Source organism: Anolis carolinensis, chromosome 3, assembly GCF_035594765.1.
Source record: "Anolis carolinensis isolate JA03-04 chromosome 3, rAnoCar3.1.pri, whole genome shotgun sequence".
NCBI classification, from domain to species: Eukaryota; Metazoa; Chordata; class Lepidosauria; order Squamata; family Dactyloidae; genus Anolis; species Anolis carolinensis.
Window position 1 is genome coordinate 130,586,311 of NC_085843.1, and position 144,179 is coordinate 130,730,489.

General features: G+C 39.5%; 1 long non-coding RNA gene across 1 annotated transcript; it reads left to right on the plus strand.

The window, feature by feature from the left end:
• Positions 1-3,951: 3,951 nt before the first annotated feature.
• LOC134297583 (uncharacterized) lies at positions 3,952-93,906 on the plus strand. Its single transcript, XR_010004381.1, has 3 exons — positions 3,952-4,331; positions 49,239-49,293; positions 90,254-93,906. It is a non-coding gene; the product is annotated as an uncharacterized LOC134297583 (long non-coding RNA).
• Positions 93,907-144,179: the final 50,273 nt, after the last annotated feature.

Below are 144,179 nucleotides of genomic sequence, written 5' to 3' on the forward strand. Positions count from 1 at the left end.
TGGAGATTTAAACATAATTTATCACAATTTTCTTTAAAAAATATTAATACATGTCTCAATAGATGAGTAGACATTTGTTGTAACTGAATTTGAGATTGTTGCTAAAAAAGAAATGCATTTTAAAAGACAATATTGTAAAGCCTTGGCAAACTAAAACAAAACAACAGCAAAAAAAAATCATGTAATAGCGGGGTGGGGGATGAGGATGATGAATTATGAATATTTAATTGCTGCATATTTTCCTATTGTTAATGAAATAATGTTGCTCATATACTGTAAAGATTTGGTTTAAAATTTAAGCATTGTAGATAACTGAATAGGGATCTGACTTGGACATCAATTAAATGTGATTTACACAGCACATGATGTCAATCTGACATTTTGTCATACATAAACATATCTTTATGCTAGTGGAATGAACAAGAGGATTTATGGGGAAGTGTGTCCTATCATGGAAAATATCAAAATATTGCCCACATACTAAATTTCTGATCAGTGTGCCTCTCTGAATGAGTCAGTAACCCATCTGACTCTCTGGAGGTTAAGCAATGTGTCGAGATTGAAGGCATCCAGTAAAACCATTCTTTAATGTCGGGATTCATGATGGATGAGAGAACACTGTACAATGAGGTGTCAGTATTCATTATAATATTTCATTTTGAACTTGGCAGTTCTGGTTCTCTTATCTCTCTCTTTATGCACATAATCTATAATGACGAAGAGAGCTTGTAAGACTGTACATCAGCCTAACCTGTTCTTTTATCTCCCTTTCCCTTTCATGTTGTCTGAAAGTAATTAAAAATGCTTAGGCTATGTTCCAATAAATATGAACTCTAATTGTGCTGACACAAGAAAATATTGTATCAGAAGCATCTGGTAGCTAAACATGAGTACTGTAGTGGTCAAACTATTTACAAAATTTTCTGCACTCCGATCTATAGCTTGACATATTCCATTTGATTTCTAAAGATTCTGCTGGGACACAGGTTCAGTTTGCAGTATGGAAGTTATATTAAACAACAAATTATTTTCTTACAGGGACAGCAAATCTCATGTTCTTGGAGGAGCACTTCCCAGCAAAAGACTTAAAGAAAACTGTAGCCCATTAAATACCTGTATAATAAACTACATTGACCCTGTTTCTACTCACCCCCCTTATTGGGTATGTTGGCACAATGCTGACATGTAGTTGACTCTAGACCTTTCCATTATGAAATGTTTAAAAACAACTCCAGGGGGCATCTGGCTTCTGAAGAGCTTCGAAGCATACATGCTGACAAATCATCCTCATTTGAACCGCTCCAGACAGCATTAGGCAACAGGGAAAGTACTTCATTCTGACTGCAACTTTTATAAAGCAACAAGCTCACAGCACCCAGTAGTCTTGTGCATGAATTTGGAGTGGTTGGTTCCCTTTGGCCAATCTGGCTTGTTCGGCTTGGCCCGATGGCCATAACAGTAAGGGCCCAATTGTCACATTTTTTGTCAATTATGGGACCAGCCAATCAGAGTTCCTCCTCCCCTATTGGGCATCATGCAATGCACTAAGAGGCTGCTGAATGCTGCTTGCCTGGGGTTTCCCTGTTAACCCTGCCTGTTGGGCCAATCTGAATAGAAGAATGATGTGACGTGTCTTACACATTGCTTCCTTAACTCCATTGCTCAAACCCAGACTTCCTTGAAAGAAAGAAAGAAAGAAAGAAAGAAAGAAAGAAAGAAAGAAAGAAAGAAAGAAAGAAAAGGGTCCCAGGAAGGGTACTACTTTAATTTGTTGTTGAAACCCAGACTCCCTTGAAGGCAAGAAAAGAAAGGGTCCCAGGAAGGATTCTTCCTTATCCCCATTGTGGAAACCCAGACTCCCTTGAAGGCAAGAAAAATATGGGTCCCAGGAAGGATGCTTCCTTAACCCCGTTCCGGAAACCCAGACTCCCTTGAAGGCAAAAAAGGAAAATTTGTATGCCGAAATTGGATCACCTTTCAGCCAAATTGCATAAACCTAGTACCCAAGTATGAGTGTAAGTTGCCTGTCAATTTATAGCAATACAATTAATTTCATAGGGTTTGCTTAGGCAAGGAATATTCAGAGGAAATTTTGATAATGGCATTTTCTGAAATAATCTTACAGCACTTAGTATTTGTTGACAGTCTCCTATTTAAGTAGTAACCGGGGCTGAACCTGCTTAACTTCCAAGATCAGGAGCTGGTGTGTTTAAGGGATTTAGACACTCATTGGGACCTAACTGTGAATGCAACGAGCTTTTGGAATGCCAGATCCAATAAGTTCCAATCTATATTTGGTTTTGCCTCCATTTATTGAGGACACTATGCAACATAGTACAGAAAATCTCAGGCTGAGAATGCCTAGAGAATTATTAGGGTATTAAAGAGGCAGTGTCTGAATAATTCTGCCAAATAATTTCTTTCTTAGAGTATAAAAACTCATTTACTCATAGTAAATGCAAATTCCAAGAGATGCTATAATTTCACAGCATTATTGAGCCGTGATGGCACAATGGACTAAACCCATATGGCAGCTGAACTGCTGACCTGAAGGCTGGGTTGTTGATCTGAAGATTGCTGGTTCGAATCTGTGAGATTGGATGAGCTACCGTCTGTCAGTTCCAGCTTGCGGGGACATGAGAGAAGCCTCCCAACAAGATGGTAACACATTCAAGCATCCCCAGGGCAATGTCTCTGTCGACAGCCAATTCTCTCATACTAGAAGCGACTTGTGTATGTTCTCAAGCCACTTCTGACATGATAAAAAAAGCCAAGTAGAAATAAAATATCAAAACAAGTTTTAAATTCCCACTATCATGTTCAAATTAGTTCTAGCTGTTTATGTAATACTGTCTCTGAAGAAATAATGTCAATTATTCAAACATAAGTATATATATTATCATAAAGAACATATAGACATGTGTATTTCTAGGCTGTGTTAGTCAAAATGTTAGAGAACCTCTCTCTTACAGACCCAACCGGGTACTCATGCGTCTATATAATATACACATGCAGCGCAGCATATATAGATGTCATTTTCCTTGGACGTTGACATAGATATTTGTACATAATTTGATGATAAAAAACAGCACCATGAAGTGACCGCATCAGTATCGTCCATCAGCTCCCATCTTCCCTGCATTGTATGGAAGCTCCAAGCCAGAAGAAACTAGTTTTGTTGGGTGCTGTCATTTGGGTTCATGCCAACTATGAAATCTGACTTATATCCCATTTCCTCATTCAACCATATCCAGTGGGTGCCGGTAAAACCATAGTAGAAACAATCAAGAAAGTACCCAAACCATCTTTACTCAATCTAAAGATAGTTCAGCAAAGTCTTTTTACCTATCCCAGCAGGGCCCTCTCTGGAGGAGGAGCCTAGGAAACTTTCCAAAAAGAAATTGATGCATGCTACTGCTATGGGTGGTAGAAAAAAAATGCTGCAATAATCCTATCTTCTCCAGGAGCCCCGTGGCAGTCCCTGCCTCAGATGTATGGCAGACTAAACACTATCCTCTCTAGGAGTCAATAAAATCTGGGTCTCTTAATCTGTTGTGCTGGGCCTTTCAACTCCCTCCTCCCTGTTCTGTTTGCGGAGATTATATGAAACAGACTACCGAATGTTACAAATCATTTTCGTTCAAACTGATTCAGGCCCAAGCCTAGTGGAGTTGGCATCTAAGGGCCCTTCCAGACAGGCCTTATATTCAAGAATCTGATCCCAGATTTTCTGTTTATCCCAGATTATCTGGCAGTATGGACTCATATAATCCATTTTAAAGCAGAAAAACTGGGCTCAGATCCTGGGATATAGGGCCTGTCTGGATGGTCTCTAAGAAACCTAGATTGCTTTTTCTCTCTTCCTCGCCTTCTTCTATACTAAATTTCTTGGGATTTAATTTATGATCAAATCAATCCTTACATCACAATATTGTTAAAGTGGGAATGATTGTATATAGAGAGTTGTTTAAATGTAATTGAGTCATGTATGCAATGTGTGCTGGGGATTGCATCATATACTGTGATTGCATCATGCACTGTCTGCTGTCCACTATGCAAGTGTGTAAAGAGTTAACTGTCTGTTGCATCAAACAGCAGGGGTGATTATAAATAGCTCCCTGTTATCTCTCTCTCTGGTTATCTGCTCTCTGCACTCTGTCTGTATGTGTATTGTCTTGTGAGAGTTTTCCGTTCACCAGTAAACCTGTTTATAGATAGTTGAAGTCTCCAGCCTCGTTACTGGTACCAGTGCTTCTACGTGGGTCTTCTGCTGCGTGTATACTTATCCAAACCGCGCTCTGACAAATATTGCAGTGCATTTCTACTAAGAAGTAAGTCCCTCTGAGGTCACTTGGAGCTACTTCTAAAAAATAAGCAGAAGATTTTAGTTTTGGACTTTCAGCATGTTTATCATGCAAATTCAAGTATGCAGCCACCCCTGCTTCTGATTGCTTTATAAAAAGTGGGCAATTTAACATTACACTGTGAGGCTGGGAGAGAAAATTTAAATTGTTTACAGCTTGGAATTTTAGCTGAAAATATTGTGTTCTGAGGAGCAAGAAGGCACACTTATTGAAATTTTTCCTGGGGTTGCTATTCTGTTTACAGTTTTGACTGCAGTACTCTACCATTAATAGAAAAACACCAGTACTTGATGCACCCTTTACTAGTAAATTTCACTGTCTCAAAACAGTTGTAAGAATGTATTTGAGTAACTTTGTGTCCCCAGAAGCCAATATTTGATTGCTGTGTGTAGCTATTGGTAATTGGCGCTAGATTTCAGTCTGGAAGAACTATCCCAGGGAGAAAATATATTTGGGTATAGCTATGGAAGCTACTTTAAAGTTAAGAATAAGATCCAAAGTACATTCACTGAACCACTGAAATACATAGAATTCATCATCAGTCACTTCCAGAACTGGAAACATATGGTTACAGAACCCAATCTCATGCATGTTTATTCAAAGATAAGTCCAGCTGTTTCAAGTGGTAATATCAATCATATTTTAAAAGTTGCTTTTAGAAGGAGGCTTTGTCTTTGTAACTACGTCAGGGTAGCAATTTGTTCAATGTAGTATTGTTCATTAGTACTTACTAGGCCTGTGTGATAAAAAAATGTTTTAATACTCATTACTAAATTGGGAGGGGGGCAGCAAATCATTCTAAAGTGTTTCTAAAATATCGTTAAGGGTCTGTATCATAACTGTAATGATTTTACTTTTTTGTTAAGTAATTGCACAAAAGGGGGAGCTTCTGGAGCTCCTTTTTAATCTTATTTTTAGAGCTATTGGGATGAAACTTGCTAACTAACATAAACTTAAGAGAACTATTTCACTGGAAAACTCCAGTCCAACACTCTTCTGCCCATTTTCACATTTTCATACCTCTTGTTTTTGTTGTTTATTTGTTCAGTCATTTCCAGCTCTTCGTGACCTCATGGACCAGCCCATGCCAGAGCTCCCTGTCGGCCACCACCACCCCCAGCTCCTTTGAGGTCAAGCCAGTCACTTAAAGGATACCATTCATCCATCTTGCTCTTGGTTAGCCCCTCTTCCTTTTTCCTTCCATTTTCCCCAGCATCATTGCCTTCTCCAAGCTTTCCTGTCTTCTCATTATGTGGTCAAAGTACTTCATCTTTGCATCTAATATCCTTCTGTCCAGTGAGCATCCGGGCATTCTTTCCTGGAGTATGGACTGGTTGTATCTTCTCTAAGGCACTCTCAGAATTTTCCTCCAATACCACAGTTTAAAAGCGCCTATCTTCCTTCGCTCAGTGTTCCTTATGGTCCAGTTCTCGTATCCATAGGTTACTACAGGGAATACAATTACATTAACTATGTGGATCTTCATTGCCAGTGTGATGTTTCTACTCTTCACTATTTTATCGAGATTGGTGATTGCTCTCTTCTCGAGAAGTAAGCGTCTTCTGATTTCCTGGCTGCAGTCTGCGTCTTCAGTAATCTTCATGCCTAGAAATACAGAGTCTGTCACTGCCCCCAAGTTTTCTCCCTCTGTTTACTAGATATCAATCAGTCCGGTTGCCATAATCTTGGTTTTCTTGATGTTTAATTGCAACCCAGATTTTGCACTTTCTTCTTTCACCTTGATTATAAGGCTCCTCAGCTCCTCCTTGCTTTCAGCCATCAAAGTTGTATCATCTTCATATCTAAAGTTATTCATGTTTCTCCCAGAAATTTTAACTCCAGCCTTGGATTACTCTTTCCAGGTGAATCCACACAGACCCACATTCATCAGAGATAAGCACAAGTAAAAAATTCTAAAGTCTTCTTCAAAACAAATATAGGTGTAGATATTATTACAAGTAACATGTTTTAGTTAGCATGTTAATTCAGATGATACAAGTAGCTTTAACTGGATTGTTGCTAATCAACCTCTTCAGAGGGCCACCAGCATTGCTCTGCTTCATAGAAGGGTGCAGATAACCTGGCACCACATGCCCCACATCACCCAGATTCAGCTGAGGGTGATCAGATGGGGAAGGATGAGCGCACATGGTGTGCGCAGCTTCCCCCATGGTTTCTACACAACACAGGAGCCATCCCGTGTTGCTGTAAAGCCTATGGGGGAAAGCAGCGCACACTATCCCATGTTGTCCTGGTGGCAGCATGTGCTGTCTCCACTCTCCTTTACCTATGGAGTGTGCAGGTATCATCTGATGGGAGCTGGCACATGCTGCCAATTTTAGCCCTTTGCAATGAGGTTGTAAGACTTCAAGACAAATCTGAGACAGTCTGATGGCTCTCATCTTAATGGCCCACAAGAAATAATATGCAAATAAGTTCATAATTTTGACATAAATATGCAATGCACAAACTAATCCCTTACTCAATGGCAGGCAGAGATAAACATATGATTTTAAGCTTATTTTTCCTCATTACTTGCAAGATGTTATCCTCTCTCAAAATGATTCAATGTATGTTGTTTCTTTCTGAAATGTTTGTCCTGCTTTGTAGAAGATGTAGAACATTTCGACATCTTAAGGGAAATTTTTGTACCCTGCCAAGTGCTCATTAATTGATAAATTGTAATAATAATCCTTGAACATTGCACTAGAACAGTAGGTTCAATGGAATTATTGTGACAGGGTATGTGAGTTTTAGCTATAAATTTCAGAAGATGGGGTAGGCATCAACTTGCAGGCCAAAGGAGTTATCATCCAAAGCTGTGCTGCCTTGCAGCACTGTTGGCCCCATTTTAGGAGGCAACCCCTGGCATTGAGACCAGAAAGATGCCTGTTGGCAGAAACCCAGGCAAGTGATTTACCAGAGTTGCCAATTTAAAACGAGTCCCTGCTTTGGTGAGCATTCAGATTAGGCCCAATTGAAATTAGCCAGCAAACAAAGAGAGAAGGTGATTTTCAGCCAAGGAAGATTTTATTATCTGCAGATAAGATGCTAGCTAGTGATACATTCACAAAGTAGATAGCATACAGAATACAGTTTCATAGCCCTTTTTATACATAGGCTGCAACCAAGCCTCTAATTCTGACCAGTCACAGCCACTGGCCAGCATGGGCTGGGAACAAAGGATGATTAAGTGTCGATGAATGGGGTTCCTTTTCTGAACAGGAAAAATAACAAAGTGATTGAGGGCATCTTTGGCCCTACCCAGGAATGCTATTGTCTTATGAGATGAACATGGCATGGCCCTTAATAGGGCTGGGCTGGCGGTTCCAGCCCCCAGAGAAACAAAACATCATATATTAATACAATCGTGCAAAAATGACAGAGGTTGGGGTTTGGCTGTAGACATGCTAATTTTCCTTCCGATGCAGGCGGTCCCGTTTATCAAAGGCACAGGGTGGTGACATTGGTTCTTCCCCAGAGGGCAGGAAGACATTGTGTTGCAATGTCCAGGTAAAGTCCAAGATATGGGTGAGGCTGGAAATTGATGAAGAAATTCCCAGCTTGGTTTCTTTCCCCAGACTACGCAATTGTATGAGATGCAAGACATCTTTGGGTTCAGGAACAACGTTTCCCACAAAGGGAAGGAATGGGGATCTCAGGAGCATAAAACATTAGGTCAACACAACATAGAGGCAAAATAGGAACACATAGGGAAAAAAATGGAGCATTTAGAACAAATTACATATATGAGAGACATAGTTTTCCAAAGTACCTTTAACAAGCCAGTCTTCTCAGAGGAAAAAGGGGAAGGAAGGCAGGCAAAGTGGGGAAAAAAGAGGAAAGGGGGAAAAAGTGAGAAAGGAAGAAAAAGGGAAAGGAAGGAAAAGAGTGAGAAAAGGAGAAAGAAAAGAAGGGAAGGAGGAAGAGAGGAAGGAAAGTAGGGAGAAGGAAGAAGGAAAAAAAGAGAAACAAAGGAAACTTCAGTAAGTGGGGACCTGGCCCAGGTAAACTAGACATCCCAAGGACCTGGAGGTGATTTTCTCATGCAACAGCACCATTAATTGAATGACCAGATAAGATGTACATCAGAACAATTGAAACCAAGGATATGAAGACCCAATACAGGCTTGTTTTGCCAGTTGACATAAATGCTAAGATTTGTTGTCCAAGAAAGACGGGGTATTGATTCCCACTTCTGTTGTATCAGTCATGTAAAAATTAACTCCCCCCACCTCCACTAGTGTGGGGATGAAAGGACTATTTGTTGCCTGAAAAATAATCCTGCCAGGACTTGTTTGAATGTGGTCAGGCCAATTTGAGCCTGAACATATCAGCAGCGCTTCAGAGCTGCTGAGAACTTGGGCCCAGCTCCTGGCCTATAACAGGCTACCCCAAGGTTGCTTCAGATTCTGAATTTCTAATGAGTTCCCCTGGAACAACTCAAGTAAAACTGTATTGCAGCCAGGTGACTCTGGTTTTTGATAGCTGAGGAGGCGACCTGGGAGTGCCAACTGCCTCAGCTTATTCCACATCAAGTTGCTTTCCCTCAGGCTTCTTCTACACTGCCATATAAAATCCAGATTATCTGCTTTGAACTGGAATATATGGCAGTGCAAACTCATATAATCCAATTTAAAGCAGATAATGTGGATTATCTGATTTGATAATCTGGACTATATGGCAATATAGATGGGGCCTTGTTTAAGTTATTGTAGTCCATGAAAAATAATTACATAGGCAATGTTCTATAAAGTTGCCCATAGTTACCCCAATTTGATTGTCGAGTCATGTTATTTCTATGGTGGGTCAGCAACTGCTTTCTGTCACAGATCAAGTGTCATGAACTCGTAATGTGTGTCAGCTGAAAGCCATTCCAAGTGCTTCACCTGAGCTAAGTCATAACTCATGACACATTTATAGCCTGTGCTGGTGACTTGTAATATTTCATTTTTCTGCATCTCCAAATTAGATTCATCAATTCTCTATGCTCTAAATTAGATTCAATACTGATTAAAATGAACACAAAGGGAAAAAAAGCATGAAATGAAAATTCTATTGTTTCTGTCACTTTTGGTGGATTTCAATGAAGTTTCTGTGGACCTGAAAACACATCCCAAAACTGAGAATTATTTTCGCATTTAACAAAAGCTGTACTAATTTCTTATCTCACCTTTGCCCCAGTTTGGACCCAAGGTAGTTTATAACAGTTAAAGCAAAGACTAAAATAATGAGATACAAAAATATATAAACAAATAAAAAATGAAACCATAGTATGATTTTAAACTAGTTAATGCAAATTGAAACAACAAAATCTAATTCATTGACAGATAGTTTGGGGGAGGGCACAATTGAGCAGACTTACTGAAGACTTCTTTTTAATGGCACACTAAAAGCTTATTTCACTAAAATGGTTAACTGACACTTCCTTTAACAACAAAACTCAAGTAGACAAATTTACCATTAGCCTTGAGCAATATGCAATAAAGTCAATATGGATTAAAGTTTTAGCAGAACATTTTATTACCAAGGAATGGTTTCGGTCAGTCTATCACTCAAGTTCTGCCATAATTTGTCAAAAATACTTATTTTCAGGGGTTAATCATAACTTGACCATACAAAATTGCATCAGGCTATAGCTTGGCACACAGGTTTTCAGTCAAGGCACGCATTTTATATTACCTGAAAGTTTAACATTGATGGGGCATTTCTGTTTAGTATTTCATGTTTAGGCAATGAGTGAATCTTGACTTTTAAAAAAAACCCTCTTAACAAGATCTTGTTAAAATTGGATCTGGTTAATTTCTGTGGCTTTTTTATATGTAACTTGTGGTAGCTACTCAAGAAGGCTCAGTCCATGAAAGTATGGAAAATCATCATTTAAGAAGTTAGAAAACTTACATATTTATTGATTTTGAAACTGCCTGAAGGTTGTTGAACCTTAGCAGTTCAGAATATTGCTGAATTCAGCAACAAAACCTGTGTTTTGAATTCTTTGATATGCTCACATTCTATATTGCATTTTTCTTTTAATCTTTGTGCTACCAAGTCTGTTTTGTTGGCAGCAGTCAAGTTTTACATGTATAGACAGTAATTTGATATCACCCTGAAGAAAAGTTAAACATTGGTCTATTTAAGAAAACCTACTGATTATTAAAAGGAAGGAAGTGAATTTTCTTGGATTTGACAATCTCAGGGCACTCCCATACAGCGCCAATATGTGGATTTTAAAGGGGGGATAACAATCCTGAGATCTCAGAGCAGGTTCCCACACAGACATGCCAGTCTTGGGCTTTATTCCCCCATAGTCCCATAGCCCTTCTGTGTCTTGGGATAAAATGGAGGACAGACGGGACATCCGTCAGAAGTTTTTTTTTAAATCACTCAGTGTGCTGATCCTTATATATGCATACGCAAATAACTCAATGTAAAAACATAAAGTCTCCCATGTGTGCATATAAGCATCAACACATAAATGTGAGAAGATTTTTTTTAAAAAAATATCCAGATTTCCCTCTTTTCCCAATTGCTTATTCACAACCCATTTAATATTATAAAGTTTAAAATAAATCCTATCAGAGACCTCTAATGGTGCTCCACTTCTCCTTTTTTTAAATCAAGTGGAAATCAGCTGATCAACTGTTTCAGGCTTTTTAAAACCAGCATGAGTGGGAAGCAAACTTTACATGACTGAAGGGCCACACACTCATGAGAAAATCCACTTTTTTCATCCAGAACCAGGATAAAGGAGGGCCTTTTTGAAACAAATTTTCCCTCTGTTGCTGCATTGAGCACACATGTAGCACAAATGTCATCTGATTATCCCCCTTTTTAACCCGTTCTCTCCCAGATTATAGCTACTGTGTGGAAGGGCCCTCAATGAAAGTAGCATTTATCTTTCTTACTATATCCACTGTAAGGAGGAATTGCATAAAACATTGTGCACATTTTAAAATGTGAGTAACTAAAAATAAACACAATTGAATGACACATGTACACATGACATAGCATATGTAAGGAAATAAATAAGCTAGGTAAAGGCCATGAATAAATGTGCACATTTGGAGGTAACTCATAACAATCTTGTATACTTTAAGGGAAATCACACAAATTCTCACAACCTGATTCAAAACAACAGGGGTAGAAAATGCTGCTGGGAGTTGAAGAAATGTAAAAAAAAATCAAACTCAGAGATTTTTTATTTACTTAAAAGTAAGAAATAATGAAACTGCTAGGCATCTGGATCATTAGTTGGATATTCACTCACTCAGTGAATCAACAAAATGCACTGGGGATCCCTACAGAATTGAAAGTATGAGAGTGTGACAGATCACATCCAATATTTAAAGACTTAGGAGATGGTAATATGGATTGAATTTAAAAATCATTGTAGCAATCATGAAGTCAAACAGATGTTGTTGGACTACAATTCCCAGTGTCCCTTATTCTTGACTCTGCTATCTAAGGCTTTCGAGATTTGAAGTCCCACAACATCTGGAGGGCCCACTTCTGCTTCAGAGCAAACAAGTACATGAGATTAGAAGCTTGTCATAGAGGCAGCTGCTGGCTAATTATAAAACTAATTGCCAATTGTTACCCCAAGAGGAACAAATAAACTACTATATGTTTACTAAGTGTAGTTGTTATTGTTCTTTTTTATTTTCTCCCTAGGCATTCATATTTTAATAGTTATTTATTAAATAGTTATTAAAGTTCCGTAGGCCCTTTTAGAAATTGGATCTAGAGCTAAACATTTTAATGATATGGAAACATTCCTCTTTAGGTTTTTAAAAATACATATATCTTGTGTCTTGATTTATTCATAAGCACTGATGAATAATGAAATCCAGATGTCAGAATCATATGTGTGGTGTAGCAGGATGCATTTAAAATCGGAAAATTTGAATGCAAATCATATCAAGAGTGGGGGGGGGGGGTGGCTTCAAACTGCAAGATGTAATCATTTGGGATGTATATTTTGTCACTTTGTAGATGCATTGGTTGTTTCAGGTTTCTTTTGAAGGATCTTCAAAAGCTGAATAAAATGAACCATAACACCCGAGTTGTGTCTCTTCTTTATAATTACTGTAGTTGCAACTATGTATATAGAAAGAAATATCTCTCATGTGTCTATATATACTCTACTCTTAACTTCTATTCTTTTATTTATTTTTTAAAAATCAAAGACAATGTGATCTGTGTACCATTAGTGCTTCTATTCATCCTTTTTTCTTGATGTGTACCTGTCATCCCATATTCTCTTCCTATTTATTTTGTCCAGACACATTTGCAATCATTCCCTTTCATGTTAGATGATACAGTCTATACTTAATGATATATTCCTGAAGCAATTAGTCACTGGGTTTTTTTCCAGACTGGTGATCTTTTTTTTCACCCTTGTCTGGGTACATTATTCCTTGTCATCATTCTTCTTGATCTATGGAATGTTTTGTTTTTTAATATGCATGGAATAGGGTTGAACCAGCGATTTATGGCTCAAAATCTCACATACATTGATATAACCCCCTTAATATTATGTATGCCGTTTTAGGATTGGTGCAGAAGGAATTTCCATTCTACCTTCATGAAACAATCCACCTCCATCCCCTACAACATACACAAGTACATCCAAACTATCAGCTTCCATGGCATTCTCCAGGGGTCATTCAATGGCCAGATTATGGAAGTTCAAACATCATCCAGTAGGAATGTGCACAATTCCATTTGGCAATTCATGATTTGGGAAAATTTGGTGATCTGGCCACCAGATTGCTGAAAACAAACAAGACAGGACCCATCTGAAGTCTTTACTTGAATGGATAATGAGCAGCCAGACATTTCGGCAAATTGGGACAATGGGGCTGAGTGGCACTCTACCTTGTAGCTTCAGGGAAGTCTAGACAGTTGTAAAACTCTAGAATATACTGTGGCCTCAGGGTAGTCTGGACAACTAAATCGAGTTTGTTTTGGACTAATCCACTGTTCAGATGGGAAGGCAGTATCATTACAGTTTCTCTGTGCTCATCATTATGATTGTGTTACCACCATTGCAGCACCTTGTCAGTCTTTTGGCCAACATGGGTATCTCAGATGACATCAGAATGGGCCATCTGCACAGCCAGGGAGAAAAGAGGGACATGGCTGAATGCTGATAAATAAAGGTTTTAAATAAATAATGATTGAATATAGGCAAAATTGACCTGGACAGGCTGGCACTTTTGACTCCACGCAAGCAAACCAATTCAGATTGGTTCTCTGTGGTCAAAGTATAATAAAAATCATATCCTAATCTAATACATGATTATAAAAGTAAGAGCAGGGAGGCAGGGAGCAGTTCTGTCCTTTGTCTGCTTATAAATTTCATTTCTGGAACAGAAATGCAAACCTTGCTTCTTTTCATTATTGATCCTAGTCTTCAAATTATTTATTTTCTGAGTAAGGATTTATAAATGATCATCATACATTCTCTTGCAGGTATAAGTGTGCTACCGATTATTTCAAGAAGCAATTTGCTTATATGAACCTTGACACAAAATAGTGTATGTGTAAATATAATTTTCTTTTCACCTGTTCATGTACATAAAACAAAACTGGAGTATGATCTCTGCTTAAATGACAATGGAATCTTGTCATATTATCTTGTATTTCTTATTTACAAATATGATATGGCATTTAAGGGAAAAGGTCATAAAGTCCATAATTATTCTGATAGCAAACATTTGTTCTGAATTTATAGCTGCAAAAACAGCAATGAAGTTACCCATCCCTTCCCTCTCAGAATTTATCTCTGCATTACAGTTCCTGTATTTTACAACTTGTCACAGAGAGTTGACCTTGCAGAGGTGTCATTATTTAATAATATAGCTTGGGAATAAAATTGCTATGATATCATATGACGCAACCATTCTCCATCACTCTCCAAATATATATTCCACACATTTCCTCTTATCAGCTTAAGAATTTTAGAAGCAATAATATTTGGCATTTATTCCCTATGTATTGAGCATAGTTAGGAGATTCTCCTTTTAATTACAACCCAAAGAATTTTTTAGCGAGTATAGGCAATGGTCATGATTCCTTAGAAGTTTCAGTCCAAACTGCTTTTCCAAGCTCTGAATTTAGATGAATACTATCTTAGCTAAGTGTAGCTTAGATCTGGTTTATTTAAACTTAGAAATGTATGACAAGATTTGTAAATTCAGGTGAATCCAGACAAAACAGAAGTGCACCTGGTCAGATTTTGGACTAAGGCCACAACAGGCCCTTCCATATAGGTATTTAATCCAGAGCAGAATGGGGATTTAAGAGATCCAGATTGCTCTGGAGTACCTACACAGAACCAGCTGCATGCTCTCATGGAGTCCACACAGAGCCACTTAATCTGAATATTTTAAAAAGACATTCAGATTCAGATTAAGTGCTTCCATAAAAACCCAGGAGTTTATTTTCCTCCTGGCAAACAGTTTCCTCAGCAATTTCTTTCCAGCTCTTCAAAGCAAGGAAGAGCTTCAAGCATCCTCATGAGAATGCTGGGGTTTACAAAGGAAGGGTTTCTTTACCTTCATCTACTGAGTTATTTAGTAGCTTCATTGTTTTGACACTTCCCCACTTCTAATTACATTTGAGTCTTTTACGGACCTCATCACATTAATTATTGGATTCACTACAAATCACAGTGAATCCAGCATGGCTCGGCATCTGATGAGACCCTTGATTTGCTCCTTCATGAACCTTGTTCAGACACAAGATGAATTCTATGCATCTTCTAGCTGGAATTGGGAGTTTGGGTGAGTCATTTTATCATTCTGTTTCTGGGTGGATGTGAGTGGGAACTCACATTGCAGAAGGGATGGAGAATGTTCTCTTGCTTCATATTGAACTGGAGTCAGGAAGGTGGGCCATGAAGCAACAATCAGATAGAGACATTTGAAGAGACAGACTGACATTTTATTGTCTCTTACCCTCTATGAACAGTATCATAGTGCTTCACACCATACACATATACATCTGGTATCTGTCCACTGTTATTAACTGCCATCAAGTCAATTTCAGCTTGGAAGGAAAAAGGAAGAGGGGCCGACCAAGGGCAAGATGGATGGATGGTATCCATGAAGAGACTGGCTTGACCTTGAAGGAGCTGGGGGTTGAGACATCTGACAGGAAACTCTGGTGTGGGCTGGTCCATGACGCCAAAAAGAGTCGGAAGCGATGGAACAAATAAACAAGTAAATTTCAATTTATGTCGAACCAATGAAGAAGAGTTCTCCAAGTCACACTATCATTAACAGCCCTGCTTGTTGAGTCATTTTTCTCTTTTACCATCAAAGATGATCCATCCTATGCAGCACTCTAATTTTTATAAAATTAAAAATTAATCTGGTAGCTGAGTAAATCTTAGCTTGTGTATTCCCTGTCTTCTTCATTTCTTCTGTATGTCTGTTATGAGATCAGAAGATGCCATTTCCATTTTTTATTTAAGAAGTTCAATAGTATATCTAAACTCAACTGTGATTTATTAAAAAAATCCCTGATTGATAATTCACAATTCAAAGGCCACAGACGTATCACACAGAGCTCATTCCATAAATCATTAAGCAATTACAATTTGCAATCCATACTAACCCACTCATTTCTCTTCTCCCCCCTACCCAGTCAATTGTTATATTATTCATACAGCTGAGATGGTGTGATGACTCATGGGCCTTGTAGTCCTGCTCAGGACATTGTAATTCCTGATGAAGATGAAAACTTGGGTTTTTTACCTTCCCAGTCTGAACTGGATTCCTCTCAGCCAGATCTTTCCCAGGCAGATCTGGGAACCTTGCACCTGCAAGAAAGTTGTCTCCCAGAAGTATGTCAAACAAGCCCAGAGCCTACTTCTCCCGTATTCTTGCGCCGGGAGTTTTGTAAACAACAGAGAAGTTTAGATTCAGCTTCGCGCAGGAGTGCGAGGATTGCAGCTAAGAATGTGGCCAATTAAGACTGCTTCTCGTGAGAATCTTTGGGGAGTCTCACATCTGGTCTCAGAGTTAGCTTTCGGTTCTGATTCCCAGAGAACTGCTTCGGCGGGAAGCTAGACTCTATTTAGGTGTTTTACCCGCGTAGTAACTTCGCGGAGTCAATTCGTCAGCCTACGGAGCGAGTTGTGTCTGGACAGCGCGCTCCGGTTCAAGCCTCGCTCCTGCTCAAGCCTTGCCTTGCTATCCAGCCTTCGCCTTGCTTCCCAGCCTTTGTTTATCTACGGACTTTGCCTTGTTTCCCAGGATCAATCCTTGCCTTGTTCCACGGATTTATCAAGTTATTCCACGGACCTTGTTCTTGTTCTTAGTTACCTTGTTCCACGTTCAAGCCTTGTTTCAAGTATCAAGTTATTTCCTAGCCTCGCTCAAGTTTCATGGACTAAAGGACCTTGTCATCTCCCCTCACTTTGCTTGGCAAAGTGAGTGTTTCGGTTATTGGATTACAACTTTGGACCTTAATATTTCTTATTGGACATTGCTTTTTTGGACTAATTCTGACCTTTCCTGAAAGGTCTAATTCTGGACTATTTTCTACACTTGTTTTTATTAACTTTATATATTCCTACAATAAAGATATTAGATAGATTCTGGCCTCTGTGTATGGTTATTGGTGCTCTGCAGCCTGGGTCGTGACAGTTTGACTCCGCCACCCTAAGCACCAATTAACCTCGGTCAGAATGTCTACCGGAACCGTACCTGGGCCGAGCGGCCAGCCGATTACCTACACCATCGACAAGGAAGAGGTGGACCGAATCCGTGATAAGCTCAATGCACAGGATGGAGAAATAAGGGGTTTGAAGGAACGCGGAGTTCGTCTTCCTGCCATGGCGTTGCCAACCAAGTTTACTGGAGAAGCTTCTAAGGTTCATGTCTTCCGTCGCCAATGTCAAGCTTATCTGGAGGCCCGTGCTGCCGAGTTTCCCCAAGAAGACATCAAAGTGGCATGGGTTTACAGTCTTCTAGACGGGCCAGCGGCCAGCTGGGCGACGGCACTGTTCGACCAAGCCTCTCCACACCTAAGATCAGCGCAACACTTCTTGGACCACCTCAAGGAGACTTGGGGAATCGAGGACAATTTGGAGGCAGCCGGTCACAAACTCCGTCGCCTTTTCCAAGGAGACAGACCTATGTCTCAGTATATAGCCGAGTTCCGAGTGCTGGCCCACAACACCGGCTGGAACGATGTAGCCCTCAGGGGACAATTCCGGGAGGGTCTCAACATTGAAATGCTGGAAGAAATCTCCAAGGTGGATCCTCCCCAGACCCTCGAGGCACTCATTGATCAATGTTTACGGGCTGAAGTCATGATTGCCAACAGGAAACAGTGGGTTCGAGGCCAGGGCAGTAGAGCCGGGGCAAAACCCCCCGCTCCCGCCAGCGTTCAGCCACGTCCGGTGTGGAGACCCCCACCGCCAACCCCATACCCCAGAGGAGGCGAGGAGGTGCCGATGCAGTTGGGCAATGTGCGTCCCAGACTAGATGCCGCCGAGAAGGCCCGTCGTCAACGCTTAAACCTCTGCTGGTACTGCGGGAACGGGGGCCACTTCGCCAGAGAGTGCCCAGCCAAAGGGAAGCCTGCCGCCCGTCTTGCGGCGGCGTCCTCCACGGAGACGAAGGCGTCTGAGCCGACTGGCACACAGCCGGCGGGGGAAGCCAACGACCGGGTGTAGAGGGGCTCGCCAACCCGGTCAAAAAATCCATCCAAGAGCCGCCAACCGGGGTCCTGTTCCTTCTCGTGGTCACATTATGGTCAGCAAAAAGGGGACCCGTCATGATCCACGCCATGATAGACTCTGGAGCTACCAACAATTTCATCGATAGAGAGTATGCCGACTCTCTGGGATTACAATATCATGATTTCAAGAATGCCCGTGTGGTGCAAGCCATAGACGGCCGTCCCCTCAAGACGGGCCCCGTAAGTCAGTGGTCGGAACCCACCAGGATGTGGATAAGGGAACATATGGAAGAGATTTCCTTCTTTGTTACCGAGGTTCCCCATTTCCCTGTGATTTTGGGAATTCCATGGCTGACTCTCCACGACCCTAACATCTCCTGGTCCAACAGAGAACTGCAGTTTGCTTCACCGTACTGCCAAAACCATTGCCTCGTAGCCAAGGTATGCCATGCCACAGACACCGAGCCCATCATCACCTTGCCAAAGAAGTACTCCGAGTATTGGGATGTATTCAATGAGAAAGAAGCCGAAAAATTACCCCCACATAGACCTTATGACTGTGCCATTGACTTGGTGGAGGGGGCCCCGATCCCGCGAGGGCATCTCTACTCCCTGACTGAACCAGAGCAAGAAGCTCTCAGGGAATTCCTAGAGACAAACCTTCGCAAGGGATTCATCAGACCCTCTCAATCCCCAGCCGCCTCCCCAGTGATGTTTGTGAAGAAGAAGTCAGGGGAACTACGCTTGGTGGTGGACTACAGAGCATTGAACAATATCACCAAGCGGAACAGCTATCCCCTGCCTTTAATCTCGGATCTACTGGATCGGCTTCGAGGAGCCAAGGTTTACACCAAGCTGGATCTTCGGGGGGCTTACAACTTAGTTCGCATCAGGGAAGGGGACGAGTGGAAGACCGCCTTCCAGACCAAATTCGGATTATTTGAGTCCCGAGTTATGAATTTCGGTTTATGCGGAGCCCCCGCAACGTTCCAGCATTTTGTCAATGACATTTTTCAGGACTATCTAGACAGGTTCTTGATAATCTACCTGGACGATTTTTTGGTGTTTTCCAGATCACAATCAGAACATGAGAACCACGTCAAAATGGTGTTACAACGATTGCGGGATCATGGACTTTATGCCAAGCTGGAAAAATGCGCTTTTGATCTACAAGAGGTAGATTTCCTTGGTTACCGCATCTCGCCTCTAGGGCTTTCCATGGATCCAGCCAAAGTTTCAGCAGTATTGGAATGGCGGGCGCCAACTAACAAGAAAGAGGTGCAGCGTTTCTTGGGGTTCGCGAACTACTACCGCAAGTTCATTCCAGATTTTGCCCGCTGGTCCGACCCCATCACTAGCTGCATCCGTGGAAAGCAGCCTTTCCGCTGGACTGATCAAGCAGAGAAAGGGTTCCAGCAACTAAAGAAACTATTCACCTCCCAGCCAATTCTACAGCACCCAAATCCTGGAACCCCTTTTGTGGTGCAAGCGGACGCCTCTGATGTGGCAATTGGGGCTGTACTCTTACAACCGGTGGGAGATCACCTCCACCCCTGTGCCTTTTATTCTCGTCAACTAACCACACCAGAGAGGAATTACACCATTTGGGAAAAAGAACTACTGGCCATAAAGGCAGCCTTTGAAACTTGGAGACATTGGCTAGAAGGGGCCAAATTTCCCATTGAAGTCCACACTGATCATCGTAATCTAGAACATCTAAGAACTGCCCGCAAACTAAATCAGAGGCAGCAACGTTGGGCTTTATTCTTTGAACGTTTCAACTTCCAGATCCATTATGTGACCCCAGCCCAAACCAAGCAAGCAGACGCCCTGTCACGTAAACCGGAATACGCTGCAGGACGCAAGGAGACCTTTGAATCCCAACTGCTACAACCTGAGAACTTTGCCACGCTCACGGTGGGGAACACCAAATCCATTCCCATTGGTTCAACTTCCCCTACTCCAGGACCCATCGGTGCTCAAGAAATCAGGGCTAGTCAGCAAGCAGATGCCTGGGCGCAGGACCAACTTCGCCAAGGTCTGCATTTTCCCTTTTCGCTTAAAGATGGGCTGCTCTGCTATAGAAATCATGTCTATATCCCACCCGGACCGGGCAGGGAAAAGGCGCTTCGTCTGTGTCATGACTGCAAACCAGCAGGACACTTCGGACTATTTAAAACTATGCATCTGATCCTAAGGGATTTTTGGTGGCCCAAGATCCGCAAGGATGTGGAAAAATATGTCAACACCTGCCCAGTATGCCAGCGCTCCAAGATACGAAGGGAGAAGCCCTCAGGGCTTTTACACCCCCTTCCTACCCCATCTCGCCCATGGGAAATAATTTCCGCGGATTTCATCACTGACCTACCACCTTCCTGTGGGTTCACCACGATCTTAGTGGTGGTGGACCTATTCACCAAGTTAGCCCATTTCATTCCCTGCGAAGGCCTCCCCACGGCCAAGGAAACTGCGGATTTATTTCTTCAACATGTCTTCAGACTACATGGATTGCCCAAGAGTTTAGTCACAGACCGTGGATCTCAATTCACCTCTCGTTTTTGGAAGGCACTACAAAAACTATTGGGCATAGACTCTCGCTTATCTTCAGCTCATCATCCCCAAACAGATGGGCAAACGGAGCGCACCAATGCCACTTTGGAGCAGTATCTTCGCTGTTATGTAAACTATCAACAGGACAATTGGGCTTCTCTGTTACCACTGTCTGAGTTTGCCTACAACAATGGAGTTCAAGCTTCTACAAAAGAAACGCCGTTCTTTGCAAACTACGGCTTCCATCCACGTTTCTTTCCCCCTGTCATTGAAACTTCAGAGGTTCCCGCAGCAGAGGATTGGCTGCAGGAACTCACAGCGGTGCAACAACTTTTGCTCCAGCAACTGGACCAAGCCAAGGAGGACTATAAACGCCACGCTGACAAACATCGCCAGCCGGGTCCCGAAATCAAGGTAGGAGATCGGGTTTTCCTGTCCACTCGCTTTCTGCCCTCCCACCGCCCTTGCCGGAAGTTAGATGCCCGGTTCATTGGCCCCTATCCAGTGGTGGCGCAATTAAACCCCGTGACTTTCAAACTCCAACTTCCGCGTTCAATGCGCATTCACCCAGTGTTTCACCGTTCCCTGCTCCTTCCGGCGGATGGTGTGCGTCCTGATACAGACCAACCGGCCCCCCCTCCTGTTTTGATGAATGGGGAGGAGGAGTTCGAGGTTGAGGACATTTTGGATTCTCGCTTTCACCGCCGCCGCCTACAATATCTCATTGACTGGGTGGGTTTTGGCCCTGAAGAACGCTCTTGGGAAGACGCCTCCACAGTCCATGCTCCTGATCTAACCCGTCGCTTTCATCAGACCTATCCCGCCAAGCCGCGACCTCGCGCCTCGGGGAGAGGGCCCCAGTTTGGGAGGGGCCTTGAGGAGGGGGATAGTGTGATGACTCATGGGCCTTGTAGTCCTGCTCAGGACATTGTAATTCCTGATGAAGATGAAAACTTGGGTTTTTTACCTTCCCAGTCTGAACTGGATTCCTCTCAGCCAGATCTTTCCCAGGCAGATCTGGGAACCTTGCACCTGCAAGAAAGTTGTCTCCCAGAAGTATGTCAAACAAGCCCAGAGCCTACTTCTCCCGTATTCTTGCGCCGGGAGTTTTGTAAACAACAGAGAAGTTTAGATTCAGCTTCGCGCAGGAGTGCGAGGATTGCAGCTAAGAATGTGGCCAATTAAGACTGCTTCTCGTGAGAATCTTTGGGGAGTCTCACATCTGGTCTCAGAGTTAGCTTTCGGTTCTGATTCCCAGAGAACTGCTTCGGCGGGAAGCTAGACTCTATTTAGGTGTTTTACCCGCGTAGTAACTTCGCGGAGTCAATTCGTCAGCCTACGGAGCGAGTTGTGTCTGGACAGCGCGCTCCGGTTCAAGCCTCGCTCCTGCTCAAGCCTTGCCTTGCTATCCAGCCTTCGCCTTGCTTCCCAGCCTTTGTTTATCTACGGACTTTGCCTTGTTTCCCAGGATCAATCCTTGCCTTGTTCCACGGATTTATCAAGTTATTCCACGGACCTTGTTCTTGTTCTTAGTTACCTTGTTCCACGTTCAAGCCTTGTTTCAAGTATCAAGTTATTTCCTAGCCTCGCTCAAGTTTCATGGACTAAAGGACCTTGTCATCTCCCCTCACTTTGCTTGGCAAAGTGAGTGTTTCGGTTATTGGATTACAACTTTGGACCTTAATATTTCTTATTGGACATTGCTTTTTTGGACTAATTCTGACCTTTCCTGAAAGGTCTAATTCTGGACTATTTTCTACACTTGTTTTTATTAACTTTATATATTCCTACAATAAAGATATTAGATAGATTCTGGCCTCTGTGTATGGTTATTGGTGCTCTGCAGCCTGGGTCGTGACAGATGGTGGGGGAATTAAGAGATGTCCAGTGGTGGGATTGTAATTTAGAATCATAGAATCATAGAATCATAGAATAGTAGAGTTGGAAGAGACCTCATGGACCATCCACTCCAACCCCCCGCTAAGAAGCAGGAAATCGCATTGAAAGCACCCCCGACAGATAGCCATCCAGCCTCTGCTTAAAAGCCTCCAAAGAAGGAGCCTCCACCACAGCCCGGGGGAGAGATTTCCACTGTTGAACAGCTCTCACAGTGAGGAAGTTCTTCCTGATGTTCAGGTGGAGCTAATTTGAGCTAATTTGAGGAGAGGAAGAAAAAAAAGAAGATGTAAGAACAGGAAAGTCACATCAATATTTGTTTAGAGGAGCTTCACCTTTGCTGTTTCCAAAACTACCAGGATATTGTAATAGTTTCAGAGTTAAACTAGGACTCTGCATAGGGTTGCCTTAAGTTAAAAATTATTTCAAGGCATACAACAACAAGAACAAAAGTGCAAAATGGAAAACCACCAGATATATAGCCTTAATTGCTTCTTTTCTCAGAATGGGTCAACTGTTCATATAAATCTTCTGTGGTATGAGCAAATACAGTGAGTTGGTTCCAAGTTTCTGTCCATGGAAGACATCACAATTCCATCTGAGAAGGTCTTATTCTTCTGACACTATTGCTTGCCTATTTACCAATGTTCTTTGAAATCCTGTGTAAAGTTTTCAGTGGACAGAGAAGTTGTTCTAACATTTTACAGATTTCTTTATCCAAAGATGTATTCATAATGGGTAGGGGTGTGCACAATATTGGCTCAGCATATTCAGCTAAAATCGGCAACTGAATCCCCAGATACAAGGTGGGCTGGCAGGGCAACTGGGAACTGGCAATAACAAGACATGTGGTGGAAAATCTTTGGCTGTATTTGGCTGCCACCTTTGCATCACCAGAGCCAATCAGAAAAAAGGGGATTGTGTGTTTTGGCAAAGCTGGACTATATATACGTACATTGCGAGCTCCACCATTTTTCAAGTGCATCATAGCATTTGAGAAGGAGAGATCGCTCCATGTGTCTCAGTGCTGCTGCTCTAGTGATAGCTCTAGTAGCTACTTGGAAATAGAGATGCTTTTGGAAAATTCCTTTTTATTTTTATTCTGCATTAATACATTTTCTTAATATCTTTTGTAATCTTTTTATTTTGCTAGTAATTTTGCTATGGAGAAGTGGGTGGGAGGTGCGCTTTTGGGGTTTTTGTTTGTTTGTTTACCTTTAGGGCTTTAAATTCTAAATTCACTGAGTGTAGGACAGGTTTAAATTCTAAGTTTATTGAGTGTGATATAATAATAATAACCTGATTCCTTTGAGTTCTCACAGGGAGAATTTTCTCCAGAATTCTCTTCTGGTTCTGTCCTGTACAAGCAGCCTAAGTTGCTGCCCCCCCCCCCCCCAAATAAAAATAAAAATAAGAAGACCTTTCACCCTTTGACTCTCAGGCCCCTTCTACACTGTCATATAATCCAGATTATCAAAGCAGATCATCCATATTATCTACTTTGAACTGGATTATCTAAGTCTACACTGCCATATAATCCAGTTAAAAGCAGATAGTCCGGAATTTTATGGCAGTGTAGAAGGGGCCTCTGTCTTTTTGCTCTACCCTCTCCAGCCAGCCCTACATTCTGGCTTTTATATGTGTAATATTTTTTAAAACACCCATCCCCTTTGTTACTCTTTCCCCTGTTTTTCCTGGTTTGTGTATGCTTGCAAAAGTATTGCAGTGCACACACATACTCTTACACATATAATACGTAAATATAGGAGAGTGGATCTTTATGAAAGTTGGCTGGAATGATGCCCTGCTGCTGCCCCTATACTGTCACTGTAGAGAAATACCAGGGGATAACTTTTGGGTTTTTTTTTTTTAAATGAGATTTTATATGTAGAAACTAAGATTTTCCTTTAAAAAAAGTGAATGACCCAAACATTCTGAAACATGAGAGGCTTGCAGTGGTAAATATGTTCTCCAAGTGTGGCAATTTTCATTCCAATAGCCCTCAAAGTGATGGAAAGGGGAGCCTTGGAAGCCCCCTCATTGCCGTCAATGATCTGGATTTTCTCAAAGAGAAAATGGAATATCTGGCTGACATATCCGAGAAACAGTTTTTTTTCCCCCTCCCAATACCAGGAAGTTCCTGAAAAACAGAAAGGGGGCAGCTGAAAAATGAGACAAGTTTTTGACAAATGGGGCACATCATTTAAATGACTGTTTCTGATAGTTATGTATAAGTCAAGATAAATTGTATATTTTCTATTCCATTTTTAGGGCGGGTTCTTCTTTTGGATACATAGAAAGAATAGGGGGAAATTGCTTCTTAGACCCTCTGAATTGTGCAGAAGATGTTTTGAGCAAGAGAAGAAAGTTGTTAAAGACATTCAAAAATGAGATGGAAGTCCTTTTGTCCCTCCCGCTGGGGATAAAACAATCTTTGGAGTGTATTTTCTCTACATCTAAATGTTGATTTGGACATTCTGATCTAGTTTGCTTCATGTCTTACTTTTGGAATTGAAGGAGAATAAAAGTTGTTTTTATTGGCTAATAGCTCATATTTCAATTAAACTATCACAATAATCTTGGAATGATTTGTCTATTGAAGGGCTGGTAGCTTACTACTTTTTTGTGAATCGTTCTAACTTGCCTTCATATAATCAAGAGTTTGCAAATTGTATGGAGAAAAACTCTGCTAGGAGCAAGAATAATCAACAGAAAAATGGTAAATCATTTAGCAAATGATTTAGTTATTTTTTCTTCTTCTGTAAACATGAAAGTAACTGAATTCAGTGAAGCAAATACCTTACTAATAGAATTACTGAATAAAAGCAATTGGGAAATAACATGGCAAAATTCCCAACAGCAACTCATCTGAAAAAGCTTGTAGCTGTTTGATAATCCAGCTGAATTTTTTTTTTGCTGTCTTCAGATGTCAAGGGCAGAAGAAAATAAAAATGTGCTTTCCTCTTAAACTCTTTGTCTTCAAGCAATGCATTTCTTCTTCTATTTTAATGAGTCCTGTTTGTAGGTTATACTTAATCTACTAGGATATTCTGCCACTGGGTTTACAAAGCAGAATAAAGTACCAGCTTCTATTATACCCTTTGTATTAAAGTGGTACAAAATGTACAAAATGGCAGGTTAATATTATGGGAGAATTATTCCCACATTTATATTTCATCCTTTAAAATGCTCTTGGACTTGGATCATTGCTTCTAGGACACTAAACATTAAGTACAATTAACATATATATTTAACAAATAAAACAGAGTGCATGAAATATTTAAAATATAAAATATTCAGGGTTGTTGTATGTTTTCTGAGCTGTATGGCCATGTTCTAGAAGTATTCTCTCCTGATGTTTCACCCACATCTATGGCAGGCATCCTCAGAGGTTGTGAAGTATGGAGAAACTCAGCAAGGAAAGTTTATATATATCTTTGGAAAGTCCAGGGAGGAGGAAGAACTCTTGTCAGTTGGAGGCCAGCATGAATGTTGCAGTTAATCACCCTGATTTGCATTTAATGGTTTCATCTATTAGCTACTTTCTGCCTGGGGGCATTCTTTGTTAGCTGCCCCTAGTTCCCATGTCTCAGAGTGTTGCTTCTTATTTACTGTTCTGATTTTTGAGTTTTTAATACTGGTAGCCAGATTTTGTTCATTTTCATGGTTTCCTCCTTTCTGTTGAAGTTGTCCACATGCTTGTGAATTTCAATGGCTTCTCTGTGTAGTCTGACATGATAGTTGTTGGAGTGGTTGAGCATTTCTGTGTTCTCAAATAATATACTGTGTCCAGGTTGGTTCATCAGGTGCTCTGCTATGGCTGATTTCTCTGGTTGAGTTAGTCTGCAGTGCCTTTCATGTTCTTTGACTCGTGTTTGGGCGCTGAGACATACAACAATCCTGTGATCCTGGCCATGAAAGCCTTCGACAACACATATTTAGTTTCAGTCTTTAAAAAAAGATTATTAACTAATATTTCAAAATCTTGGGAGAACAATCCATGCATAGAACCCAGGGACAGATTTCCATGGCTGAAGTGGTTTGACATCTAATTATAAAGAAGGAAAAAGAAAAAAAAATACATTGTGAACACAGGGAGAAATGATAGAGGGTTTTTTTTCTCAATATTTTACTGAGAATTTTGGAAATAGTATGGAAATGGCAAAAACTAAAGAAAAGAAAAATATACAAAAAAAGGGAATCTCACATTTACATTACAAAAAGTTATCTTCTTTTGACTGATCACTTTAATAATCAAAACTAAACTCAACTTTTTTGTGTGCAAAAGGTCAGCAATTTCAGATATTTAGATATATCACTAACAACCTTTCTCTAATCAATACAAAATATTTTTTCCATTTCTTTTAAATTTTAAGCTTCAATAATCAAACCTCCAGTTTAAGTTTTTCTTTAAAAATAATCTTGCTGTTATATTCAAATGCTATAATAACATTCCATCTTCTATTTCCATTTCCCCCAACTGTATATCCATCATTTTAAAAAATGAGTTCTAACTGAATGTTAATCTCTGAAAGCAATAAAAGATCTTATTACTCACATTTCAGTATACATTAAATGAGTGTACTTCCTTGCTGTTTCCTAAACAATACATCAGCTGTCTGAAATGCAAACATAATTCTAGGCCAAACATTCTTTTTCATCACAGAAATTATCCACAACAATGACAAATCTACTCTCTCACAACTTAACATACCCTTCTCAATTCATTTTCCACGTCTTAACAGAATTATTTTGAAACAAAGTACAATCCACATTCACCTTAGCAATACCCAATAAAAAAAGGTAAAGGATTCCCCTGACGTTAAGTCCTGTCATGTCTGACTCTGGGGGTTGGTGCTTATCTCCATTTCTAAGCCGAAGAGCTGGCGTTGTCCATAGACACCTCCAAGGTCATGTGGCTGGCATGACTGCATGGAGCGCCGTTACCTTCCCACCGGAGCAGTACCTATTGATCTACTCACATTGGCATGTTTTCGAACTGCTAGATTGGTAGGAGCTGGAGCTAACAGCTGCCGCTCACGCCGCTCCCGGGGATTGAACCTGGGACCTTTCGGTCTCCAGCTCAGTGCTTTAACGCACTTTGTCATCGGGGCTCCTCATCAATACCCAATATTAATCTTTAAAAACAATAAAATATCACTTAATGATACTCATATTCTTAACATACATTAATTGATACATTTATTCATTCTAAACATTTTCCAACTTATACTATCAATATATCTTGTATAAAGTTTTTATAAGAGTTCTGTTTAAAATCATAACATAATACAATAATCAACCCCCTTTGACCACACATTTCCTATTAATCTATCTGAATCTTATAGTCAACATTCTCAATCTTTTTTAGCTTACTTACTCTTTATTCTTTGCTTGACTCCTGACATTTTCTCTGTCTTGCAAACTTGAACATTCCCTTTGCAATTGCATTAGTATACTTCTGGGCCAAACATCCTTTTCTCATCACAGAAATTCTCCTCAAGGAGAAAAAGATAAAATCATGAACCTCTCTTAATCATTCATGTAAACTAACTGGTGAGAGATTCAACACAGATACAATTAAGTAAGCATCATTATAATCATCACATACTCATGGCCTAGTATTCTTCCAAGGAAAGAGTTTCAGCATTGAGTCCATACGTGACTGTGGAGACCTTTTCTGGATCCATATGGTCTTTCACAATGAGGGCATAGATTTCCAGATGGAAGGCAGTCATGACAAAGGTTTGCTTAATGTGGCTTCCTCTTGGTAGGTTTCTTGCTTTTGCCTTCTATTTGTGCCTCTTCAAAAATCCATAGCACCATTGGGAACCGCTGACCTCCTGTTACAATACTGAAGTGCCAGGGCTTACCAGTTCTCAGTGTAAAAGCCACATTTTTTAAGATTAGCTTTAAGTCCATCTTTAAATTTTGTTTGTTGTCCATAGATATTCCTTTTTCTATTCTTGAGATAAGTAACTAGATCAAAGTTAAAGTAGAAAATCCATTGCCATAGAAGTGAGTTATGATTGTCAAACTGGAGGAACTTAAAAAGGGACTGGATACATTAGTGAAGGATGGAACCATCAATGGCTACAAATCCACATGCCTGTTTGTCACTTACAGTATCAGAAACAGTATGGTTATATGTATTAGTTGCTGGTGTGACTGCTCTTATGTTCAGGTAGTGGGCTTCCTGGTAATATTGGACTAAAGTGTCCCTCAATCTAAACCAATATTTCTTTTCTAGGGCTGCAAATCTCAAAATTCTCAATACTGACTGTGCTACTTAGGACATTTGAGACTCCAGCAACATCTGGACAACAATATAGTTCTCAACCCTGTATTATGAAGAACTTTTCAGAAATCAGAGTGAAATATCATCAGAGTCTAAACTATTTAACTTATTGTTGTATTGTGGAACAGATTGAAAGAAATTTTTCTTGCCTCAGATGTCAAATTAATTGAATAATTGCCAAAGATTTTGACATCCATGAAAATGGGATGTTATTTCCTGTTCTACTTCAGGCAGCAGCACATTTAGCCTTAGACTTGAACCTAAATATTCCTAGGTATCATCAACACTAAAAACTGTCTATAACAGGTACTGTTATATTTACATTTCCACTCAAGTTAGATGTGGGTTAAAGATAATTCACAGTCTTGTTCATATGCAATTCTCACTTTCATTCATTTTCATACGTACAGCTAGGCATTCATCTATTTGAGTTTGACAGGATAGTATTAGAGAAGCTCCCATGGAAACCCTTAATAGAATCCATCATTCTATTAACACCACACCCTTAATACTAATAATCATTGCTACATCTTCTGTTAATAAACATTGCCAAAGTTATACCACTAACACAAAGATTCCATCATTTGGGCAGTTCTATACTCTGAAATGCTGTTGCTTCATAAGCTATAAACTAATTTAAATTTATAACAACAAATGCTTACTTTACAGAAGTGAGTGCAACCAATTCTTTAGTTTTCACAGTTTGAACAGTAGGCCAGGAATTCCCTGGATAGAAGAAGCCCTGACATAAGCATCATGGTATGAAGTCATCAAAACAATGAGAAACATTTTTCCCCTTCTGAATAAATGGTAAGTATATATGTTTTTATTTTTCCAAATATATAAACAGTGAGGTGCATGAGTTAAATGAAAAAAAACAAAACAACTAGACCATTTCCATGCTCTGTCTTCCATATGAACAAAGGGCTCGAGTCAAGTATGTCATCTGTTGCAATACTTATACTGAATACTCTGGACCAAAACAGAACCTTTTGAAGGAATTTAGACTTTAATTGTACCCAATTGCAGAGGAATATCCACAACTCTCAATATTTGTTCAAAAGTGTTAATATGCATTAATGTACTTAAATTTGCATTTTTAAAACCACATAATGGGAGGGGGGTTAAAACGACAAGTATCAAAAGACAACAATAGAAGGAGCTCTGTGCATATTGAATGACCATTGCTACACTTCGTTTAGAATTGAAAGTAACAGCTCATGGAAATTTGAGTAGCCACAATGCTTGATAAGATGTGACCATGACATTTTCTCTGTTTTGGTGTTTAGGAAACTCTATGGATCTTTTCTTCTTTTCTGACATGCTCAGATTCCTTCCCAAAAAATAATTCCATGAATTTGTACACTTCCCAGTCATGTTGATCATCTCAAAGAGTTGTACCAAATGTCTATTTTAGACTGAAGGAGAATTATCTTTCATTTTTGCAAAGTGTCATTTCCAAAAGACTGTCCTTTTTTACTTGGAAGAATGTCTGTTCACACATGTAGAACTGCAAAATGATTTTTTTTTCCTGGTTGGCGATGCATACAGTTGTTTTTAATTGGTACACAATCCAATCACTTTCTCCTAGGAAAGTATGAGTGTAAACTTGAAAGCAGTCTCTCAAGGGACAGCATACATATGTGTAGTTGTGTGCATTTGTAAAATGTGGTTTTGCGTATATTTTATTTTTGAAGCATTTGAAATCATTTGGGACAGGGGCTAAAATCAATATTTCTATTAAAAATACAAACTCAGTTAAAAAATGAACATCATTTTTGTGCTTTGAAGTAAGTGCAGCTATCTAGATTTATCTGAATGTCTTTCTGGAAGAAAATTGGGGAAGAATCTCTGTAAAGCCCATATTTCATGTTGTCAATGATATTCACCAAGGTTTACTCTGGATATGAGAGAAGCAGCAAATGACTCACATTCCTGCTTTTAGCACTTCTAGCAGCAGAGGGGGCAATACTGTAAATTGGGCAAGTTGGACCTACATCTGAAATGTAAGCATCCTTTGAGTGGGAAAGGCCACATTCCCCTTCATAGCTTGCAGAGGAAGCATGAACATTGCATGTGTGATTTACTCACATTCCTTCTCATAGCTTTCTCAGGATGTTCAAATTTCATATCTTTCTGATGGTTTCACTGAAAGGTATGAATCACACAGGAAGACTTCAAAAATGACACAATTGTATTTGTAAACCTGAATCACAAAAGCAGCAGCCAAGAAAATACAGAAAATGTGAAGAACCATCTTCAAAAATATTGCTTGTCTTATTCAAAATTCCATTGCCAGCACTTTAAATTCCTTAGATATGTAATCTGAACATGAGCTTTCCAAATTCACTTTGACTTTAGCTTTAGGTCAAATTATGTAACAGCCTGGGAAGGTACAGAACTGCCTCTCAATATTAAACTAGTTTTATTAAAACATGTTGAGGCGTCTCTTCAGAATTTCTCATCTGCTTCCTGTATTGATGAAAGTCTGGCTTGCTTCTAAGATCACTTGAAATGAAATTGCAATAGCCATGCTTATCACAGTTATCACAAAAACATTTTATTTTCCTTCCTCTCTCACACACCTTTCCTATTGTATCTTCTTAAATATACTTCAGGAGCATTGAACTATGTATACAATAATATGGAAGAACACATAACGTCAGAGCTTTCTAGCTTATGTGTTCTTGCTTGTTATTTCTATAACCAGTAATCAAGATTATGAATCTGAATTATGATTATGAAGATTATGAGGCCCAAGGCACTGAAGGGAAGACCTGCTTTTGCTGGCCTTTGATGGAGAAGAGATAATCACTGATTACATCTGGTGCAATCTGCCACAATCTCAGGTGTTTGGGGCCAGGGCTAGGGGTTTGTGAGCTCCATTTCACATCCTTTTGGATGATGCTTATATCCACTCTCCTGCCTCCAATGCAATGTGGGCTTTGCTGGTTGCTTTGGAACTGGGTAAGAATTTTTGCCTCCTTTATGTGACATCCAGTGGTTGAGGAAGGAGACTGTCCTTAGAGCTGTTCCAGAGGTCTCAGCACTCATTAAAATCCTGCAACTTGGGGATTATTATTATTATTATTATTATTATTATTATTATTATTATTATTATTATTATTATATCCATACATAACCTGCTTTATCTCTCCCACAGGAGACTCTAAGCAGCTTAACATAAAAGCATCAGCATAGAATATAACATTTATAAATAAGCAATTATTAAAATAGGATAAAAAATAAACAGTATTTACAAATTCCCAGTTTGAAATCATGTTCAAATTTTAAAAACCACAGTACCTCTGAATTGATCTTAACAACCATCATCTTTAAAAGCCTGTCTGACTAAAAAGGTTTTAGCCTGCCACCAGAAGGATAACAGAGAGGGGGCCATCCTGGCTTCTCTGGGCGGGAAGTTCCAGAGCCAAGGGGCAGCAATCAAGAAGGAAGGCCCATTTTAATTTCCAAAGTGTGGAATTAACTTTCTTGATAAGTAGGTTTAAAAATGCACAATGTGGTACTGTTTCATAGTTCCTAGATGGTTGTATTAAAACAGTTAATGTGGTTTGTGTTTTTAAAAAGAAAAAGTGATTGATTTATTAATCTGTCTTTTTCATTATTACAAGCTTTGTTTTCCAAAAAAAAGGAAAAAAAAGAAAGAAGGCCCACTTTCTTGTTCCCACCAACCGAGCTTGAGAGGCACTGAGAGAAGGATCTCTCCTAAAGATCTCAGGGCCCACACAGATTCATATAAGGAGATGCAATCTGCCAAATAGCCTGGACCTGAACCGTTTAGGGCTTTAAAGGTAATAACCAGCACTTTGAATTGTTCCCGGAAACAAACTGGCAGCCAGTGGAGCTTTTGAAATGGGAGAGATGTCCACTCCCTGTAGTCAGCTTCAGTTAGCAACCTGTTTGCAGCTCTTTGGACCAGCACCATGGCCAGATCTGGCATCTCAAGGAACAAGCACAGTTGGCGCACAGGTTTCAATTCTGAAAATGCCCTTCTGGCCATCGCCAACACCTGAGCATCCAGGTTCAGTGCCGAATCTCAAACTGCAGACCTTTGTATTCAGGGGAAGTGTGACCCTATCCAGTACAGGCTGGATCCCTATTCCCTGGTCTGACTTTCAATTGACCAGGAGTATCTCTGTCTTGTATGGATTAAATTTAAATTTGTTTGCCCTTATCCACTCTATTACTGATGACAGACACTGGTTTAGGGTCAGGACAGCTTCCTTGGCTTTAGTTGGAAAGGAGTAGTAGAGCTAGGTGTCATCTGCAATATAGGTGGCACCGTAGTCTAAAATTCTGGGTGACCTCTCCCAGTTGTTTCATGTCTATGTTAAATAGCATGGGAAACGAAATGAAATCCTGAGAAACCCCATAGGTCAATGACCAGGTGTTCAAACAAGAGTCCCCCAGCACCACCTTCTGGGTATGGCCTTCCAGGGAGAACTGGAATCACTGTAAGACAGTGCCTTCCAGTCTCATCCCAGTGAGACGACCCAGAAGGATACCATGGTCAATGGTATCAAAAGCCGCTGAGAGATCCAGGAGAAGTGCATTTCTCATATTTCTTGGCAGACATAGGCTTGCAGTGCCTATGATCTCAACACCAACTATATAATAATACGTCCAGACACAACCTTATTTAATCTAGAATCTATTTAAGCAGAGTTGAACTTGGAAAGGTGCAAGAGAAGAACCTGGAATCGGCTTAGACCAGGTGGCACCCCATGACCTCAACCTTCTGAGTCCCCCCCCCAAAAAACAAACAAACAAACAAACAAATAGTTGAGTTGTTCCCTGTATGGTCATCTATTGGAAAGTAAGTCCAAGGTCCACAACCCCTGAGGATGTGTGGACAGCATCCTTGGAGAGGTGAGAACTACCACATGTATTCTAGATCCTTGCCCTTCCTGGCTGATCAAACAGATCAGAGGGGGACTGGCAGAGTGGGTGAAGGTGGTCAAGGCCTAATTGGAACAAGGCAAAGTTCCAATTTGTCTAAAGGAAGCAGTTGTGAGACCTATATAAAAAAGTCATCCCTGAACCCCTCAATAATGGTCAACTATCAGTCAATGTCCGACCTTCCCCTTCTGAGCAAGATTTTAGAGCAGGGATTTCTGGATGAAATTGATTATCTACCATTTCAATCTGGTTTCAGGCCTAGCTATGGAACAGAGACAGCTTTGGTTGCCCTGGTGTGGATGACCTATGAAGAGAGCTAGACAGGGGGAGTGTGTCCCTGTTGGTTCTCATAGTTCTGAGACCTGATACAAGTACTATCACAAGCTCTGTTTCCCCAGAGTAAGATTAGAAACCCATAATGATGTTTAGGATCTGGGGAAATTGTTCTTTATTTCAGGCAAAAGCTTTCTTACAACTTTGACTTATAGTGATACAATAAATGAGAGACTTCCAAGCCATCTTATCATCAACAGCCCAGTCAGGTCTTGCAGGCTTAGGGCTGTGACTTCATTGATTGAATCTATCCACCTGGAACATGGCCTTCCTCTTTCCTGCTGCCTTAAATAAATGTTGTACAGTTTCTTTCCTCTGAAGGCTCAAGATAGCAAAATTGCCCTTTGCCAGTTTTTAAAATCACAATAGTCTCTTTAGGGGCAATGTCATCACATGAGATTTGGGGCTGAGTGTGGATCTGAACATGATCTATGCCTATCTGGTAACTAGAAGTGTGCAAAATTCTGGTCAATTCAGAATTTGGTCAAATTAGGTGATTCGTAGATACGAACTGCCAATAATTTTTTTTCCTCCTCTCAGTAGGTAAGAGGGAAAATTAAAAATTTTCCAAAAAACATTGGACTAGATCTTTCTGAAACTTTCTGAAATGTTCCAGATTTGGAAAGATAATATGAAAAGATGTGGAAATTCTGATCAGAATATCAGCAGTAAGGTCTGTACGTAAGTGGGTTTAGGATTCTTTCTAAATAGCAAGTAGGACTGGTTGCAATGCTATATGTCTTACTTTTTGCTTACCAAATTAGAGGGATGTGTGTAGAGAGGAGGAAGGAGAGGGGAATATTATTTTTCCTGGGATAATCATTTTTTACTGGGAATATGACTCTTCCTTTATCACTTCGATGAGAGATAGAAAATACACATGCCGTCCAGGCAATACTTAAGGCCAAATTAGGCAGGTAGCCATTAGTTGCCTTGCAAGTGCCAAGGAAAGACTTAAAAGGTTATTGTAGTGTGTGCAACACTACAGGAAGCAATAAAATCTTAGCACAACAATGCATAATGCAAATCTCATGTATTTTTAGAGAGCTACCAATCAGAAGCCTATTGTAAATTCCATCTGCTTCTCTGGTCAGCAGATCTTTAGTTGTGGCCCAAATCCATGTTCTGGATTTATCCTGGCTTGGACTTTTAGAACTGGGGGAAATGCTATGCTAACTACAATTATACAAACCTTGTGACACCCCAGATGGGAAGAGCTGCAGTTTTCTGGTTAATGTGGGCACATTATTCCTGAGTTAATCAAAGGACTGACTGTGAGACAGATGCACTTGCTCATCATGTTCGAAATCGTTTTCAGAAAGTTCCCTTCTTCAATCAGCTTCATGTGTCAACACCAATATATTTGGAGGAAGCAGATGATAAGCTTAATTTGTTAAATGAAAGGTGTGTGCTGGTGTGCTCTCTCATTAGGACTTAAAAGTGTGCTCCTTTTACTTTATTCAGCTACTTTCCCTTTCTAGAGTGAGAAGGGACTTCCAAATGGCAGCATTTCTTTAATTCATACTGGATATATGAAATACATAAAAAAGACCAATTTGATTCTTGGGTTTAGATACTTTGTTTTTCACAATTAACTCACATGTTCAGGGTCAAACTAATTTTCAATCAATACTTTGCAACCATCCTAAGATAATTAACTACTTGAGGGATGGACTCATAGAATCATACAGTTGGAAGGGATGACATGGGCCATCTAGTCCAACCTCCTACCATGCAGGAAAAGTACAATCAAAGCACAACCAAAGCACCCTGACAGATGGCCATCTAGCCTCTGTTTAAAAGTCCCCAAAAGGAACTTCCACCACAGTCCAAGGCAGGGAGTTCCACTGTTGAACAGCTCATACGGCCAGGACATTCTTCCTAATGTTCAAGCGGAATCTCCTTTCCTGTTATTTGAACCCACTACTCTGAGTCCTAGTCTCCAGGGCAGTAGAAAACAAGCCTGCTTCCTCTTCCTTATGGCATTCTTTCAAATGCTGAAACATGGCTATCATGTATCTTTTCAATCTCCTCTTCTTCAGGCTAAACATGCCCAACTCTTTAAAATGCTTCTTATAGAACATGGTCTATAGACCTTTGATCATGTTAGTCGCCCTCCTCTGGACAAGTTCCAGCTTCTCAACATTTCTCTTGGATTGTGGTGCCCAGAATTCAACATAGTATTCTAAGTGAGGTCTGACCAAAGCAGCATAGAGGGGAACCATGACTTCCCTCTATTTAAATACTATACTCCTTTTGATGCAGCTCAAAATCCCATTGGCTACTGCATCACACTGTTGGATCATGTTCAACTTGATGTCCACTAAGACTCCAAGCCCTTTTTCACATGCACAGTTGTTGAGCCAGGTGTCACCCATTCTGCATTTGTGCTTTTTTCCTTCTGCCTGAGTGTAGTATTCTAAATTTCTCTTTGTTGAGATGCATTTTGTTAGTTTTGGCCCAGCTCTCCAATCTGTTAAAGTAATTTTGGATTCTGATCCTGTCTTCTGGAGTATTAGTTACTCCTCCCAATTTGGTGTCATCTGCAAACTTGAGAAGCACACCCTTTAAATCAACATCCAAATCATCATTAATAAAAATGTTGAACAGTACTGGGAACAGGACCAAACCCTATAACACCCACTAGTCACTTCTTTCCAGGATGAAAAGAAACCATTGGTGAGCACCCTTTGGGTTCAGTCATTTAACCAATTACAAATCCACCTAACGGTAGTATTGTTTGGCCCACATTTTACTAGTTTGTTTACAAGAAGATAATGGGGGATTTTGTCAAATGCCTTATTAAAATAGGATAGAGTATGATGATGCTTCCTCATTGTGTGTACAGTGATGATGGATAGCATTCTTCACTAAACTTTATGGGAGCTATCTAGTTTAGAAAGCATCAGATAGCCTATGGAAAACCATAAAAGGAGGTAATGCCAGAGACTCAAGGAAAAAATTACCTGCCCTTGATAACATTTATATGAGATGGCTGCTGTCTCTTGCTTAATGATGATGATAAAGATAACATATATTGTCTATGTTTGTTCTTTTACTAAACATATATGTGGACACTATTGTCACTTCTCTCCATGAAGGAGGGAAATCCCACACTAGAAATCTAGCTACATCAGGGGAATTAGGATTTGAATTACATTGGGGAAAATATTAATGGTAGAGATGTACCTCTTCATGTGCTGCATTTTCAGGTTGCCTTCCCTGAGGTCTTATAAACCAGTCCAATAGGGGGAAAGATCTTAAAAGTTTATTCTATTTCTCTAGCAAGAGTCTAGTTTGACCATTTCAACTTAAATGTGGTTCCCTCCAGATGTGTCGAACAAGTACTTCTATGGTGTCAAACTGGTAGGTTGAGAAATGGTTGTGTACTCTACTGTGGGCAAATAAACCAATCTTTGCTCTGTTGGCACAAAATTATAAACCATGCATAATATTTCTGTGACCTTTATATCACAAATAGTTCACAGACATGAGCTAGATCTATAGGTCTGACAGTAGAAAGAGAAGTTGCATTGAAAGAAATTGCCATATTAGTCTGTATCAGTATGCAGACAGACCTTATAGCACTTTTGAGACTAACTGAAAAAGTGAAATAGTCTCAAAAGTGCTACAAAAACCATTTATATATTAATAGAAGCATTTGAAAAACACACACACATACTAGATCTTTACATCAGTAAACTGTATTTCAGAAACAATTTGATAAAAATATAAACAAGTAAATATTTGAGGAGCAAGCAACTTAGTGTTAGAGCAGGTGCCTTCTGTTCCTCTGATGCCTTGGCAGTCTGTCAAAAGTCAGTCTCTTTGCCAATCTCATTGCACAGTTTGGCACTTTGGGTGCTAATAAAAATGCAAATCTCTAGAAATCTAGAATGGTTGGCACATGGCAGCTGATGCAGTAATCTCAAGCTTGATTTCTCATACTTACACCACTTGACTTATACTTTTGGATTTTAAGTCCCAAACATGTAAAACACATTGATTAGAGGGCAGAAGTTTACAAATTTTATGCCACAAAGAAACAGATATGAGAAATAAATTAATTATATTATGTAGAGGCTTCAGTAAGTTGAAAACACCCAAGGACAGAGTAGAACAGCTGTTGTATCTCTGCATATTCTTTGATCTGGCAATTTGTCCAGTGTTCTCCCAGGAGTATCTACTTCAGACCTAGAAGCTGCAACAGTATTTTCTTAAATCAAACAAGCAAACAAAACTGCATATGAGCAGAAGGTAAGCCAGGGCAAAGATGTTTCTGATCCTCACATGGAAAAATAAGAATTGCTTCTTATCTACTTGGTCATCTCATAGGAATCTGACAGCAGCATGAACTTTATGGGAATGTCTATTTCACCATCTAGAAATCTGGGAAAATCACAATTAATTAAATAGAGAATGAATAAAAATAAAATGACATCCACATTGGGGGACAAAAGTCATTTGACATGTTAGCTATATGTAATTATTGTTTTAGTAATATTGGACCATTTTTTTCACATTTCCCCAGCTATTTTATTAAGTTCTGTAGGGATGAAAAGCAGGAGAAGGAAACTAAGAAGAAAATATTGGTGAAATTAGGGAACAGGATGAAGTGTCTGTCTATTAGAGATGTGCATTTTTGTTAGTCCTTATAATTAGGATCAAATTTGTTAAATTCATAGTTATGAGATAATATCCAATATATGGGTGTGGCCCACAACAAAAAATTAAGAATTGAAACTTATCCCATACTTTGTCAGTGTGTTAGCACAGGAAAGATAACTTGTAGGCATGTGCAATCCATAAAAATGGTTCAAAAGTACTTAACAACTAGGAGGCACCGGCACTTCATTTCTAAAGTGTTTCTAATGTTTCAGAGGTGAAAACTTAGGAATTCTAATGAGACTAATGAAATTTCATTACTATTTCGTTAATGGCAATTGTGCATGCACATTAAAAAAAAAAACATCACTGTCAGTGGGGAAATTTCAGGGGCTCCTATTTCTTTCATTTTTAAAGCTATTATGGTGAAATGTGCTACAATGGTAGAACACATTTACCACTGTTAACTCATCAAATTTCAGAATGTCTGACTTATCCACTGATTTCTGGTTAATTTCCAAAGTTTTTATAAAATGTTTTTTTAATAATAAAGCAAATCTGTTCCTAGTTTGGAAGTGTTATTTCCTGTTTCATTGTGTGGTTTTCACTTTGTAAGTAGTTGTTCTATTACAGAAACTTTGTTTTGTGGCAGAAACTGTGTTAAATTGGTGGCGATTCAACAAAGGAAAATGTGCTATAGGGTGATGTCCCTTGCATAAAGACAAAGTTTTTGCAATATAATAAACTTTGCCATGTTTTTATGACAGAACCAATTAGTATCTGCCATTTATAATGCAGGAACAGAAATCATAGTACAGACATCATCATGAGACATTTAAACTGACCCCCCCTTGTTCTAGGCAGAAGGGCACCATCCAAATTCTTCTGATATCCAATTAATATGCTTCTCATATTGTTGGAGGGTACCCCCATGGCCCATCCAGGCATTTAGGTCATTTTTTCCAACCCAGCACAGAGATTGGCTTGCTTATTAGATAGAGAACAGTCACAGTCCTCTTTGCATATTCTGTGGCTGGTGTTAGGGAGGGGCAGACTCTCCTCTATCCTGATTGGTGCCTTCTGATACTGATGCAGTCTGGGAAATGTAGTTTAGGGCAGGTATATGCCTCCTTCTATCTCAAACTCTGTTTGTGCATGCATATAATAAAATTGCTATAATTTGGAAACTTCAGGGGTTCCCATCTCCCTCATTTTTAAAGCTATTGGGGTGAAACTTGCTACAATGATAGACCATATTTACCACTCTTTGCCCATCAAGTTTCAGAATGTTTCACTTACCCACAGATTTTTGGGGAATTTTCATAATGTTTATAAGCAATGTTTTTTAAAAAATACAAGAGCTATCTACTTGAATTTTATATACAATACACAAGATAGCTAGGGCATTTATCCCTGGAAGTTTCAGAAAGATTCACACATCTACAGATTTTTGTGGATTTTTAAAAGTTGAGACAAAAACAATTTATCCCCCAAAAGGTGGTGATGGCAATCCTCTTGAATGTCTGTCTTTATGACACACAACTACATAACTACAACTTAGCACAGATTTATACTATTAATTACTTACTTTAGTCCTCTTTGCAGATTCAATAATTTTATTCATCATTAGACAGACTCTAAAAGGTGCTTGTAGCAGCCAGCTCTCATTTGGGTCCTTCAGTCCTCATTTGGATCCTGAGCAACATTGCATTCTGGGAAATGTAGTTTATGGCAGGGCCTTTTGCATTCCCTGCCATTATGGGTCTCACCTTCAGAAACTACATTTAAGTGGGCTATGTTCTCGGTCTCCCTGTAGTCCTGCCCCCAGCCTTGCTTATAGTGATGGTGGGTCCAAATTGGCTTTTAAAGCACTTCATGTTCTCTTGGCTTTACCAGTTGGTTATACTGAAAATTAAACTGAACTTAGGAGACATCCAAACGTTACAGAACATTTAAAAAAATATTGGTGAGTGTTTCAATTTCTAAATCCCCTCCCCCCACACACACCTTTCCTGTATATTTCAGAAATTACATTATATGCACAAATTTAACAAATTTGATATGACTTCCGAGGCGTAACCATTTTATTTGCACACCTCTAATAACTTGGGTTCACAGTGTAAAGAAGAAAAAAAAACATTCAACGCATTCCTTCAGTGAACAGTGAGACACATAATAAGACATATAAAGTCACAGCAAAGGTGTTAGGTAGGTGATTGGACAAGATTACTCTGGGTTATCTTCCAACCCTGAAACTTCCAACAGTGAAAACATCAATGCCTTTGCATACTCAGTGTGTTTTTAAAAATTGTCTTTCTTTTTAAAATTATTCATTGTACGTTATTTTAAAAAAAGCACGACTTCTCTTCCATATTTCATTTATACACCCTTATTCTGGAAGTATGGATTCCAGAATTGCTCCATATTTATCAACACTATGTAGCCACAAAAAGAGTCAGTGAGATGTAGTGATTGAGTGTTGGACTACAGCTTTGAAGACCAGAATTTCTCAGCTGGCCATTGAAAACCATGAGTGACCTTAGGGGAGTCAACCACTCTCAGCCCCAGAAAACCCCATTATAGATTTGTCTCAGAGTCTCCATAAGTTAAAATGGCTTGAAGGCACACAACAACAACAACAACAACAACAACAACAACAACAACAACAACAACAACAACAACAACGTCATGATTGTGGCAATGTTATCATGCTCGTAAACAGTGTGTAGTCAACTTTGAGTTTTCACTCCCCTGGGATGTACTGAAGGGTGTTAGCAGTTTCGTTCTAAAAAGAAAAAAAGGAAGATAAGATCAATTAACAAAAGCAGTATCAATAGCTATAAGGTATGGTAACTAAATGGAATGTTGTGCCCAGAGACACTAAATAACATTGTACTGAATGCTGGGAATAAACTGTAGGAAAAGGTCATCCATTTTTGAACTTCCAAAGGCACATGGTTGACTGTTGTCAGAAATAGAATTCTGGACTAGATGAACCTTGGTCTTATTTAGCAAGGCAATCCCCATGTTCTCAAGATCATGCTCTGACCTTGCTAACTTGTTCATCCTGACAATGCTCTGTTGCAATTGCTACATGAATAACCCAAAGGCATCCCTGCAAGCAAATTATTTATTCAGAAAGTACCTCTGAGATGGCAAAGGATAAGTAAATTATTCATTGCCACTATGTAGGGAAAAATCCATCTCAGAAGCTGTTGTACAAAGCTTGCATTGAGAAGAATGAGATGTGAGGACAAAAACCACTATGAAAATTTCCAGATGCCATTTCATGGAAAATGTTGATGGAAGGTAGCAAGAGTTCTATAGTTCTGGAATCTTGCACCCCAAAATCTCATCATTCATAGATAATGGTGACATCCATTGTAGATATCCCTTGCAGGCATCCACAGCCATATTGATAGGGGGAAAAAGAGATAGAAATAGTCCCAAAAGACCATTGGCAGTGTTTTCTTACAGGCCTTGCTTCTCAAGACTACTCATGATTGGAACTGAGACAGACAAATACAGGTAGAGCTGGTATACAGGTAGAGCTGGTATACCCCAAAGTCATTTTTATCTTTATATAGTAACTGCTGGATGGGGTCGCACTCCCTCTAAAAGTGCAGGTTCCTGGACTCATTGATGAGTCTGGAACCCCAGGTTTCGATAGTGGCCAGGAGGACCTTCGCACAACTCAAACTTGTCCGCTAACTGCATACCTTGGGAAGCCTGACTTGGCCACGGTGGTCTATGCTCTTGTTACATCTCATTTGGACTATTGCAACACACTCTATGTGGGGTTGCCTTTGAAGACTGTTCGGAAGCTGGAACTAGTCCAATGTTCCACAGCCAGGTTACTAACTGGAGCGTCATTCAGGGAGCATATAACTCCTCTGTTGAAGCAGCTCCACTGGCTGCCTGTTAGCTTCCGGACACAATTCAAAGTGCTGGCTTTGGCCTACAAAACCTTAAACGGCTCTGCTCCCTACTAACCTCTCAGAACGTATCTCCCCCTATGGGCCATCCTGCAGATTAAGATCTTTGAGTGAGGCCTTGCTCTCGGTCCCGCCACTGTCACAGGTGCGGTTGGCAGAGCCGAGAGACAGGGCTTTTTCGGTGGTGGCTCCACAACTGTGAACTCCTTGCCAAGGGAGATTAGGGAGGCCCCCTCACTTATGTGTTTTAGGAAGCAGCTGAAGACCTGGATGTGTGACCAAGCTTTTGGCCCATTCTAGGATGTGAGGTGATATGACCTGAAGGATTCTGTGGATTAATATGAAGTTGAACACAGACTGGCTCTGACTTTGGCTCAATTCTACTGCCCCTGTTGTAATGGTCACATGGTTTTTATTGTTTTAATTTGATTTGGATACCAGCTTTTAATTGTGTTTTATGTTAGGTTTTACTACATTTGTATCATATGTGGCATCTAATTCTGCCATTGTGTAAGACTGCTCTGGGTCCTCCTGGGGGAGAAGAGCGGTATATAAATTAATTAATTAAATAAATAAATAAATAAATAATATGAGGATACATCAAGGCCACCACTGCATCACGGCCAGCAAAAAATTATCCCAGAGGCTTGCTGATGATATCACATCTTTGGTGACATCGTTCAGTGCCATAGTGCATTTTCACCAGAAATGTGATGTTGCCAGCAAGACTTTGGGAAAAAATTTCTTGCAGACAACAATGTAGCGATGGTTTCATGGTGATGTGGACAATGGATTAGGTTGAATCCAGCCCACTTCAGTTGTCCAGAACTCCAAAACTGCAGGATCACTCCAGAGCTTCCTAGAATTGATCCAAATTAATGACTAGATGCAGATGTTCTGTTAAAAATCTTATCATGTGTCATGTAGACTTCCCACAGCAGCTGAATGGTGAGACCACTTTACTTTGGTTGGGTAGACATGGCCACAGAAATGGACGCTAGCACAAAATGAAATAGTTTGATTATTGAATAGAATGTGTGTGTGCATTTAAGTCTCATTTTGACTTACAGAGAACACGGGAATTTTATAGGGATTTCTTAGAGAAGAAATAGGTTAATATCTTTTTCAATATCACCTACAACACCTGGTATTCATTGGTGCTCTCCCATCCAAGTACTAACTAGAGCTGACCCTGCTTAGCTTCCAAGATCAGATAGGATTTTATGCCTTTTAGTTTTTTAGACCTGTTCAATACATTTCCATATGAACAAATAAAACTGAATGGGCTACCCATGCTCTACTGTCCTGAATTCAAGATGCTTGTGATGACATAAAATCCCTAAATGTTGTGGCCATTCTCCCTACAACGAAGTGGGGCCATTCTCCCTGTACTGTACTGAAGTGTAGGGACAGAACTTTGTATCTCATTCAAGCATTGGGGAAAGGACTTTCTCAGCTCTGGGATCTTAATTATAGGTTGTCCCTTCCTTAAAAGCCTGATTAATACTAATTAATTAACATTAGCAATATTTGGGCACAAAGGGGAAAGAAATAAAATTGAATATTAGGACTTTTGGGCTTCACTGATATACTTCAAATGCTCATGTAGATGGTTTTAAACTGTTTAAACCTGTAAGAATATGTTAACCTAATACAAAAATAGAACAGTGAGAGAATCTTGTATCCTTACTGTCAAATGAGTGTGGCCATCATATCTTAATTACCAATAGATTTTTACTACTTAAATGTTGTAGTATAGCTCTCACCTATAGATGCTTTTGAACTGTGGTGTTGGAGGAAAATTCTGAGAGTGCCTTGGACCATGGGAAGATCAAACCAGTCCATACTCCAGGAAATAATGCCTGACTGCTCACTGGAGGGAAGGATATTAGAAGCAAAGATGAAGTACTTTGGCCACATAATAAGAAGACAGGAAAGCTTGGAGAAGATAATGATGTTGGGGAAAATGGAAGGAAAGAGGAAGAGGGTTAGGGTTAGGGTTAGGGTTAGGGTTAGAATGGATGGTATCGTTGAAGTTACTGGCTTGACCTTGAAGGAGATGGAGGTGGTGACAGGGAGCTCTGGCGTGGGCTGGTCCATGAGGTCACAAAGAATCAGAAGCAACTGAACAAATAAACAACAAAAAGTTCTCACCTGAACATGTTTTTAGAGCATTTTTTCAGAATAATATATGTGAACATCATACAGCTTGATTCCTAGAACAAAGCAGACATGTCTTCATGGCCCAGCACAATAATCTGTATTCAAATGCTACAAGATTGGGAAAGAAGCCTGTAATTGAAATGTGACTATAATTAAGGATTCAGACTATGAAACATGTAATGTCATGTGTTACTACCATCATAGTAATCAAATTATAGTGGCCACGTGGAGAAAGATTTGATTGTACATCCTTTTCACAACATTCAAATAAAATATGTCAGCACTATATACATTCAGTCTACTTTTTATTTCACTGGTTATTCAGAGCAACCAGAGTTATACATGAGGAATGGCAAAAGAAAACATAATGAATGCCTACACATTTCTTCTCTAAATTACACAATGTTTTCTGAATGTCTTGGTACTCAGTCTGAAGCCTTTCTCTATCATGTCCTATTTTACCCTATAAAGAGACACATCATATTAGAAAAAATCTGTCAGCTTTGTTTTCCCTCTTTTTTCACTTCTTAACCATTCCTATGTTCGTTCTCTTCCTTACCTACATTGCTTTGCTGATTGTTTTCAGATAGTGAACAAAAAGTGTATGTTTATGTACAATTATTTTGACACATGGGTTTTTGTACACATTTTTCTGATTTTTTTATTAGCACGTTTTGACAATGTATACATTTTATCTTATTCTCAATTGTTGTTGCTGTTTTATGTAATTATTTTAATATTCAGGTATTATTGGAGAACTGCAACACAAAAATTTTGTGCTTCTATGCTTTCCTTTTTCTCAGCAAAATTCAGCAAAATTAAGCCTTAGAGTTACAAAAGCTTTATCTGCATTTCTAGGAATATTGCTTTATTACTAAACAACATCTTTGAACAATTGAACAAACATATTCTGGTTGTTTAGTCCAGACATTATTTCTATACAGAGTCCCCGGTAGTGAAATTGGTTAAACTCTTGTGCTGGCAGGACTGCTGAACAAATATTTGGGAGTTTGAATCTAGGGAGTGGGGTGAGCTCCCATCTGTCAGCTCCAGCTTCCCATGCGGGGACACGAGAGAAGCCTCCCATGGGATAGTAAAACATCCGGGTGTCCCCTGTGTAAGGCCTTGCAGATGGTCAATTCTCTCACATCAGAAGTGACTTGCACTTTCTCATGTCGCTCCTGACATGAAAAAAATTCTATACAGTTATTGCCTTTCTCAGGACAAAACCATTATCATATAAAATTAGCGTGCTAGATAAGTTAGGAGCACCATCTGGAATTAATTACATTTTCCAATAGCCAAGGTGCAACTAAATATTTTGACCGTAATCTAATGAGAAATAAGTTAACTCCTTTTCTGGGCTATATCAACACTGAATTATGTTATTGTTATTTTTTGAAACATAACTTGTGTTATCGCACAACAGGTCTATTGTTTATATACAAAATATAAAGGTACAACTTATCGCTATCCTGAACAAATGTCTGCATTCTTATAGATTTCAAATGGGAGACATCATTCTCATCTAAATAAACATAACAGTCCAATACATTGACGGAATATGTCTGATGATTTAAAAAGTCACTTATAAGTATCTTGAAGGACCATACGTGGCATCCGAGATTGTAGTTGTGTCAGAGAAGAGTTCTACACAGTGACTAAGGTTACAACAAGGTATCCCAGGTCGTATTCCTTGTTTCGTTGTTTGGAACGACTTCTTCAGATAGCTGATTCTTCTCTGTGCCTTTAGATATAACTTTGTACTCCAGTATAAGATAATTCTCTGGCACTATATTTACATGTATAAATGACAACATACATAAAATAGATATGCAATAGCACCCCTATTAGTGTACAATATTAACATTAAATTAATACATAAATGAATACAAAATAATGTTCTCATGACTTACATTTCGTTAGGCAATCATTGGCTCTGCTGTAGGGTATTCTATGGCGAGCAATTGCTCATAATCCTGGTAGACCTTAAGTACATATTATAGGTAACAAGTGAAGTGCAACCTGCATTTCTCAAGCAGAATGATCCATTTGGTAGCTTTCCAAGATCTCCACTTCCCCATGAAAGTTGGAAGAAAAAAACAAAACAAAATCAGCTGAACTTTTCTAAGACATGAACCTGGAAGTAAATGATTTATCTTTGGGATGGACAAAGGTGAACAAATTATCTCTCACTCTGTAGTTGCTTCTGGGAAATTTGAACACACACCTTTGTATTATAGCAAAAACATCCTATGAGGGATATTTCTAAATACAAGGATCTCATACTGGAATCAAAGTCTAAAAATGTGTGTTATATATAACACAAGGCTATTAAGTTCTAAACTACATTGTGGCATATTGTAATATCTTTAGTTTTTAGAAATTACAGATTTTGTTTATTTGTGTGTAGTTCTAACCTTAGATGTAGCATTTTGTGAGCAATGTCTGGTGGGTAGCTCAGTCCACCCAATCATAATGGAAATAATTAGCCTCCTGCATGACTAGTGGTTTTAGAGATGAAGTTTAGAGATGATAATGGAAAGTTTTCTTCTACAGTCTATAACCATTCTGATTAGTCCTGGGAAGAGAAGAGTAAACCAATGTACACTATATTTAATTCTAAAATTATACACCTTCTATGCCAGTATTTGTTGTTGTTGTCGTTTTTGTTGTTGCATGTCTTTAAGTCTGTTCTAATTTATGATGACCTTAAGGCAACCCTATTTTCTGGCTCTGAGACTATCTGTTTCGCCTGAGGGCACTTTCAGACAGTGCCAAAATATGAGTTTTAAAACGGGGGGGGGGGAATCCCAGGACCTGAGAACAGGTCCAGGGAAATGCTTCCTTGATATCCTTACATCTTCCTTTGAAGCGAATCAAGGTGGAGGGTGGACAAGAGACACCCAGTGGAAGTTTTTAAAAAATATCTCTGAGATGCGCTGGACCTCATATGTACACATGTGAATATCTTTGTGGAGACACAAGCAGATGTCTTATCTCTCTCTTCACCAAATTGTTAATTCAAGCTCTGTTTCATATTATAAAGATCAAAATATAGAAATCGTTTCAGAGAGTTCTAATTGCTTTCCTACTCTGCTTCCCTTTAGCCACCAGTGTATCTATGGGTCCATTTTTGATAGCTCATTCAGCTGATCAGTTGTTTTAGACTTTTATACTGTGCATGTTCACTGGAGCAGTCCACACAGGAGGAAGGGATGGAAAGCATGTATTTTGTATGGCTGCAGGGATACACAGTCAGATGAAAGTGAAATTTTGGGGGGGAAGAATCAGGTTTTAAGTGCACCTTTTAAACACATGCTTTTCAGCTGTTAATCCAGTTCTGCCTCTACTTTCCCTAAATGTCATGTAGACACCCCCTTATTTTAACCCAGTTACTTCCAGGTTTTTAGGCATGTGTAGAATCTCACATGCCTAAAAACCTGTAAAAAACTCATCCAGTGAGTTTCCATGGCTAAACAGGGAATTGAACTCTTGTTTCCAAAGTTCAGTACTCAAATCTCTACACAATACTCCTCTAGTAAGCAGAAATAAATTGTATACAGCCTGACCTCCACATTTGCGGGTAATGTAGTTTGCTGAATATGCTCTCTGTAGGAATCTCTAGGTCCTCCAGTGTGACTCTATGACCAAATACCTCATAATCGTAGACTCATAGAAATGGTGATGGAAGATCTAGATATTTCTTTGTAGGCCCTCCAGTGCAGTTATATGATTCACATCTAGGAGCTGCATTGAAGGACCTAGAGATTCCTTCAGTGGTGTTTACTTAGGCAAAAAAACATAGTTTTTTAAATTTGTGATTTTGCCACGTTCACGGGTGTCCTCTGCTCCAGTGAATATGGAGAAATAATTGCACTTAGACATAATGCAATAAACATAACATGTAGTTTAGTCTTGCAATAATTTTGAACTTGGTCATTATAGTCCTGTCTTGTACAGCATCTTATCCTCAAGACCAATATAAGTCTCATATTGCCATAAGAAGCTTCATCTTTTATGTTTTCTAAATAGTAAAGAAGTTATGTTTCTATATTTAAAAAAATAAAAGCAAATAACTGAAGCCTGGGGCATGAGTTCCTATGCTCTGCTTTATTCCCTTATAAATGGAAGTATGCTTTAATGTCTCAACAACATGCACACCATCAAAATCAGCATTTAATTATCTAATCATGCAAATTCACTCAAAACAATACTAATTTGGGAAATTAATGGACACATTGATATCCCTGATCTCATATCACAAGAAATAATCATGTACCATAGAAAAAGATGACTTCTTAATATCTCAGTTCCCCGTGGTTTTGTGCACATTGGGCCAGAGAATTGTTATCTACCACATTTTGCTAAAAGCTCTCAATTTGAATTATTATTTAGCCATGTCTGGAATCTGCTAGTGAATGAAGGAGGATATTTGTGCTTTAACATTTAAAGATTGTTTTTCCATTTTCCCTTTAGGCACTGTGTCAGAAGGAGGTGACTTTGCCCGAAAACCAAATACCTCAAGCACAAGGTTTTCTATTTTCTTTTTCTTAAGACAAATCTAGGTGGAAAACTAACGTTTTAGATTTAACTTTTTGTTCATATTGATTTAATGTCAAGGGCTTGCACTCTAATGATGCTTTATCCATCACAAGTATTACTATGTAGGAGAGCTCTGTAGGGACAGTGCAAAAGAACCTGTCAAAATGGGGTAGAAGAAAGAGAAGCTTTTAAAATGTTTATGCAGGAGGACATCAGCCACATTTCATATCCTCCCACCTTTTTAATAGCAAGTCAGCAATTTTATGCAACTTCTCATGACATCGCAATGCTTCCTCACTGCCTCTTCCTCCCCACAGTATCTTTTCTGCTTATTTTTCTTTCTGCTTAATACTAGCAAAAGGCTCTTAAGGTAAATGTTACAGCCCCCCCCCCCAATTTTTTTTCAGGCCTGAATATCTAAGCCCGGGCTTGTACAAATTCAAGCTGTGGTCTGCCACATCAAGCCCAAGGGAGCCATTTATATCCTTTATCCCCGAACAGCATTCTAGACTGTCATTTACAGTCACTGCTGGCAAGATGCTGCTCCAAGAAAGCCAAAAGGCAGTAGACTTTCAGCCATATTACTACCTTAAATGTTTAGAAAGATGGTGTCTCACTGATAAATAACAGTTAATGTTTAGGGGAAAAAATCAGGTTTTCTCTAATGCTTCAATTGATAATTATTACTGAGCTGTAAAGTGGGTCACTTGTAGAATATACTTTGAGAATAGGGAGTCTGAGGCTTCATGAGAAGCAAGTTCTTAGATAATGAGAGATGAAAAGATAAGAAACAAAATAAGACTAAGAGGAAGATGAAATCCTTTGGGTACATATCATTTGCAGCAAATGTATGTCATTTGTCTTTATGCAAGCTGATATACAAGCTTAAAAGATGGGGTTCTCAGTTAAATCTCTGTTGCACTGGGTGGGTTTCTTGACTTTTCTCTTTTCTGGCTCCAAGTTATCCTTTCAGCTTAGCTCCTTTGCCAATTACATAAGTTATCAGATGGATATAGACAGTAGAGCACCATGTCTTCTAGTGTGTCTTTTCTCTCAAGGTAAGGAGTAGAAAATGACTGGATTCAAATATAGTATCTATTTATGCAACAGGAGTTAGGAGTAAAAGCCCAATCTTAAACCTCAAAACTCTCCATACTTTTTTAAATTGTATATTTTTTCAGCAAAAAAAAAAAATCTAAACCAGAAATCAAGTTTCTTTTGTTCTTTGTGAACATGCCACTGTGACCTATGAGTTATGAGGACAAAAATGCCCTCTGCTCTGTGATGTTGTTTATTAGCCTTTTGTAGTTGCAATTATGCAAAGAACTTTGTTACATGAACCTGCTATTCCAATACACTTGAAAGTGTGTAGAGCAGGAGAGGAGAAAAATTCAACTCCCTGGAGTCATTTTACTGCCAGCATTCCAGGATAGGATTGGAAAGGACCCATCTCAACAAGATAGATGATGGGAACATTGAAAAACTGGAGGTTAATGCTGAGTTTTACTTGCTATTAGCTATGGATAGGAGAATCACAAGGAGGACGGCAGTGGGATGCACACATAATTGTGTGAAAGAGAGTGTCCAGTTGCAATGCTAGTTTGCCTGTCTCATGCGATAAAGATAAAGACCTATAACTTTAAAAGAGTGAAATAGCTTCTGCTTCCACTTAACAAAATTTCAGTCTTCACATATACACTGAAAGTTGAATTGGTAATGACTGACTAAGGATAAATCTACACCTTAGAATTAATAGTTTGCCACCACTTTAACTGCTATGGCTCAATGCTATGGAATTCTGAGAGTTGTAGTTTGCTGAGACCCCAGCACTATTTGTCAGAGAAGGCTAGAAACCTGACAAAACTACAATTCCCATAATTCTATAGCATTGCATCTTAGCAATTAAAGTGGTGGGAAACTGCATTAATTCTACAGTGTAGATGCAGGTTGAGAAAGGGAGATCATGTTGGTGGTAATGATGGTAAACATTACTTTGGAGGTGTGAAGTAAAGGAAATTCCACATCTGAAACTTGAAAGAAAAAGAGAAACCAAAATCATGAAGAGAGTTGGCAACTTGTTTACACAAAAAATAATATTTGGAGTTATTTAGCTTATATAAAAATGTAAGTAAATGTGGATATACTATTATTATGTTTATGTATATCTCGCTTTTCTCTCCACACAGAGATTCAAAGCGGCTCACAAAAGCATTACAATGCAACTTAAAATACACAAATATACAAATATTACAACAGTATTAAATGTCATTGAGTCTCTTCGGGTGAGAAGAGCGGGATAGAAATAATGGAAATAAATAATACATAAATAATAAATTAATATTTAAACAATTCAGGTTAAAACCGTATGTTTTGATTGTATAAACCCACACATTGTGTGTAGAAAGTTGTCACAAAGAAGTTTTTCTTGATTTCTTATAATACTACAAGCTGGCTCACCCAGGAAAGCTGAATGGTGGAAGATAAATTTAGATACTTGTTCACAGAGCACATAATTAAAACTGTGGAATTTTCTACCACAAGGAGTAATTACAACTGTCATTTGGAGAAGCAAAAAAGGCAGCTTCTAGATTCATGTAGCATGAGATCATTAGTGACTACTAGATATAAAAAATTTGCACTACCTGCAGTACCAAAAGCAATGTATCCTTAAATATCAGTGACTGGAGAGCACAAAATACTCACATCCTCCTTGTGGGGTTCCCATAGACAGTCAATAGGTTTTTCTCTAAAGAGATTGCTAGACCAGGTAATTTTTTTGGTCTCATTCAGCCTGGGTCTTTTTGTGTTGTAATTGAAGCAATGGCAGCTAGATCATATTGTTACAGCATACAAAGCACATTATGGCTTATTTACTTTTTATGACAGTGTTTTTGTTACCAGGGATTGGGAGAACTGTTTGCAAAATATACTCCACCTATATCAAAATTTCATGACTAGTGCTGGACACTGTGCATCTTGATTTGGGTGAGCTGGAGTGTAACCATTTTTTGCTTCTCCTCAGATATCAAAATATCTTTGGCTGTTGTATATGTTTGCTTGATGGACGTTCTGAGAAAGATTTTAAAAAATGGTAAAGAAATGCATTGAATAGGGAATGCCCCAATTCAATTCAGCCAAGGATATGAAAAGTTCAGTATCCAAGGCCTTGCAGAACACTTGTTGCTCAACAGACAACAGTAGACCAAACAGACAATAAGTAAGACTACATATAAGACAACTTCCAATTTAATTACTGTATGTCATTTCAGAAATACTTTAATACAGTACTAGCTGTGCCCGGCCACGTGTTGCTGCAGCTTATGGGAATCATTTCTTGGCCAGGTGGAATAGCAGTGAATAGCCTTGCAGCCTCAAAGCCTGGCTGTTTTCTTCTTTTAGGAATCCTTGTTTGGTGAGATGGAATGCAAAGGAATAGGCTTGCTGCTTGGAAGGCTGTGTACTTGCATTATAGGGGAATGGTTTTTTGGGCTGCTAGAACTGCAAGGAATAGCCTCACTACTTCAAAGCCTGGCTGCTTGCTATCTAGGGGAATCTTTGGTTGGTCAGCTTCAATAGTACAGAGTAGTATCGTTCCTTCAAAGCCTGGCCACCTTCTACCAAGGTTAATCCTTTGTTGGTCTGATTTAATTGCACTGAATAGCCTTGCAACTTCAATGCCTGGCTGTGTTATAGCTAGGGGAATACTTGTTTGGCGAGCTGGAGTAGCACCCTCAATCAAAGAGCCGCTTGAAGCCTGGCTACTTGCTTTGTAGGAGAATCATTGTTTGGCCATCTTGAATTGCACTGAATAGTCTTGCTGCTTGCAAGCCTGGCCATTTTCTACCTTGTGGAATCCTTGGTTGCCCAGGTTGAATAATAATTAATAGTCTTGGTGCGGCAAGTATGAATGCTGCAATTAGTCACCTTGATTAGCATTTAATGGCCTTGCAGCTTCAAAGCCTGGATACTTCCTGCCTGGGGGAATCCTTTGTTGGGAGGTGTTAGCTGGCCCTGGTTTTTTTCCTGTCTGGAATTTCCCTGTTTTCAGAGAGTTCTTTATTTACTGTCCTGATTTTAGAGATTATATTGTTCTGTATTATTATACCACAGTAATTATTATATATTGTAATCTTCTATTATCTGCTTAGAACTAGATTATATGAGGCCCCTTCTACACAGCTGTATACAATCCACACTTAACTGGGTTATATGGCAGTGTGGACTCAAGATAATCAAGTTCAAAGCAGATACTGTGGATTATGTGCCTTGGCATTCTGGGTTATATAGCTGTGTGGGAGGGACTTGAGTGTACACTGCCATATAATCTAGTTCAAATCTGATAATCTGCATTTTATAGGCAGTGTGGAAGAGGCCTAAGTGCACTCTGCCTATGCCCTGGGCACCATTTTGACTGAGGGAATTGCTTGGATACGAAGTGGGCGAGGCCTAAAAGGGGAGGGGCCTACAGTTCTGAGCCATTTCCAAAGAGAGAAAACAGCTCTTTCTTATTCTCTAATTTGGGCTTTATTTTTCTATGTTTCTTTGTTTGAAAGACATAGATTTGATGACTATGTCTTTTGTGGCCAAATTTGGTGTGATTGGGTTCAGTGGTTTTGTTGTTTACTCCATCGTAAAATGTCACATTACATTTTTATATACAGTGTTCCCTCACTACTTCGCGGTTCACTTTTCACGGATTCGCTGTTTCATGGTTTTTCAATAAACTCTAAGACTATTATAAATCATTAAAAATTACAATTTACAGCCTAAGGACTTGTCAGGACCCAGGCTGCAGAGCACCAATAACCATGCGCAGAGGCCAGAATCTATCTAATATCTTTATTAAAGGAATATATAAAGTCAGTAAAAACAAGTGTAGAATATAGTCCAGGAGTAGACCTTTCAGGAAAGGTCAAATATAGTCCAGAAAAACAATGTCCAATATGTGATATTAAAGTCCAAAGTTATAATCCACTTCACCGAAACACACACTATTTGGCAAGCAATAGTGTGGGGAACTGTCCTTAGTCTTTGAGGCTTAAAGTAAATCCGAAGGAAACTGGGAAACAAGGCTTGAATCTGAGAAGCAAGGTCCGTGGTTTAAAACGCAAGGCAAGGCAAGAATTGAGACTTGGCAAGAATCAACTTGAAGCAAGGCAAACATGAATCAAGAACTGAGTCCATAGAAGTCCATGGTACAAGGCTGGGCTGGAAACTTGATCCGGGATCTGGGAACTGGAGTACGAAGTCTACACACGATCTCACTCCTCAAGCCGACGAATTGACTCCGCAAGGATTCCTTTGCAGCCAAACACCTATATAGGATCTTGTTTTCCCACCAAAGAACACTTTCTCTGGGGAACAAGAAACGAAACCTATTCTGTGTCCAGATGCAGGACTCCTTAAACTTTCCCAAGGGAAACAGACTTAATCATCTAATTGTCTGGCAGCTATCCTGGCGCTCCGGTGAGTCGCCTCCCGAGCGCTTCTATCTTGATTATAATAAAGACGGCGAGAAAATGGGGGAGATTTCTGCTCAAGGCTTGTTTGGCTGACTTCTTGTGGGCAAACATCTTGCAGCTGCAAGGGCTCCAAATCCGGCAGAAACGGTGGGAAACCCAAGTTTTCCTCTTCATCTGTCACAACAGTACTTGGAACGGGACTACATGGCCCATGAGTCATCACAGGACTGGAGGAAGGAGAAACCAAAGGGAGAGAAAAGGAGCCCAAGCAGCAACAGGAGGAGAAGGAGGCTATCTATCAACACACAATTGGTTGATAAAGACTTAAAATAGTGTATAACTACTAAAATAATGTATAAATATTAAAATTAATATAGCGTCCCTACTTTGCGGATTTTCACTTATTGCGGGTGGTCCTGGAACCTCACCCCAGCGATAAGTGAGGGAACACTGTATATAGATAACACCTCCACCCCCACCCCCACCCCATATGTGCAGGTGATATATTTCTAAACCTACTGTGGAAACAGAAAACTGTGAATAATAGTGAACCCTGTTGAATGAACGATACTGTAGAATCATCTGGAGATCCTCACACATTCCTAGAGAGTACACATTTTTCTAGATGAAACTATGCAGATCAGTCCCGTGGGCATAGGGGTTGTACTGTCATTCAAAGAACTGACATGGAGCATATGATGAAGAAAATCAGTTCATATGTGATAGTTAACTATTACAATTTAAAAAGAGCAGGTCCTGTAATGGCAAAGAAACAGTTCCCATTCTCTATAGTTAATAGACTGTGCTTCCTTTGCAATCTGTATTGAGGGGAATACAGAAAACAAAAGGGGATTATTATTATTCTTGCATTATATACCTCTAGGGCTTATGTTAATATTGAGCTGTGAGATTATCCGCAGAGACAAACTGTTAACAATTTCCTTTTGAGGCTGAGGAGCTAGAAGGTAATCAAATGTCTAAGATGAATGTGATCTTTAGAATAAGAACAAATTGTTGTAAACAAAAAAATTCCCATTGAGTCCATGAAAGATATCTTGCTCATTACAGCTCTAAATAATTAATACTAACATAATTCAGTTGTAATGTCATACCAGAGAACTGGGTTCTCCTTTATTCCTTACTAGAATGACAGATCAGGGCAATGGCATCCCCTTAGAAAATGGTTCACATCAGCCTGTAAACGCTGTTGCTGGATTTACATTTTTAATTCACCTGTACTAATGACAGAGTTGTGTATTCCCTTAATTGTGAGCAAAACAGTTGCACAAAGGAGTCAATTTTCTTAATTTTGGACAAGGATATTGCTTCCAGTATATTGCAGGAACATTTCGTGATCCAGCATTAATGTGAATTTTGTTCATGTGTGGTGTGTATTTCTATATGTATCCATATGACTAGAAATACATAGAGTATTTGTTAAGTTTGGTTTGCATATCAAATAATCCAGTTTTGCTAGGAAATAATGTGCATCAGAATTCTGGATTGACTACTTAGTTAAGGAAATGTAGCTAAAGAACAAAAAAAAAATCAGCTTTTTTGTTGAATTCCAGGGCCAGAGAAGCAGATGGCAAAAACAAAAAAACTGCCTGCCTCAGGGGAGTGTACTTGCTCCATCAATGTTTAACATTTACACAAATGACAAGCCACTGCCAGAAGGGACAGAAAGTTTCATTTATGCTGACGATGGTGCCATCACCGCCCAAGCAGGGAGCTTTGAAATGGTTGAACAGAAGCTCCCCAAAGCTTTGGGTGCTCTTACTGCCTATTACAGGCCAAACCAGCTGATCCCCAATCAATCTAAAATGCAGACATGTGCTTTTCACCTTAAGAACAGACAAGTATCTCGAGCTCCGAGGATTACCTGGGAAGGAATTACACTGGAGCATTGCAGCACACAAAATAATTGGGAGTTACCCTGGACTGTGCTCTGACTTACAAGAAGCACTGCTTGATTATCAAGCAAAAAGTGGGTTCTAGAAATAACATTGTATGAAAGCTGACTGGCACAACCTGGGGATCACAACCAGACACAGTGAAAACATCTGCCCTTGTGCTTTGCTACTCTGCTGCTGAATATGCATGCCCAGTGTGGAATACATCTCACCACATTAAAACAGTGGATGTGGATCTTAATGAGACATGCTGCATTATCACAGGATGTCTACGCCTCACACCACTTGAGAAATTATACTGAGTAGCTGACATCACTGTGGATGTCAGCACCACCTGACATCCACAGGGAAGTAGGTTAGCTAAAGATTTTCCCCTGACGTTAAGTCCAGTCATGTCTGACTCTGGGAGTTGGTGCTCATCTCCATTTCTAAGCCGAAGAGCCGGCATTGTCCATAGACACCTCCAAGTTCATGTGGCCGGCATGACTGCATGGAGCGCCGTTACCTTCCCGCCGGAGCGGTTCCTATTGATCTACTCAAATTGGCATGTTTTCGAACTGCTAGGTTGGCAGGAGCTGGAGCTAACAGCGGCTGCTCCCGCCGCTCCCAGGGTTTGAACCTGGGACAGGGAAGTATCAGCCAGCAATTAAAGGGCCAAGGCATTGACATCTCCAGCCCATTCTCTGTTTGGATATCAGCCAGCATGTCAATGCCTTAAATTAAGAAATTGTTTTCTAAGATCTACAGAGATACTTGCAGGAACACCTCAGCAAGCAAGAGTCCAAAAGTGGCAGACTAAAAACCGAAACTTCAATCAGTGGCTGACTGGGCAAATAGAAGACTGGGCAACTTGGAAGGCACTGAACAGACTGTGCTCTGGCACCACGAGATGCAGAGCCAATCTTTAGAAATGGGTCTACAAAGTGGAGTTCCTGACATGCGAGAGTGGAAAAGAGCAAACCACAGACAAACTACTACAATGCAGTTTGAGCCCTGCCGTATGCACCTTTTTAAAGCAACACTAGAGCCACTCCAAGTGACCAGTTACTGGCCAAAGGACATTTAGTATAATGCCAAGTTTTCAAATACATTACAACTTGTACCCTCAGTTCGCTTTTGGTATGATAAATAAACAAGCTAAAGAGCATCTCCTAACTCTATCTGACCTCAACAGTTCACCTTAAGTACCAGCCACCGAATCAGGTGAAAGAAGTCAATTCAGTCAGGTATTAGGACACAAGAAGGATTATGTTTCCATGTTCTTCTGTCCATGGGCAATGTTATGACAAGGAACTTGCAACAGGGGTCCAGCTCCTGATGGTTGCAAGATTATTTATATTCACCCAGATGCCTAGTTGAATCACTCAATATTGCCTGATTTAATGGCTGGCTCTTATGATGGACTGGAAGCTGGTGGGCTGTGACTATGTAAAATTAGTAAATACAGAACAACAATTAACCTGTAATTCTAGGTTCCAAATCCCTAAATTCAGTGCTGAATACCAGTCTTAGTTGTTGGGTAGAAATATTCATTCCTAAAGGGTTTAAATAGAACTCACCCAGCTTTATAGTGTGATCTTATAAGAAATTTAAGTACAAAGAGAGAACCTAATTTCCTTTACATAGAATTACGCATATCCATTGTATTTCATACAGAAGCATATGTTTTACAAAACACACACACACTTACAGTTTAAGTGGAAATGATGTTACATCATCATGGTGTACATTGATTTTGCCTTTTATGTAGCACTGGAAAACATTGGAGTTCCAATCTGATGAGAAACCTACATGAACCAAAATTCTCTTTTTTCAGTTATGGGTTCCTTCATACACTACAATCTGAACAATGCTTCACCAGTGTGTAATGAGAAAACAATAATACCAAATGTATATCAGGCACAACTATATATTTTCACAAATCTAAAGGAAATAAAATGAATAGTCTTTAGAGCTCCTGATAGAAATAATTTGGAAGCAAAAATTAATTGACACTTCTATTCTATCTCTCTCAAATCATCACTGGCAATATGATTATATAGAGATGGCATTGTAACTCACACAGATTGGCAATGGTTTAACTATCTGGGAATTTTATCAAAGCCAATGAATTTAGGGACATCCTTTAGTGTTTTCAAAAGGTATCATAGCTCACTAATTTAGCATGCCTGAAGCAGCTGGGACTGACATAACAGATCAACAATTTGGCTTTTGCAGACTCAAAAAAGTCCCTTAGGTAAGAGAAAGGAATGAATACTTTTCCACTCAGTTTCTCTCTTGCAGTGTATCCAACAGAATCCTTTTATAACATAAAACCTCATTATAGGTGTTCATTAAAATAATAAATTCAGGTCAGAACACTCACTTACTAAGAGCAAGTTAAATATTAACATCTTTATCACCATCTCCAATGAGCATAGATTTAATCATTTGCTTTTGGAACCTGGTGCTTGTGCAGCTGGTAGAGAGAGTAGGGCAGTGTTCTTCTCTTCCATGTGTATAGCTACTGTATTAGCAGGGGATGTCGTATAAGCTTATCAAGAATGGATAACACAGAAATGGGGCATATTGAGTCATCTAGGTTTGATTAACCCATTTTGATATGATTGCAACCCAATGAACCACTGGTTTTACGTTCATTTCATCATGATAACCCAATTAGAACCACCTTCATTCCAAGCATTCTACATTATATTAGGCAACTGTCAAATGTATAGGCTAAAGGGGTAATCTGAAGTGGAGAACAGAGGTAGATGCTTACTTTAGAGTCCCGCTTCTTACACACACATTGTGTCAACATGCAACATAGCTTGTCTAAACAATTATGTGGTTTGGGAATGTAATTCTTTTACCAATTCTATTCTTGAAGGAGGCAATAACTAATTTGGGCAGTTTTCATCTCAATGTGAGAAGGTCCTTACAAACTATGCATTTTTGAAGAATAGTTGCGATTTGGTCTTATTGAGTGCAAACCTTACATATTCTTAGCAAAGGAAACATAATTTTCAGTGCTAAAATATTGTTTCCAATGCAGAAAATGCTATTTGGTGCAGAAGAATTTCTCATCTGTCCAGTTTTCCATCATCAAGAAACTTATTTTGAGCATTTGTTATTTTCATATATTCTTTCTATCTCTATGATGTCTACATAAGAACCCCATCAGGAAATTGCAGGAGATTAAATTGCAGAGTGAAATATCTGAAGACATTACACAAAAATGTGCATTAAAATAAGCAGATACTTTAAGGGCAGAGAAAAAAACCCAATTGAAATATCAAGTTAATTGAACAATCAAACACCTAACTATTTGGGGTCACTTAGAATATGTACCTAGAATTAGCACCTCTTGTTGAAGAAAGTGTCAATTGCCCAGTTTAAATGTGAAGTTGATTGTATATTGAAAAACTTACTTATTTGGTAGTCCACAAAGTGACTCTGCTAGAATCCTGTTGGCATCATACAAAGGTCATTCATGATCAATTAAGCAGATCTCCAGAAATGTTCATTTAACATTTGGTTGAAGGGGTCTAAAGTGGTTGGGATTAACTAACAGGATCCCATTTAGTCAGTTGCGTGTTGTAGAACAATGAATAAGTATTTGTTAGCATTTTATATATAATTCTTCATTCACAAGAATAGGAGAAAACAGTCACTGTACATTCTCAATCATACACAGACAGGATATTAGATACAAATGGTTGTAGAACAATGACACTCAGTATAATAATGATGGAGCTCAAACACCATGTAACTACAAAAGTGTAGGTTTATACCACACAAGTGGAATCGTGATCCATATTGCTATGTCTAAATTGGATGGCTGACACTTTCTGAAGCAGTGAAAGCTCAATAGTAATGTATGTCCTTGGAAGTGGGAGAGATTTCCTACTGGCCAGCCAAGCTGAACACAATTAGTCTCCACTGGGCAGCCACTCTAGGAGTCTCACTGACTCCGTGTTGTGACTTCCCCCAACTGTTACATGCCAACCTTATTCTCGGTGTTCTGGCTGACATCATGGAAAATGCCATTTGACTGTGAGAGATGGGAGGGGGGAGACACCCCTTTTCCCCTCCTATCTCCTTCAGTGCAATTATGCTCTGGCTGACATCACAAAGAGCACTGAGGACAAGGTAGATTGAAAGGGGATGGGGTCGACAAGGGCCAGCCACACCATGTCCCCATGCCATCTGATCCCAGAGAACAGATGAAGAAAGTCAAAACAGTTATGGCTAGTTCCAAAACTATCTTCATTGCCCCTAGATCAGGAGATAAATCTAATATTGGCTTTTCCCCAACTTAGTTTCATCTGGAGCAAGTCTGTGTTAAGGTGGCCTTGCTTTGAGTGAATGCAGATCAGCCCCATGCAGTGCTTAGCTACCATGGATCTCATCCAGTTACACACTGACCTAAGAGGTCATTGCAGATTAGCCATAAGATAATATGAATATAAAAGAAGTGGATTAATTTTTTGTCCTAGGGAAGACAGCAAATTTGTAATTAGGGGCAATAATGTTTCTAACCCAGGAATAGGGGCAGATGAAGTATGAAGGTCAATAAGACAATGTTCACATTTTTTTTAAAAAATCAGCTGTTAAATTGCTGGCCTTACAATTAAAGATAGAAAAATTGATGGGCTATTTGTTTGAAAAAATGTTATGTGACATCTGTTCATTTTCTGCCTCCCCATCACATGTAACACCCTAGACAAAAGAGATACAAAAAAGGAATTCTAATTGTTGCTGACTTGAGGACACAATGCCATCCCAAAGTCACAGAAGGCCATACCATATAGCTTCCATAAATAATACCTATTTTATCCCAGACTCTTAATTAGGCATTCTTTGAAATTGTCTTTAAAAATTAGGTATCTTAACTGTTTCCTAGCAAGGCTGCTAAGGATGGGGATTCTGTCCTAAGGTTGTTGTTTTTTTTCTTCCTGACAACATAAAAAATGCTTTTCAATACTTCATAGGAAAATATATTTATTTTAATGTATTTCTGCTTCATTTGTATAACAGAATCTGTCCCAGTTTTATATCTTTGGCAGAAAGATGAAATATCAAGTCTAATCTTTTCTGTAATTTAATGGGGATCCAATACAATCCAAGGACAGTGAATAATGTAAAATCCTATATTTTACTCCAATAGTAATATTTAGTCCAGGCTGGAGCTTCTTCAGCTCATCCATATTGAAAGAGAGATGTAAGCAAGATTGGGAAAGCCATGTAAGTAATCAAATCTTTAGCTCTGATATATAGTAAGCTGTTGAAGAACAGTTATGGTAATTATAATTTCTTTTCATGTCTATAGCTAGCAATAAAAGATTTGTCCTTTCATGTTTAATCTGTAGGCATTCAAACAGGTAGATATATATGATTTATTTTAATTACTTTTCAATCAAACATCTAGAGCTGTACTTAAGCATAATGCAAATGATCAACAGAAATGCCTCTATTTATAGCTTCAGATATATGAAGGATATGCCAAAGATGCCCAGAGAAAAATGAATGCTACTAAATATTTTTAGATTTCTATGGTTTTCTGGAGAATGATGGCAAAGTGAATTGAACAATATATTTGAATGAATAGTGGAGACCTGGGCTGCATTAATGCAGGTTGAAACCACTTTGATTGCCATGGCTCAATGATAGGGGATCATGAAAGCTGTAATTTGGTGAGACACCAGCACTATTTTGCAGAGCAGGCTAAAAACTTTGTAAAATTAAATTCCTAGACTTCCACAGCATTGAGCAGTGGCAGTTAAAATAATGTCAAAATGCATTATTATGTATGTTTATGGGTATAAGTCAACTTCATGTATAAGTTAGGGGCAAGTTTGGAGGCCAAAATTATGGATTTCGATATGACTCGCGGACAAGTTGAATGTAATTCTATTGTATAGGGAAAATAACTAGTGTCATTTCAGGGAGCCAACCCCTCCCCTCCCCCCGGCCACTAGTGCCATATTTCTACCCAGAGATTCAAAAACAGTGCTATAGAGAGCAGAAGGCATTGGTGCTTCTTTTAGATTCTCCCAGGATAGATTAAGCTCTCATTTCCTCCCACTCTACTCCCCAATTTTTCTGGATAAGAGTTAAAAGACACTTTACTTGCATTGACCTGTGGATAAATTGACCCAGTTTTTAAAGTTTGGTTTTATGGCTAATTTTTTTAGACTTGTATATGAATATATAGGGTAATTCTAGAGTGTACATACACTCTAAAAGCCAGTGTGGTATAGCAATCTGAGTGCTGGAATAAGATTCTGGGAAGCAGTGAATGAATTAATGATTGATTAGTTATATTAATTAATTCATTTTTAAACCAGGAATTGTAGGGGTTAGGAGAGAGAGAATGATAAGATGGTAAGAAAGAAGTGAAATCAAGAATCAAAATAGAAAAGAATGCACTACTTCAGCAGAGCTAAAGAACAACAATATCCATACCTCCTGCATCACACATGAACCTGAGGTCAAGAAAAGAAATTGAACTGCACTTTTAAACTTGTAAGGTAGGGTGGAGAACATCACAACAGAACTGTTGCCAAAAAGTAACTGTTGTGACTGCGCCTTCGGGGATTATGGTTGATGGTGATGGAATTCGAAGAGGAAGAAAAAACCCTCGTGATGAGGGTTCACTGGAGGAGTTGCGCAGGAAGCGACTTAGAGAGCTATATGGGGATCTTCTGAGGAAGATTCAGATGGGGAGATGGATGCTGAGGAACAGGTGGTGGCTGGGGAAGCGGGCACTGAATGGGCACAGCCACCGGAGATGTCTGGGGATTTGGGGCCTATGGATACTTCTGAACCTGGGGTTTCTGCAGGAGCTGATCCCAATTGGGATGCTTGGAGAAGGGAGGATGGTTCTTTAAGTGTTCATGGGGCTAAGTGTGGGCAGGATGATTGGGACTCCGACGAATTGCTAGGTACTCCAGATCCACGAGCTCTAGCTGTGTGGAGCTCAGACTCTGAGTAGATTTGGGACACCTGGTGTTTGGGTGTGAGTGTTTGGTCACCCAGGAGGAAGGGGAATAAAATGGGAATGTTTGGCCACTGCACTTTGCATGTGGCAAGGTGTTGCTGAGGCACCATTGGGATCTCTGTGTTTCCATGAAGACTGGACTTGGACTATGATTTGAATCTGCTGATATCACCTAGCTTGGCTCTCGCTGTGTCTTATCGTGGACCTGTTTTGGATGACTGCACCCTCTTCAGACTTTGGATTGAATTTGACCTGGCTTCTGTCTACACCCTCTGACTGACAGCTACTCCCGGCTTCTGACTATTGGTTTGTCTTTCGGAATTTCTGCTGCCTCCTGACCTGACCTTGGATTCTTCTGACGACGGCTATTCATCATCCCTTTGAGGCTTTCGGCTTATCTGCACCGTGGAAGCAGCTTTATTGCTTTTCTAGTTTGTTTATTTTCCAGCAATTAACTCTATTTGTTTTCCAAAGCTGAATTGAAGCGTTATTTAGTTTTTTATTGAATGCCAGCATGGGAAATTAGCGTGGCTCGTTTTTGAGTTATTATTGTCCAATCTACTCTCGAAACACTGAAAAGTGAAGTGTTTCAAGGATATTTCCTGTGTTTATGTTATTTTCTGGCTTATCTTCGGAATAAACTCTGTTTTGTATATTAACTGGCGTCTGACTCTTGACAGTAACCATGACCATAACCATTATAGTTACATATTCAGTGATTCCAGAGACAGTTCGGTATTTTAACCATATTGATAACTTCCTCACTGAATGCTGGTATTGGCCATAGTCTGAGAAACTTGTTGGGGAGGAGAAAGGAAGAGTGAAATAATGTTTCACAAGACTTTTCTCCCCCTCCCCAAAGGTGAGACGGTTTCTTGAGTGTTGGAAAATCCAGCTGAGGAGAATCCTGAATGGATAATAATGTTCACAGTTTGGGACTTATTTTGAAGGACAAAAATGCAGGTGAATTTGTAATGTCAAATACTATATATTCTAAAGGCATATTTCTTATTCAGATTCAGACAACACATTTCTGGGTAAAAGAAATTATTTTTATACAAAGAAGAAATCCAGGAATTGTAATTTGGGAGGACTAATTTGCAACATGGAGTGAAAATAGTTAAATTATATTCTTCTCCATGGGGGTAAAATATAAAAAGCAAGGAAGTGGGTGGCAGATGTCTTAGTAAGCCTACAAGAGCAAAAAATCACAAATGCACCCATTATTATTATTATTATTATTATTATTATTATTATTATTATTATTATTATTTTGTTCAAGGCAATGTCCTCATCCTGGGATGATACTTTGAAAACATGTACTTTGTACTATAAATCTCATGCACATGCACACACACACGCCAAAATCCCTGCATTTTGTTCACTCTGTCATGAGCATTCTTTCATTCGTTTCTCTCATACAGCATAGAGACAGGTACAAAGCATACAGATACCAGTTTTTAGTATCCTAGCCGACTCCATGGGACAAGGAAACTTGTTTTCCCATCTTTACTTGGAGGGGGCGGTGTGTATTCAAATGAGAGAGAAAGAGAAAGAAAACATTTTCCTATCCTCACAATGGAGTAGGATAATTTTCATTAAGAGCAAGCATAAAATTTGGACTATCAAAGAAAATACAAGATCTGATATCTCCTCTGTCAACCTGATGTCAACCCTTCACTCTCTTTTGTGTTCAAAACATTTTCAAGTTTGTTCATAACACTCCATGGAGGAAATGGGGGCCAAGAAGTGAGATGTTGTGTGTTCCTGTTCTATGGCTTTTATGTTGGCTTTACTTTTGTGTGGTTTTACACTGATAAATAAAGCAGGTTGGAGCTGGCATATGCAATGCCTGTTCTGGCCTGCTATGTGGCCTGACAGGGATGTACTGACCCACCGGGGCGGTGGTAGGGTGTTCCTACTGCCCAGCTTTGCTGAACCTGTTTCAGCAGTGCTAGGCAAGGGCCCAACTGTCACCCCCTTCCCCCATGTTGCTGTTGGCTACAGCAGTAACAGGGTAGCCTACCTTATGTGATCTGTATCTTGTGACCTCTGAGGGAGGATGAGGGACTTTACCCCTACTCCTCCCATCATTCTTCACAAATCATAAGACATGGGAAGTAGTTGATGGAGCCCCCAACATGAGGCAGGCTACCTTGTAACTACTGTAGCCAGCAGTAATACCTGGGGGGAGGCGTAGAATGTAAGAAGGCACCCACATCCCCAGGCTGCCTGAGCCCAGGGATCATTACCAGAACTGCATAGGAACTGGCTGCAAGTGTCTGGACCTCCATAACTCAGAAGAAAAGCCAAATCCTGGTGCAGGATTCAGCTTTCTTCTAAATTATATCAACTCAGAATATAGCTGAACTGAGCAACGTTCCCTGAGTTAATCTGGATCAGCCTGCATGCATTTTGTCCCCTGTCCCCTCCGATTGATCCAATTTCATACTGACGTAAATGGTACATTAGGTGGAGCTTTAAAAACTTGCTCAGAGTGACAAAAACACAACTGATGGCTCTACAGATCTTATATAACCACCATCACAACAATACCAAGGGCCTTGTTTACATGGAATTCTGAAATCAGACATTTTCACACACACACACACACACCTGACCAGATTTGGACTTTTATTAAATGAACAATATGGCAACACTTCCTAATCACAACTGAGCTCCTGAAGTTATGGTATTACCATCACTGGCCTTCTCCTAGATCCATAAACATTTAAGATCATAGAGACTGTAGACTTTCTAGATCTAGAACATAATCTTGAATCTAAAAGAAAATGACAAAGCAAAACAAATTAAAAGGTGTAAGACAACTGAATTTCATGGTGCCATTTTTAAGTACATGAAATTATTATAATTAATGAAAAAATGCTAATATGCTAATAAGCTAATAAGCATTCACACATCTCTCTGTAGTGAGTTAGTGCTACAGATTTCTACCTAGAATAACTTGTGGTTTTTCCCCTGAATAAGTTATAATCCCCATGGTAAATGGACTTTATAATGGAAATGTTAAAACAACCAACCTTAATTATCTCAGCACAAAGGGCTTGGTATGCTTTAATATCCTAATTAACATGTCATATTCACCTAATACTGCAATGATTAGCTCTGAATTATAAGGTCAGAAAAGGTGAGATATGTCATTGTTCTGAAATATTTTCAATTACTACATTCTACTTTCTTTAAAACTTTTCTTATTATTGATGTGTCCCACTGACTATATAACAATGCTGCACCTATTCCGAGAAATTTCAGGTTGGCTATTTTTGTCTGCCTTATTTATCATCCTTACTTTCTTTATGGGTACTGAGCATGGAATAGGCTGTACTTTTTTGGTTGCAGGAAGAAAGAAAATGAGACAAGTAGCCTTGTTCTGAATTTTCAAATATGCACCTAAGCTTAGTTCCTGAACAGTTGTTATCCAGGTCATTTTCTCAGCAAATTATATATATATGTGTGTGTGTGTGTGTATGATAAATGATCCACCCATTCCAAAGGCATTCTTATCTACACTGTATTGTTTCTTCCTCCCCATTTCCCGCTGTTTCTCATGCTACAACAGAAAAAGGGATGTGTTACTAATTTACTTTCACATCATGTAAATCTCTGCAACATACCTTCATCTAGCCTTCCTTACGCCTTTATTCATACATTTTACAAGCTGGATCTTTTTTTTTTAATGAAAAACATTTTCCTTATCATCTCTCTAAAGCAAAACAGCTTTTATCACAGAAAAACCCTAACCAAGCCATATAGATTATTAGCTGAGAGACAGGGTCACCAGTTCCAAACTACAGTTGAATTCAAAAGCAAATTCCATGAGTCCAGCCCTACCATTAAGCAGTTTGTTGTTGACATAAAAGGAAGGAAACACTTATTTATTTATTTATTTATTTATTTATTTATTTATTTATTTATTATACATTTTTCTCCCATGGATGATGAGAGCTGTATATGGGATTTTATGACCCTGGCTCCAAAACAACTTGGTCCCATGGATTTGGCAGATTGATGGAGAAGCGGGCACTATTTCCTTCTTGGTTCAAGATAGCAAATGTTATCAGGCAGCTTCTCTTTATCACAGGACTGCCTTGAAAGCAAAAGAAATAGCTGTTTGCCATTTCTATTCCTGCAGAGAGAGTGGCTCACTCCATAGAAAAAGAGTTACATAGTGCAAATAGGCAAAGGCCATTGTCTTTCATCAAATCAGCATGCATCAACTATATTTATTTCAAACAATATATACATACCTATTAAATGAGCAGTTTACAAAATATCTAATCTTCACAATAGAGTTTGGAAAATGACTTTGAAGAAGACTAAATATAATGATGTGCTGAACCCATCCCTCGTGGAGCAGTCATGCAGACTTTCCTGACAAAGAATGTCTGAACAGAATATTTTGCAAAGGGTGGGGTGAGTCGTACTTTTGATAATGAAGGAAACGGACCCCACCTTCCTGATCTGCCACAAAATAACACCTAAAAGCAAATCTTGATTTTGCCATCAAGTCTCATTGCCATATAATGAGACCTGAGCATCCATGTATTTTAGCATCTGGGGGGCAGGGGGAGGAGTTCTTAAATCAAACTCCAGCTCACTGTGGTTTACAGTGAATCCATAGAATATAGTTTTCTTGCCTATGCTTTGTTTGCTTTGCCTTATGCTAATACAATTTCTGATTTAGATGGATGCTATTTTTTCTCTCAGCTAGGTCTAGAAGTGTGTGTGTGTGTGTATGAATTGTTCAAAGAGATAAGAACAAACATGATTTTCTACTTTCTAGCTTCATCAGAGGTAGAATTTTCTCTTATCTTTTGTAAGTGTTTTTTCTTCTTGTTGATTATTTTTGTTATGGTAAATAACTATTCTTTTTCTCGTTGATTAAGCTTAGGGAACTCAGTGGTGAATGTATTCCAGGGAAAGTAAACTTGCTAATCATTCAGATATTTCAGAGAGCTAAATGTATATGTTGCTACCTTGCTCATTTAACTACCATCATTGACAATGCAAGCAAGTTGATCCTTGGGCATGTGAACAGATGATTCACCATAAAACATGATCATTGAATTTTCTGTTTCCACTGAATATATTTAATGTAGTGATGACTTTTAATGGTGTGAGTGGGTGAGAATATATGTAAATATGTGATAGTTGTTATCTTCTGTTCCCTTTCTTCTGAAAAGGAATGGAATCAGACAGGGAATTAAGGGGGTAAACAGTTTCTTTTTTTCTCATATTTAACGGTGGTTCAGAAAAGACATACTTATGAGTGAACATGTTGAAAATGTGCTTTCTACATGAAAATTCTCTTTTTGAAGGCTTACATTTATTCTAGACAGTAACTGGCTTTCTTTTTTTCCAAGGGACCAAACATAAGGAGAGGAGAGATGGTGAGAAAGACAGACAATCTCCAATTTTTTGGGGAAAAAGTTTCCTCTGCAGAAAATGCTTTTTTATGTGCAAATCAAATCCATGGAAAATAACATATTTGCATAGGATTTTTTTCTGCATATGAAATGTTGCTTTCTCTGCCAAACAACCACTTGCAAAATTTATAAAGAATAATGACCTTATCACAGGGGGTGTTTCCCCATGCCATTTCACTAACAAGCATTGTGCTTGCCGCTCCAGTATGGTGACAATTCCTCCATTGCACGGGGAAGCATCACCTGAGTGGCACAGAAATGTGCTGGCTCCATTGAAGTGAGTACAACACAAGCAGGCTCCCATGTTTGGAGGAAAGAGTCATATGATGCTTCGACTCCAATTGTGGGTGGGGCCTCTGCTTGAAGTCCAATAATGTTGTGGGATGGGCAAAATGCTCATCTGTTGTTGGACTAGTGGGGAAGCATCCTAGAACACTTCCCCAGGTCTGTGTGATGAAGCCATGTCCTAAACTGCAAACATTCTTCTCAGTTCAAGCGTTCACTTTTAAAGGATATATATATCTATATCTACATAGGGTTCATCCAGATAAGCCCAAAAAGTGGGACCTGTCTGGGTTTTTACTGGGGGCATCCAAACGTTGCCCCTGGTAAAAAAAATTAATTCATAACAAACCAAGGTTTCACTGGTTTGTTATGAATTAATTAGATGACACATTATAACTAGACTTCCTGAAATGTCCAGGTCTAATGGAGTATTGGGCCTGTGGGGACTACCTGGGCATGAGTCCCCACAGCCATATCGCTACTTTGGGCTCCCAAAAGCCTGGAGGAGCAGCATGGTGGTCCTCCTCCCTTCCCAGCCCCCCATTCCCTCTCCCAAAACTTACCCCACAAGCTTGCCAGGCATGGAGGGGCTCTCCAGAGAGCTGTGAGGTCACTTCAAAATGATGCTAGAGGAGAGGGAGGGGGGAGGATGAATTTTCCCTCTCTTCCTCTCCACCAGCATCATTATGAAGTGACTCCACAGCTCTCCAGGGAGGTCCTCTGTGACTGGCAAGCCTATGGGTTAAGTTTTGAGGGAGGGAATGGCAGAGTGGCTGGATACCTAGGATGGCATGTAACCACCCCGGGAGAGAAATCCCAGGGTTATGTGAGGGGGTGGGAACTACAATGTGGGTGAAAATGGATTAGTTTAACCTGTTTTTTGCCTGCATTTTATGTATGTCTGGAAGCACCCTTAGATAGATATATATTCCCTAATCCTAAACTGAATATGACCTTTTGAACAAAAACAAACAAACAAAAAAAACAAGCAAAAACAAAACAGCCCCTCAAAAAGCAGACAGTTTCAAATTTCATTTTTTTTTCTATTAAGTTATAGCTGTCCTTGGACTTTTTTGTTGTTGTTTATCTGTTTTACTTCCAAGGAACTTCATGTTGGGAATTTTTGAGCACCAGAACAAAGAGAATAATCCAAAACATTCTATCAAATTTTGGAATAACTGGAATGATAGCTGTGATAGGCAAACATATACAAAGAGATTGACTTTAATTTTTATTTATTGTTCATAGTTATTGTCCAAACTACAGGAGAACTAAAAAGACAATAGGTCACCGGTTTCATAACAATGCAATAATTTGCCATTTCCCCATGCTATAGTGATTATATAAAGTGTGTTTTAAATCTTTCTGCTAGTAACTAATTAAGCTGCAACTTGGAGCGCTGTCTGTAAAGCACTAGGAACAAACAGAGAACAGAGAAGTCAACTTAATACAATATTTATTTCATGTCACTGGCTTCTCACAAAAGCTTGAGATCAAACTGGCCACCTTTGGTTTGTAACAGCATCCCAAGATTTTCATGGTCCTCTTGAAGTGAGAGTTCACCACAGTTGTTCTTAACCCCAGAGACATAGGAAGACAAGATACTTACTTATGTTCTTCTTTTCGCCAGCAGTCCTGCTAGACATTTCAGAATTGATTTGCCGTACAGAGTTTTAGGATTATATATATAACACTTCAAAACTTGCAGGGTTGGCAGGCATGAAAATAATCTTCCTTATACTTTTGTAATGCCTAAAAAAATTAACATGGTAGGAATATTTGTACCTGTTTCAATCTATTCATTTTTAGCTGAAGACATGTAAATAAAGCCTTGCAATGATTTTTTTTTTGCTTGTAACACATTGAATAATAATTTACTAATAATTATCTCCTATATTTTTCCTTGTTTTTTCTTTCTTTTTGGAGGCAAATTAGGCTTCTTGTTTTAGAAATTTTAACTGATAATTTTAAGTTTGAAAAGAATGCAGACATACCACTTATTATTGATCAATGTAAATATTGATTTTATAATTTTCACTGATTTTTATTAAAGTATTTTATCTCTGTGTATATGCACTTTAAGGAGAATGCCAATTCATTATGACCCCATAATTTCATAAGAGTTCCTTAGGCAAGGAATACTCAAAGTAGTTTTACTAGTTCCTTCCTCTGAAGTATAGCCTACAGCACCAGGTATTTATTCCTTACTGGTCTACATGTATTAACCAAGGTTGACCAAAACAGATGGGTTTCAGTGCATTTAAAGTTTGCTGTTTATTCGCTCAGGTGCTTCCCACTCTTCATGACCTCATGGACCAGCCCACGCCACAGCTCCCTGTCAGCTGTTGCCACTCCCAGCTCCTTCAATGTCAAGTCAGTCATAGAATCATAGAATCGTAGAATAGTAGAGTTGGAAGAGACCTCATGGGCCATCCAGTCCAACCCCCTGCTAAGAAGCAGGAAATCGCATTCAAAGCACCCCCGACAGATGGCCATCCAGCCTCTGCTTAAAAGCCTCCAAAGAAGGAGCCTCCACCACGGCCCAGTCACTTCAAGGATACCATCTATCCATCTTGCCCTTGGTCAGTCCCTCTTTCCTTCCATTTTCTCCAGCTTCATTATCTTCTCCAAGCTTTCCTGTCTTAAGATATTAAAGTTGTAATTTACCATTCAATGTACTGCTACTTTTCTGCCTCCAATACCTGCCAAGTGATCACCTATTTCAGAACTCTACCCTTAGCCAAATTCCCCTGAAATGCAAATGTAAAACTTGTATACTTTGGGTCACTTTTTAATGTTATCTTCACTACCACCCCCTGAAACTTTTATGTTTACATTTAGCTACCATGGTAGATTGCAATTAATAGCAATTCTGTGATTTATGTTCCCAAGAAAATACAGATATAAAATTATATGCTCAGCTTTAACTTTGTGTTACCTGATTTCTCACTGTATAATTTTCCACCCTTAATGTCACATTAATGTGGTTTATTACATTTAATATATTCTATCATATGAGTGTTGTACTCTATGTTTAGTGAAGTGAGAGCCTAGTTATTTATAGATTCAATAAGCAGTAAACTCACCCCTTGACCTGGATTCCTTCAGGCATTCTGATTAAAGATTGCTGTTGGAAAGCTTCCAACTTTATTATTGGTGAGCGCTGGTCCTTTTGTAGTTGGCCAGTTCGCTGATTTTTCTAGATGGAAAACCTCACGGAGTGTGTGGTTGAAAGTTCATTAATAACATCTTTACCATTTTCTTTCAGCTTTCCATATTTATGTGATTAAAGGGAAAGTGCCCACTCCCTCGCATTGTATTGGATCATATTTTGGTTTGGAAAGGTGGCCAAAGCACTTGACATATCTTAGTGAAAAACATCAACATATTAAATCTGAAGCAGCATTTAAACATAATCAAATACATTTTATTTTGAGTTGAATTTAACACTCCTTGACATCTACTAATTTTCTTTGACTATTCATTGTGATGCACAATGAGGTAAAGAAGAAGAATTCAGGGATCTTACAAGGGGTTGCAATAGTTCTCCATGCTTATGGACACATAATTGTGTCCTAGAATGTCTAGAGAATTATAGTTAATTCAAAGCCATTAGTTCCAAGAAGACATAACTGGCATCACATAACTGGCAGTGGCAGTTAGAAGTGAATAGGGGGTGAAAATGAGTCTATTATTCCTTTTTCTTTTCTGTTCTCTTATTACGGTAAATTGTCCCATCTGAAATGTATTTGCAGAGAATTTTGAAATCAGCCTTCATATTATTGATGTGTTATCAGAGAATGTGTGTTTGACATTGATCTTCCATTATGCTTTTATTATTTTCATAACAATCTCTAAGAATAACTCAGTTTTGTGTCTGAATGAGAAACTGAAATGAGATATCCCCAAACCAAGGACCTGTCTATGTACAAGTATTCTGTGGCCAGTCCAGAGCAGAACCAAGTGATTCTGTCTGGATGGAATATCACCTTATCTTTCTTGTCACCATCACTGTTACAGATGTCCACACAGCCCTGGGTGTGTTTCTGACTATTATAAGGTCTCCTTGCTTACATCAACAAAGGTGAATGAAGAAAGGGAATGATCACACTTCCTTCTCTCTGGTCCCATGAATACCTCTGTTGGTATCAAAAAGTGATGTTCACAACATCCAGGAAGTCTCTCAGATCACTGAGGTCATCTACAGTGGTGATGGTGACAAGTTTCAAGTCCTATATTCCACCATCTGTCTTTATTAATTTACCATGACTTTAAGTCTTATAGGGTACTCATGAGACATCTTTCTTGTCAGTACAGTCTAGCCCCATATCTGAGGAATTCCCTCCCAAGAGAGATCAGGATAGCCCCATCCATGCTGGCCTTTCATAGGCAGGTCAAGACCTCCTTCTGCAAGCTTCTGGGAAGCTTGTGGGTGGGATTGGGGAGAGGGCTGTGTGTTTTAAAGATGCTTTTAAGTGTATTGATTATATTTTAATCTGTTTTTACCACACTGTACTATTTTAATTGCTTTTAAAAATGTATTGTGCTTTTTAAATTATGACTAAAGTGTGGGATTGTTTGAGTTCCCATGGGGAGAAAGTAGGTATAAATAAAATAATAATAATAATAATAATAATAATAATAATAATAATAATAATAATCTATTTTCTCTGCCCCTCACCATTTACTTAAAAGGATTCTTTACATGATTGCATCCACCAGTTCAGACATTCTTTCCATATATTGACTGCACTGGCTGGTGAAGGAGCGGGACTGCCTGCCCTGAAATCTCTGTACATTCATCAGATATTTAAGAAACTTTAAATTTCTCGCTCCATTTTAATTGGGCTTTTGAGCTCTGAGTTTCACATTGAAGTGCCTTAATCAGCATGACAGATGACCAGCTGTAAGGGCAGAAAATAATCTTGTTGGGTTGAGAATTCATTTAGCAAATATTACAAGACAAAATGTGTTGCCTCTGACAGTGTATTTCAGAGAAATTTAATAGGTCTCAAATCATACATTCATTATGAAGACACAAATAACTGGAAATGTGAACAATTAAAAACAAACAAACACTAAATGAGATAATGGAAATAACATGTAGAAACCATTGTATATTATATTGAATCTAAAATATGTGAATTTCCATGCAACAGCAACAAAAGTACTGATAATAACATGCATATTTCTTTATGGAGGAAAAACAGAATTATCCAAACCGATATATGCCAGGAATATAGATGATAAAGAAGGTGGGAGTTCTCATAATAACATGCAAGGAATTTGATACTGAGAATTTCTGTCCCCAAACAATTCCAAAAGGATATAATAATAATAATAATAAAACTTTATTTATATACCGCCCTATCTCCCGGATGGGAGTCAGGGCGGTTTACAGTCATAAAAGCAACACAAACATTACATAACAACATAATACACATTATTAAACAAAGTAAAATAATACAATTATAACAATAAATCACACTTACATGACCAGATCAAGGGGACGGGAACCATAAAGGGAAATCTAATGCAATATATTCAGGCTCAGAAGTTGGCGGTAGTCCAATATAATTATTCAAAAACCTGCCGACACCACCAGGTCTTCAGTTCCTTACGGAAATTGGATAATGTAGGGGATTGCCTGATCTCTTTTGGCAATGCATTCCAGAGCCGGGGGACCACTGCCTTACTCATCTTGATTTTCTTCTGAATATGTAGAGGACTGATCTTGTTGGGAATTGACCTTGTTAAGGGTATCTGTTTCTACCTAGACAGTTTATTGTGGAACATATCACTGGAGTGGGCTATAAGTTAATTCAGTGGTCTTTGTGTTACGTATTCTTCAGTCTTAAGAATACTACATTGTTCCTTATTTGGTGTGTTTTATATGTTCGTAAAACTGCTAACTGTAAATGTTGGGATGTTTGGGCTTAAATGTCATGAATACGTTAATGTTCTAGTACATGGATATCCTCATTATCATCATTATTATGTTGTGACCTGCCTCGAGTCTTGCAGAGAGGCAGGAAAGAAACAAAATTATTATCATCATCATCATCATCATCATCATCACATCATCTGTACAAAGTTCTTTGCCTATCATCATCACTGGTTATATGTGGAGCCTCCTTTACCAAACTTAGGCTGGTGCACCAATTGGGACCTGCCTAGACATAGCTTGGCTCCACTTATCCATATGCAAATAATTTTGAAAATAGACTACTATAATATGTTATGCTTGAGACTGCCTTTGAGGATGATTCAGAAAGTGCAATTAGTCCAAAATACAGCTGCTAAGCTATTAACTGGGACTTGGTATTATGATTGCATTACGCCTGTGCTCTGCCAACTTCGTTGGCTTCCAGATAAGCTTCAGACTCAATTCAAAGCATTATTTTGACATTTAAATCTCTTTGTCACTTGGGATGAAAGCAGGGATCGAAATAATAGTCAAAAATGTTCTTGTCCTCAACAAACAAAGGTATCTCAAAACATTAGGAGATCCTCCTGAGGGGAAGAGGGGGAATGATAACTGCTGCTGCAAAAAAGATGTTATGCCTACATAAAAAGTGAAAGGATTAGTGCTCAATGGGAGAACAGACAAGTTATTTTTAAAAGTTTATTTGAAGGGAAAAATGCAAAAGTATATTTTTGAGAAACAATGTGTCCCCCACATCTCTGTGGCTGTCCACCTGCATATTCAACAAAAAGCCCTCTTTATGCTGTTCCAAGGAGCCCCGGTGGCGAAGTGTGCTAAAGCACTGAGCTGCTGAACTTGCAGACCAAAAGGTCCTGAAGGGGTCACTGAACCAGAGTGACTCCATTTTAGAATGCCTGTCTGCTTGAAACCAGAGATCAGTCTCTCTTCCAGGAATAAAGATAAGAATTGCAACTTGCTGTCTTGTGACAAGATAGCATGTGTCCTGTATGTTTAGCAAGAATCAGTTGTGGTTAAGCTTGTGGTGAAGCCGATTCTGAGAAATGTATGCAATACATGTACCTGTGCCTAACCTGTTGAAATGTTCTACAGTTTGTGGTGAGCTACATCCTGAAGTTGTGTACAGGTCAGGATGTGCCTGCCCACCACAAACTGGGGTAGTGGTTTTTCCAGTAAACCCAGTCCAGAATGAGGAACTAGAAGTGTGATAAACAAGTAGGGTATATAAGACCCCGAGCAGATTCGTTCGGGGCAGACAATTTTTGCCAGCTTCACTGCCGTGTTGCTGTTGTCTGTCGGTAGCTACCTAAAATAAAGGTGTTTGTCCTCAACTTTATTGGTCTCCGAGTGGTGCTCATAGCGGCTTGGCAAACCCGGGGTTTCATGTGATTGGGGTACTCCCAAATCACCCCTTTCAGTCCCAGGTTCATATCCCGGGAGCGGAGTGAGCGCCCGCTGTTGCTCCAGCTTCTGCCAACCTAGCGGTTCGAAAACATGCCAATGTGAGTAGATCAATAGGTACTGCTCCGGCGGGAAGGTAACGGCGCTCCATGCAGTCATGCCAGCCACATGACTTTGGAGGTGTCTACGGACAACACCGGCTCTTTGGCTTAGAAATGGAGATGAGTACCAACCCTCAGAGTCAGACATGACAGGATTTAACGTCAGGGGAAACATTTACCTTTTTTTATGCTGTTCCAAAGAATTTATTAAAGGTTGTTTATAGATCTTACAAATAGCCTACAAAAAGGTTAAATGTTTTCTTGAGAAGGGGCCATTCACAGTCACTATATGTGTTGTATGGCATTGAATTGTGCACTATGTTTGCCCCTTCAAGGTGAAAAGGGTGGGATATAAATATGGCAAATAAATAAATTGGCCATGAAAGCCTTCAACAACACATTGAACATCTCTACGGGGAGAAATTGTTCCAAGACACATGGAGATTATTGGTTGTATTGGGTATTCATCTTTTGGCTGATGTTGATATGGAGGTGCAGCAGTTCTTTGTCTGTGTTTGCGAGTTCTTTGCGGATGGTGTGGATTCTCTCTCTTAATAGGTTGCATTTCAGGCGGTTGTAAATACGATGAGCCTGTGGTGTTTTGAAAATCTTTTTGGCTGCAAGAAATTGTGGGATGGTATCTGTGTCTCTCCAGCATAGAAGGAAGGTCAGGGAGCACAGCAGATGTGCTTTCCTGGTCCTTAGTTTTTCCAATCTCTGTGTGTCTTGGAACAATTTCTCCCTGTAGTGATGTTCAATGTGTTGTTGAAGGCTTTCATGGCTGGGATCACAGGGTTGTTGTATGTCTTTCGGGCTGTGTGGCCATGTTCCAGAAGTATTCTCTCCTGACGTTTCACCCACATCTATGGCAGGCATCCTCAGAGGTTGCGAGGTATGGAAAACCAAGCAAGGAATGTTGCACAATTGCCTCACCACTAGCTACTTTCAGTGGGACAATGGATTCTATGAACAGAAAGATGGAGTGGCCATGGGGACCCCTCTCAGCCCAGTAGTAGCAAATTTCTGTATGGAACACTTTGAAAAACAAGCCCTAGAAACAGCACCAAAAAAGCCAACTGTTTGGTTCAGATATGAAGATGACACCTTCACAATTTGGATCCATGGAGAGGAAGAACTCAGCAAGTTCCTGGACCACCTTAACAGCATTCACCCAAACATCCAATTCACTATGGAAAAAGAAAAGGAAGGAAAACTGCCATTTCTAGATGTTCTGGTCATCCGCAAACCCAATCAACAATTGGGCCACACAGTTTACAGAAAACCACACACAGATAGATACCTTCATAAAAACTCCAACCATCACCCAAGTCAAAAAAAGAAGCACAATCAAAGCCCTGACAGACCGTGCACAAAGAATCTGCGAACCTCACCTCCTCCAAGGTGAACTAAACCACCTAAACTGGCCTTTCCTCGGCCAATGGATACTCCACCACAGACATCAGAAGAGCTGCAAGGCCAAGAACAAGCCATGAGAGTCAAGACAAAGATCCACCCAGAGGAAAGGTGTTCTTACCATACATCAAGGGAACCACTGACCACATAGGCAAACTGATGAAGAAGCACAACCTACAAACTATCTACAGACCCACAAAGAAAATCCAAGAAATGCTACAGTCAGCGAAGGACAAGAGGGATCCTCTCTCCTCTGCAGGAGTCTACCGGATACCATGCAGCTGTGGACAAGTATACATAGGGACCACCAAACGTAGCGCCCAAACAAGAGTCAAAGAACATGAGAGGCACTGCAGACTAATTCAACCAGAGAAATCAGCCATAGCAGAGCACCTGATGAACCAACCTGGACACAGTATATTATTTGAGAACACAGAAATCCTGGACCATTCCAACAATTATCATGTCAGACTACACAGAGAAGCCATTGAAATTCACAAACATGTAGACAACTTCAACAGAAAGGAGGAAACCATGAAAATGAACAAAATCTGGCTACCAGTATTAAAAAACTCAAAAATCAGAACAGTAAATAAGAAGCAACACTCTGAGACATGGGAACTAGGGGCAGTTAACAAAGAATGCCCCCAGGCAGAAAGTAGCTAGTAGATGTAGCCATTCAATGCAAATTAGGGTGATTAACTGGGACATTTGCGCTGGCTCCAGCTGACAGGAGTTCTTCCCTCATCCTGGACTTCCCACAGATATATATAAACCTTCCTTGCTTGGTTTTCCATACCTCGCAACCTCTGAGGATGCCTGCCATAGATGTGGCCGAAACGTCAGGAGAGAATACTTCTGGAACATGGCCATACAGCCCGAAAGACATACAACAACCCTGTGATCCCGGCCATGAAAGTCTTCGACAACGCACTCATTTGGCTTTTAGGTTCTGAGTGTTGTTCTCTTGTTGTTGCTATTAGCTTTCTTATGGACCTGTTGGGTTATAAAGAAAGAACGTACATTTACTTAATCATAATGGCAATCAAGATTTAATTTGTACAAAGACGAAGTGAAACTCATATTTAGTATCTGCCCCCCATGCTGTTCCATCTTTCAAATTTGGAAGATAAAATAGATTACAATAGTCCTGAAAATATACAGCTCACATTTTTTTTCAGAAATAGGATTGTCTATGGCAGTGCTTCTCAACCTGTGGGTCCCCTGGTGTTTTGGCCTACAACCCCAGCCAGTTTACCAGCTGTTAGGATTTCTGGGAGTTGAAGGCCAAACCATCTGGGAGCCCACAGGTTGAAAACCACTGGTCTATGGGAGGTGGGAAGAAGGTGGTAGGATGGATATTTGTTTCTGTATTCAATTGTCAGGAAAGTTTTACATAACTTAAGGAGCTATCCACCTACCTACTTACCTGAATCCAACCACAATTTCATAAAGAATTCCCAAGGCAAAATTCTGGGTCAACCAAAATTGTTGAGGGTGTTGATTTTTGCCAGATATTTAATGTTAAGAGATGATAAACCTAACATTGAATGTGATTTTTTATGTGTTTGTGGTTGTGTGTTTGTCACCCCCCCTTTTTTTGCTCTGTTTGGATAATCAACTTCCAGTTTAAAGAAATGAAGGAGACATTACAGGAGCTATACCACATATGTATGCCTCCAATATCATGCATACTATTTAAGCACTCTTTAAGCCTCAACCCTCTAAAAATAATATAATGAATAGCTGAAGCCTGCATTGGGAGACCAATGGTAACAAAACAACATTTTGTCACGGCTTCGTTATGGATTGCTTCAGTAATTCCTTATCTTTATTTTTTTAAAATAAAAAACAACTTTCTAACTGCTGCAGTAGCCTCTTTACCATTTCAAATGATATACAAGTTAAATATATATCGCTCAGTATGTCAGAATGAACCTTACCTTTAAATAGGGGGTGTGAGAAAAATAACAGAAATTTTGCTATATTATAAATATCATTTATAATCGTCTGTTTTCAGTGACAGTAAGCCCTTACTATTTAAATCCATCTTTACGCTTGTTTAGTAGAACCAGATGATGATGTTTGCTAATCCTGTTTTCTGCAGAGTATAGTGTCTTCGGAGTATCTACAGATTTTCATGCTTAATGCCCTTTAGAGCTCACTTTTGAGGTGAATACATAACATTGTTTTTCATTATGTTAACATTTCTTTGGCATTTATGGTATCAGGCAAGAAAGATGCACTCAAATGATAATGTGTGGTGAGCTTTTTGGAAACACTAATAACTAGATGTTAACATTTTACTGCCTCGTATAAATGTTTAATAATTACAGTGTGGTCCACAAGTAGTCTTTGAAGCCATAAGAAAGTTTTACTGTAGCTTTGTCTTTTTCAGTGTAGCATTTTAGAGCCAAGGTTGCAATTTTGCTTTCTGAGATGCAAACTGAGTTATGTTTATAACCCCAGAGCTATTTTGTTTTGTAGCAGCTATCATCTGCCATATGTTTTTAGATTGTGCCCAAATACTTTCCATGTATTTTAGTTTTTTTATAACTGTTTCATAATAATCATGAGAACATGGGAAGAACAGCAGGAGCAACCTAATATTTCTTTATTTCAGTTAATTACTAAAACTATTTTACTCTATTTTTCTAAGTGTTGTTCATCATCACATAAGGTGACTGGCATCAATCCAAATTAAAATAGATATTTAGTCCCCGTTTCGGGAGCAGTTTCTTTTTGTAAAATCCCAAAGGTGGGAATTAAGATAGTGATTATCACTCGGCATTGTGCATTACTCCTCCTCCTTATAACGACACTAGCTGTGCCCAGCCATGCGTTGCTGTGGCTTTTTGGATTTGTTTGTTGGCCAGGTGGATTAGCAGTGAATAGCCTTGCAGCTGCAAAGTGTGGCCGTTTTCTTCCTATTGTAATCCTAGTTTGGTGAGCTGGAATACACTGAATGGTCTTGGTGTGGCAGGTATGCATGCTGTTATTAGTCACCTTGATTAGCATGTAATGGCCTTGCAGCGTCAAAGCCTGGCTGCCTCCTCCCTGGGGGAATCCTTTGTTTGGAGGTGCTAGGTAGCCCTGATTGAACCCTCTCCCTTCCTGTCCAGGGAGTTGAAGAAGGACCAGCAGAAGACAGGGCTCAGTGGAAGGCGCCTCCCCAGGCTGCTGTAATCAATAGCAGTGATATTTAGTAATAATATGAAGGATGGGGGTGGACTACAATTTCCAAAAAATCTTGGGTCAATTCCCCCAAAACTTCCCCAATATTCACAGTTGAACGTGTTGGGTCTGTGTGCCAAGTTTGGTCAAGATCCATCACTTGCTGGGTTCAGTGTTCTCTGAATATAGGTGAACTACAATTCCCAGACCCCAAAACCGTGCCAGTATTCACAGTTGGGCATGTTGAGTCTGTGTGCCAAGTTTGGTCCAGATCTGATGTTGGCTACCTTGAGTGCTCTCTGGATATGGGTGAAGTACAACTCCTGGATCGCAAATCCAACCCCCTCCAAACCCCGCTAGGATACCAAGTGTTGGCTCTTGCACTGCATGTCATTGGGTTGTGTTATATGGGTCTACACTGCCTTATTATTATTATTATTATTATTATTATTATTATTATTATTATTATATGATGCAGTTTGAACGGCCTTGGACTGCTTTACATGGGTCTATGCTGACCATATAACTCAGTTTGAACTGCATTGGTCTTATATTTGCTTTTAATGGCTGCATTTCAATATTAATGTCTAGTCCATGTTGGGTTATGTGATGGCATACTATGAGGCATAGCATTAATACAAACTCCCAAGCAACCAGAGAAAACTCTGTAATCTGGCATCGACCACTCCCCATGGTTGCCGGTTAAATGAGAGTCGACTGTCATAGCATTAATACAAACTCTCAAGCAACCAGAGATGACTCTCAGTTATCTGACATCGACTGCTCCCCATGGATGCTGGTTAAATGAGAGCCGACTGTCATAGCATTAATACAAACTCTCAAGCAACCAGAGATGACTCTGTTATCCAGCATTGACCACTCGCCACAGGTGCCAGTTAAATGAGAGTAAACTGTCATAGCATTAATACAAACTCTCAAGCAACCAGAGAAGAGTCTCCATTTTCCGGCATTGACCACTCCCCAAGGGTGCCGGTTAAATGAGAGTCGACAGTCATAGCATGAATACAAACTCTCAAGCAACCAGAGACAACTCTCAGTTATCTGGCATAGACCACTCCCAACGAGTGCCGGTTAAATGAGAGTTGACAGTCATAGCATTAATACACTCTCAAGCAACCAGAGACGACTCTCAGTTATCTGGCATCGACCACTCCCAATTCGTGCCGGTTAAATGAGAGTCGACTGACATAGCATTAATACTAGGCATGTCCGATCGATGGAAAAAATGTTTCAATTCTCATTTCTAAAGTAGGGGGTGCCGGCGCTTCGATATAGAAAGTATTTCCGAATTCTCCAAAGAACAGGCCTCGTAATATAATCTTAGATCGGGGAGACCGAAACCGCCTTTTAGTTTGGGAGTGATCATAATTGAGTATTTGATTCGAGGTTTTCTATTCTTCCAAATAAATTTGGATATATCTTTATTCCAATCTTTGAATATTTTTGTATTTCTTATGATTGGGACATTTTGAAAAAGATATAATAATTTAGGAAGTATGTTCATTTTGATTACCGCTATTCTCCCTAGTAATGATAAATTTAGGCCTGTTCTTTGGAGTGGGTGAAAGAATGGGTAACCCTTAAAAAAGAAAAAAATATTTACCATAGAGGGATTTGATTTAAGAAGGGGGTGGCATGGATATATGTGGTATGATATGACGAAAGTAGAAAAAAAATTTGGAAACCATTTTATTCGCTCAGCCCTGTTAAAAGTTTGGATTAAATATAAAAATTATTTCTACACAAAAACTCCATTGTGGCTATCGCCCCTCGAGGCAAACCAAAGAAGGCTCTTAGGCTGGACAATCTGGCCAACATACAAGGAGATCTTGGGTGGACTAAATAACAGAGATGAAGAGCCCTTTGTAAAAAGCATGGAAGAGATACAAAAGAATTATAAAAACGTCTCGTGGTTTCAATATATTCAAATTAAGGAATTCTATAAAAAAGATAGACAAGTAGGGTTCAATCAAGAAAGTGGTTTTTGGGACAAATTCCTGCAAGTGAAGGAGAAAAGTATAACTATCCTCTATAAAAAATTATTAGATTGGGTTACCGAAAGAGAAGTCACTAAATCTATGATACAATGGGCCAAAAATATAGGGAGGCCTATAAACATAGATGAATGGGAATCAATATGGAAAAAAAAATGAAATATACATACGCCTCAGATTTAAAGGAGAATTGGTTAAAAATAGTACACAGGTGGTATTTGACACCAAAAAAATTGAACTTAATGTATAAAAATGTTAGTAATAAAAATGTTAGTAGTTTCCAATAAATGTTGGAAATGCAAAGACCAAGTGGACTCCTACCTACATATGTGGTGGAGCTGTAAAAAAAATGAAAAGTTTTGGAAAACAATACACTCAGAATGCAATAAGATTCTTAAACTAAAAATGCTTTTTAAACCAGAACTCCTCCTGTTAGGGTTGTATGATTCTGAAATCAAAATGGAGACAAATAAAGATAAACTTTTTACTTATTTTATAACGGCAGCGAGGATAACTTTGGCAAAACACTGGAAATCGGAAGAACCCCCCACAAAAGACCAATGGTTAAATAAAATTATAGAAATAAGAGATATGGATATTTTAACTTTTTGGATGAAGAGTAACTCCGGTAAGGCCATGAAAAGAACAAACTGGGAAGATTTCGACGAGTATCTTAAAAAAGAATATGATTGAAGAGAGAAGATGCCACATTGGAAGAGAAGAACGGAAGTCACCCAACTCCCCCCCCCCAAACTTTAGGCAACATTCCTTCCCTGGCCCCCTTATCCTACCCTCCTCAACTTATCCCTAACCCTCTTTTCCCTCCCCCCCTTTTTTTTCTTTTCTTCTTTGCCCCCTCCCCCCTAAACCTACCCACTTCCCTCCCTCAAAAACTTTCCCGCACAATCTTTTCCCTTAGTTTCTTCCCCTCTGGATCACTGCTATGTATAAGCAAAAATTTCAATAAAAAATTATATATATAAGAAAGTATTTCCGAATTCTTCACTCAAACATTTTGGATATTTCTGAAAATTTGTAATGATTCTAAATGTTTCTAACATGGCGGATGCGTATGCGCAATCGCCAAAAAAAAAAAAAAGGAATCCGGGAGGGACTTTTACAGGGCTCTCCCGCCCACATTTCTTGAGCTATCCTCATCAAATTTGGTACACTGGGAGAACACATTCAAAACTCTTTGCTCAACAAATTGCAGAACGTTTCCTGTCTCCTATGATATTTGGTGAATTTTCATAACTTTTTATAATTTAAATACAAGGCCTTTGGCTATGATGTCTGACTTTAAAATATCCTTTGATCTTTCCCCAATCTCAGAGCCACAAGTGCTGTTGGGTCACAATTCCCATCATCCCCAGTCTGCATGGCAGATAATCAAAAGGGATGGGAGTTCTTGGTCAATAACATCTGGGGACCCAAAGTGGGTGAAAACTAAAAAGCTCCAATAACTATGTAAATAAAAATTACACTATGCAACATGATTTTTGTTCCTGGGTGATAAATGTCATTTCCTAATTGGTTCGATCATAAAAACATGGGGAAAGTTTCAAAAACTGTCTTTGCGGGAGGGACATCCTGCAGCACATGTTGCAATAGCTTTTCAATGAATACCCCATAGTTTCTCAACCAATGCAACATAGTTTGTGGCATGAAAACAAAGTTTTCAAACCACTTTCAAAGACAGGACCATGCAATGAAACAGGAAATAGCACTTTCAAATCAGGAACTTTTTTTTTTCAAATGTTCTTACCTAGTGTTATAGTTGGCCCTCGATATCCACAAATTCTCCATGGAAGCAACAGTCCTTTGAAGGCAACCCTTGGCTGGTTAAGGCTGATGTGGCATCAATGGGAATGAGCTGGACACTTCGGCCTCAATGGATAACTTTAACCCTTTAAGGCTTTTTAGGGGGCGTAGAGATAAAAAGGGGCAGTGGGCATGGAAGAATGAAGCAACTATGTTCACTACCTAGACCAGGCATGGGCCAACTTGGGCTCTCCCTCCAGGTGTTTTGGACTTAAACTTCCACCATTCCTTGCAGCCTCAGGTCCCTTCCTTCCTTTCCTTTCCACTTAAGTGGCTGAGAGGCAAAAGGAAAAGGCCTGAGGCTATTAGGAATGGGAGTTGAAGTCCAAAACACCTGGAGGGGGAGGGCCCAAGTTTGGAAGTCCACAGTCAAGTCTAAGTCAATCACAGAGTAACTAATGAATGGCACCTGCAAGCAATAAAGAATAGGCTGCAGCAGGTGATTTGGTTAAAGGAAATATAAATTAAGCAAGCAACCATGAGAGAGACTTTGGTGTGTTGAGGTATTTGATCTAATTCTGTGAGCCAGTGTGTCAAATATTGCTTTAGAACTGAAGGTACCATGAAAGAGAATACTGTAAGTAGAAGGAGAGATGATACATAGATAGATAGATAGATAGATAGATAGATAGATAGATAGATAGATAGATAGATAGATAGATAGATAGATAGATAGATAGTGTACTAACTGTATATTTTGGATTATGGAACTATAGATAAAAAGCCTTTGTGGTTGGAATGTTTAATGCTTCTAATCCTGAGATTGCCAGCACTCACTTCTACTGTGTAGCCTGAAGTTGTACAGTAGAGTCTCACTTATCCAACCTTCTGGATTATCCAATGCAGTCTGCCTCCCCCTCAGATCCACAGCTGTTTCTCTAGGCAGCAAGGACTGAACTTAACTTCTGACAAGGTTGTTACTGTAAATTCATTTTATGCAATTCTATCTTTATTTTAGTCAATTTTAGTAAATGTTTTTGTAGTCAATGTTTTCAATACATTGCAATGTTTTGGTGCTAGTAATTACTACATAACGTTGAACTGCTTTTTTTGTCGATTTGTTTTAAAACATGATGTTTTGGCGCTTAATTTGTAAAATATTAATGCAATTTGATGTTTAATAGGCTTTTCTTTAATCCCTCCTTATTATCCAACATTTTTGCTTATCCAACATTCTGCCAGCCCGTTTATGTTGGATAAGTAAGAGACTACCAGATAGATAGATAGATACTGTGCAAACTGTATATTTTGGATTATGGAACTGTACAGAGATAAAAAGCCTTTGTGGTTGGAATGTTTACTGCTTCTAATCCAGAGGTAGTGAGATTATCAGCACTCACTTCAGCTGCGTAGCTTTTTGTTAAAGTACTTAAAGGCTAGAAATTTTTATTGTTTTTTGTAGTTATAATGTTTTTAATTGATTGTTCTGTGTTTTAACTTGTGTTAAGTTAATTTAAAGCACCTAGGTAATTCTCCCATTGAGAGCATTTTTATTTTATTTTTCTTTGTTTTGTCTAAGGATCCCTCTATTGCCCCATTAAAATCCCCTATGATAATTAGATTATCGTATTCTTGTTCTGTTACCTTTGTACTTAATAATTCAACAAATTTTGTCTTGGCTCCATTTGGAGCATAAATATTACAAAGCAGTAATTTCCTCCCCCAAATTCTAGTTTTACTCTCAGCATTCTTCCCTCAGGATCTTTAAATACCTGTTTGGATGTCCAATAGTGCTGCATAGTCTTTGGGGGATTTTTCTCTTAGCCTTTTCTTTTGTCTTCCTAAACTCTTCTTGTTGATCATCTCTCATTTCCCCTTTGTATTGGGTCTCTTATTTCTCCTGCTTTCCCCTTCTTTCCTTAAGTATCTTTCATAGAAGGCCTTTGCTTTATGTTCCATTGTTAACCAATGTCTGGTACTTTCCCAGGTACCATTAGTCTCTTCTTTTCCATTTGAATTTTATATTCTTCCTTTTAAGTTTGTCTGTGAGGAAAAAGTACTTGTGTCTTCTTTCTAGGACTGCCATTGGATGTTTTAGTATTGTTATTTTATTTCCCTTGTAATAAGTTGGAATTTTTTCATTGTTTAGTATTTTGTCATGTGTACTTTTCTTTCCAAAGAAAACTATCATCTGGCATAATTTGATTGTATTCTGAAGACCCTATCTATGTTCCCTTCTGTCTCTTCTTTGGATTTTTGGGAGATGTGTGCCACCATATTTATTATGTCCCTGATATTTTTTCTTCCTCTTATATGTTTCTAAATCTAAGTTGAGATTCTTTTTCCTTGGATTCTAAGATCTCTTGTTGTATTTTGAGTACAGACACCATTTTTTCTATTGAATGCATTGTCTTTTCCATCTATTTGTTGACTTTTTATTAATTTGTTATCTTTAATACAATCCTTACTTGTTTTAATGAATCAATGTCTTTTTGAACTATTCTGAATTCTTCTTTCACAATTGTTTGTAACTCTTCTTTAAGTTCCCTTTTCATTTCTTCCATTTCTCCTTTAATTATCTTATATTGCTTGGCTTGTTTCTCTTGCATTCTTTGTACTTTGGTTTGTATTTTCAAAAGCGCTCTCGTTATGTCCTACATAGTGAACTCTTCCATTATTCTTTCCTTGTTTGGCTTTTCTTATCCGTTTCTTTCCCTAGGCTCGGCTTTGCCCGTACCAGATTTGCAAACTGTTTGGTAAATCCAAATGGAAAAGAGTTACATAAACTAAAAAAAGGAACAAGCAATCCTTTTCTTTTCTTAGCCTCACATCCACCTATGTCCAATTTATAGGTGGTCAAATAAATCCAAATGGTAAGGAACTTTTACAACTAAACAAAATAGTATGCAGTTTCTTTAACTTGCCTCCACTTGTGTCCAATATAGAGACAATTTAATAAATCCAAATAGTAAGGGATTTGCAAAACTAAACAAATCATCATTCAGTTTCATTCATCACAGAGCCCTTCCTACAATGCAGTTCCACTTATTGGCCTCTAATTTGCATTTTATCCTAGAGGGTCTTTAAGATTCCTTACTTTCAATGCATAGGGAACTCATTTTCTGGCACCTTCATTACAAATTGTGGGATAATTTGATGCTATTACCCTGTGGTCTCTTATCCCTTTGTGAAATATCTCACCTCTTAAGGCAAGGAGTAAAAGGGAGGCTAACCTTGAGAGAGATAGTGGCGTCCTCTGATGTTTTTGCGGGTCCAGATTTTCACTTCACCAAAGTTCTTTTTTATGTGTGTCACTTTTCCTTCTATTTCTGCCCTTCCACCTCTGTCATCTGTTCTCTGCCCACACTCTCTTGCACTTATTAATTATGTTAATTACATTAATTACGTTGCTTACGTTGCTTGCGTTGCTATGTTGCGTACTCTACCCACTTCTGCTTCCTTGTCTTCACCTCTTATTTTATTCTTGTATTTATTTATTTTATATTTTATATATAGTCCATAGTTACTTAGCTTACTTGGCTTTCTTCGAGTCACTCCCCTTTCCTCCGTGTCGCCAGCAACTCAGCAAGAGGTAGGATCAAAATGCCTTTCGTTTCCTTTACTCATTTTCCAGCTGGTTCCTCAGGCCGTCCTTACTCTCCTGCAATAACCTGGTAACAGAGCTTCTCCTGTCACTTCATGTCTTTTTTATTCTGTTACCTTCTTCCCTCTGTCATCTTTTTCGTTTAAAATAGAGGCTGGCGTTCTAGCCCATGCCAGTGCTGGGCATCCTTTGCAACATGGTGGGATGGATTGGCTGCACCGCTTCGATCCCTAATGCGAGGTCGACTATGGCAGACAGCAATCCTCTACCCTGTGGGTTTTGGCACCACATAGACTTCTCTCCGTCAGTGTGGGGGAGCTAAACACTCACTCTAAGCACCAGGCAAGGTTGGTTTGCCGAGAGCAACTCAGTGTTCCGTGGAGTCCGCCATTTTGCCTCTACCAGAAGTTATCATCCATCTTGGTCTGCTTTTTATTTAACCCTGGTTCTTGTGTCTTCCTCTCTCAGCCTTGTTTTCTTCAACCTAAACATAGCCAACACACTATGCTATTTCTACTGATGGCTTGGCTTCCAGACTTTTGATTCTTTTGGTAGCACCATTGCCCAGTTCTCTTACTATTTTAATTTGCTGTTTTCCTTTTATATGACGGGTTTTATTTAATTACTACATTATTGCTCAAAATGGTGTTTTAGTCTGTTTAAATTTTCTTGTTGATGATGCTTGTTTTGTTCTGTGTGTATTTTATCCTGCTTTATTGTGGTTATTTGGGCTTGGCTCCATGTTAGCCACCCCGAGTCCCAGCCGGGAGATGGAGGCAGAGTACAAAAATAAAGTTGTTTTTGATGTTATAATAATAATATAATGCTTTTTCTCTTCCAGCTTGTCAATATATTCCTTGAATTGCGGATACAGTATTCTAGGCGAGGTCTGACAAAAGGAGACTACAATGGGATTATGGCTTCCCTCAATATTGTAACTATATCTGCTTTGATGCAGCCTAGAATAGCACTGGCTTTTTGTTCACTTCTGCATGGTATTTTTCAGCTTATGGTCTATTTAAGAGACCCAGATCTCCTTCGTAGAATCTTAGAATAATTGTTGGAAGAGACCACGTGGGCCATCTAGTACAACCGCCTGCCATGCAGGAAAAACACAATGAAAGTATCCCTGACAGATGCCTATTTAGCCTCTGTTTAAAAGTTTCCAAGGAAGGAACTTCCATCTTTTACATACACAACTGTCAAGCCAAGTGTTGCATAAACTCTGCATTTCATTTCTTGCCTTGCCTAAGTATCACAGTTTTCCTGTTCATCTCTGGCGTCAGGAGAGTTGGACAGGGCAGAATCCCATTTGTTAGCAGTTCAAGCCTTATTTGTTTACTCTGCGTGTGCATGCAGCTACAGCCTGGCACCCAGTGTCAGTGGTCAATCTTGCAACATCTTGCAAACTCCATCTCACTAATTTACTGTTTGTTCTCTTCACCAGGAAACAATGCCCGACTGCTCACTGGAGGGAAGGATATTAGAGGCAAAGATGAAGTACTTTGGACACATCATGAGAAGACAGGAAAGCTTGGAGAAGAGAATGATGCTGGGGAAAATAGAAGGAAAAAGGAAGAGGGGCCGACCAAGGGCAAGGTGGATGGACGGTATCCTTGAAGTGACTGGCTTCAGCTTGAGAGAACCAGGGGCAGCGACGGCTGACAGGAAGCTCTGGCATGGACTGGTCCATGAGGTCACCAAGAGTTGTAAGTAACTGAAAGAATAAACAACAACATACTCTTCACCTGATTTAACCATCTTAGAGGCAGATGGTCTGTATAAATAGAGAATTCTGTCACCCATAAATAAGGTTTCAGCTTACTGATGGCTCATATAATAGCCAAACATTATCTCTCTATTACTGCTAAATGTTGCTCGCTCTCTAATAATTTTCTACTTAGGTAGAATATGGGTTATAAATTCAACACCTGTATCTTCTTAATTCAATATGTCTGTCATACCAAGTAAATAAAGCTCTGGTTTCATTTGGTATCTTTCCCCTATTATTTTTTGACATTCTTCATGTATTTCCTTCCAGAAATTTTTACTTTTCTTACAAGACCACCACATGTGGTAGAAGGACCCGTGCTCACTTTGATCACATTTCCAACATCTCGTTTGTAATTTCTTGTTGTATTTGCCTAGTTTTTGTGGTGTGATGTACCACCTATAGATCATCTTTAGACAATTTTCCTTCAAATCATAGGCATATGTGAACTCCATTTTCCTATTCCATATACTTTCCTATTCTTCATATTTTATTGATCTCCCTATATTTTGGGCCTATTGTACTATACATTCTTTTATTGGTTCAGTTTCTGTGTGCCACTCTAGTAATTTCTTATATAGTTTTGTGATTGTTTTTTTCTCTGTCAGAAAGACTTTGTCACAGTAAGTTTTTTCCCATAAATCCTCTTTGCCGATCAATATTATATTTCTCTTTTATTTGTCTATATTGGAACCAAGAAATATTTTCAAAGGTTTTGCCAATCTCTTCCTGTGATTTTATCTCATATTCCTTTCTCTGTTTTCTTAAGATGTCTTCATAGGTAAGCCATCTCGTTCCACTTGTTGTCCTCCTTTGCAAAGCTTCCAAGGGCGAGACCCAGAGAGGAATTTTAAGAAACATTCGCATTTTGTACTTCTCCCATATTTTAATCAATGAAGATCTAATAAAATGGTTCTTGAAATGTTTTTCTATTTTCTTTTTGTCGTACCAAGCATGCAAATGCCAACCCAATATGAGATTAAATCCTTCTAGATTTAAGGTCTTTTCTCTGTTCAACAGGAGCCAGTCTCGTCCAAGTAAGTGCACAGGCTTCATAATATAATTGGAGGTCTGGTAAAAGCCATTCCCCTTCTTTTGTCATCTGTTAGGTTTTTGTACTTGAGCCTTGGTTTTTTCCCCAAGTCAAATGAATTTTGTCAATTCTCTTTTCCAATCTGTGAAAGCTTTCTGGTTCTGTAATATGGGCAAATTTTGAAATAGGTAGAGTAACTTCACGAAGACATTCATTTTGATGGCAAAGGTCCTTCCTAGTAGTGACAATTTCAGATATCTCCAATTATTCAATTCCATCTTAATTTCCTTCCAAATTCTTTCATAATTTTTTTAACAGTTGAAAGTTTTTTGCCTTATGAACATGCCTAAATATTTAATTTTGGTGACAATTTTTAGTCCTGTTCTTTTACTTAATAGCTCTTGTCTCTTCTTTGTGACTTTTTTGTCAATGCTTCTGTCTTATCCATATTTATCTTGAGACCTGCTCCATCCAATTTTTAAAATTATCCATTAGGTCCTTGATTACGCAAATTACGTCATCAACAAAAGCTCTCATCTTGTATGTTTGTCCTTGTATGTTAGCTCTTTTTAGATTTGTTTCCTCCCTTATACTGTTCAATATGATTTCTAGGGCCATTATGAATAGTAACGGTGAGAGGTAGGCATCCTTCTCTCACACCCTTTTGTATCTTTATCTTGTCAGCCTCCAGTCCATTTACAATTATTTTAGCCTCTTGTTCACCATATATGACCTCTATCGTGTTTTTTTGTATCATCACTATGCTTCTTCTCTATCTCTATTGTATCTCCTGCCTTCTGTATCATGCTAACATTTTTCTGAGGTAAATTGACTTTCTTTTCAGGATTTAACTTTGGACATTTGCATCTGGCATCCCGGTTCTTGACAATGAAAGCAAGTAATCTTTTCAAAACTTGTTGGCATTTTGCTTCTGAAGTAATTATTATTCCTTTCTAGATTTGAGCTATCATCTCTTTTCTATTAGCATTACTATATTTCTGCCATAGGCTTGTGTTGGCACTTCCCCTCCCACAGAATTTCTAGTTATAAAGGTTCCCATATTTTCTCTGTAATGCTTCTTATATGGTATATTCATAACTCCAGACACATTGTCAATTCTCTTATCCCTAATGTACCATCTCATTTGCATGGGCACTAATTTATAATGTTATGGTTGAGCCTTATGGCTCCAATACTGGGAGACGTGGTCGTAAGACTCCTCGAGAGTCAGATTCTCTTGAGGAGCGAGAGAGGAAACGGCTGCGGGATATATTTGCGGAATCAACTGACGAAGACTCCTTTGAGGGTTTTACCGAGAGAATGGAGGAAGAGGTGGTTAGCTCAGAGGAGGATGACATGGAATGGACTCGTGTAAGGGAGGATTTGGGTGTTCCTGGTAATGATAGCATGGGAAGCGACTGGCGGGTTGCAGGATCGGACCCGTGGATGAGCTGGAGGGATGGAACGGGATCCACAGCTGGGGATGCTGTGGGGCGTAGTCAAAGATGTTTTAGCTCTGATGAGGATGATGATAATGAGGCACCGGGAATTAGGGTAACAGCTGATAGCGATGAGGAGTTGTAACTGGCATAAAATGGGGTCTTGAATCCAGGGCTAATTGCGTTGGGCAAGGTAGTCTGGACGAACGCTTGGGCTCTTGTTGGGAAATTCCTGAAGACGGGTGTGTTTCGTTTGCTGAATACGTAAGTTACCAAGGACACTGGGCATAGACGGCGGGAGGAACTGTGTGGGCTTTTGTTGTGCAACCTGTGTTTAATCTTATTAGCTTGGACCTCCGTCGTCTTCTTGACGGACATTGTTTGCCTACTCGGAATTGACGCTGGACTGGCTGACTGACTGACTGACTGACTGACTACGACCTTGGACTACCCTCTCTTTGGCTATCGGTGGAACTCGTGGAACCTAGACGCCTGCACCTGGTTATCGACCTCGGACCGGATTGGGACCCCGCTGACCGCTGCAACCCTGATTGATGTGCTTGGACCCGGAGTTCGCCCGCTGCACGGAGGAGTAACAACTTAGTTACTCAATCACAGCTGTCGAGTAGCAGAGAGGAATCTGCTGCCAGTATTTATGTTTTATTGAATCTTTGTTTACCAGCTTTTGTTTGTTTTAAGTCCCAGGCTGAAGTAAGCATTTTTGGTTTAACCCGGATTAAACTCCTGTTTAATCCGGTTTATCTTTTGAACTGTTTTTGAGTGACTTTTCATATTGAAGGCGAGTGTTTGCCTAGCTCTTTGTTTTTTATTAGCATTTTTGGTTCTGTATCTTTAATAAACTGTGTTGAATCTTATCTGGTGGCGTTCTGTCCTTGACATATAAAATTGTTCTAAGGCCATTAATTGTTTAAATTGTTTGAATGTCGTAACCTGGCTTCCTTCTATCCACTAATCCAACGCCTTATCCAATCTTGCTCCTAATTGAGTGTATGTTTCTCTCATTTTCCTCTTTATTTCTCTAAAATTCTGGTGCTATGCTGAATCTTACCTTCACCCTTTCTTCCAGTAATTGGTAATCTGTAGGCTTGATCGATCCACGAAAAATTTGATTCTAAATTCGTTTCAAAACTAGAGGGGGGCAGCTTTTCATTTCTGATGGTATTTCCGAATTTGGCCCCCCAAAAAATTTGAAATTAACGAAAATTCGTTATTTTCTAAATTAATTCATTAATGGCGGACGCGCATGCGCAATTCCCAAAAACAGCACAGAGGGAGAGGACTTTACAGGACTCTCCCACCCTCATTTTTTGAGTGATCTTCTTCCAACTTGGTACAGTGGTAGAACACATTTAACACTGATAGCTCACCAAAATTTGGAACGTTTCCCTTATCCTCTGATTTTTGGCGAATTCTCATAGCTTTTATAATAAACCATTTTTTAATAATTGCAGAAATCTGTTCCTGGTTTCAAAGTCTTATTTCCTGTTAAATTGGGTTGTTTTTACTGTGAAAGTCATTGTTCTACTTCAGAAACTTTGTTTTTGTGGCTGAAACTTTGTTAAATTGGTGTGTGTGTGATATATACTGTGTATATATATATATAGTCCCTGCATAATGTGTGTGTGTGTGTATAGGTAAAGGTACAGGTATCCCTTGACGTTAAGTTCAGTCATGTCTGACTCTGGGGGTTGGTGCTCATCTCCATTTCTAAGCCCAAGAGCCAGTGTTGTCCATAGACACCTCCAAGGTCATGTGGCTGGCATGACTACATGGAGTGCCATTACCTTCCCGCCACAGCGGTACCTATTGATCTACTCACATTGGCATGTTTTCAAGCTGCTAGGTTGGCAGAAGCTGGAGCTAACAGCGGGCACTCACTCTGCTCCCGGGATTTGAACCTGGGACCTTTCAGTCTGCAAGTTCAGCAGCTCAGTGCTTTAACACATTTCGCCATCGGGGCTCATGTATATATAATATACATACACATACACACAATGTGGAGAATATGTGGAAAGGTAGATAGATAAGTTGGGAGCCACAGCGAAGGCACCTTCCTGGGAGCAAGGTCTAATAATAATAATAATAATAATAATAATAATAAATCCCTTACAATAGCCAAGATGGCTCACTGCTACAGAATCTTGGGAGGTTTAGTTTGATATGGTACCATTATTGGCAGAGAAAGCTAAGCTGTAGGAGTTGAAATCCAATCATTTATCCTCCCTATAGAATCAATTTTATATGCATTTTTAGCTACAGAAAAGCTAAAATCAGGACAGTAAAAGAACAACACCCAGAAAATGGGAATTCCAGACAGGAAACAATCAGGGCCAGCTAATACCTCCCAACAAAGGATTCCCCTAGGTAGGAAGCAGCCAGGCTTTGAAGCTGCAAGGCTATTCAATGCTAATCAAGGTGACCAATTGCAACATTCACACTTGCCTCCCACAGACAAGAGTTCTTTCTCCCACCCTGGACCTTCCACAGATATATAAACCCCACTTGCCTAGCTTCGCACAGACGTCAAAACCTCTGAGTATCAGGCCTGAGCTGAGGTGAGGCGGCGGCGGCCATTTTCCCCCTCCGTCTTCCTCCTCCTCCTGGGCCTCCTTCCCCCTCGCCCCCTCCCATTGGCTGAGCCCGTGACGCCCCTTTTGCTGAGGGGCAAAAGGAAAGGGCCTGAATGGTGGGAGTTTGGGTGATTTGCAAAAGCTTTTTTTTCCTAACGAAAAAAACGACGACATAACGAAAAACGGCCTCTCGCGATTCAAAACCGCGATATCCAGACGTGTGGACAACCAATGCCGTATATTGCTTCGAAACAAACGAAAATAACGAATTAATAACGGTTAACGGGGAAAACGAATTATTTGAGCAAGCCTAGTAATCTGTTATCTCTTCTTCTCTCATATCAGCATATACTTGGTTTAACTCTCCAGAGATCAATGGTTTAATATACAACGTCTTACTCTCCTTAGAAATCTCTAGTTCCACACACATCAGTTCAACAGAAGTCAGAAAGGCTTCTATGTCATCTCCTTTTTGGAATTTTGAAAATCTCTTCAGCTTGGCTGAGAACTCACTAAAATATGTGGATTAAGCATTTCACCAACTGTGCCTCTCTCTTGCAATCTCATTTGATACATCATTCTTTCATGTTCTCTTTGCTCTCTTTCTCTCTCCCTCTCAGCTTCCATTTTGGCTAACTGCAACTCCTTCTCTTTATCAGCCTCCATTTTGGCTAGTTGAATTTCTCTCTCCATTTCCATCCTTTTCATCTATAATTTCAATCTCAAGATTTCAACTGATTGTTTTTGTGATACTTCTTCCTCATCTCCAGTCTGTACATCTCCCTTTTCAGTAACATTTTCAGCACTCACCTGCCTTATATTAGGAGGTGCCATTACTCTTTTTCTGGGGTAAACTTTAGCACTGGACTAGATTTTATTAATTCGTATCCCGTAGCTGCCACCAATTGTAACTTAAGGTCATGGGGAGATAAGCACACAATACATACGAGAGGCATGAGAGAGAGGTATACGAGGTCTTTCAGGCAGTGGGGGGGGGGACTTTATTATTTTTGATATCCCACCCTCTGCCACTGACGAACATACAGTAGAGTCTCACTTATCCAACATTCACTTATCCAATGTTCTGGATTATCCAGCACATTTTTGTAGTCAATGTTTTCAATACATCGTGATATTTTGGTGCTAAATTCGTAAATACAGCAATTACTACATAGCATTACTGCGTATTGAACTACTTTTTCTGTCAAATTTGTTGTCTAACATGATGTTTGGTGCTTCATTTGTAAAATCATAATCTAACTTGAAGTTTAATAGGTTTTTCCTTAATCCCTCCTTATTCGCTTAACCAACATTCTGCCGGCCCGTTTATGTTGGATAAGTGAGACTCTACTGTATATGTATACATGTGTGTGTGTGTGTGCATGTGAGGCAATGAGGCCAATAAGGGGAGAAAGAACTTCCACGAACTCAGTGACTTGCAGGTCATGCCTGAAAATACATTATCCCTGTCTCAGAGTCACCTTTCTTTATATGTGTTTGTTACAGGATTCACTTTTAAATATCTATACATATATATTCCTTCAAGGTGTAACCCTGTTCTGGAGCCAATATGTAGCTTCCAACTTCTCCTCACAGGTTACATCAATACAATCTCCCACTGGCTTTCAGATATGTAGCCCCAGTCCTGTAACTTGACACAAGACTCTCATATACAAGTTGAAACAAAGAAATATTTATTCATGAATTCTTTTGCACATTAAGCATATTTGTTACAAAGTACTTTACTTCAATTCCACTTGGATGTTACTGTTATTATCGTCCACTCTTTTGGATACATAAAATGGATATTATACAACTTTCAGTACAGTCTAATTTATTTCAACTTTGTTAGGCAACTTTCTTTTTATATTTTTCTCCTCAGTCTTTCTGACTGGATAACTTATACCTTAAAGGCACTCTTTTCCATCAATATTTGAACTGAAAACTTAGCTTTAAAGGACTCTCTGTCTCTCAGCTTCACCTGACTGAAGACTCAAATTAGTCTCTTTTTTTACTTCAACACTACAATTGAAAGCACAATGTTTTTTTTTGAATATTTTTATTACATTGCTATTAATTTGTTACAAAGAAAAGAAAATTTTTTACAATTCATATAATTAAGTCTTTTCCTTCCCCCAGTGTTCTACCCATTGTGCTCCCCATCACCGGAGTCCATTTCTTTATAGTCCAACCAGAATCTCATTTCTTCTGGTGGGGGTTGATTCCCATCTTCTCTCCTTAATGTTTATTCAATAAATTTCTTCCATATACTTTCAAAATCATTTTTCTTCCTTAGGCCTTTTTTGACATTTAAATTGCACGTTAATTCATAATTTATTGCTAATTTCCAAATTTCCTTGTACCAATCTTCTATTTTAATTTCCACCTCCCCTTTCCAATTTCTTGTTATTAATAACCTTGCCGCCATTAGCAACATTGTTACCAAATTCTTTTCATTTTCTTTCAATTCCTCTGTATTATAAATAGATAATAGTATAGTCGCTGGGTTTATATTGATTTTTTCTTCATGATACTCTCTATTTCTATTATGACCTTTCCCCAAAAACTCTGTACATACTTACATTCCCACCACATATGAATATATGTCCCCCTTTCTTGACAACCCCTCCAATATTTCTCTGAACAGCTCTTATCCATATTATGTATCTTTATTGGGGTCAAATACCACTTCCACACTATCTTGTAGTTTTCTTTTATTCTAATTGATAAATTTTTGAGATCCCTGGCTTTCCATAAATTTTCCCAATTTCTTTCTCCTACTTTTATTCCCAGTTCTTCCTCCCATATTTCCCTTGTTAATATCCCTTTCCTCCCACCTTTAATCTCTATTAATATTTTATATATCCCTTTCGGATATTCATTTCCCTCTTTAGTCTGTTCTTTTAATACTATATTTTCAAATTTTGTTGGTTCTCTTTCCTCCCAGCTCTTTCTTTGCCAATTTTGGAACCATTGATCTAGTTGGACCCAATGAAGCCATGATATATTTAAATCACCTAGGATTCCCTTTATGTTGTTTTCCTCCTGTATTTGTTCCCTCCAACTTCAAATTTTGTCTAATTTCTTCCTTTTCAATTCCTTATCCATCACATTTTTTAAAAGTTTTTACGAAATTTCTTCTCCATTATCACTGGCATTATTTTAGAATTCTCTTTAATGAGGTGGCTTTTATATTTATTCCATATTATTAATACGTTTTTAATGATACATTTCCCATTTGATTGATTTCCTTTTTTGAATATTCCTTAAAAAAATTCGACTCTCATTTCTATATCTTTAGTAATTATTTCTATCCAGTCTATTTCTACTTTATTTAGCATCCCTTCTACCACATGTCTCAACTGGTTTGCTTCATAATAACTTTTGATTTCAGGTAATCCTAGTCCTCCTTCCTTTTGTGGTTTGTACCAATAGCATTTGTTTATTCTGTTTTTTTCCCATTATTACAAAATTTGTTTTTTAATTGTTGCCATTTGTTCAATCCAATTTCTGTTATTTTAAGGGGTATCATTCTAAATAATTTACTTTAGGTAGTATTTTCATTTTGAATACGGCAATTCTACCAAACCAGGACAAGTGTACGTTGTTATATTCATTTAATCTTTTTTCTGTCTCTTTGCTCAATGCCTCTAAGTTTTTCCTTTCCATTTCACTTAGGTCCTTAGTTATTACTATTCCTAGATATTTTGTTTTTTTTTAAGTTATTTTTATATCCCTCCGATTTTTGAATTCTTCCTCATCTTGTTTTTTGTAATTAAATAGTATCATTTCTGATTTTTTCCAATTTATTTTCAGCCCTGTTATTTCTCCAAACTTCCTTATATGCTCCCCTATTTTTTCCATTTTATCTGCTATTCCTTTTAAAGTCAAAATTGTGTCATCGGCAAACAAGCTAATTTTATCTGAGTCTTTTCCTATCCCTATTAATTTATTGTCATTTCTAATTACATTTGCCAATATTTCTATTGTGATTGCAAATAATATTGGTGACATAGGGCATCCCTGCCTAGTCCCTCTTGTTACTTTTATTCTATCAGTTATCCCATCATTTACTAATACCTGAATGTAACTGTCTGAATATAGTTGGTTCACTAATCCCATTGTTCTGCTTCCCAATCCAAATTTATTCAAAATGCATTTTAATGTTGGCCACTCCACGCAATCGAATGCTTTAAATATGTCTAAGACTATAATTCCTGCTTTTATCTGTTGATTTTTTATTATCTGAATTTTATTTATTAATTTCCCTACTAAACTTGACATTTGTCTTCCTTTTATGAAGCCACATTGGTCATTATTAATATATTTATATATCCAATTATTCATTCTATTTGCTATAATTGCTGACAATATTTTGGCATCCTGATTTATTAATGAAATTGGTCTGTAAGACCCTGGGTCTGTTTCATCTCTATTGATTTTAGAGATGAGTACTACTAATGCCTGTTTCCAAGATTCTGGAATTTTTTCTCCATTTAATATTGCGTTATATAATTCTGCCAATTTCGGGATTAGCTTTTTCCCAAATATTTTATAATACTCTGGTCCAAATCCATCCCACCCCGGGGCTGTCCCACTTTTCAGTTTCATTATTATTTTCTCTATTTCTTCCTCTTTTATTGGGGCTTCTAGCAATTTCCTATCCTTCTCCCTTAATCTTATATTCCAATTACCTTGCCACATATTCATTTATTTTGTCAATTGAATGTTCTGCTTGGTATAACTTCGAATAGAATTCCTCAAATATTTTTAACTTTTCTTTCATTTGTCTGCATCTTTCCTGATTTATCTTTTATCTCATTTATCGTGTTTTCCATTTTTTTTCCTTTGTACTGCCCTCGCCAACATTTTTGAACTTTTGTTACTAAATTCAAAGAATTCTCTCCTTAGGTATATCAGGTTTCTTTCTACCTGGTCCATCTCCATTTTGTTCAATTCTTCTTTTTTTTGCCCTTAATTCATTGTATATGAGTTTAGTTCTTTTTGTTATATACAGATTTTCCAATTTTCCTATCTCTTTTTCTAATATATTTTTCCTTTCTTCCTGTTTCTTTCTTACCTTCGATGCTTCTTTTATTATTAACCCTCTCATCACCACTTTCATTGTATCCCATAATAAAGCTCTTGATATCTCTTTGTTATTTAAATCCCAAATTTCTTGCCATTGTTTTGCTAATTCATTTACTGTTTCCTCTTGTTTCAGTATACTAGGATTGAATCTCCATCTTTTTATCTGATTATAATTTTGCTTGATTTCAATTTCTATACTAACTGGAGCATGATCACTAATCCTTATGTTTTCTATTTCCGTATTTACAACTTTGTCTAGTATATTTTTTGTAATAAACATGTAGTCAATCCTTGTATATGTTTTATGCACTTCTGAGAAGTATGTATACCTTCTCTCATCCCCTGTAAAAAGTCTCCAAACATCTTTCAATCCCCATTTACCCATAGTCCTACTTAGTTTTGTCATGTTATTACTTTTATCCCTAAATGTTGGATTAGATTTATCTTTTACCGTGTCCATTACTATATTCATATCTCTTCCCAAAATTATATATTTTTGTTGCCAGTTAGTTATTCTCTTTAACACTTCCTCATAGAATTCTTCTTGTTTTTCATTGGGAGCATAAATATTTACTAATACATATTTGTCTTGTCCAATTTTCCCTTCCGTTATTATATATCTACCTTCTGTATCTTTTAACACCCGTTTTCACAAAATTACATTTTTTTCGATATGATTATAGCCACACCTCTAGATTTAGAATTGCCACATGCTTTCTCATAGTATTTTGCCCAGTTTAATTTTAGTTCATTCACTCCTTCCCGTTTTTGGTGAGTTTCTTGGAGAAAGTAGATATGTGCAGCATTTTTTTTTAAGCAAACCTTCAGTTCTCTTCCTCTTATACACATTCCCAGGACCTCGGACATTTAGTGTTGTCACTTTTAGTTTACCCATCATTCTTATACCATATTATATTAACTTGTGGACTCCATACTGTGTTTCCCATCCCACTTCCCCTTGAACCCATTACCTTTGTGCCCCTTGTCCCCCCCTCCCCTTGTTCCTTTCCTCCTCCCCACTTATGAGGCACTCTGCCCCATACCCTGCCGCAAGGGCCATTGTGGGGAGTGGAGCCGTGTTTCCTCAAAAGCCAGAAGACCCCCCTCCCCCCATGCTCCATAGTTTCTTTTCTTCTTTGTTTAGACTGTGGAATGTCTTATTGCCTAGTCCTGTCCTCCAACAGCTCCTATTAGTTCTCCTTCGCCTCCTCCTCCTTTTCCCTTTCCTTTTCCCCTTCTTCCTTCCTTTCCTTCCTTTGCTTTCCTAGTGTTGGTCTCAGCCTCACTTTTGTCCTTACAAATTCCTAGTTCCTTCAGTAGCTGGAAGCCATGTCTTTGAGAGTCAATTTTATATTTTTCCCCTTGAAAAAAAATTTCAAGTGTACTGGGTAATCCCAGTGATAATGAATCTCTTTGTCTCTTAAATATACTGTACGTGGTTTCATTGATTTTCTCCAACTTTTTGTTTCAGCACAGAAGTCGTTGTAGATTTGTAAGTTCACTCCTCCAGATCTTAACCTTTCAGGTTCTTTCCTCAGTATTGCCATCAGCTGTTCTTTTTTCTTATAGTGTGTGACCTTGACTATTATGTCCCTGGGCATTGCTTTACTCCTCCCTCCTGTCCAGTTTTGCATCAGAGTGACTCTCTGAAGTCATTTTAGAATCTCCTCTGCCAGGTTCCCATTCCGTTAATTCCTCTCTGACTCTGGCCAGTTTTTCAGAATAAAGTTGTTCCTCTTCTGTGCATCCTTAATGTATATTAGTTCATTCTCTATTTCAGAGAGTTTAATTTCTTTTTCCCTTTGTAGCTTATCCTGTTGTTTAATATAGTCCTTTTGCTCTTGACATAGAGTTTGCAGTTGTTCTGATGTATCTTTTTAAAGAGTTTCAAACATTTCCATAGTTCATTGTTTCTCTTGCATTATCAGACTCTCAAATTTGGATACAGTGTCCTTAATTTTTTTGTCAAATCTCATTTCCAGCTCCCGTGTCTGATCTGCGAATAGAGCTTCTATTCGTTTCATTTGTTCCTCATTTTGCCTCCTCATTATTAGAGTTAGTTTTTCCATCCAGTCTTCTTCCCCCCCCCCCCTTCTCTTCCCCCTTCGGATGGCTTTACTTCTCCCTGTTTAGGGTTTGTTCTGTTGCTATTGCTATTTTTAGCACTACTCCAATGGGGGAGGGTGGGGGTCTTTGGTGGACTCTTTGACATATTTAATTGACTGTGATCTACAGTCTCAGAATCCTCTCCTTGTTCCTCCAGTCTTTGTAACCTCCGGTCCGATGGTCTGACCCACTTTTTTCTGCAGTCCCTTTTTCATATAATTTAAATGGGAGATAGAGGAGTCTTAGCTGTTGCCTGTTTCAACTTCCAGAGGTTTACTTACTTTGTTGTTTCCTTATCGGCATCTTAATGGCATCTGGTTTATGTCTCTCTCAGGGTTATCTTCTCTCTGAGTGTACTTTTCCCAGATCACCATTGGTAAATCGCCTCCTCTTTTCTTCCTTTAATTCTCTGGAGTTTCAGCAGCAGACTCTCTCTTAAACAGAGCTGGAATCTCTTGTTTATTTTATTATTCCACAATGTTTATATAACATTCCAGAGCTCCGAGAGAATGCTGTCAGCCGGCCATTCTCCTAGGCCACGCCCCGAAAGCACAATCTTAAACATGGATCCTCTTCCCTCTAGCTCCCCGGCTAGAGACTGAATAATTTTCAAACAGTTCCCGCTCTTTCTTTTCAGGTGGCTCCGCCCCTTCTCTAGCTAGCCACTCTCAACTGGATACCTTTCTACTGCAAAACTACGTAGCCATGGTGATGTATTAACCAATCAGATGTAGCCCACTCCTGCCTGCCCTTGCCATACATCAATCTTAATAAACATAGACAAAAACTCCATTATAATTAGTTTTTCTGTTACAGGATCCTTACTTATTGACTTACTTAGGCGATCCCTCTTAGTTCGAGGATGATGGTCCTCCATTTCTTGGAAGATGCCTGTGCGTGATTTTTTTTTTTAATGTGTGGAGGTCGGTTCATGGCTGGTCAACACACAGTCTTTACAAATTGAGGTCCCAGCAGTGGTGTGATTAACACAACGAGAGTGGCTTCTCAGTCTGTTGCAGCCTTCTTCCACCTTCACAGCCGTTGTAACATGTACCATGTTATCCTCCGCCTGCTCCGCCGTTGAGGTCTTTGGGTCTTCGGATTGTTCTTGGTCTGGATCCTCCCCTGTGGCCACTCCTGGGAGTGTGTGACTCCCATGTTTGTGCCCTCAGGTTCATTGGAACACGCAAGCCCCCTCACCACATCAAGGTGACAATCCATTGAGGGGGATCCAAAATGAAGTGATAAAATGAATTTCAACAGGGAGAAATGTATGGGTACTCCACTTAGGTAATACAAATGTAATGCACAAATACAGGATGGTTGACACTTGACTTGAAATCAATCCATTCTAAAGGGGTTTATGAGTCTTGGTGTTGCCGAGGACCCCCGGGTAAAATTATTGTTTCCTTCATGTCTGTAGCAGAGAGTTCCAAAGGCTGCAGGCACTTGTTTAGCTCTGCGCACGTTCAGACAATCAGGAAACTAGCTACAGACTGCCTATAATTCCTTAATAAAATGGTTACCCTGAACTCTGTGCTTCTCTTGCCTTTCCTTGCTATAATAATAATAATAATAATAATAATAATAATAATAATAATAAAAAAAAAACTTTATTTATATTCCGCCACCATCTCCCCACGGGGACTCGGGGCGGCTTACATGGGGCAGTGGCCCAAACAATGTAAGAACAAAATATAAGCAACACAATACAATCACAATATAAAAAGATAAAACAATAATACAATATATCAATATAAACAACAATACAAGATAAAAATAATGTATTTTTCCCAGCCATCATGTATCTCTCCTTGCTGCAAAGCAGCTTTTCCTCACTTTCTTTCTGGAGAGCAGAGCTGAGCCGAGCCGAACCAAGCCGAGCCAAGCCCTGTGCCGTGCCGAGCCGAGTGCCGTGCCGTGCCGAGCGCCATGCCGAGCTGAGTGCTGAGCCGAGCACTGTGCCAAGTGCCGAGCCAACTGCCGAGTGCCATGTGCCGAGTGCTGAGTGCCGAGCCAAGTGCCAAGTGCCGTGCTGAGCCGAGTGCTGAGCCGAGTGCCATGCCGCGCCGTGCCATGCCGAGTGCTGAGCCAAGCCAAGTGCCGTGCCGAGCTGAGCGCCATGCTGAGCGCCAAGCCGAGCCGAGCGTTGTGCTGTGCCGAGTGCCGTGCCGAGCCGAGTGCCGTGCCAAGCCGAGCCCCATGCCGTGCCGAGCCCCGTGCCGTGCCGTGTGTCGTGCCGAGCTGAGTGCTGTGTCGTGCCGTGTTTGTTCTTTCTCTATCATTTCTTTCCCATTTAACCAGACTAGGTAGGCCACAGCACTGCTTCTGATTAGATAATCTCCTAGATAAGTTGTCTTCAATTAGGACATAAAATCCTGTCATTGCACTTTACTATTGTTCTCTACCCAAAGACCAAGGCAGAATAGAGGAGGAGCATGATTTCCCTGGATCTAGGCACTAGACTTCTATTGATGCAGGCCAAAATCCCAATGACTTTTTGAGCCACAGCATGGCATTGTTGGCTCATGCTCCCCTTCCTCCCCATGAGGACTCCAAGATCTTTTTCACACATACTGCTTCAAGCCAGGCATCGTCCCCATTTTGTCTCTTAGCATTTCCTTTTTTCTGCCTAAGTGGAGTCTCTTGCATCTGTCCCTGTTGAACTTCATTGTGTTAGTTTTGGCCAATCATCTCTCTAATCTGTGAAAATCCTTGTGAATTCTGCTCCTGTCTTAGGGAGTCTTGGCTCTGCCTCCAGTTTGGTCCCGTTTGCAAACTTAATGATTTTGTCTTCTAACCCTTCATCTAAGTCATGAATAAAGATCCTGAAAAGAACCGGGCCCAGGGCCGAACCCTGCTTCTGGCCCTCCACTCCTCACTTATTTCCAGGATGGTCACCTGAGGGGTGAGAGGGATAGCATGTTCCAATGAGCCTGTGGGCACATCCACTGGAGTCATGCACTCCCAGGAGGGGTCACAGGGGAGGATCCAGACCAAGAACAATTCAAAGACCCTAAGACCTCAATACAGGACTGCTATCATTGCAAGGGAGCTGGAACGCTTTAACATCAACATAGCAGCCTTTCAGGAGACCCAGAGAGCAGGAGAGGGACAGCTGAAGGAAGACAAATGGAGTTTACACCTTCTTCTGGAAGGGACTGCCTGAAGAAAAGCAAAGAATACATGGAGTTGGCTTTGCTATCAGAAATGACCTAGTGAAGCACCTGCCCGAAGCACCAATTGGCATTAGCGAATGACTCTCAACCCTCCAAATAAACCTTGCCAGAAACCAACAAGCAGCCATCATAAGTGCCTATGCACCAGCACTAGATGCTGATGAAGACATCAAGGAAATTTTTTACTGTCAGCTGGACTATCGGAGATACCTAAGGAGGACAAAATTATTCTCCTGAACAGACCACAGACTAATCCAATCCACGATGGCTATCAAAATCGCCCCCAAATGCAAACTCCAAGGAAAAAAAGATGAAGCGCAAAACACCCAAGCCCTTCAGGAGCCCTCCAAATGAGCCCTTCTCCAAACAACACTCAAGGACCATCTTTGGGGTGTTCTATGGGTATAGAACACCCCAAAAATGTTGAGGAACATTGGAACAAACTGAAGACCTCCATCATCACAGCCTGCGAAGAAACCATCAGATATCAAACTAAGAAACATCAAGACTGGAATGAGGGAGCGGGCCTCTCCGTGGTGGCCCCTCAGCTTTGGAATTCCCTCCCTAGTGAGATTAGACAAGCACCAACCCTGCCTGCCTTTAGAAAACAGTTTAAAACGTGATTTTTCCAGTGTGCCTTCAAATAATTAACCCCATGACACACCCCTTCTAAACAATATTGGTCTTCTGCACTTTATTCTGCCCCTGTACTGGAAATAACTTGACTTTCTATTCTCTCCAAAATTCTCCTAGAGATCCCTTCGACACCTTGTCCAGGCACTTTACTAGATGGACCAGAGAACTCATCTAACACTTTGTGGATAACCATGATGTTCAGGGATTTTTTTAAAGCCACAAAGATCCTCTATGGACCAAGAAACCATGGCATACACACTCTACGCTCATCATATGGCACCAAATTTATGAAGGACAAAAGATCAATTACACTATGTTGGAAAGAGCACTACCAGAACCTTCTGAATCGCAGCTCCAATGTGGCCAAAGTGTCCCTCCCACAAATCTCGCAACAACAAACCAGGGATGATCTTGCAGCACAGCCTAGTTTGAAGGAAGTCAGCAATGCCATCAGGCAACAAAAAAATAACAAAAAAAAAATAACAAAAAAAGCAACCAGAGATGCCTCTCAGTTATCTGGCATCGACCACTCCCAACGAGTGCCGGTTAAATGAGAGTCGACTGTCATAGCATTAATACAAACCCTCAAGCAACCAGAGATGAATCTCAGTTATCCGACATCGACTGCTCCCCATGGATGCTGGTTAAATGAGAGTCGACTGTCATAGCATTAATACAAACTCTCAAGCAACCAAAGACTACTCTAAGTTATCCAGTATCGACCACTCCCCACGGGTGCCGGTTAAATGAGAGCCGACTGTCATAGCATGAATACAAACTCTCAAGCAACCAGAGATGACTCTGTTATCCAGCATTGACCACTCCCCACGGGTGCCGGTTAAATGAGAGTCGACTGTCATAGCATGAATATAAACTCTCAAGCAACCAGAGACGACTCTCAGTTATCTGGCATAGACCACTCCCAATAAGTGCCAGTTAAATGAGAGTCGACTGTCATAGCATTAATACAAACTCTCAAGCAACCAGAGATGGCTCTCAGTTATCTGGCATCGACCACTCCCAATTCGTGCTGGTTAAATGAGAGTCGACTGTCATAGCATTAATACAAACTCTCAAGCAACCAGAGACGGCTCTCAGTTATCTGGCATAGACCACTCCCAATAAGTGCCGGTTAAATGAGAGTCGACTGTCATAGCATTAATACAAACTCTCAAGCAACCAGAGACGACTATGTTATCCAGCATCGACTACTCCCCACAGGTGCCAGTTAAATGAGAGTCGACTGTCATAGCATTAATACAAACTCTCAAGCAACCAGAGACAAGTCTCCATTATCCGGCATTAACCACTCCCCAAGGGTGCCGATTAAATGAGAGTCGACTGTCATAGCATTAATACAAACTCTCAAGCAACCAGAGATGACTCTCAGTTATCTGGCATCGACAACTCCCAATAAGTGCCGGTTAAATGAGAGTTGACAGTTATAGCATTAATACAAACTATCAAGCAACCAGAGATTACTCTGTTATCCAGCACTGACCACTCCCCACGGGTGCCGGTTAAATGAGAGTCGACTGTCATAGCATTAATACAAACTCTCAAGCAACCAGAGACGAGTCTCCATTGTCCGGCATTGACCACTCCCCAAGGGTGCCGGTTAAATGAGAGTCGACTGTCATAGCATGAATACAAACTCTCAAGCAACCAGAGATGACTCTCAGTTATCTGGCATCGACCACTCCCAACGAGTGCCGGTTAAATGAGAGTCGACTGTCATAGCATTAATACAAACTCTCAAGCAACCAGAGATGACTCTCAGTTATCTGGCATCGACTACTCCCAACGAGTGCCAGTTAAACGAGTGCCAGCATAGCGTCTGCGGCCAACAGGCCATCGGAGTTGTTCCGAGTTGTTGGGGAGCTCCTGTGGCCTCCCGAGACCCAGGAGTTTCCCGATGACTTGGCAACTCGGTGCAGCGAGTTTGCGCACCATTTCGCAGGCAAAGTTGCTCAGATACGTTGTGAGTTGGACTCCAGCTTAACTGTGGTTTCAGCGGAGGTAACCGAGGCACCTGTCTGTTCGATCTTGTGGGATTCTTTCCGGCTTGTTCTTGCTGATGACGTGGAGGGGATTCTTGGGTCTGTGAGGGCGACCACTTGCGCTCTGGATCCTTGTCCCTCTTGGCTGGTTAAGCTGGCCAAAGATGGGTTGTTGGAGTGGTTTGTGGCTATAATAAATGCCTCTTTGGGTCAGGGGTCATTTCCATCCTGTTTTAAGCAAGCGGTGGTAAAGCCGCTACTAAAAAAGACCTCGTTAGACCCATCTGTTTGTAACAACTACAGACCAATCTCCAACCTCCCATTTCTGGGCAAGGTTCTGGAGCGGGTGGTTGCCACGCAGCTCCAGGGGTTTCTCGATGACACTGATTTTCTGGACCGCTCGCAGTCTGGCTTCAGGCCTGCGTACAGCACCGAGACGGCTTTGGTCGCCTTGGTGGATGACCTCTGCAGGGAACTGGACAGGGGGAGTGTGACCCTGCTGGTTCTCTTGGACATCTCAGTGGCTTTTGATACCATCGACCATGGTATCCTTCTGGGGAGGCTCTCTGGGATGGGGCTCGGTGGCACGGTTTTGCAGTGGCTCCAGTCCTTCCTGGAGGGCCGCTCCCAGATGGTGAAGCTGGGGGAAACCTGCTCGGACCCCTGGCCATTGACCTGTGGGGTTCCGCAGGGGTCTATCTTATCCCCCATGCTATTTAACATCTACATGAAAGCACTGGGAGAGGTCATCCGGAGTTTTGGAGGGCGTTGCCATCTCTACGCAGATGACACACAAATCCACTACTCGTTTCCATCTGATTCCAAGGAAGCCCCTCGGATGCTGAACCAGTGCCTGGCCGCTGTGGCGGATTGGATGAGGAGGAACAAGCTGAGAATCAATCCCGACAAGACAGAGGCCCTCCTGGTCAGTCGTGCGTCGGATCGGGGTATTGTGTGGCAATCTGTGCTGGACGGGGTTGCACTCCCCCTGAAATCACAGGTCCGCAGTTTGGGGGTCCTCCTGGATTCAGCGTTGACGCTTGAGGCATAGGTGTTGGCGGTGGCCGGGAGGGCCTTTGCACAACTCAAACTTGTGCGCCAACTGTGACCATACCTCGTGAAGTCTGACTTGATCACGGTGGTCCATGCCTTAGTTACCTCTAGACTGGACTACTGTAATGCGCTCTACGTGGGGCTTCCCTTGAAGACGGCCCGGAAATTACAATTGGTTCAACGCTCGGCTGCCAGATTAATAACCGGGGCAAGTTACAGGGAGAGATCCACTCCCTTGTTTAAGGAGCTCCACTGGCTGCCGTTCATCTTCCGGTCCCAATTCAAGGTGCAGACCATCATCTATAAAGCCCTAAACGGTTTGGGACCCACCTACCTCCGTTACCGTATCTCCTACCATAAACCTGCCCGATCTTTGCAATCATCCGGGGAGGCCCTCTTATCGCCACTGCCTATATCCCAGGCCCGCCTTGTGGGTACAAGGGAGAGGGCCTTTTCTTCTGTAGCCCCCCGATTGTGGAATTCACTGCCCATTGAGATCAGGCAAGCTCCCACTCTGTTAGCTTTTAAAAAAGACTTAAAAACATGGCTCTTCCGCTGTGCTTTTGGTGAGTAATTACTGCCATATATTTCTTTGTTACTCCCCTCTAACATCTATCCTCTAGACTGTTCCACTTTCATATGTCCCTGTCCCCAGTGGTGTACTCCTTTGTCTCTCTCACCCCGAGTTTTTATCTCTGTGTTCATGCGGCCTGCCCTTGTTTTTATTGTTTCTTTGACTTCTTGATGTAATGTATATTATTATCTATTGTATTGTTTTAATTGTGTTATGATATGTTGTTTTTATATTTTATTATATTGTATTGCTCTGGGCATGGCCCCATGTTAGCCGCCCCGAGTCCACGTTGGGGAGATGTAAATATAAATAAAGTATAAATAAAGTTTTATTATTATTATTATTAAATGAGAGTCGACTGTCATAGCATGAATACAAACTCTCAAGCAACCAGAGACCACTCTCAGTTATCTGGCATCGACCACTCCCAACGAGTGCTGGTTAAATGAGAGTCAACTGTCATAGCATTAATACAAACTCTCAAGCAACCAGAGACGACTCTCAGTTATCTGGCATCGACCACTCCCAACGAGTGCCGGTCAAATGAGAGTCGACTGTCATAGCATTAATACAAACTCTCAAGCAACTGAGACGACTCTCAGTTATCTGGCATCAACCACTCCAAAAGAGTGCTGGTTAAATGAGAGACGACTGACATAGCATGGATACAAACTCTCAAGCAACCAGAGATGACTCTCCGTTATCCGGCATCAACCACTCCCCACGGGTGCCGGTTAACTGTGAGTAGACTGTCTATCATCTATATATATAAAAATGTTCTGACCATTTCTAATTTAAACTAAACAGTGAAACTGAGGCCCTGGGCTGAGTGGGTTGCTAGGAGACCAAGTGGGCAGAGCTTGGTCTTCTAACTGTCAGCAGACCAAGTGGTCAGAGCTTAGCCTTCTAACTGGCAGCAATTGGATAAAAACAATTATTCCCCTCCCTCTAATTAGGACTTTATTTTTCTTTTCTTTTTGTTGTATGAACCTAGAGGCATGCATGATGGGTTGTGCTGCTAAATTTCTAGGTTCTGGCTCTATTAGTTGTGTTGTTTTTTCCTAGGCCGAAATTTCATTACTCTTTTATATATATAGATAGAGAGTGATTGGCTCAATGTCACCCAGTGGGGATCCCTTTTGCCCTTTTCCTCATATCAATATCAGAGCCATGTGATGACTTTTGTCCAGTCTTAATGCTTCTTTTTCCAAGGCATAGGAAAATCTAATAAATAAAGGAGTACATAAATTATGAAAACTTTTCAAGCTATAGATAATATACAATGGTTGAAGAGTCCAGTTATAGTGACAACTGAGTTCTTGTCAAAAACCAAAAAGGACTCCTAACTAACACTATGGCCAACTATTTCCAACAGGGATGTAATTCTTCACTAAGGTAGCAATGAAAAAAATCAGCTTTCCCATCCCACTGTAAGAAAGGCTATTCACATTTTAGGAGTTATTCTGCACAAAACTCACATATTTTTATTTGTGTAAGAAAAACATTTTCCCAGTAAGAAATTGTATTTTCTATGTGGAAAACAGTATTTAAATATGCAAAAGAATGCCACATGAATCAACCATATGAGCATTTTATGTACATTAAACTGCCAGTTACAGCATCTTCTTTACAAAACATTTTTGAATATGCTTTCCTTCTCTAATTTCCAGTCAGAGTGGATTATATTGGATACTTGAGCAAACTTTCATATATTCATATGATGATAGCTTCCCCATTAACACAACCAACTTTAGAACAAAGGCCCATGATCTTTTTTTTTTTTTTTTTACTGCCCACTGATACATTTAGGGTGCTTCCAGAGAACACTAAATTATGGGTTTTCCATATGGGGCAAAAAAAAACAAAAAACAAAACCCTGGGACTTGAGAGCAGGTCCACACACAGACCTGATGGGATTTCTGCCTGCGACGTCCAGACTTTCTGCTTCATTACAGGATTTCGAAGTCCACAAGATGGCTGTGATAGGACATCCTCTGGTAATATTGGTTTTTTTAAAAAAACTTTAAATGTGCAGATGCGCATATGCACATCTTCACACAAGTTTTGTTCCTGGGTCATATATATCTGTTCCTCTTTTGCTATTATCTTGAAGTTGACTAGAGGGCGAAAACTTTGTCTGGGCAAGAGAAACCTTATCCTCCACATGTTTAATGAAGTTTGTGGAGTAGGACCACTACACTTAAAGTCAGGATTACACTATTAAACAGAAACTGACACTTTCAAGCCAGGAACAGAACTTTGGGAACAACGGGATGATGTTCCTGGGCTAGACATATCTGTTCCTCATTGCTTTTATCATAAAAACCCAGGGGAAGTTGATTGCATGGCAAAACCTTTGTTTGTGTGCCACAAATTTCATTAAAAGTGTGGAGGAAAATGTTTCTCTTGCCAGGATAAAGTTTTCACCCTCTAGTCAACTGTTGCCATGTTTTTAGGAAACAACCAATCAGAAACTGACATGTATAACCCAGAAACAAACCAACATAAAAATACTGTATTTTCTGAGTGTAGGTAGGGACATAAAGAGATTCAAATATTTTCATTTTCTGTCCAGAACTGGGATATTCCCACAACTGAAAATCTCACACTTTTAGCACTTCGTAGCTATTCCTCCTGTGTTGTCAGGGGATGTTGTTTGGCCACCCACCATTTTGAACCGGAAGCTCCTGAGATAAAGGTACTATGTGGATGGGTCCCTACTAGAGTTGTCCAAATTTTCGCTATGTTTCTCGTTTCGTAGTTATTTCGGATTGTTCTCGTTTTTTGAAACGAGTATTGAAACGTTTTCCCTGGGCGCAACTGGCAATGTAATTCGAACCATCGTTGGCCCATTCTCTAATTGTTTCTTAAAATTTTTGTTAAATTTTTTCCTTCCAAATTTTTTTTTAAATATTTTTTAAAAATTTTGTTTTATTTTTTTTTGTTTTGTTTCTGCAACCTAACATGAATGGGAGCCTAACACAGCCTAACATGGCTACCGCTCCCTGGCCAATCAGAGACTTCCACGATGGCTGAAAAAGGTGGGGGCTAGCGTCCTCTGCGTCCATGTGGAGGATCTCTATAAAAATCCCCTCCCCAACTGAGCCAAGCCATTCTAGGCTAGGATACCAAGGAGAGAGGGTGGTTCGCGCACGCTGGGAAGCTGCTTGCTTGCTTGGGGGAGAGAGGGCTAAGTGACTGTTCTGGCTATAGGGGGTAGAGTGTCTGTCTGTTGTTGCTGGTTCGATATTGTGTTTTTTTGGGGGGGAAATTGGCTTGGGGCTTGTGGCAGAGTCCTTGCTGTGGCTTTAGGGAACTTTTATTTTCCAAAGGACGTCTGCGTTCCTGCAAGTGCAGAGCTTGGGGTGCTTTCTTTTCTACTCCAGAGGGAGTCCCTTTGCCTTTCTGTTTTCTTTTTTGGAATTTAGCAATCACCACATCAGCCCTTCTTTGCAATCCTGAAAGGGGGGGGACTTGAAAATAATAGTTTCCAAAAGACGTCTGCGTTCCTGCAAGTGCATTGCTTCCCTCCCGCTCTGTTTGTAATCCCAAGCCCCCGGGCTGAGTGTTATTGCAGCAATCACAAAGACACACATTGTTTTCAAACCTAAAGGGTACATTGAAAGAAATAGTTTCCAAAGGACGTGGGGCACCCGCCAAGGCATTGCTTTCCTCACGCTCCATTTCTATTCCCAAGCCTTGGGCTGAGTTTTATTTTTGCAATCACAAAGTCAGACATTGATTTGATTCAATAGAGGGTCCACAGCAATTTATAGTTTCCAAAGGACGTTGCCAATCCTGTCAAGGCATTGCTTGGCATGTGCTGCATTTCTAATCCAAAGTCCTCAGCCCGAGTTTCATTTTTGCAATCACAATGTCAGCCAGTGGCACCATTGATCAAAAGGTTCAAAGGCAATTTATAGTTTCCAAAGGACGTTGCCAATCCTGTCAAGGCATTGCTTGGCGTGTGCTGCATTTCTAATCCAAAGTCTACACAAGTAGAAGAGGGACTTTTACAGTGATAAGAACCCAATTGAACAGGAAATAAGACTTTCAAACCAGGAACAGGTTTCTTCAAATATTGAAAAATAGTGTATTATAAAAAGTTATGAAAATTCGCCAAAAATCATAGGAGACAGGAAACATTCTGCAATTTGTTGAGCAAAGAGTGTGGAATGTGTTCTCCCACTGTACCAGATTTGATGAGAATAGTTCAAGAAATGAAGGCGGGGGACCCCCAGAAAAGTCCCCCCCGGTTTCCTGGTTTTTTTTTGGCGATTGCGCATGCGCGTCCACCATTTTAGAAACATTTTAGAAACATTACGAATTTTTGGAAATATCCAAAAATTTTGGGTGAAAAATTAAGAAATAATTTCTATATCGAAGAGCCAGCACTCCCTACTTTAGAAACGAGAATTGAAACATTTTTTCCATCGATCGGACAAGCCTAGTCCCTACATGATATAGCCAGCCTTTTGCTGCTTTTAATTATATTTCATTCATTAAATGAGATTTGCAAATACACTGGATTTTTGTTATGAATTAAGATTTGGTTCTAGAATCTCCTATGGACACAAGCATCTGTGGTTCTTTAAGTGCCATTATATACTATAAGTACAATAGTGTTCCTTATATAGTGTTCCTTATATAAAATAGCAAAATCAAGGTTTGCTTTTGTCAAGTTGTGGATAGTGGGATCTGTAGATATAGAATGTGTGGATACAGAGGGCAGCTGTATTCTACTACTATCTCAGTGTATCAGAATAGCCAAATCTTAGCTGAAAATATGAATTAAATATTTCTGGTAATATTGGGGTGATATGTATTTTCTAGCTGTGATGGTCATGTATAACTAAACCAACAAAGAAATGATGAATGGATTAAAATAAGGGCCACTTTATTTAGTCTATGTCCTATTTAATCATTTGGGCTGAAAAGGGCAAGGGTGGGCAAGCTACCTTATGAGGGACAAGGTGAGGCCAGCCAACTCAGTCTTTCCTTGGGTAAATCACCTGAGCCTCCAGGGATTTATTTATTATTTATTTACAGTATTTATATTCCGCCCTTCTCACCCCGCACACATATAAGGCAAACATTCAATGCCTTAACATAGAACAGAGACAGAGACAAATGTAGGCTCCCAGAAGGCCTCGAATTCATGACCTCTTGGTCAGAGGGATTTGTTGCAGCTGGCTGCTCACCAGCTTGCGCCACAGCCCGCCCCTGTCAAATACTTGGATCGTTTCCTAGCTGGCTCTTGACTGAAGTATACATTGGGCACTCCCCACAAAACTCCCTGAATTTACAACTGTGAGCAAAAATCCCAGCCCACATTATGGGTATTATTATTTAGTATTTATTTATTTACTGCATTTCTGTACCACTCTCTCTCACCCCGAGAGGGACTCAAAGTGATGTACAACATGGCAAACTTCAGTCCCGGATTACACATACAAAAGCAATACATAACATTAACTAAAATCAATAACATACATACATACATATATATATATATATATATATATATATATATATATATATATAACCATTAAAGCACTATATAAAAACATCTCCTACAAAATGTCATAGAGGTTGTTCCAGAGCAATATCCTAACCAAAGTTCTGCCAAGGTGAACGTCAAATTCTTACATTCTCTCCTGGCCTCATACCTGTCATATGGAAGCTTGTTTATGCACACCATCCTAGCTAGTTGTCTAAATTCACCAGTTACAGTACAGGGTAGGCAAAGAAATAAAGAAAATGTCATACAAGGGTGGATTTCTATCCATCCCCAAGGTGGCAATTAAACTCACACTTAACTGAGGATATGAGGACAGGTTGCATTGTCATTTCAAAGAGGCATGTGAGAGGCAGCATTTTTGGTACCAAACACCTCCTTGCATATATTACTGTTCTTTATCTGGAGGCCATTAAAAGGGTTTCCCTTCTATGCATAAGCTGTGTCTCACTGATTTTTTTCACACATCCCCTTTTTCCACTTGCCACATGAGAAACATGCAGATATGAACGATGCCTAGATATGATTTGAACAATGAAGGCTTAGCAATTATAACAAATAAAGCATTACACGTATTATATGAAACCAAATCCCTTGCTGCCAACAGAAAACTGCAAGCAGTAATGGTTCATTGAGAGAAGTTATATGATGCACAAGAAGCATCTTAGATGTTCATTTTAAAAATGTAAAATATGAAATGACCTACATCCAACTCCCTGAGAGTAATAATATCCTCCTACTTGTGTGCTCACACAGAATCAGGCTATAATGAGATAATTCCCTTTTTGTCTTGAGAATCATTGATATAGTCCCCTGTAGAGTTCAGAGGAAAGATTATATTCCCCCCTTTTAAAAAAAAGATGATTTATTATATATACGAGTGAAGGGGCAAAATGGCAAATATTTAATATTTTGATTAGGCTTCTGCAAATGTACTTTGCACTTATCTTCCTATTGATTCTCTCATGCATATCGTCAGAAAGAACTGCTTCAGTTTATCTGGTCAAAACAGAAATTCCCCTATTATATGGATGTAAGCGTGCAGTTCTTAATAGTTGTGCCTTGCCAAAATTAAGAGCTTCCTAATTACATGTTTGCTTGATCAGCTCACTATTGTGAAAACATTGTAGAAATAGTCTGAATATATGTATTTTCATTTATTACAAAGTATTATTAAAATCTCTTGGCATTTAACTTCTTGGATTATTGCTTGTATTAACACACAGTATTCAGCTTCTCTGCTGGTTTCATGGGACAAAAAAACATTGTGGATCTCATTTTGTTTGTAGGAATACTTTCAGAGATTTAAAGGAGACATCAGTCACTGCAGTCTACTTGTGCTTGCTTGATTTTGCAATGAAATTAAAGTTAACCTTGCACACCCGTTACAATTCATATATTTATCATATTGCTTGACATCAATAAACTATGAAAACAGTGTAATGACTTCTGTTGCTACCTGTAACGTTTTAATTCACAGAACAAAATGCAGTCTCTTCCTCAATCCCAGACTTTTGAATCTAGTTTGTAAATTCTTGTGAAGATATCAACTTAAACTGATGAAGTAACAACCTGAGGAAGGGAGTTTTCCTGAAACAAGGTAATAATGCTGGGAACCCTTGTAGTTGCTATCATCACGCACATCAAAAGAAATTCTACTGTTGCTATCATCACATACTTGTCAAAAATTCTTACAACAACTAGTATCTACATGGAACTGAACTTTATTGACTTAATATATTACAGAAGAAACTTAGTCTGAACTTTAGTTTATGAACATTCCTAAGAAGAAATAATGAGGAACTGTTGAGAACTCACATTTGTTGAATGAGAATGTATTGTTTAATGTTTATTATGGATGTGTTTCTTGTTTGAAATACTAATATTGATATGTACTGATACTAACAATAATCTTACTGTACATATTATATGCATCAGTGTCATAATTGATTTAATTACAGAACAACTTAACATTTATATAGCAATATATAGATAACTGTTGCTCTATATGCATTTGTATTGAGTGTCAATGTTGTGGAATTACCAAATTTTAACATAGGCATATGGATACGCATCAGTGAAATACACCTCCATTATTGTATTAGCATTTCATGTTTTCACCACACTGAACTGATGTTATTCATCAGGAAAAAAATCTAATGATGTCCAAAGGCAAAGTTATACATATTTAAGAAATCAACAGCTATAGTTTCCCAGCAAATAGAGTCTGAATGAAACAGAACAAATACAACAGACTAGAATTAATCTTTCCCCTATTAATTCACCCTCATTAAGGATATTCATTCATTGTTCTATTTTTAAAAAGCAGTAAATTGATGAGCTTTCCAACACATTGAGGGTAAGCATTGTGGTTAGGTTGTGGGCTAGGAGTAACATTTAATGTTTACTCCTTTTATTTTCTGAAACCAACTGAAAATGTTCAGTCCCCCCCCCCCCCCACACACACACACACTCCATTGGGACAAACCACCTGCCAAGCAAAATATGCAAAGTTTTATGATCAGTCTGGGAAGGCGATATCATGAAACATTTTATTGTTATATTGTCTGGAACAGAAATAATACTCTAATGGGAAAATAGTACTTGGGACATTTTATTTCTCTTTCTGAGGTTTTGACAAGGGGAAGGGGGAGGAAGGAGAGAAGGAAATTATTATTATTATTATTATTATTATTATTATTATTATTATTATTAACAACAAGAACAACTTTATTTTTGTACTCCTCCTTCATCTCCCTGAAGGGACTTGGGGTGGCTAACATAGAGGACCATCAAGGGAGTGAAGGTACCACCACCAGGGGCTTTGAGGAAAGAGGCAGCCTTTGTTTTCTTTGTTGCCTCTGTCTCAGTTCCTAGAACTCACTCTTTGCAGAACTGAGGTCCTGGCCCTGTGACTCTGCGTAACCAGGCCCAGCAAGAACACCTGCCTGCCCCCAGAGGCTGGGGCATAAAAGGACCACATCTGTGGGGGCTTCAGCCATAGAGGGCCTCCACCATCTTGCTCCCTGGGGGAGCAGGGAGGTTATATAAAGAGGGGTTGAAACTCTATGGAGAGGGGAATGATGGTGCGGGAAGAGAAGGGATCTAGTTAATTGCTGTAATAACATGTTTCATGGATATGTCTATGTTTGATGTTGTTATAGTTTTAATGGTTTTAATCTATAGTTGTATGTTTTTGATTTGGATATGTGATACATTTTTCATATATATGTAAGGCATTGGATTTTGCAATTTATTATGTTGTAAACCACTTTGAGTCCCCCCAGGGGTGAGGAAAGCGGTATAGAAATGCAGATAATAATAATAATAATAATAATAATAATAATAATAATAATAATAATAATAATAATAATAATAATAATATGGGGCCAAGCCCAGATAATTACAACAGACTGAAATAAAATACATACATAATACACATCACCAGCAAATAAAATACATCAAGATAAAACACAAGTATACACAGTAATATAGTAAAATACTAAAATAGCAACAATAACACAGTAAAACATAATTAAAAACCAGAACAAGAATTAACAAGAACAAACTGGGCCAAAGTGCGGGAAGTGTATATTACAAACACGATAGGTGAGGAAGTGCTGCTTATAATGGGAGACTTGGGGTGGGATAGACAATGAAATTATTTCCAAACTAATAGGACAGAATAAAGTGCAACAGACATAATGAATTGTCATTGAGACAGGACCTGACATGGGGATTCGTTATTCATTCTCCAAAAGCACACTGAAAAAAACCAAGTTTTTAAACTTTTCCTAAAGGAAGGAGCAAACAAATTTGTAACTGCATATGAAAAGTGCCTAAAACTTGGGGACATCCAGCTCTTCAAGGGATGATCCATAGAGGTCCCTTCCTCTGTGGATTTGGAAACAAGATATAGCTCTGGTAAAAATAGATATCCTGGTTCATGAGAATTGTGTTTCTTATGCAACATGGTAACTTTTATGATATCATAGTTAAGAGTATTGTATTCATCATATAATCCTCTGAGTGGTTTTCAAGTAATCATGTTCCAGACATGGTCAAGTTCGTGTCAGATGATGTACCCTCCCCTATATTCATATAAGCTCTTCACTTCAATTCACATAGGAGAAGGTAAATGTCTGTCTATTTGGACAACACTGTAATGGAGTCTAACTGGTATTTCCAGATATATTTTGTATTAAAACCATTCATATAATTGCAATAGCAATGAATTATGCATATTCAAATGTGCCCATGTGTTTTAATGTGGTTTCTATAAAATGCAGCTGTTGAGTTGCATATATTGATCCCAAAGCCTTAAGAATCTGATAATATAAGTTTCTTTTATATATTGCATATTGTCAAATATAAATTTGAAAAATGTGCTGAATCTATAATGTTGTTCTTTGTTCTGCCTAACCTCAGCTAATTGAAAATGAACATGCATGATCTGGATGCCAAGATTTAGCCTAGAGCAAAATTTGATAGCAAAGTTATATAATTACACATACATATACACACACATACAGAGTGTATTGATAGGAAGAATAGTGAAGCATCTCTCAAGTAGTAGCAAAACACTGCCCACTTACTGCAAAGATTTACCACTTCAGAGGGAAAGAAATACCCTAAAAGCAAACTCATTTACAAAATGCCAGGACAGATTACTATGAACCCAAATGCATCTTTTGTGTAATTATGTGCACTTTAAAGTGCTCTTGTTAATTTGATAATTTGGAACAAATTAGGGAGTCTTGAAGCAAGCTGCAGTGTAGTCACTTGCTGTGTTCTTAAAATGCTAAATCAAAAAATGCAATCTGAATCCTGCTGAGTTTGGCTTCCTGTAATCTATCATGTCATTGAAGTACTCAGCAAAGGTGATCCTAAATACACCATTTAAAACTCCAGAGAAAACCTACAAAATCCCCTCCATTGCCCCTCCCCCCTTTCCCACTGATTCAAGCCATTTTGATTTCTTAAGACAAGAATATGCACCATTGTTTTGGAAATGAATTATACAGCATGTGATGCCAATTTATAGGGGCTGTACATAAATTCTGTATCAGAAAAGAGAATGAATGCCCTTAACAAAATTGGTTGCCATAAACATTTTTCATGTCATTAAGGACCTCTTCACACAGCCCTTTTGGGAGTTGCCAGCAAACCTGCCAGGAGTTGCTTGGCATCATGCATGTTAATTTTCTTGTGGCACCTCGCATGCTCTACCAGCTTTCCCCATATTTTGGTGGGGACAGGACAGGGTGTGTTGGCAGCCTGTCCTCATCAGATGGGAGATAGGGCAGCAACGCACATTGGTTGATGGGGATTATGGTTGATGGGGATGGAATTCGAAGAGGGAGAAAAAACCCTCATGATGAGGGTTCACTGGAGGAGTTGCGCAGGAAGCGACTTAGAGAGCTATATGGGGGATCTTCTGAGGAAGATTCAGATGGGGAGATGGATGCTGAGGAACAGGTGGTGGCTGGGGAAGCGGGCACTGAATGGGCACAGCCACCGGAGATGTCTGGGGATTTGCGGTCTATGGATACTTCTGAGCCTGGGGTTTCTGCAGGAGCTGATCCCAATTGGGATGCTTGGAGAAGGGAGGATGGTTCTTTAAGTGTTCATGGGGCTAAGTGTGGGCAGGATGATTGGGACTCCGACGAATTGCTAGGTACTCCAGATCCACGAGCTCTAGCTGTGTGGAGCTCAGACTCTGAGTAGATTTGGGACACCTGGTGTTTGGGTGTGAGTGTTTGGTCACCCAGGAGGAAGGGGAATAAAATGGGAATGTTTGGCCACTGCACTTTGCATGTGGCAAGGTGTTGCTGAGGCGCCATTGGGATCTCTGTGTTTCCATGAAGACTGGACTTGGACTATGATTTGAATCTGCTGTTATCACCTAGCTTGGCTCTCGCTGTGTCTTATCGTGGACCTGTTTTGGATGACTGCACCCTCTTCAGACCTTGGATCGGAATTTGACCTTGCTACTGCCTTCGCCCTGTGATTGATGACTACTATCGGCTTTTGACTCCTGGCTTGCTCTTTGGACACCGCTGTTATCTCCTGACCTGACCTTGGAATCCCGGACGACGTCTTTTCACCATCCTTTTGGAGCCTTCGGCTTTATCCACATTGTGGAAGCAGTCTACTGCATTCTTAGTTTGTTTGTTTGTTTCCTGACCAATTTGGTGTTTTCTTTTGGGAACTGTTCCTTTGAAAACTACAGAGCCGGCTGGCAGGGCTTGGACTCAGAAAGTGCAGTTTGCACTAAGTTTGTTTAGCTTTGTTTTTACCTGCTTGTGTTGCTGAATTATATTTTTGTTTGAACTGCTCTTGAAGCACTGATAGTGAAGTGTTTCAAGGTTTTTTCTGTGTTAACATTACCTTTTGGCTTATCTGCTGAATAAACTCTATTTTTGTTTGCTAATTGGCGTCTGACTCTTGACAGATTGCCACACGCCAAACAACAACAACAAAGGGCCAAGTTAACATGGCTGGGCTGGACGCCAGAGTGGCAGCTTTGGAACTGGAATTGGAAGCCTTAAAGAAGGCACAGCAGATCAAAGGACAAGTTGCCCCACCACCTTTTCCCCCACACCTTCTTCCCTGTAGTGGTGAAGGAAGCACCTTTCAGCACTTCCCATCCACTTTGGGAGGAATTTGGGTGGGGCCTACCATGCATTGTGTGATGGCACACGGCGGGCCCCATTCTTGCTGTGAATAAAAGTGGCAAAACGGGGCTAAAATACCCCATGTGAAAAGGTTTTAATTCTCATGCTTCCCAAATAATGTTAGTTCTCTGTAACTTGCTATGTTTTCTGATATCTACATATAGACCAAGACCCAGGCATGTAGCTGGGGGGGGGGGGGGCTTGAGGGGCTTCAGTCTGTCCCCCCCCCCCCGAAATTCTCAGGGTGGTTCTCGAGAAGGACTTAAATTTATTATTTAAACTGTTATGTTTATTCATATCATGATCTGACCACCATGCTTAATATATCCCATATGCATGAGTGTATTGGGATAATGATACAAAAGGTTTGCTAGGGTACGGTGAGACACCCATACTCTTCCCATTGCACTGAACCATGTCAGTTAAAATTATGCCAAGATGCACTGATTTGACAGTGCAGAAGCATCCTAAGCAACACATGAAATTATTTTAAAGAAATAATATAGTTTGGGGCAAATGCATAGCATATTCAGTATTAGTTGCCAACAAGCCCAGTGGTCCTATTAACCCGTAGGATAAAGTTAGTCTGAGAAAATTGAAGAAGTCATGAAGATAGCAAGGATTTTCTGATGAGAACTCATGCTCTTAACAAAAACCAAAGGATAAGAGGAAAGTGGGTTAGAGAGGAAATCTAATCAGACTGTGTTCCATTGCACTGCAAAGACATCTTTTGGGAAGCCGCCATGTCAGTGGAATGAAAATAATAATTAGATAGGAGATAACTTCTAGTATCTGTCACTGAAATCCTTATTGTTGTCAGTGTATATAATCCTTCACCATTAGGAATACATGCTTCCTCTGATGGAAATTGGTGTCCAACTACATCCTGAGGGTCATATGTTCCACACCTCTGAAACAACCTTCCTGATCTACTGATATATCTGATGGCTTTATATTATAGTAGGGCTAAAAGACAGAAGCTAATAACAGAACCCAAACATTTCTTCTGTCCCTAACAATTTATTTCTAGTTTTAGAGAGCCATGCTGTAAGATAAATTATTTCGGTGGTACAATGATAGAGTTGTAAAAGTTTCCAGTAGAATTTTAGAATACTTTGAATAATTATAACTGTTGACAGTCGCATGCTTTCCTATTATATAATCAAATACAGTCTTCCCATTCAAGAGACAGAACTATGCTTGTTCTGTATTATATCTATATGACTCTGAGCCAGCTGACTAAATAAGGAAAGATAATTAATCCAAGGGGTATAAGATTGGAATATATACATATTATAATACTTTGAATTTCAATTGACCATTGATATAGCTAGACTACTATGCCATTTCTTTTACTTGGGGGTTTCCCCTGTTCTTTCCCCCCACTTTTCTATTTTTTTAAAAAAAAATAGTGTCTTAATGTGGTATATTTCTGTCTGACAAAGCTTTGATAATTGATTTTATTATCTCCATTTCCCCAGAAAAGCAGCTACAGGTAGACTGCAAGAACATGTGCAATACATAGAAAAAATTCAGCTGTTTAAATATTGAATAGATTTCTTTCATTATTCTTTCTTCAGAGAAAGCTTTCTACCCAAAGCTGCATTATAATCTTATTGTACTTAATCTTGGCTTTCTTGCCTCTTTTCTCTATCTTGCTGAACACAGCTTAAATTCTTTAAGGCACCCCTCATGAATTTTCTTTCTATGAGAAAGTTCATATGCCTACTCTATAAAATAATCATTGCTACATCAGCAAACCGTGCATGTTCTCCATGCAAATGGATAGTCAATGGAAGCCCAGATCTGTTAGATTAATTTTGTTTTTGTTTGTTTGTTTATTAATCACTGCTTGGTCAATAAAAAGATGAAATGATTTTATACATGAACGTGAAGGGGAATAGTAATGCGATTTGTATATAAGTAGAATATGCATTTCCACATGATGCATAAATATGTATATAAAGTATGCATACACTCAGTGGCACATATGTGATGCTGAAGCTTCACTCCCTGGGAGAGTGTTTTTAAGATTTTTTTTTTTAAAGATGTTTTTAAAGTGTTAGATTTTAGCTTTTCTTGTAAGCTGCTCCAAGGCCTAAGGGAGTGGTGGCATATAAATTTTAATAATAAATAAATAAATAAATAAAAGCCAATGATATTCTAGGCTAAATCAAAAGGAGTAAAATATCTAGATAGAGGGAAGAAATAGCACTTTTTCTGTGTTGGTGAGACCCCACCTAGAATACCATGTCCAGTTCTGAGCATCATAATTCAAGAAGGGTATTGACAAGCTGCAATGTGTCCAGACAAAGGCTATCAAAATGGTCAAAGGTCTGGAAGCCAAGATGTATGAGAAGCAGTTTAGGAAGCTGGTTAATTGTTTAGCTTGGAAAAGAGAAGATTGGCAGGGACATGATAGCCATGTTTGAATATATAAAGAATGTTATATTGAGTATGGAAGAAGCTTGTTTTCTGCAGCTCTAGAGAAACTATGGGCATATCCACATGGAGAGGGTCAGATCAGCTTTGTGACATCCACATGATGCATCAGCCTGTCTTGACCGCAACGTGGGACAAGATTATTGCCATGTTAGGCAAAGTTGGGGAATGCTCTGGAGCTTCCCCACACTCTAAAGTAGTGTAAATAATTGGGTCAGTTTTGAATAGGAACTGGTCACATGGCCATCCTGCTTTCCACCAGATTCCATGGAGTGAGGAACAGGAGGATGGTACCTAATTTGCTCCTCCTGTCATCAACATAGTGATAGCCACAGAGCTCTATCCCTGGCCAACCTTGGGTGCCATTGCTAATGTTTGAAAGGGTGCCCATGCAAGTCATCGTGGAAAGGGGGATTGCTGCTATAATCATAGAATCATAGAATAATAGAGTTGGAAGAGACCTCAAGGGCCATCCAGTCTAACTCCCTGCCAAGAAGCAGGAAATCTCATTCAAAGCACCCCCGACATATGGCCATCCAGCCTCTGCTTAAAAGCCTCCAAAGAAGGAGCCTCCACCACAGTCTGCAGCAGAGAGCTCTCACCATGAGGAAGTTCTTCCTAATGTTCAGGTGGAATCTCCTTTCCTGTAGTTTGAAGCCATTGTTCCGCATACTAGTCTCCAGGGCAGCATAATGATGACAGGATGAACAAGGTAAAGGCAGCTATCCAGCCACTCTTATTGAACAGTCAGGACTCAGTCTTGCCACTGCAGCAGGATGAAAGCAGACAGTGCAGCCACTTCTTGGCACCATACCTGACGTTTCCTGCCCATGTAGATGCTCCTTAAGACATGAAACAATAGTTTCAAACCATTATTTCACTTAAACATTAGGAAAAAAACTTCCTAGCTGTAGGAGTTGTCTGACAGAGGAATATGCTGTCTCAGAGCATGGTGGAGCTTCCTTCTATAATGCTTTTAGAGGCTGGATGGCCTTTTGTTGAGAGTGCTTTCATTATGTATTCCTGAATGACGGGGGGCTTGATTGTCATCATTTCTTCCACCTCTATGATTCTCTGATTCTACTATGATGATAGTTTCCTTGGAGTTTTTTGCAGTTTAATACACTTTTTCTGTGTTTAATGATAGAAACTATTAGAAAATGACATTTATAACCCAGGAACAAAAATTGTGTTACATATTGAAATAACGAATATTATAGATGTTCCTATATTTATATATCCCATGATACTTGTCACACGTGGCAAGTAATCCAGCTTAAAAATTGGACAAAATGTCCATGTTTCAAATTCTGAAGATTTTAAAGTGTTGCTTTGGAAATAGAATGCTAAGTAATATATAGCACATAACACACAAAAACCCTTCCCAATTAAACTGCTTCTTTTCATTGTAAAATTTATTTTAAAATGAAATACAAGTTGAATATGTGGAAGGACTGATATATGGGAACATAAATCCAAATATTTGCAAGCCAATTTAGCTGTGCCTACTCCCACCTGCATCCCAAATTCTAGTTAGCTTTCCTACAGCCATTCAGCTTGATCTCATTCCCAGCCATTCTTTACTACCAAGGCCAAAGGGGAACTTGGACTGTCTCTCCCTATCCACTTTGTGAATAATGGTAAAATATGATTGGCCACTTGTGCCATCTCAGAGCCATTTGTGTGTACTAAATCAGCTAAAACAGGCATTTCTATTTCTCCATTTGCTATATAAAATTGGATTTGTTCCATTTTTTGTTAAAAGCTGTCTGACACAGAGTGCATATACTCTGAGCTTGAAACTGAGCCAGAATAGATGGCTCATCCCTTTCTCACTTTCACTGCTTATATGCAGCAGAATTGCGGCACCGGTCCAACTGGAGGATGTTGATTATTTACAGAGAGGCAGGGAAATGCCACCGCAGCATGTATCTACCATTGGTTGCTACTACACTAACTAGGAATGAACTCTTGCATCAATTATTCAGTGGTTGCTTCCACCAAATGCCTTTTTTTCCTTCTGCATCATCAAAATTCAGTATTATCATACAAACTTTCCCTTGCATCTGTACATAACAATTTAGGAGGCATTTACACTATATAATTAATGTAGTTTGATACCATTTTAACTATCTGGATCAAAGCTATGGAATCATGAAAATTGTAAGTTTTACAAGATGTTTAGCTTTCTTTATCAAACTACAATTCTATAGCATTGAACTATTGCTGTTAAAATGGTGCCAAACTATATTAATTCTACAGTGTAGATGCACCCTTATTCCTTTGGTTAATTGCCCCCCCCCCCAAAAAAAAAATTGACATCTTCTATAGGCTTGTTTTTGAAACACTGTCTTTCTTATCCACAAAACAGATTGTTATCTGCTTTTTCTTAAGAGCAGGGGTCCCCAAATGAAGGTCGGATGCAGCCCTCCAAGGTCATTTACCCAGCCCCTGCCTTAAACTTTAGACATAGGGTTGCTCTAAGTGTGAAATGCCTTAAAGACACATAACAGCAACAATCCTAATGAACTTGACTATCTCATCAACCCAAGCAGGCCCACACTTCCCACTGGTAACGTACTACTGGTAAGTTTATGTTGGTTAAAATTGTTCTTCATTTTAAATATTGTAGTGATTTCTCATGTTCTTTGCACTACTAATAAGGTATGTGCAGTGTACATAGGAATTTGTTTTTTCAAACTATATTCCAGTCCCCCAACCATTTGAGGTACTGCAAACCGGCCCTCTGCTTAATAAGTTTGACGGCTCCTGTTTAAAAGATTGATATTTTAGGAATGAAAGTTGATATGTTCCAGGAAAACATTACTCATTTGTCGAAACATGGATGGCACATTTTACATGACTGTTCTGTTCAATTCAGGTGCACACACTTGATATTATACTTAATACAACTCCTAATGTAAGTGTTGTCAGGCAGCTGGTGGATATCATGGACTTCATGAGCAAAATTATCATGCAAATCCCAGTTTAGCAGATACCAACCAGACAAGGCATAGATCTCATGGTCCTATCTAATGAAATTCAAATAAAAGACTGGATTGTAAATATTTCTAACTCTTCTTGTGAGAAACAAGATAATTGGTTAATTGCAAGGAATGTCAAAAAGTGAGTGGTGCTCAGTTCCAGAAGACATGATAATTTTAAAAAGTGTAGAAATATGCTAGGGTAGTGTTTCTTTTCATCATGTTATGAAGGCCACCGAAAGCCTGAGAACATGCTGATTGACATTGGATAAGAACTTGGAACTTACAATGCTCTTTTTTAGTCTACCTTGTGACGTCTCTTAGATTTTCTTTCATCTTTTTAAGATTTCTTTTAAAACTATGCACTACCAATGGCTCTGGTTACAATTAAGATTGTGAATGCTATTGCATTTCCTAAACTTTTACAAAACGTTGATATCATGCTTTAGAAAAAAAATACATGCATGGACTAACATTTATTAAAATGAAACACAGTTCTTTTTCTCGCTTTCCTTTACTTAGTGATATTCGTTATAACATTGTTGTTAACTAATGTACCTTTTTATGAAGTTTAGGCATCACTTTAGTCAATTATTTGGAAACCTAAGAGTCTCAAAAATAGCAGAACTCTCATTTTATAGAATCCAAGCAACCTAGCAGTGGATCTATGGGTGCATTTACACAGTAAAATTAATGCAATATAACATCACGGTAACTGTCATGGCTCAATACTATAAAATCCCAAGATTTGGACAGGATTCTTTGGCAGAGAAGACTAAGACTGTGTACAACTACAGCTCCCATGATTCCATAGCATCAATCCATTGTAGTTAAAATAATGTCAAACTGCATTAATTCTTCAGCATAGGTGCACCCTAGACTAGTTTTTATAACAGATACATATTTTAAGGGTGCTCTATAAGCTGCTGAACCATTGTAAACATGCAATGTGATGAACAAGTGTAGTACATTAGCAAAGCTTAACCCAAACTAACTGAATAAAATTCTGTATCCTGAATTTGCCAGTGAAATATTATAATGATACCACCCTTTCCTCCCATCACCATTTCAATAACTAACATAGTTATCCATATCTTCTCCTCTCCTTTTCCTTGGAATTGATATTTTTTTAAAAAATCAATAAACATATTTAAAAAGGGAGATGTGCTGCCAAGATTGCAGTGTGGGACTGCTAAGTAACAGTATTATGGCTGCTAGTGCTTACCTTTTTAAAAACTGCAGAGGCAAATAGCGGGAATCACTGTGGAAATGTGCCCAACTCATTCACCCCACCCCATAAATAGGTGTTAGCCCTGCCAAAAAAGTAAAGAAAGGGGGAGTCTTATGGATATAGATTGATTTCCAATGCTGGCAATACTGCAAACTCATACTTGTACTGCAGCAGTGTTAAATTACAGTAAATTCTGGCTGCTAGCCCAGTTATCATTTTGCCCAAAAAAAAGATATCCCTTCACTTTGAAGCATATGGCAGAGAACTCTGTAATCTGTAACCTTTGTAGCACTTGCATTAAGCTTCTTGAATGAGAAACAGTAGGAATGAGGAATGTGTGACTTTTGAGTAAATTGCTTAGATGTGTGTGTGTATGAATCCAAACAATTGTTCATATAATTAGTGCAGCCAGTTAACTGAGTAATGCACTCTTTGTGTTGAGGGAGACTGCTTTTCTAGATTGCACTCTCTGAAAACTTACCTGTTTTATTTAAACCATTATGAATACAGGTATTTTGTATATAGGTATTTTGTAATCTACCCTCTAAAATGACCATTATGAAAAATATCAGTCAAGATAAAAGGTATATGCTTATGAGACTTTATTTCCTAAGGAGAAAAAAAGGGAAGAGATAGATAGAATCAATGACAGAATGTGAGGTAAGTGTCTCAGTCAGAAGGCCGGCAGCTGTAATGGGTCAATAGGCCTGACTTCTGGGACCCTCCAGGAACCATGCAGATGGGCAAGCACCTGTCTCCCACCCAAAACTTTGAAATAACTGGATTTTTATTTCTGTTTTTGAAAAATAGTTTAAATGTGAAAAAGTGTGGGGTGCAATGAGGAAGGTTGAGGTTGCCATTTATTTTAAAAGGCAAATTCCCATTTCTAGAAACCTCCAGAAGAGTCAAATTAATGTGCCACGAGTCAAGGGATGGAAAAACACAAAGTTCCTTATTGCAATTTATAAAATGGGGAGTGGAAAAGGTGGAACCAAATAAATCAGATACCCATTTATGGTTTCTGTCGTTACTATTCACAACATTACACAATTTAGATTCTCCAAACAAAACAAAATAAAAATAAGAGGCTGTTGCAAGACGGCCCCTGGCTGGGATACAGCTATAAACCTTATTCTGATACTCTCTAAGGCACTTTCCACACAGTCCCTGGAGCTGTGCCATTTCATCAGCAGTTGACCTACTTGTCCTCCCTCCTTTCCCATCACATGGTGGGGACAGGACAAGACACATTGGTGCCCAGTCCCTAACAGATGGAGAAAAGGGCGGCAACACCGTGTTGCCGTGTTGCCCTTTTCCCCATCAGATGGAGCTCCCCAAAACACACTTTCCTCTCCATCATGGCAGAGGAAGTATCTTGCAATGCTTCCCCTCCTCTTCAGGAGGAATGGGGCAGAGCCAAGCCAGCGTCATCTGATGGTGCTTCGGGCCCTGTCAAGAAGAGGGAAAAGAGGCCGAAAAACCCCAATGTGGTAAGTTCAAAACCACTGTTGGATGAATGCTATGTAATGATATTGCATGCTATTGTTATCATTGTCTTTTCCATCTGGGTTTCTTTATTTGTAGCATAGTGCTAGAAGCAAACTTCATAACCAGCAGAAACTTACATGTGGTGAGCTAGGATAAGCTTCCACTTACTTGAAGGAAGAAAAAGGCAGAGAGAGAGAGACAATGGAAGATTAGCCACATGGACAAATAGCAAGGGCAATAAAAATACCTTTACTTCATACCTCACAGAGATTCCATTGCTACATCTTCAACTGGAGGAAGAGATAGTGGCAAGCAAGAAGAGGAAAGACAAAAACCTCTTCTGAGAGAAAGAAAGCATGCATAGGAATGTGGTGGGAGGAATCCCACATTCTCATCCTAGTCCTACTCTAGCTATTCATTGAGGTCTGGAGACTTGATGACACAAGAGACTTCTGCAGTCTGGGGATGAAACACAACAATTTATTCATTAAAATCGCTTTTTCCAGTTTATTTTCCTTTTCAACATTTTCCATGTTTCCTCAGAATCACCTTGTGAAATACTCCTCCACAAAATTTCCTGTGGCAACTTTTTAATTCCAAAATGAATAGCTCTGCTCAGTGCTTGGGTCCCAAATCTATGTAGTTGCATGTGGTTTGTTCCTGTGACATCACTTTCCATAAAAACAACAACAACAACAACAACAACAACAACAACAACACATAAATTTCACAAGATGTGTTATTATGACTCACCAATTGAAACCAGTGGGCTAGTAGACAGGACGGAGGCCTTTATTTCACATTTTTACAATGCTGGCAGCGATAAAAGACCAATAAACTCACCTTGTTCAATGTGGTGGCTATTCAGAAGGCTCTGTGACATTGCTGAAATGCTGGCAGAATATTTTATAGTTCCAAGCTGACGATAAGAGGCAATAAATACAATAGAGTGGAAAGGTTTTGACAATAATATTTCTGGCTGCAGCTGGCCATGATGAAAGAGGTGGCAATATGCAGACAATAACACTTTTATACACCTGAGAGTGCCAGTGTAAGAGAAACTGGATGGAATAGGGTGTACTTCTGCTTTCATTGCCAAAATACATTAATATGCATATTGAACATAAATAAGACAAAATAGGTCTTCTGTTAAAATAAAATGGCATAAGTGATCTCATGTGTGGAATAGCTTCATTTTTTTGCATAGAATCATAGAAAATAGAGTTGGAAGAGACCACATGGGCCATTTAGTCCAACACTTGCCATGCAGGAAAAGCAAAAAGTACCCCTGACATCATAAACCATCTTTTGTAGTGATGCCTTGACTAGTTTCTTTTTACACTGAGTTGTTCAGTGGAAGACTTGCCATAGGATAGTCATTACAGTTTCTGAGATGTAACATCTTTGTCATGTCTACAATAAACTAAAATATCAGAGAAAACAGAGCCATCCTTAGGTAGTTTTCTATAGTAGCACCATACGGCCCCGCCCCCCACGCGGCCCCGCCCCCCACGAGAAGACCCGAAAAGGAGGAGACGGTGGTAGCGCCATCCTCCTGGGGCCTTGATGGCAACCCCGGGAGGATGGCACCACATAGAATCATAGAATAGAAGAATTGGAAGAGACCTCATGGGCCATCCAGTCCAACCCCCTGCCAAGAAGCAGGAAATCGCATTCAAAGCACCCCCGACAGATGGCCATCCAGCCTCTGCTTAAAAGCCTCCAAAGAAGGAGCCTCCACCACAGTCCGGGGGAGAGAGTTCCACTGCCGAACAGCTCTCACAGGAAGTTCTTCCTGATGTTCAGGTGGAATCTCCTTTCCTGTAGTTTGAAGCCATTGTTCCGTGTCCTAGTCTGCAGGGCATCAGAAAACAAGCTTGCTCCCTCCTCCCTATGACTTCCCCTCACATATTTGTACATGGCTATCATGTCTCCTCTTAGCCTTTTCTTCTGCAGGCTAAACATACACAGCTCTTTAAGCCTCTCCTCATAGGGCTTATTCTCCAGACCTTTGATCATTTTAGTTGCCCTCCTCTGGACACATTCCAGTTTGTCAACATCTCCCTTCAACTGCGGTGCCCAAAACTGGACACAGTATTCCAGGTGTGGCCTGTCCAAGGCAGAATAGAGGGGTAGTATGACTTCCCTAGATGTAGACGCTATACCCCTATTGATGCAGGCCAAAATCCTGTTGGCTTTCTTAGCAGCCGCATCACATTGCTGGCTCATGTTTAACTTGTTGTCCACAAGGACTTCAAGATTTTTTTCACATGTACTGCTGTCTAGCCAGGCGTCCCCCATTCTGTATCTTTGCATTCCATTTTTTCTGCCGAAGTGAAGTATCTTGCATTTGTCCCTGTTGAACTTCATTTTGTTAGTTTCGGCCCATCTCTCTAGTCTGTCAAGATCGTTTTGAATTCTGCTCCTGTCTTCTGGAGTGTTAGCTATCCCTCCCAGTTTGGTGTCATCTGAAAACTTGATGATCATGCCTTCTAACACTTCATCTAAGTCGTTAATAAAGATGTTAAACAGAACCGGGCCCAGGACGGAACCCTGCAGCACTCCACTTGTCACTTCTTTCCAAGATGAAGACGACGCATTGGTGAGCACCCTTTGGGTTTGTTCGCTTAGCCAATTACAGATCCACCTAACCGTAGTTTTGTCTAGCCCACATTTTACTAGTTTGTTTGCCAGAAGGTTGTGAGGGACTTTGTCGAAGGCCTTACTGAAATCCAGGTACGCTACATCCACAGCATTCCCTGTATCGACCCAGCTTGTAACGCTATCGAAAAAAGAGATCAGATTAGTCTGGCATGACTTGTTTTTGGAAAATCCATGTTGACTATCAGCAATGACTGCATTTGTTTCTAAGTGTTTGCAGACCACTTCCTTAATGATCTTTTCCAGAATCTTGCCTGGTATTGATGTGAGGCTGACCAGATGGTAATTGTTTGGGTTGTTCTTTTTTCCCTTCTTGAAGATAGGGACTACTTTTGCCCTCCTCCAATCTTCTGGGACTTCTTCCATTCTCCAAGAACTCTCAAATATGATTGCCAGTGGTTCTGAAATAACTTCAGCTAGTTCCTTCAGTACTCTTGGACCACAGGCAAAAGCATACCTCGCCTGGCGGTTGGACCGCCTCTAGTTACAAAGATAGTAAATTGTAGAGAAAAAAACATTGGAATGATTGTTTGGTGAGGCACCATCACTCTTTGGTAGAAGAGAAAGTTAAAGATCTTGTAAAGCTATAACTTCCATGATTCCATAGCACTGAACCATGGCAGTTAAAGTGGTGTCAAACTGTATTAATTCTAAAATGTAAGTGTACCCTAAGAAGCTACTCACTGTAGCAGTTATCTCTGGTAACATCTATTGTCCCTGGGCATATTAAACCTTTTCATTCAAAAACATATTTTCCTGTAGCAGTCCAGTCACCATTTTGATTATCCTGTGATATGCAAGATATAACTGGAGCTCTGGAAAAGTGTTGTATATTGATAGGCAATGTCATCTTTGTTGCATATATCCATTCTTCACCACACATACTGTATAACTGTTCCAATGAAACTATCAATTTGTTCATGTCTTAATGTATGCTGAGATATATGGACAGGAACCCCGCACAGGGGCCGGGCTGTGGCGCAGCTGGCTAGTAACCAGCTGCTATAAATCACTGCTATAAATCACTACTGACCGAGAGGTCATGAGTTCGAAGCCCGGGTCGGGTTAAGCCTCCGACCATAAAAAAAAAAATAGCCCTGGCTTGCTGTTGACCTAGCAGCCCCGAAAGACAGTTGCATCTGTCAAGTAGGGAAAATTTAGGGACGCTTTATGCGGGAGGCTAATTTAACTAATCTACAACACCATAAAACTGCTCACAAAGAAGAGGAAGAACAGCCACCAATGGACGGTGAAGCAACAGCTCCCCCTGTGGCCGGAATCGTGAAGCTGGAAAGATGTTAAAAAAATGCCTCTGTGTCTGTCTAAAAACTAAATGTTGTTTGTCTGTTGGCATTGAATGTTTGCCATATATGTGTTCATTGTAATCCGCCCTGAGTCCCCTTCGGGGTGAGAAGGGCGGAATATAAATACTGTAAATAAATAAATAAATAAATAAATAAATAAAAGGAACTTCAATTGAGGCCCAGATGAATGACCTGGAGAGGTCCCCCCAGACACAGAAATTCCCATAAAATCAAGCAAGGCCATTCTTCCCAAATATTATTTCATCACACTAAGGACATCATCACACAGGAGACTTCCTCATGCCATTTTGCCAGTCTCTGTAGTGAAACAGGAATGAAGGGTGACTCTGCCACCCTGTGTGCTTCCTCACTGCAGAAGTGGCATGGATCCATTGAAGCCAGCACAACATGGACAGGCTCCCATATTTGGAAGGAGGCTCCCTAGGTTGCTTCCACTCTAGTTGTGGGCGGGGCTTCTGTCAGAAATCCAGTGACATCGTGTAATGGGCAGAATGCTCATCCATTGCTGGACTCATGGGGAAGTATCCAAGGATATTTTTTAAAAGCCCCATGTAATGAGGTGGTTTGTATGCACAAGCACCACACATCTCCTTGACTTACACTTTCACAATAAACAGGGACTGGCCATCAGCAGGTTCACCTGTCTGACAAAAACCTTTAACCGGTGAAACCCATATGGTTATCAACACACTTTTGCATCCTTTTGTCTTTTGTCTTAAGATGGGCATCCATTGTCCCAGATCTGGGAACATCATGTGACCAATGTCCCTAGGACTAAGCCTATAAAAGCCCATTTTTCCAAGACACAACCTGCATTCCATTCCCAAACCCTCTCACTTTCATAATGGGTGGACACTAGACATGTCCAAAAAATCGTTTTGAATTGTATATCATATATTGTTTCTGCAACCTACCTTGAATGGGAGCTTAGCGCAGCCTAAAAGGCTGCCACTCCCTGGCCAATCAGAAGCTTCCACGATGGACACAAAGGTGGGGGCTAGGGTCCTCTGCATCCATGTGGAAGATTGCCATAAAAGCCTGTTGTGTAGCCCGGGCGATCCATTCTGGGCTGGGCTTTGCATGGAGGTCTGCAAACGGAGAGCAAGCAAGCCTCTTGAGGGAAAGGGTGAAGGGGCCCAGTCTGGCTGTTCCCACAGAGGGGTTTGGAGAAAGGGTTAGGGTTTTGTTGCTTGTTCTTTTTCTTAGCAAGGGAATTTGTAGTTTTCAATGTATCTTTGCACTCATTGCCAGGGCATTGCTTGGCGTGGTGGTCACTGGTCCATTTCTAATTGAAGGCATTGGGTTGAGGCTTGTGGGATTACATAGCCAGAGACACCATTGATTTCCAGTGTCCTTCTTGCTTACAAATACAGCAAGGAAATTTCTAGTTTTCAAAGTATCTTTGCACAACTTGCAAGGGCATTGCAAATTTGATGAGGATAGCTCAAGAAATGAGGGCAGGAGAGCCCTGTAAAAGTCCCCCCCCCCCCAGGTTCTTTTTTTTTTTTTTTGGCGATTGCGCATGCACGTTCGCCATTTTAGAAACATTTAGAATCATTACGAATTTTGAGAAATATCCGAAATTTTTGGGTGAAAAAATCGGAAATACTTTCTATATCGAAGCGCCAGCACCCCCTACTTTAGAAACGAGAATTGAAACATTTTTTTCATCGATCGGACATGCCTAGTGGACACACCAGATGGCAGACAACTTCATGTTTAACCAATGACAGTTTATTGAAATTCCCAGCATACCTCTCTGCCAGTCAACAGCCGAGGTTCATGGATCTTTAAACTTTCAACCAATCAGTGGCTAGGAGTAAAAATGGCTCTTTAAACCAAGGGACCACAGATCCTATGACCACACCAGTCATCCCTTTTTTCACTTTTCCAAATGTATATACCATATCTCCAAACATCCATGCTTGTAATTGGATGGCATGTCAAACTTGGGATTACATTGTGTCCACCGGCATCTACTTTGGCCATTGCTGAAAAAATGATCTCTGTTCCTGCCTTCATCCTTGCATATCTTCACTTGCTCAATTAGAGCTTTAGCACACTGGGAGAACTCAAGATTTCAGATAACAGAAGCAGGCATGACGTGGTAAAAACCTTTTACCAATAGCATTAGAAAGTTTAATGTCTGAGTACCTCAACAGGTACTCAAACATGAGGGCTTTGTGACTGCATTCATGTTGTCAAAAAGCTCTGGTGACTATTTATTTATTTACAACATTTCTACCCCGCCCTTCTCACCCAAGGGGACTCAGGGCGGCTTACAACAACCGGCAAAATTCAATGCCAAACTACATATCTTCATATTGTTGGGTTCCCAATCATGGGAGTTCTGTCATTGCAATCAGCTACAAAGTTTTCTGCACACTTTTATAGCCTTGAAGGCCTCCAAAGTTCTCTAGTTTGAGAAACGGGTTTTACAAATATGCTTACCTCTATGCACTGTCTTTGGAACTCAACAAGCAAAGACCAAAAGAGATCTGAACAGTTTGGATGTACACCAAAATGACAGAAATAAAAGGCCAACCAGACTGAACAAAGAAGAATTATGTTGCAGCAGCCACTGTGGGTAGAAAAAATATCTCCCCCTTCCACTTTGTAGCCTGGGTTCTTTAAATCCAGGAACTATTTGAGTTCAACCCTATCATACATCTGTTTTATCATCTAAAATTAGTCATCTTTTAAAAGTTTAGATGAGCAACTTTAGTCCATTTTTTTTTCAAGAATAATTGCTTCAATAAGATTTTTCAGTCTTAATTTTAATCTTTGGGCAAATTATGTGGCAAAAAATTATTTTTCCATAGCTTTCTTTTAATTTCAGGCTTATATTTCTTTTGATGCCCTTGATGAACACTGTGTAATCCATGCTACAGAAAAGCCTTGTGGAGTAAGTGCAAAATTATAGCAGTAGCAGGAGGTCATGCTTTTATGTTTCTTTTGTTTTTTAAAAAGAAAAATGCTGTTTGTCAGCATGAACATAATTAGAGGACTACTTTCTTAAAAATGGACAAATAGGCTACAATTTTATACAAGATTTCTTGGGAATGAATCTTATTGAAGATATTATTTCTGACCAGAAATGAATAAGATTGCCTTGTTAATATGATATTCAGAAATTTAATATAGTATAGTATTATCTTATTATTTAAAAAGATCATACTGTTGAGCCATATTAAGATTGGGATGGCCACAGTTATCCCTACTCAGTCATGTATCTCCTTTTAATTTTAGTCATGTCATTTACACTCAAGAGGAAATGGATTATTATGGAATTATAGTGAAAATAAAATGGATTGCGAGAAAGCAATTTATGGATGTTGCCTTGCGTTTTTGGAGGAAAATAGTTTAACATTTTCATGTAAGAATGTAATATTATTATTATCATCATCCTGCATGTCGTGATAACATCAAAATAATGTGGAATGTTTTGGGCCAATGTGTTCTGAAATTTTTAAAGGCGTGGTATTGGTTCAACCCTACTCAAAGATTGGTAGATTAGATGGTTGAGCAGACTCTGTCACTAAGGTAGAATTAGAATTTTATATTTTCTAACTTTTGAATATGGTTACATTTAAAACATTTTGGAGGAAAAGGATACCCTAATTGGCTAAGTGAAGATGGACTTTAAAATGGTTCAAAATTTCTTACTGGAAATGATACTGTGGATTCATATAAATATAAAAATGCTAATAGATTTTTGTGATATTTTGTCAGATAGTTGAAAAATAATTATAATGCAGAAGGATCTATCTGCTTTCTGGAGGCAGCATGGTAGAGAAAAGACCTTCCTGATGTGCTGAAGTTGAAGCAAAGGTACAGAGGCGGTTCAACCACCAGGCCAACTATGCAGTTGCCTGTGGCGCCATCTTGTTGGGGGCGCCATCGAGGCAACTCCTGTCTCCTGCAGCCTGCCTCCGCCACCGTACCTCCCTCCGCAAGGAAGGAGCCGAGGTCGCCACTTTGGGGAGCAGAGAAGCGGCACTTCTCTGCTTAGCAAAGCCTCGAATCCCTTCCTTCTCGTCAGGAAAGCGTTCAAGGCTTTGCAGAGCAGAGAAGCCGCTGAACACCTTCCTGGCGAGGCGGCCTCGCCAGGAAGGCGTTCGGCAGTTTGGGGAGCAGAGAAGCGCCACTTCTCTGCTCCCCAAAGCGGCGACCTTGCCAGGAAGGCCTCACCAGGAGGCCTTCCTGGCGAGAACGAAGGCGTTCACTGCTTTGCCTTGCCAGGAAGGTATTTGGGGCTTTGGGGATCAGAGAAGTGCTTCTCTGCTCCCCAAAATGCCAAACGCCTTCCTGGCAAGGCCTTACCCTTCCGCCCAGTGCTCCAGCAAGCACCGGGTGACCCAGCGCTCGCTGGAGCGCTGGGCCTTCCGGTGCCCATGCTATGCCTTCCGGTGCCCACGCTGGGCCCACCTTTGAGGCCTTCAGAGATTGTGAGGTAAGTGGGGTTTATATATCTGTAGAAGGTCCGGGATGGGAGAAAGAACTCTAATTAATCACCTTGATTAGCATTTAATGGCCCTGTGGCTTCAAGGCCTGGCTTCTTCTTGACTGGGAGAATCTTTTTTTGGGAGGTGTTAGCTGTCCCTGATTGTTTCCTGTCTGGATTTCTCCTGTTTTCAGAGTGTTGTTCTTTATTTATTGTCCTGATTTTAGAGATTTTTTAATACCGGGGGCTATCTGGGTTATCTAAGTCCACACTTCCCTATATCCCTGTTCAATGTTTGGTGCTAAATTCACAAATATAGTAATTCTGACATAACATTACCATGTATTGAACTGCTTTTTCTGTTGATTTGTTGTAAAACATGATGTTTTGGTGCTTAATTTGTAAAATCTTAATGTAATTTGATGTTTAATAGGCTTTTCCTTAATCCCTCCTTATTATCCAACATTTTTGCTTATCCAACGCTTTTATTTTTCAGTAATTGGTTTGGGGGGAGGGGCGCAAAAATTCTGTTCGCCTACACTTGAAAAATACCTAGGGCTGGCTCTGGCAAAGGACATACCTGTTCCATAAAGTTTCTGGGCCCCACTTGTACAAAACTGAAATCCAGTCTAACTATGGGGCTCCTTTGCAAGTTATCATCTCGACCATATATATATATGGATCCAGCATAGTGCTACCAGAAGGAGAGTGTGACAATACACTCTGACAATCCAGTTGTCTCTTTTCCACTCAAGTATCTGATATTCATGTTAGAAAGAAAGGTTCAATTTAAGAGGGAATCTTCTGCAATGTCATTGTGCTAATTAGAAATATAGGAAGTATCTTATGGAAATTTAGGAAAATAATCCATCTATGAATGACTTATACAGATAAGTAGTGGAAGTGGGTCTCCAGTATTTTGTTTAGGAATATTTCCTTGATATCTCTGAAATGCTAGAGATTGAACCTAGGACCTTTCACATACAAAGCATGTGTTCTGCCATTGAGCTGTAATGTTAAAAATGAACAACAAAACCAGCACCAGTAAAACTTAAACTTAAAACTGGCTCTCAAGATTGTTAACCTCACACAATATCTCTCTGTCTTATACACATTTCATTGTAAAGAATTTTCCAATGTTACCCTAGAAAGAGAAAAGAAAGATGTGATAATTATTGCTGTATTTTTATCAAGATAAGATCTCCTTAATACACGATAAAGTCAACAGAGGTCTCCATTCCTTGAATATAGCAAGGTAATGAATTGTGTTGTGGATTTCATCTCATGGAAATTCATGCACACACCCCTCCCTCACTTTTCTTTCTTGAATTGATTCCCAAAGTTGGAGCTAAAAACACTAGAGACCTGCCCTAAGGTGCATTGTCTTGGAAGTTGCAACACGTGGTATGAAAAGCATACATCATAACTGTCAACCGATATTTCAGTGATAGTCTTAGGGAGTCAAGGGGGACAGCATAAATTGACAGAAGAATGAAAACAACAACAAATAATATGCTCAAGTGAGATATGAAAAACTGCCTGCCAGAGCCTTTGCTGATAATGAACAGAGGCAGTGTCTTGCAGGAAGTATTCAGGCAGTGAATCAAGCCAAACTAAATGTTTTCTTGAGCCATACCATAGTATACAATTATTAATTAGGCTTTGGTTTACCTAATTAAAAGTGTGCATACCAATGATCTTTACAGGAATAACAGCATAAGGGAACAGAAGTCTTCCTTGTTCACTAAGAGTTACTTTCACAAAACCTTTGTCTGGAAAGCTTAGAGAGTAGAGTTGCCAGGTGAAAAAAAAGAAGAAGAAGGCTTATGCATTTTTAATAGTTGTGACTTTCATCTTGCTACCCATCTGTTAAAGGTATGGACACTTTCTCCTATTTTCATCTGGACATGACTTTACTCCTGAATGTTCTAGATTAGAGAAGTGGTAAACTTTTCTCTAAATTCATAGAGAAGAGGAGATAAACCCCTTTTGCTTCTTGCAACCAGGTAAGCAAATATTTGATATCAGATTCAGGGGAGATACAAAGAGATGTAGCTGCCTGAAGTCAAGAACAAGATGCTGTTCTGTCTTCTTACGCATGCAAAATCAAATTGTTTTGGCAATTGAATCTTCCTTCAGTACTATCTATAGGGCAGCATTTTTCTGTTGAATCTGAATGTAGCCGGATAGCGTAGGGGATATAGGACAGGTTAAATTTAACATGGTTGTCTCTTCCAACACCATTGTTCCACCTCTTAGTATCTGCCTTGTTCTGCCTAATAGTTAGGCCCTCCTTACATCATTTTGTGCTACTTGTCAAGAGATCGTCTGATTTGCTCCAAGTCTCTTCTGGAGCAAGTGGATGAAGGATGTGAATCTTCATTGTGTTTGTGCAAAATATAGCATGGGAGAAAGATGCTTTCAACTGAAGTGGTAATGGGGTTGAAACAGTCTCATTTAGAATTTCCATTCAGTTAGTGGTAATGACTTATCTTGCTGTGCAATCAGTTTTACCATGTTCCACATGAATGCACACATCCCTCAACACCATGCGGCTTTCACTGAGTTGTGGCCAGCATATGTGTGCATTGCTGAGTATTACTTACACAACACATGAATATGACAAAAGCACCTTCAAGCTGCTTGATGCTGTGTGTGATCAGATGTGAATTTCACAAAGTTTTGTTTCCCTTGTGATATGACTGAATATTCTGTGCTAATTCAGATAAATAATTTTGGTGCATATTACATTTTTTAGAAAGAAACTTCATTTGATGTACACACTCCTGTTGTCAGCTGTGCAAATTTCCTTGCAGATGTATAATATCCAGTGCCCTAAAATTTCAAGTTTATTGTGATACAAATAGTGCTATGGAGACAAATGGACCAGAAGAACATCAGGGCTGAGAGTGGTATTACTCTTCACTTTCCTGTATATGTTTCATCTGCAGATAGAGGTGAAGATAAGAAAATGGTTAAGCTACCTCTAATACCAAAACAAGGTCTTTTTTGTGGGAGACTTGAATATCTCCATGTTCATCCCATGTATTTTGCTTTTGTTGCTTTATCCTTTAAGTAAGAGACAATATGGACAGGTATCTTGTTTTTCCCCATGACAACTGAAATGACAACTGATGCCCAACTGTGCCAATGTATGTCATCATTATCCTTGCCTGTCAGGATGCCACTGACTTGCAATTGCTGTCTGGTTGTTTTTGATTGCAGCTTTATTAAAAAATTCTGCCTATTGTTTTTCTAACTTTGAAAGGTGTCAACTCTTCATAAGGTTTGGTTTTGTGTAGTGGTTAGCTTGTTAGGAAATAGAAGAAGAGGGAAATATGCATTATGTCACATTAACACAGTGGGCAACTTACCATATGTCACAGAGGGAAATCAGAGCCAAATGAAAGAGTAATTCCACCAGACTTAGGACCCTTCCACACAGCCATATAACTCAGAATATCAAGACAGTTAATCCACAATATCTGCTTTGAACTGGATTATCTGAGTCCACACTGCCATATCCAATCCAGTTCAATGTGGATTTTATACAGCTGTGTGAAAGGGGCCTTAGACTAGTGTCTAGCTCTTACTTTCCTTGACATAAATCCCCACTTAGTACAATAGGATTTTATCTCAAGTACTATCTATCAAGCAAAATAATCAACACCTTTTAATTTTCTGATTTTTAAGGATAAAAATACTTTTTGGGGGGAGGGGGAAGGAGAAATCAAGAAGTTTCTCTATAATTCTAGACTACTGAAATATCCATTAGAAAATAATTGCAAAATATTAATAAAATTTTTCTTATCACACATTATTTGAAGTGACTAAAAGATTATTATAAAAGATCACAGTACAAAAGAAAATGACCTAATAGACTTTTTCATTTTATGTTAGAAATACCCTGTGAAAGCCAGTGCAAATGTAAGTTTGATTTACAAGGGCTGGGCATTTCTGGGAAAAGAAAGATATAATATAAAAATTGCTCAATATAGAGAAATTCAGGTTACCATCTGTCAGGAATGATGCTTTATATAGTTTAATGTAGATAGGCTCCCAAAACATATTCCTATTGATATGCAGTGCATAACACAGATTCAAGTCAGTCTTTAGGTTTTTGTTTAGTTTAGTTTTTATCACTCCATTGCAATTCAGCAAATTGATATTTGGCATTCATCCAGTACTATACTATTAAAAATACAATAGAAGGCAGATAAGCGGCAAGTCTAAATATGGAATATAGTAATAATTAAAATGTGTGGGATTAAGGCCAAGAATGCGACATATTGTTTTTATCTGTCTCCAAGGGCCTGTTTGTAACACTAAGTTGATCTGTCGAGGTTGTGATTTGAAGTGATCAATGGAAAGTTTGGCAGGAACAGACTCTCAATGCACATGGTACTTTGGAAATAAAGATTCAAGAGCAATTGTTAGAGGAAAAACATGGAATCAATATGTAGGATTAAAGATTAAGAACAGAACACACCTCTCTCACCCCCCAGTTCTTCTCATTCTGATCATGTTTCCCCAGTAGGAATCTCTAAATTTGCATCACAATCTGGTTTTTAATAAATTTTCAACCAGTTGTAACACTGGATTGTATTGGCTTTATGTATTGTACAGTGACAATCTTGAAAATCCACACGTTCAAGGGTGCAAAATGAGAGGAACCTGCTTCAGGTCAGTATTCTCCACTCTGATCAACAAAAACCTTCCTGGATACTCCTGATCACATGAAATCTGATCCCTTTAGCCTTAGAGAAAAGACAAGCTGTGCCTGGCCCATGTTTCTGTGGCGTAATCTGGTGGTATGGAAAATAAAGTAATGAGAAGCAGCCAGGCTTTGAAGCTGCAAGGCTATTCAGTGCTAATCAAGCTGGGTCACAAAGTTGTTTATATATCTGGTGGTAGAAAGAACTCTTGTCTGCTTGAGGCAGATGTGAATGTTGCAATTGATCTCCTTGATTAGCATTGAATAGCCTTGCAGCTTCAAGGTCTGGCTGCTTACTGTCTAGGGGAATCCTGTATTGGGAGGTATTTGCTGGTTCTGATTGTTCCTGTCTGGAATTCCTGTTTTGGACCCTCCAGGTGTTTTGGACTTCAACTCCCACAATTTCTAACAGCTCA